Source organism: Cricetulus griseus, chromosome 4 (assembly GCF_003668045.3).
Source record: "Cricetulus griseus strain 17A/GY chromosome 4, alternate assembly CriGri-PICRH-1.0, whole genome shotgun sequence".
NCBI classification, from domain to species: domain Eukaryota; kingdom Metazoa; phylum Chordata; class Mammalia; order Rodentia; family Cricetidae; genus Cricetulus; species Cricetulus griseus.
Window position 1 is genome coordinate 212,774,362 of NC_048597.1, and position 144,179 is coordinate 212,918,540.

Below are 144,179 nucleotides of genomic sequence, written 5' to 3' on the forward strand. Positions count from 1 at the left end.
AACATGAATCTAGGAACTGGGATGCCAGTTACCACCCAAAAGACACTGTTGGGTAATGGAGTATTGGGGCTGTGGATAACCCCTGGCTCAGACCTGACTTAGTTCTTAAACAAGCTGGTTATTGAGGCATCAGAAAAGGCCCTGTTGTGTGATGAAGTTAGGTGTTGGGTTTGGAAGCTGTGCTGGCCTGATTACAGATTCTGAAGACAACACCAATAATGCTCTGTCTTTGTTGGGGAGCACCATGGCATCTTTTGAGTGTGCCTACTGCTTATTTTAATCTATTGCACTTATATTCCCTTTTTTGCATGTATCCTCTAAAAGCAATCAATCTCTCACTGAAGACACAAGGAGCCAAGGCCCAGAATGCATAGCAATCCTCCTGCCTCAGCCTCCTGAATGCTGGGCTTACAGATATGAGTCACTATGGCCAGTTAGACAATTTATCTTTTCCAAGGCAGCTGCCCATGGTAGAGCAGCTCCCTGTCACAACACAGTGCCGTGATAGAAAGACTTGGTGCAAAGAGAACTTGGAAAGCAAAAGGAAAGGCTTTGAATGTAAGGGAGTATCATTGTTGCCTTATCCCTGCTTTGGTGAAACACTCTGCTCCTCAGAGGCCCTGCAGTGGTGAACAGTGGACAGAATACAGATTAGGAGGTCACCAAAGCCAGAACATGCATTCCAGCCAAAGCCCGTGTTAACAGAAACATTCTACTTCCTTGTCTATAAACCAGTATCTAACTGCTTTCAGGGTTGTTTGGTGTGTTAGGAAGTAGATATGTTCTGTAGAGTGAAAACGACAGACAAAAACTACAGTTGCTGAGTATAAGAACAATTTAAATGCTGGGTCATCGATGGTCCTCCACCTCCAACCCCAATCTTGTCCAGAACTGGTGCTCAAGCAAAGAGATGTTCTGAGGTGCCCGAATTCCCAGAACTAAGCCAATAAAAGAGCCATGTAAGGGTTCTTATAAGCCAGGGAGAGGGAGGAGCTTGCCTATAATCAATCCAGTGTGTTAATTAGGGTAATAGTCAAGGGAAGGAGAGAGGGGAGAGAGGGAGAAGGCACTGGTCAAACCTAGCTTCTAGCTAAAGACTGCTTGGCAGGATTCTAGAATTTTCAGCACACTTTAATTCATGCCAATACCATCCGAGCAGCTGAGCTTTTGCATTAGCAAATACATCTTTCTTTAAAAACGTGGTGGAGTCCTCAAAGCAGTTGTTCTTTGCTCCTCGGTGTTCTCCAAAAGCCTAGTTTTCATGGACACTGACATGGTTGCAGCCTGGACATGACTAACAGCACAGAAGGAGTTCTCGAATCTCTACGTCTGTTCACACTGGCTCTTCTTCCCTTCGTCCATCCCTCCCCCTTCTATGCTCTCCAGCATCTCCCTCACCTGTCCATCATGCTCAGATCACAGGACGACCTGCCTACTTTTATCATGACTTATTAGGCTTCGGTGGCTGAGAATGAGGCGGGTCTTCTAGAAGTTTGAAAGGCAGCCTTCCTCTTGGCTGTCCAACTCACTGTCTTGTGAGATACTGGTGGACCCTGCATGTGTCTGGCATGAGTGTGTGATCTCTGTATAATGTCTCCTTTCTTGTCTCAGAACAGGCAAGTCAGTTCTCTGATCTGTTCCACTTACCTCAGGAGGCTCCTGTCTTTGCTCTTCTTTCATGCTATGTGTTGAGAGAAAATGTAAAGGTCTACTAAATGCAATCCACCATTCTACACAACACTCTTTGTCTGTCTTTACTACTTCAGCACCAGGGTGAACTCTCCTGCACTCTTGTGGATGTCTCAGACTTCATCCACAGCAGTGAGCATCCTGCTGCACCCGACTGTTATCAAGCCTTGGATGAACGAGCTTGCTCTCATATGCTGTTTTTCTTTGGATTTGTTCTATGACAGGTGTCCTTGTTATTAAAGATCAGTGTGAGAGGGAAAAGGTTTCTCCATGGGAAGAACACCACATGGTTTTCCAGTTTTGTGCACTGAAATCTTTGGATGACTATTTATGTTTCATAATTCCACAGTGTCCCTTAAAAGGGCAAGAGTAAACGGCAGGGAGGCCGTTAAAGGACACAAAACTCCAAGTGGTAGAGCGGTGGTATAAGGAGATTTCCTTTTTGTACGTTTAGAGATCATGTGATTCAGGAATTATTGTTTGAGCCTCTTTGTCTTATGCATAAAATCAAAACAAATATGTCTGCCGGGGAGTGTTTGAGAGGGAAAAAGTGTGGTGAGCTAGCTATAAAGTATGGATACATTTTCTTGGTATCTCAAATAAAAAAGGGCTTTGATAGTTTCCTGGCTTTCTACATCATCTTTTCTTTCTTCTCTCTCCCTTGATCCATGAACATTTAATGTGGGAGGTTAGGCTTTAGCAGCCTCTTGGCAGACCATCTGCTAGATGATTTCTAAGATTTGTTCAAGATACAACGAAAATGCAAGAGACCAAGGCACACAGATCACACACACACACACACACACACACACACACACACACACACACACACACACACACACGTATATGTGTGTACATGCTCATAGACACCTGGACATGAAAAGACATTACCACATGTGCACACAGACTCCTTTCTCCTCTGAACATCAGAGCTGTGATTTCTTCAAGTTATGTGAGGAAAAAAAGTTTGATTTTTCCCATGGCTAATTATAACTCCACCTGGGAAGTGGAGCTGGCGCTATTGGAGCTGGTGCCTCCAGGCTGACTCAGGAGTTCATGGTGGAAACAGGACACCCCTGCCGAGACAGTGGCTTTTTAGGGATAGGACTCCAAGGAGAGGGCTTTGACATTTTCCAGTGCTGGACTATATGGGACCAACCCTTTAGTGCTGTTTCCACCACTGTGGTTTTCTGTGTTATTTTATGGGATGGCTGAGAAGACAGTGATCCCTATTTGTACCCTTGGGATGTCCTGTCATCCTAATAGAGGCAAAAGCCAGCCTGCAGGGCAACTTAACAAGCTCTTAATTGTCCAGAAAATTGTTACCCAGGTACTGTGAGTAAAGATCTCAAATCTCAGATAGTTACTGCTTAACCTAGACCTGTATGGTTCAAACCAGATGTGTATATCTATGAGTATGTAGGCTAGGTTCCAAAATCCTTTCAACTTAAACAGAAGATTTATATTTTTTAATGATATGTGTGAGTATATGTGAGTTCATGTTGCTGTATAAACTGGACATGCAGGACCCACAGAAAAGTGACTGCTGAACTTACAAAACAAGAAAGACAATCCTGGAGGGTTCCTGCTTCATGGAGAAGTCTTCCAGACACACTGTGGCCTATAGGCTGAAGAAGGATGCCCCAACGTTACAGAGGAACTTTGGGTGATGGTCCAGGTAATGAGATGTCTCTGTTAATTCCAGAGTTTATACATTATCCTTCTGTAGTCTTTGATGGAGTTGAAGACAGATAGTTATGGTTATAGTTTTTTTTAGTTATTATAAAAGATAAGTTACATATAAGACTTTAGACTCACAAAGATAGGATAGATGATAGAATATTTTCTTTAAATCTTGCTAAATGTTAATGAACTAAATATTATAACTATAGTTGTTACTTGATAACTGTTTTGTTATGTATTTTACTATGTTAATGTTAACACCCTTCTTTTTATTTAGACAGAAAAGAGGAGATGATGGGGAGGTCCTTCTGTGTATATGTTTGTCTTATTGGTTGATAAATGAAGTACTGTTGGCCAATAGGGAAGCAAGATAGGTGGGACTAGGAGTCGAGGAGGATTCTGGGAAATGTAGTAAAAAGAAATCTTGTGATCCAGGCAGGAAGTGACATAGCAGGCAGACCCAGAATATAAGCAAGGACAAGCAGGAAATTGTTCTCTTCCTCCTCCTCCTCCTCTCTTCTCTGTGGAGTTGCCATGTGAGCCCAGGAAGACAGGATGCTTGCCGCCAGCATCCTCAATAAGTCTTATAAAATATATAGATGAATAATTATGGTTGATACTTAAGACAGAGATAGCAGATAAGAAATCCTAGTCATTGGCCAGCAGCATTGTATCTAATATAAGTCTCTGTGTGTTATTTTGGGCACCCACATGGCGGCGGGGCTTGGGCAGCTTGGCAGAAAGACTTATTGTTACAAAAGCCCCTGGAGATGGAGTTCCAGAAAGTTGTGTGCTTCCCAACATGAGTGTTGGGAACCGAACTCTGTTCCTGTGCAAGAGTAGTACAATCTCTTATCCTTTTAGTCATTTCTCTAGCCTTTCATTTTTCATCAGGTATTGAAGTTCAAATATGAGTTCAGATCAGGAGTTGGAAAGTTAGCTGTTGGATTACAGTTGCTCTTCATTTGAATTTCTAGACTCTTGGTCCAATGGATCCAGACAGAGTCAGATTCAAATCCCACTAACTATTTTTGGATCATGAACAGCATGGGCTGCAGTTGTACCATCATCTATAGTGTGAACCTTGATCAGCACAACCCCTGAGGTTCTTATAGAACAAGGGGGAAAGTCACCAACAGCTGCCTGGACTGGAGTGGGTGCTGGCAATTGTCCTTCTCCCTGCCCCGTCACCACTCCAGGCTCCCTTTGTGGTGTTTCCTTTGGATAACCCCTTCAGCATATAACTGTTTCTTTTTAGCTTTAAATTGTTTAGGACTCTTTCAGTTATTTGTTCAACTGTCTTTACACTAATTGAGATCATAATGGCAATTGATGTACATATCTCATGGATTCATTTAAAAGAATAAATGCTACATTACAGTTAAAATAGTATGGGGGCTTGGCCACTAGTAGGTAAATATACATTAGTGAAAACTATCACTTTCCTCATGAAGAGGGAAAAAAGGAAGGAAGGAAGGACATATCTTGAGTCTCATGTCAACTCCATCTGTTATTGTCCATTGAGGGCACAGTCAGGGCACACCTGTTCATCTCCAGTAGTCACCATCTCCATTCCCACCACTACAGAAAATTCTTCAGCCAGCTACAACTTGACTATATTCTGACCTGAATTGCTAATTGGATTTGTTGAGACCATTCCCCAAGATAGTGCAGTGTTTCTGGAAGTTTCTCCCAATGTTTGACCTATTCTCCTGTGCTTAGGGAATGGAGATGAGGATAGGGCTGTTAACATTAAAGTGTGTGAGCTAAAAATCTCCCTCTGACCAAGGAGCAAAGCATGTCTTCATTTCAGCCTTTTCTGGCTCTACCTTCAGATAACGACAGATGCCAAGAACATTTCCCCCAACACACCTATGGCAATGTAGGACAGCATATGGTTGCAAATTACAGCTCTAGGTGCCAATTTCTCAGATCCTTGCGTTCTTTACTTACTGATAACATTGAAACTCTGATCTTTCATCTCAAGAGAACACAAAAACAATAACATTAATAAGAAGGTAGAAAAGTCTATATCTAAAAATACATTTGTGGCATATGAAGCATGCAGATCTTTTCACATGCATATAGAACTGGCCTATTTAAAAGGAGAATATTATTTACAAATGCTTTCTTTGTGGGCATTCCTTAAGTTCAGTATGTAGAGAATAGATGCGTATCATATGAACAGTGAAAATTTTCCTTCTATTTCTTTATTTGTACAATGGAAGTCAAATTGCCATTTTAAACAGCAGGAGAAATGAACGTGGCACTTTGCAGGCTAAAGAAGGTTTAGTTTTACATCAAAGAAGGTAGAACATTACAAATCTATCTCGATTGCTTCTTGCAGGGTAGAAATAAAGCTTGATTTCTTCATCATTTTGAAGGAAAGAACATCAGGCAGGGGCAGCAGTGTTACTCTGCATTCTAAAGCAAAAACATGGCAGGGGATTTTTAACTTCTAAGGGCTGTCTAGGAAGAGGTTCCATAGGTGAGAGGTGAGAGAAGTATGGGAAGACAGATTGAGGGGAAGCTGTAGAGCACCAGGGGCCTAAGTTGGCAGGAAGCTGGTGTCAGAGAAGCATCATAGCCAGCATTAGAGAAGCAGAAAGGATGCATTTGTACCACAAATGTCAGTTTTCAATTTTCAGACAAATGATTTTTGTTTCCATTCCATTGCTTCAAACCTCAAGTGATTATTGTCTACACAGAGACAGTGTTCATGGTGCTTTGTGTGGTAGTGGGCTAAGGTGGTTTCCCTAGGAGTGGATGATATGTAAGAACAGTTACAGGAGGCAGAGACACAAAGTGCACATTGGAGATTTGGCCGAAGAGGGACCTGAAGACAAGATGACCATGACATAGATTCAACTCTATGGCTAGCCTAAGAATCATTTCAAAGGGCAGCAAGAGAGATGGAGGGGAAAACATGTGGACTTCTCACGCCAACTGTAGAGTCAAGGCTTTTATGGTTCTGCTTGGCAGTTAAATACTAGATAATTCCTAGAAGGGTGGGAGATGTGGGTGCCCAGAGGCAGCTGTTGTGTGTTCATGGGGTGGGGACACCAGATGAGGTGATCCACCCATGCTGGTGCCTTTGCGTGCAATCTCGAGTCACCATTCATTGTCACAACTATTTTGTGTAAGTCATCAGGCTGAAATGTCCCACAGCCTTGATGTATGCTTCTGGCATTTGCAGAGACAGAAGAATATGGCCTATTTCCTTATCAAACATGAGAGCACCCTGACACACCTACAACAAAGGATGGGCTAACAAGAAGAAAACATAACAAAGGGAAGCTCAGTGCGACACAGAAGACTGCACAAAGGAAGACCTAGGAGAAAACCATCTGACGTCATTCCTAGGTACATGAAATGGGCATCTGTGCAGGACTGTGATGAGACAGGACAGTGCAGACTAATGATAACAGATTACCGGGGACTTAGCATAGCCTGCCTGCTGAATCTCTAGCCTTTGTTGCCGTCCTTCCTTCTGAGTGCGGGCCAGGACACCCTCTCCCCTCAGAACTGGATTTGGGGAAGAAAGAGTCTAATTTCTGTGATGTGCTGTGGGGGAAGAGAAATTCTAGTTTCTGATATATTCCTGGGAGGAAGAGGAGTGGTGGACAGGAAGGCTGGAGGTCACACTGACTTCTGAACCCATGCAGTTAAAGAGCTCAAGGTGCAGAGATGCTGGACCTTCAGGTGTCGTGTTCTGAATCACAACATGGGGAACTTTTCTGTACCGCCACACTGGAAGCAATCTACAAGAATGACATGTCTGGTTAGGGGAGAACTAATTTTGTGGATAAAAAGAGGAGCCTTTTCCCTCCCCTGATAATGAGATTGATGGCTGACTTATATGTCACCCGGTAGCCCTCATCCAGCAGCTGTTGGAAGTAGAAGCAGACACCCACAACTTATCACCGAACTGAACTGGAATCCAGATGCAGAGAAGAATGAGTGATGGGCAAAGGGGTCCCAATCTGGTGAAACCCACAGAAACAGCTGACCTGAACATTGGTGAACTCTTGCTCCCCAGACTGATAGCTGGGATACCAGCATGGGACTGATCCAGACCCCAGGAATGTGGGTTTCAGCGAGGAAACCTCGGAAATCTACAGGACCTCCTGTAGTACTTATCCCTAGCATAGGTGTGGACCTTGGGAGCCCATTCCACATAGAGGAATACTCCCTGAGCTAAGACACACAGGGGTGGGCCTAGGCCTTATCCCAAAGGATAAGATAGACTCTGATGACAAGGCCTTCCTATGGAAGGCTTCACCCTCCCTGGGAGCAGAAAGGATATGTGATAGGTAGGGTGTTAGTTGGGGGTGGTGGTGGTAGGGGAGGAGGAGAGGGAGTGGGAACTGGGATTGACATGTAAAACAATCTTGTTTCTAATTCGAATAAAAAAATGCAAAAAAAGAGGAGCCTTTTATAAAAGACCGGTTACATGGTACTTTTTTTTTTTTTTTAATCCTGTGCTGTAGACTTCTTTGCAGGGCCGCTATACAGGGCTCCTTCCTCCTATTCTGTACCTCAGTTGGAGCTGGCTTGGAGCAGGGAGTGGAGAGCTGACCTCAGCCTCACCGAGTTGGACTTGTGTCTAGCTGCAAGGCCGAGTTCAGGGCCACTTGCTGTATATGCCTTCAGAATTCATTTGTTGACTGGCCAGATCTGTGAACTCAATGATTTAGTCTTTACTAAGGTGAGATTTTCAATGTTTTCAATGAGGGGGAAAGGAAGGGGGAGAGGGAGGGGGGAGGGGGAAGAGGAGAGGGAGGGGAGAGGGCACACTACCTGGCAAGTTTGTAAGGCATTTTTTTGACTAATGATGTGGGTGGGCCTAGCCCACCATGGGTGGTGTTACCTATTCACAGTTGACTTGGACTAAGTAAGAAAACAGGCTGAGTGAGCCATGGGGAGCATACCAGCAAACAGCACTCCTTTGTGGCCTCTTTGTGGCTTCAGTTCCTCCCTCCAGGTTCCTGGCTTGAGTTCCTGCAGCAATTGTCTTCGATGATGGACTGTATGTAGTAGGCTGAAACAAACCATTTCTTCCCCAGGCTCTCTTTTGGTGAGGATATTTACAACAGGGAAGTAAACTAGGACAAATTCATTCTTTAAAGTTTACAGTGGGGAATCTGAAGCTAGTGTCTACTGTTTGTCTTGCTTTGTTCCTTAGTAAATATCTGGGGAGTTTTCTTGTCTCAGAATTCAGTAACTTAGCTATGATTCTTATCATTTCTCATTGTTATTACTTTTTACTGGAACATTCTGTGTATTTTTAGAATATAGATTGTTTTACTTTATTTCAAGGAATGTCTCTTCTATATATTTTAATATATTTTTGTCCCATTATTGAATTTTCTATTTTGGTAATGATAATATGCCTTAGACTGGGCCTTATTTTTTTTCCTTTTCATTTATTATCTTTCCCCCTTGTTGTTTGAGGCTATTGGTCTTTTCTGCCTATGCCCACTGTGATTACATTCTTACATATTTGTAATTGTTTTCAGCTGTGTCTATTATGCTCAATGTTCCACCACAGGTTGTTCTGGTTTGTGACTGATTTTCTCTGTGATCGTGATTTTCATCTTAGCCTGACACCGCCCTCCCCCAATCATCTTGCTTGGTCTCATTCATGTTGTCTCTAAACCTACAGAAACATAACAGCATAAAGTATTTATTACCTGGGGGCTTTCTTGTATGTTAAGTGTTTTAGCAGTTTCGGGGGAGGGTACTCATGTATTTGACCTCTGGTTCTCCTCCTTTCTCACTCTGATTTGGTTGTGGAATGTTCTTAGAATAATTCACCATTTCCTTCCAATTTCTTTTTGGAATAACATGGACAGATGTAACCAGAATCCCCATTTGTCCTAATGGTGTAGACAGATTCTTCCTGAATAATCACTCTATCAGTGACTTCATTGTTTTCCTTTTCTGAGCTACTGTGTGCATCTGTGTTGTGTGTGTTTCTGTGTTTTCACATGTGTGTGTTGTGTGTTCACATATGTGTGCATGTGGAATCCAGAGGCCAATGTCAGGTATCAACCATCATTCCTATCCACCTTATTTTTGAGACAGGGTCTCTCACTGAAATAGGAGCTCATCAGATTCTATAAGCTGGCTGGTCAGTGAGGTTTAGGGGTTCTCCTGCATCTGTATCCCATCCTTTGCCAGCTCTGGGTTACAGGAGGAGGCAGATGCATTGAGATTTTTAAGTAAGTTCTGGGGTTCAAACTCAGGTCCTCATACTTGTTCAGCAGGTTCATTGCCTGCTAAGCCATCTCCCTAGACCCAGAGCTACTTTTGAAATTGTGAGCTGTACTATTTTTCAACGGTCTGGACTGCTGGGAGAGATTCTGGAGAGTTCTGCATGGGTTGACCTTTTGCCTCTAAAGGGCCTGGTAGCTCTATTCTTTGGGAGAAACTTTCAGACACCCTACATAATGACTAATGATCCTTGGCTGGTTAGAGCTGCATATTTTCTTGCAGAATTGAGTGGGGATGGGTTTATCATGTTTCTTTGCACCTTTCTTCCAAGTCATCGTGGGCCATGCTAACATGAATTTGCTCATCCTACTGTTTCATCTCACCACTTGTACTCCCTCCCTCCCTTCCTTCCTTCTCTCCCTCCTTCCCTTCCTTTCTTCCCTCCCTCCTTTCATCCCACTGAATCTACTTAGTTCTGCCCATAGCTTGGGTGTGGAGCATCTATCAAATCCTGGGTAGCCTCTTAGAGCCTTGAAGAAAACTGACTCTCCATCTCCCAGCAGCCAGAAATTGCCCATAACTCCCTGGATATGGGTGAAACTCCATGAGCTCTTGCCCATCTATGCTGTTATTTCGCCTAGCTTGATCTTGTGACAGTCTTGTGCATGCAGTCTTAGCCACCGTGAGTCCATGTGTGCAACTGTGCTGTCCTGTCTGGCAAATCCTCTTTCACTGTAGACATCTACTCACTCAGGCTCTGGTGGGCAAGTGATTTGCCCAGAGTCACCTCCCAGCCCAACACTAATGTTGGTGATTCAGTCTCCTGTGGGAATTCCAGATATTGAGGAATATGCTAACTGAAGGTTCCACCAGAAATGACTTAAAAAAAATTCTTTACAGAACAGCCAAAAGGCTTGAAATCAAAAGGTATGTAAAAACACATTTTCCCTCCCCCTCCATCTTCCTTCAATTAGTGTTAGGTTAAATCTACCCTTTATCATATGAACACATGTGATGTTCCCAAGGGCTTTAACCTCCTTAAACTTTAGATGTAAAAAAAAAAACCCTTATTATGCAGATTCATGGGAAAATTAAATGAGAAGACATATTCAAAACATCTGTCACCCACAGAAGCCCTCTCTGGTGCTGGGAAATGGTTGTTCCTGCCTTCCCAACTCATTTCTATACCTCCTGCTCCACCTTCCTTTCTGATCCGCAGACCTGGATGACTTTCTGAGCTAATAGGATAGAGAACACATTGTTCAGTGAGAGAAGGAGTCTGGGAGCCTGAGACACAGCTTCCATTTCATGGCAACCTTTTCACCGTATACCATGCTCTCCACCGGAAGGAAGGAGTGGAGATTTTGTGATGGGCAGGCAGTAAGGCATCTGCTTTCAGATCTGCTCCCTAGACAGTGTGTGCCGCTTTCCTTTCAGAGCAGCTGGGTGTGAAATGCAGGAAATTATCAAGAGTAACTGGACACTAAGCCAATTATCTTTCCAGGGAAAGTACTTGACAAGGCCCAGAGAGGATGGATCATATTAATGAAACTAAGATACCTAAAGCCAGGATGCTTGGGTTGAGGTGATGGCAGTGGGTTATTTTCATCTGGTTTTGCACAGCCACGCACATGGGAAAGGGGTTGCCAGGCTAAAGACTTCCTTGCCAAGAAAGGCAAGGGCCTGACTGGACTAGAATCAAAAAGCTTTGCAATTCCTTGAGACTTGTTCATAAGTGGAACATGACTATGATGACCTCTGCTGACTGAGGTGTCTTGTAAAGGTCATTAGAAGAGGTAACTGAGAGGTCATTTGAGGGGCAGGTAAGGGGCTATGATGATCAGTTTGTAGCTGTGGAGGTGATGATGCAAGATGAGTTCTTGGAAGCATCTCTGCCTCTTCTCATGGGGAGATGATGAACTGGACCAGCTGTGGATAGAGGCTCTTGCTCTGTGATGCAACCATTGCTTTTCCCACAGGAGCTGTCTGGGGGCCTGCAGGAGGGCTGCTGTGTACAAAGACCCACAGACTACAGCAAACATAACCATTCATTAAGTAAATCTTCAATAACAAGAGCTAAGCATGGACCAATTAATTTTTGGTTAACCAGTGGATCACCTGGTAACCCCATGTCTTGCTCCCAAAAGTATAGAATCACTATTAGTAAGATTTGGTTGTTTTGCTGTTATTTGAATCAGGGCTATTAGCCCAGGCTGGCCTCAAATTCCAAAGTAGCCAAAGATAACCTTGAACTCCTGGTCTTTCTGCCTCTATCTACCTAGTCCTGGAATTACAGATGTACATCATCACAGCCATTTTATATGGCGCTGAGATCAAACCTGGAGTTTCATGCATGTCAGATTAAACACTTTACCAACTGAGGTATATTCTTAGCATCAATTGGGTTCTTAATTTAGTTTGCACAAATACTTTCAATGTTGAGAGTGTTAAAGATGTCAAGTACTATAGATTGTTGTGTGGGGCAATAACATGCCCCTATAAATGTTTTATCTTTCTTAAGATATGGGGGTTCTCCTAAAATTTGTATGTTAAATTCTGTAGTCTAGTATCTTAGAATGTGGCTGAATTTAGAGATAGGATCTTTGAAGAGTTAATTAAGTTGAAATGAGGCCCCATTAAGGCAGGCTCCACTCTAATAACATATATTCTGACCATGCTTTCCCCATGATGCCTGCTTTATAAGGGTGGGAAAGGTGGACCCAGATGTGCACACATAGAAGCAAGGTGAGGAAAACACAGAAAGTAATTTTATGTAAACCAGAGATAAAGGGCAGGAGTGGAACCTTCAGTTGAAGTCCTTCTAGGAGCCCTGGTCAACGGCTGTTGTGTGTGCTCTCAGTCTGTTCTGTAATGTTTTATAAATGTGTCTCTCACCAATGAGCTCACTCATGTTTCAGTGTGCCTGTTCATGCTGGCTTCTCAGGTCTTAGGCCTTTTTCCATCTCTACCTCAAGTCCTCGAGGATATCCACCTTAAAATGTATCTTTCTTTCCATGATAAAGTGTAAATATCAGGGGTGGTGGTGGTGAAAGTTGGGAAAGAATTTTAACTCTTAGAAGTTCTGGTTGGATGTGAGGGACCAGAGATAATTTCATTTTGAAAAAAAAAGTATGTTTTTTAAATATCAACTTCCTACTGATAGACATTTGATAACACAGCCACTACTACTTTCATCAGGAGTGTGAGTGCCTCCTGGGGAATCTTGTGGTTGGTGATAACAGCACACACACATACACACACACACACACACACACACACACACACACACACACACACACACACACACACGAGGGAGGGAGGGATGGATGGAGGGATGGATGGATGGATGAAGGGAGGGAGGGAGGAAGGGAGGGAGGGAGAGAGGGAGGGAGAGGAGAGATTGGAGAGAATAAGTCATGGTTTTCCAACTAGTCTCTGCTCATTCTTCTGTAATTTATTACCACAACAATTCCACATTTACTTACCTGAACACCGAACACTAAATGTTATAAAATTATTTTAGAGTGAATCACAACAGAAGAATATCATGATCCATTCATTTGATAAGCATTTATTGAGTGATTATAATGTATTGGGCACAGAAGGGCAATAGAACTGGAGATTAAGGTACAGGACACAGATACCCGAGTCCACAAATACAGTGTGGGGTGGTAAATGCTACAGTGGTGAGTACGGGTGAGCTGTATGGACAGAAGAGCATATTAACTCATTTAGGAGATGCAGGAGATGTTTCCAGGAAGAATGAAGTGTCCTCTAGAACTTAAAAAATTAGCTTGTGTGTGTCTCTGTGTGTGTGTGTGTGCACACACGCAGGCACCTACATGTATACAAACACATGCAAGTGCATGTATGCACACTTGCATAAAGGGAATTCCAGCAGAGGAACAGGATGTGGGAGTTTGTTGTCCTCAGAGAAGTGCAGTCTGTGTGGCCCAGGCCAGCCCATGATCTCTTAGAAATTCTTTTATCTCCACCCCCCCCACATCTCACCACAGGACACTGGGTTACAGACATATGCTAAAATCGTCCTCTGCATGGATTCTGAGGGGAGGGGATCCAACTCAAGTCTGCATGCTTCCTTACTCACCGAGTCATCTCCCCAGGCCCGTTACCTTTTATATTAAGCTACCTAGTTTAGAAAGGGTTTGTTACCCTATAATAGCTAATTGATATGAGATACTCATCTCTAAGATAATTGAAAGTGAAAATTGCATAAATACTGAGAAAGACAAAGCAGGAAGAATGGAAACGATGGGGCACTGTGGGACTTCACAGGTCAGGCTAAGGGAGCAATAGGAACAGACTGAAGGCTGCTGAGCAGAGAAATGACACGATCTAATCCATCATGTTATGGACCAAGGCAAGGGAATTAAAAGGTAATGAACCAGAGGAGTGATCAGTTAGAACAGGAGAAGTTATTAAAAGTCAGAAGTCAGAAAACGGGACTGTCAGGGACAGCTAAATAGTTATTAAACAGGTTTGACATAGGAACACGGTCCGAGAATGTACATAGGAGACAAATGGGATAAGGCATTGGAGAGAAACATGATGGCTATGCTGGGTAGCTGTATGTCAACTTAACACAAGCTAGAGTTACCCAAAAGGAGGAGGTCTCAGTTGAGAAAACGCCTCCATAACATCCAGATGAAAATTAAGGCATTTTCTTAATTAGTGATTGATGGGGGAGGTCCAGTCCGTTGTGGGCAATGTCATCCCTGGGCTGGTGGTCCTGGGTTCTATAAGAAAGCAAACTGAGCAATCCATGGGGAGCAAGCCAGTAAGCAGCACCCCTCTATGGCCTCTGCATCAGCTCCTGCCTCCAGGTTCCTGCCCTGTTTGAGTTTCGGTCCTGACTTCTGTCCATGATGAACAGCGATATAGAAATGTAAGCCAAATAAACCCTTTCCTCCCCAACTTGCTTTTACTTGTTTTGTTTTATTTTTCTTTCATCACAGCAATAGAAATCCTGACTAAGACAACAGGAAACAAGTGGGACAGACAGATGGAGTCTCAGTGGAAGGAAGGAACAGGAGCTGAAGAGTCATCCCCAGAGTGACCTAAGTTTAAACAAATTAGATTGTCAACAGCAAGCCACTTGACATCACGAGCTGGTTACAGCAAGATGAACACAGTTGAACACAGTTGATTTTGGCTACGTTACTGAGATAAAAACATATCTAGCTCTCTCTTACCTAGCTTATCCTCACCATCAAATAGATCATTCTGCACAAATGTGGGTTGTTACAAAGTAGCTGACAGCTAGGGAAGCCACTTAGGTTTTATAATGTTTAAATAGCTGCAGCATTTTCTTGTAACATGTCTTTCTTCCTATCTCTGCTCTCTTAGCAATGGCTGTGGTGGAAAGAGTGGGGGCATTAGACTTACAGTCCTAGGGTGGAATTCTGGCCCTGCTAATTTCCTGGCTATGGAGCTCTGGGGAAATGATTTAGTGGTTTAGCACCTTTATTTTCTACTCTCTTCATAAGAAGGAGACTATTTTGTTTCAATTAGCTATAGCTATTGTAACAGAGTACTTGCAAAGTTCAATGGCTGTTTGCACCTGATTCAATCATAAGCGGCTTGCACCTGATTCAATCCTTGGTACCATTTGGGTGGAAGGAGAGAGCTGACTGGCTGTCCTCTGATCACCATATGTGGGCTACACACACACACACACACACACACACACACACACACACACACACACACACCAATAAGATAATGTAATATTAAATTCAATGGCCTATACAGTAAAAAAAAAAAAAAGGTACGTATTCATTACCTCTTCATTCTGTGCAAGCCTGGGTGTTAGTTCCCTCTGCATCATGATCAATGTGACATGGATTTAAAGGAAAAAAGATTTATCTTTTCTGAGTTTCAGAGGTTCATTGGTCAGCCTTCTTTGGAGGAACAGAATTGATAGAATAAAAATATATTACGAAGGGAATTTATTTGATTGGCTCTCATGGGGTGTGGGCTGGGTGTGCCAACAATGGTTGTGTGAACATGAGAGGCTGTGAAGCCAGTATCACTCAGTCTCAGGCTAGCGGCCTCGGTAGCCCCAATCTGGTACTGAGGGCATGTAGGATTCCTGGAGAGCCACTGGTCTTCAGTAGATTTTGGAAGGCTGAACAAACTGGGTTCATAAATCAGTAGATAGCAGCAGGGTCCAGCATACAGTAGACACACTCGAACTTGAGTGGCGATGGCAGGCAGGCATACGAAATACAACAGCTTTTACGTCTGACCGCCTTATGTCTGAATTGCAGCTGGAAGTTGCCATCCACTCTGGAGAAGGATGCCAGGTAATCTTGTTGTAAAATATTATTTTAAGGTGTGTTACATTCGTTTATGCTCTGGAACATTTGTTTAATGATGTAAAGATGTGCTTTTGTTTGTGCTGCATTTGTTTAACTCTGTGAAGCTGTGATTCTTTGCCTGTCTAAAACACCTGAAGGTCTAATAATGATCATGTTGTGGAAACCCACAAAAACATCTGACCCCAGCAAGTGGGAACTCACAGACTCCAGACTGACAGCTGGGGAACCTGCATAACACTGAACAAGGCTCCCTGAATGTGGGTGTCAGTGGGGGGCTTGTGCAGTCTATGGGGCTGCTGGCAGTGGAACCAGTATTTATCCCTAGTGCATGAATGGGCTTTTGGAGCCCATTCCCTATGGATGGATACTCTCTAAGCCTAGATACAGTGGGGAGGGCCTTGGTCCTGCCTCAAATAATGCGACAGACTTTGGTGATCCCCCATGGAAGGTCTCACCCTCCCTGAGGAGCGGATGGGGGGGGGTGGGATGGGGAGTTTGTGAGGGGAATGGGATGGAGATGGAACTGGGATTGGTATGTAAAATAAGATTGTTTTTAGTTTAAAAATGAATTAAAGGTCTGAACGGCCAATATCAAGTCAGGAGAAAGGGTAGGCGGGGCTGCAGACAGAGTGTAAATAGAAGGAGAAATCTGGAAGAAGGAAAAGAGGAGCAAGAGAACAAGGAGAAGAAGACACTAGGGGCCAGCCACCCAGCCACCTAACCACCTAGCCACAGAGTAAGTGTGAAAGTAAGATATTACATAAGTAAGAAAAGGAAAAAGCCCAGAGACAAAAGGTAGTCAGGATAATTTAAGTTAAGCAAAGCTGGCTGGAAATAAGCCAAGCTAAGGCTGGGCATTTATAAGTAAAAATAAGCCTCCTTGTGTGATTTATTTGGGAGCTGGGGGGTGGGTCTCCCAAAAGACCTAAAGAGTAAAGAGTAATAAGAATAAAAGACAACCAATAACATAGTCCTTCTGGGAAATACCCTGGCTGCCCTTCAAGGAGATGTGTTCTGGTTGGTTGTCTCCAGATCCAATCAAGTTGACAGGCAATATTAACCATCATAAGAGGTATTGGTCCATCATGGCAAGCAGGACATAGCAGAGCAGAGAAATTCACATCATGACCACCAGGAGGCAGAAGGAGGAGGCTACAAGACCCAGGGCAAGATACAGCTCCAAAGACACACCTGTAAACACCCCTTCCTTAGACTAGAGCCTACCTCCTACTTCTCAGCACCTCTCAAAAATGCCATCAGATAAATGGACTGAGCCATGCACAGAGTCAGAGCCCTCAAGCCCTAAATCACTCCCAGAAACAACATCACAGACACAGAGGTGTCTCATCTTCTAGGCATTCATTTCCCCAAATTGACAATTAAGATTATCTACCAAAGGTATTTAGAGCTTGGCTCACTGGTATGTTCATGTCCAGTTGAAGGCTTGTTGGGGTCTTGGTCTTGCCTGGGGGCTTTTTTTTTTTTTCACATCTGGGCTTCCACTGCAGCGTCCATCTCTGTGGTCCATCTCTCATTCATCTTCCGATAAGAAAGCCTGTGTGTGTTCTCAACATGGTGGCTGGGTGGAAATGCGCCTGATACTTCTCTAGCCAAGGCTCAGAACCGACAGAGTTCTGCATCTGCAGCACTCAGCTGACCAAAACAAATCACAAGGCCACCCACGAGTCAAATGTATGGAGCCTTCCTGCCATGGGAGGAGCTATGGAGACCTTTTGCAAGGGGGCATTTGCAGAGGCCCAGCACTAGGTTCAAATATAGGCTAAAATAATTTATTTCGGGGAGAAGTCACTTAACAGAAGAAGCAGATGGCCGCCACAGGTTGCTGCTCTAAGGATCCCTGTGACCTGACAGGACAAGCCACCTGCTGGACCCGAGACCTAAACTCCTTCCCAGTAACGTCCTCATCTGAGGACGCCCTTTGGGCGTGGTCAGCGCTACAGGTGAGGGCAGGGTGGGTATCTCACTACAGGTATTCATTGGCAGTGCTCACTTTTTAAGAAGCATCCACCCTGTTAACCCTGCTTACTGGGGAAATTTTACAAGAACATGCCTGGAGGTGTCTAAGGCAGCAGCCAGCACACAGATATGCGATTCCTGTGTCGACATCTCCCTTCCCACGAAAAGAAGCCGAGTACGAGACCAGGCACAGTTAGAGCCTCCAGGTGCCCAGCAATAGGATGCTGCTGCAGCAACACAAGAGCTGAACTTTTCAATGCATGCGTGAGCACTGCGTACGCCTGTTTCATCAGGCAAGTGTTTTCAAAAGGAATTTTCAAAGGAGCGAAATTATAGGCCTCCCTTTTAGAAAACCTTGCCAACGCCGCGTCTGTCTTGCTCTTCTTTCTTTTCTCCCCCAAGAATACATGCTGGAATGGTAGGACTTCACCTTCTCCTCTCGAGGGGAACAATGTGTTATTTTGGTCTGCCTTTGATCACCAGTGATTCACTTTAAAGGCACTGCCGCTGGGAAAGTGCACAGGAAGCCGAGCTGCAATCAGAAAAATGACTACATAAAAATGGCTTCCTCTGTCTTTCTGCCCTTATTTCCCTAGGAGTTTTCCCCCCCACCTCACTTCCTAATCCATTGGCCCCTTGAGAACCAGCCTGACGGAGAAGGTAGACTGTGTATTATTTATCTGGCAGTTCTCACCAATATCCTCTCTGAGTTCTGCCAGGAATTAACTGAGTTGAGAGTATACCGCTATGTAATTTGCCAAAATGGCGTTTGACTTAAGACTGCCAAGCAGCTGAAGTAAGGTCTTTACCTTAAAAAAGTAGTCAGAAACGATACATTAAATTCCTTTTACCGCAATGGTAATTTTATGAAATGTATAGAGAACCTGAAAAATTTGTCAGAACTCTCAATGCAACTACCTGAATTTTGTGATCCACAGGAAACAAGCGGAAAAAACTTGTGGTCTTTAAAATAAAAGTCCAGAGCCAGCACGATGGCTCATTGGGTATGGGCGCCTGCAGTCAAGTCTACAGCCAGAGTTTCCTAGGGCCCACAGGATGAAGGGAGGAGACTGACTCTCAAAAAGGTCCTCTGACCCCCCACCTGCGCCCTGAGGCAACCCCCATCCACCCATGCTCAAATCAATACTTGTCAAAATTATTTGGGTAAAAGTTTAATTTGTGATATCTTTAGATTTGTGGCAAGGTTTTAAGGATGGCCAGGGGTGTCTCACTAATCACCCATTTCTCTTGTGTTAACCGATGACATCACCAGGGAAGAACTGGCTTAGTTAAATGACTTACAACAGAATCCAGACTTCATGTGAATCCCCCTGAACACCCGCTCTTTGTTCCCAGTACAATCTAGGGCATCATGCTGCACCTAGTGACCTTGTCTCCTTGGTAGCCTCTGCCCTGTGATGATTTCTCAGTCTGTCCTTGTTTTTAATGATGTGGGGAGCTTTGAGGAGGGCTGGCGGGATGTTATAGGGCTGCTATAGAACCTTTGGGTCCTCTTAATACTTTACTTGTGATTTTATACTGGATTATGAACTTTGGGGTGAATGTTACAAAGTTGCCCTTCTGGACATTCTTGTCATCATGTTGATGGCTCATGACATACATTCTTGCCAGTGGCAGCACTGTGTGCAGTACTGAAATACTGGAAACCAAGGCTTCACCACAGGGGATTGGCTTAGCACATATTTTTGCTTTATCTTGTTTTTTTTCCCTCAGTTTTTAAAATGAATTAAATGTGTTCACTGACAATTTTGACCATATGCATGATCCACAATGACCACTCTTACACCACAACCTTCCATTTCCCTATTACTTCTGTAGTTCTCTCCCTACAGATTTCTTTCTCATGCCCATGTCTATTTTTGTTTTGTGATCAACAGAGTTGCTTAGATCCTTCTATGTGACCATGGGTTGGGAACTATCCTTTGGAGCTTAGATACCCAGGAGAAGACAATGATTCTCCTTCTTCCAGATTCTGTCACTTGTCAATAATTCAGCAGTAAGGGGCAGGGCCCATGAGTCCTTCTGCCTTCTAAGGTTGATTGTTTACACTGCCAGTTTTGTGCCAACCCCATGCAGGTAATCACACTCATGAGTTGATAACTGAAATGGCTTATCTAGTCTTATCTAGTCTCTATCTTCTGGCTCATACATATTTCTCACCCCTTCTTCTGCAGTGTTCCCTGAGCCCTGAAAAGGGTAGTGTAAATGTCTTGTTTAGGACGGAGCCCTCAATTGTTACTTATTCTCAGTATCTTGAGCAGCCATGCATCTCTGCACTGACTACCATTAGCTGTACAGCGGCTTCTCTGATCAATGCTGAGAGTAGTTCTTGTCTACAGATATAAAATAGATATTTAGAATGCACTTTATGCTACATCAATTTAGTTAACCAACATGTATTAGTTTCCTTTCCTATTTTTGTGTCAAAAGATCATGAGCAAAGCAACTTATGAAATAAATGATTTCATTGGGCTTATGGTTTCAGAGGAATAGAGTTTATTATGGCAGAGAAAAGGCACTGTGGCGGGAACAGTTGAGAGCTCACATCTTGATCAGTAAGCATGAGGCAGAGACTACAGTGGGAATGGCCCGAGTCTTTTGAAACATCAAAGTCTACAGTGACACATCTCTTCCAAAAAGGCCATACCTCATAATCCTTCCCAGATAGTTCTGCCAACTGGAGTCCTAGTCGTTCAAACCACCACACAACTATAGTAAGTTTCCCACTTGGGCTCATGACCTCGGGCATGGGTTATTAATCAAGCTTACAATACCAGGCATGGGTTCTCTCCCATAGAGTGGGCCTCAAACCCAATCAGAGGGCAGTTGCTTATCCCCCATCACCGTTGTGGCACTATTGTGTAGCTGGGCACAGCTTGACTGCCAGTTTGGTTTCTTGGGTTCACAGCATGCACAGCTGGGTAAGACCATTGCTCCCCTCCAACCCCTGCCCACTGCATAGCACCTTCTGGCACTTGGTCAACTGTGAGGCAGTTTCTTCTTGATTGCTAAGGATATTAAACATATTTTTAAGTGTTTTCTAGCTATTTGTAATTTTTCTTTTGAAAAATCTGTTTATTTCTGTAGCCTACCTTCCCCCCCAAAACCATTTATTTTCTTGGTGTCTAATTTTTTGTAAAGTTCCTCATATAGTCTAGAAACTGACCTTCTATAAGATATATGGCTGACACAGAATTGTTCCCATTATGTAGGCTGCTTATTCACCTGATGTGCAGTTTTCTTTGCTCTACAGAAGCTCTGCCTCAAAAAACACAGGGAAATTCTTGCAATCTCTTAACTGTAATCCCCTCTAATATAAAAATAAAAAAACCCAGATCACATACTTCTAACACATAATAGGTCAGGATATGCATTACTATTCCAAAACATAGGGAAGGGAGCAGAGTGAGCAAATACTGGACCAGTGCAAGATAGAAAACCAGCTGGGTAAAATCCAAACTCTGCTTCTCCATGTCTGATGGCAAAAGACACTTCAGGTGTCTAACTCCTTTCAGCTCTGTTGATTGCAGCACACTTCTTTTTCTTGGGTTGGTTCCACTCCCTGTTAGCAGCTCTCCTTGGCAGGTATCCCATGGCTCTGGCATCTCCAACATCTTGGGTTCTCCAAGGCAATCCAGGCTTCACCTTCACAGCTTCATGAAATGGCCTCTCTGGGCCTCCATTCAAGGACACCTCTGACACAAGCCTGTCCTCAGTAGCTTTCATCAGGCACAAAGGCAAATTCCATAATCCCTTTCTTCTATCATTGACTCTTAAAGCCAGAACCATGTGGCCAAAGCTATCAATTTCTGGGGCTTGCTGGGGCTGGAACATGGCCTCCTTGTTCAATTACATCTTTACCAACTTTCTGTTTTCTATGGTTTTCTTCACTGTTGGAATTAAAGGTGTGTGCCACCACACCTGTCTCTATTTCTTTTCCCAAGTTGCTAACTTAACTGGGTATAATTTTGCCCTGAGGCCACTACTCCCTTTTTTCCATTTCTTAATCTGTTTATCTTCTTGAATCCAGGACTTAACTCCATTCCACTTCCTGGTGCTCCTTTTCTCCTCAAATATGTTTCCTTGCTCAACTTCCTTCTTTTCATTATATATCTTCATTGGAGTTACCACTAATAATCACATGACAGAGTCTATACTAGGCTGTTTTGGGATTTCCTCTGCCAAAGGAATTAATGTAAAATTCTTCATTTTAGCCTAAGACAGACTTTTCAGACAAGGACAACAAGCATCTACATTCTTCACCAAAATATCACAAGGTCAGTCTCTAGGCTACACACTAACATTCTTCTTCTCTGAAACCCCTTGATCCAGGCACCCACAATTCAAATCACACTTATCACCACCGTATTTCATGCTCCTACTAGTTTGGCCTGTTAAACAGAACTTAAAGCATCCCACTGCTTCTCTAATCCACCATCCCAAGGTCCATAGTCCTTCAAACAAAAGCATGGTTAGGACTGTCACAGCAATACCCCAGTCCCTGGTACCAACCTGATTCGAGAATTTACCAAATGTATAATAACCAATTTACTAAGGGGTGCAATGAAAAGACAAACTCTCGAACAAACTCAGAACAAAACAGAAGCTGTTGCTGATCCAACCACTGCTGATCCCATGCCACCTCTCCACAGCTTGGTGTCCCCCCTTCCCACACCAAGCAGGAGCCAGAGCAAGAGAGCAAGAGCAAGCTTCTGCTCCAGCTTTTCAATTGCCATGTAGCACACAAGGCCACACCTTAGAGCTTGCTGCCCCAAGGCTATTGGCGGAATGAGTTCCCACAACACTTCCCTCTTTTGTCTAAATAAGAAGGTTCTAAACCTAATACAAAACTACATACAATAAGAACAGTTATTAAGTATTGTTCAGGAGAAAGAAACAACCTGGTCATTTTACATCAACTTGTCTTAGTTAGGGTTTCTATTGCTGTGAAGAGACACTATGACCACAGCAACTCTTATAAAGGAAAAAAAAAACATTGAATTTTGCTGGCTTTCATTTTCAGAGGTGTAGTTCATTATTATCATGGTGCAACATGGTGGCATGCAGGCAGAAATGGTGCTGGAGAAGTAGCCAAGTGTCCTACATCTGGCAAGCAACAGGAAGTGAACTGAGACACTGGGTGGTATCTTGAGCATATATGAGACCTCAAAGCCCACCTCCACAGTGACATACTTCCTCCAACAAGACCACACCTGCTCCAACAAGGCCACAACTCCTAATAGTGCCACTTCCTATGAGAAATTTGGGATGCCAATTACACTCAAACTATCACAGGGTCTCATGTAGCCCAGGCTGACCTTGAACTCACTATGTAGCTGAGGATGAACTTGAACTTTTGACCCATCTGTCTCTGCCTCCTGTATACAGGAATTGCAAGTCTGTACCACCATGGCTGGTTTATATGGTGATAGGAATCATACCTAAGTCTTTGTGTATGTTAACAAGTACTGTGTTCACTTAACTTCATCCTCAGTCCCACCATATATTTTTGTCATAGGTATCTTCTAGCCATTACAAGTTATGATATCAATTAATATTTATTTCTCTAAAAGGCAGACTGCAAAGCAGGATATGGAAAGGCTTCCTTTAATACTTTAAAATATCTACACATGCATATAGTCTTAGAAACTCATACTACATCATCATCCTGAGCCTGCCTTTGACTGCCCAATGGTCTGCTCCTTGGCTCTGGTTTAGCCTTCTCTGGTGGGAGCCAGTGTCTATTGCTGTATAGAGGCATACCTCTCCTGAGTGTATCAGTAACCTTTGTGTCCCTGTAACTTAAACACTCAAGAAGAAAAGAAAAACATTGTAAAAGAGGAAGGGTATGTATTGGCTCACCATTTCAGATGGCTTGACTCCATTCATGGCAAGGAAGGGGGACAGAGCAAAGCATCACATCCTGACCAAACACAGGAAGGATTCAGGGCAAGTTATAGCCCCAAGGAGATACCCCAAATGACCTACTCACTCCAAGTAAGCACTGTTTCCTAAATTGCACCACTCCCAATAATGCCATCATTTTATCAATATAATAGCCAAAAGATTAATCCATTCATTAGATCAAAGCCCTCATAACCTAATCCTCTCTTCAAACACACTCAAAGGGGCTCTTTACTGATCTTCTAGGTGTTTTCTCATTCTAATAAGACATACAGGGCTGACCATTGCAAAGGACTACCAGCTCACATCAGGAAAATACCTCTCCTCCTGGGTAAACCACAAACTTCTCAAAGATGTGCTCTGCATACTGAAGCCAGTGGTGCCTCCTAGATTTATTGTAAAGAAAAATGGTAACACACATCTAGACAATACACATGAAAACATTTGTGTTCAAGCGTAATGATAGATGCTGGCCAAATCTAAAGAGTTATTAAGAGAACAGATGTGATGGGGATGGCAGATGATCTTGGGGAAGGGATTCTGCTGAGGCAAATCCTGTTCTTCCTTTAAGTCCCTTGTGTGCACATATGGACATCCTCCTCCATAAATAACCTCCTGCATGTTGGTTTCCTGGGCTCACAGCCCAGAGCCCTTCTTCTCTACTGATGTCAATGAGAGCTACTGTCTCTGTAGTCTGTGGATGGAATTTAGTTCTAATCAAGGCTCCATTTGGGTTTTGATTTCTGTGCTATGCCTTCCTTGGAGCTCTGATGTCCTAAAGAATAAGATGATGTTTTGTGAGTCCTGGTATCTAAAGTGGCATTTGGCTCAGACTAGATGCTCAAGACATCTAATTAACGAAACTAAGAAATCTTCCCAAACACCAACACTCCCCATATACTTTTTATCCGTCATTCCTCTCTACCCTCTTAATGAGTCTGGCACATCTTTCTCGTCCTCTGTTGTCTAAGCCATTAGGACTGGCTACTAAGAGCTTTTTATCCACCTCTGGCCTTGCTGTGCTTTCTGTCTCAAGTATTCATCCGGCTCTCCAGCTTTTATTCTCTGGCTCACTCTTTTCTTATAGTTCACGGTTCAGATGGTGTATATTATTAGAGAGGGTTCTGGGACCATCCTCTATGGGCCATTTCCAAGTGACTGCTTAGCTCGTCTTCACAGGACTTGCCTGTGTTTACAGATGGTCTTTCCTCTTCAGGGTTCCCAATCCCTTTGTGTCTCTTTCTTTGTTTATTTCCTGTCCCTCTGGGCTTGATTGATAAGCACTGTCTGATCTGACATTGTATCAATGCAATGATACTATGAGGTCAGAACTCTGAGAGGTGATTAGGTCACAGCTTCACAAATCCTTTTTTGAAAGATGGAGACTTTTATAAAAGAAGTTTCACACACAGGTGAGTCCTCTTGTCCTTCTTTCTCTTCCGTCAGATGAGGTCATGGCATGCATCCCCTTCCAGGAATACAGCAACAGGTGCCATCTTGGAAGCAGATATAATGGACCTCCACTGGATGGGAGACCTTCTGGGCCTTGGTCTTGAACTTCCAGCCTCTAAGGCTGGAAGGGATAGATTTATGTTGTTTATCAATTACCACATCTGTGGTGTTTGATTGTATCAGCAAAATGAACCTAGACACAACGGCTCCTGTCTATAATGCCAGCACATAGGAGGCAGAGATAGGAACGTTGCAATAAGCTTGAGGTCAGCCTTGACTACACGCCAATTCAGTCTGAGCTTCAGAGTTAGATCATGTCCAAGAAAAATAAAATCTAGAGACAATTATCAGGGAATGTCATAATATATTTCTGAGTATTCTAGGTTAACTCAATTTATCTCTGCTGTCTTCTGTGGCTGAGGAAATAGAATGGTGTGTTGGGTTGCCTCCTATTATTGGTGAAGTTCAAGGAGAAGAGAAAGGAGGGGAAAGAATTGAAGGTGTCTCTGTATGGCTCTTGGAGAATGACTCTCTTCTCAACTTGAGTGAATCAGGGCTGGGTATAGACTTGGAGAAATGGTGGTATAGGGACCTGTGCTTGTACTGAAGGGCCATAGTGACATTTCAGGACTCAGCTAATTAGTGACATCAGATCCAAAATTTGGCTAAATCCCCGACTCCTGTTAGCAGGTATATACTTTCCCGGATGTCCCCTTTTCATACAGTTCTCCACATACTTTTAATATATCAAGGGTGGATTAGATACAGGTAACTGAACAGGATTGAACATCTGTATACCTGAGGCTGTGGTGGCTTTAAAATAAGTCCCCACTCACCAAGGATCAAGTGTAAGTACCCTCTCCTTGAATCTGATCACTTCATCTCCAAATACCCATTTAATCATTTTATAAAATACCTTTATAAAGGTATTCAGAAAATGTATTGCTTGTTTCTTAATAACACTTGAGGCACTCAATTAACTTCTCTGCAATAATCCAGGTCACGGAGAACACTGGTTGTTTTCTGCTGTTGTTTGTTTAGGGCTGTTGTGTTCAGTTTGCTTCCAGTTTCAGGGACTGAACTCGATGTCTTATGAATGGAAGACGTTATGATGCGTCCCTCACAGACTAATGCATTTGAACACATGTTCTTCAGCTGACCATGCCGTTTTGGGAGGTTGTTCATTAGGAGGCAGAGTCCAGTTGGAGAAAGTGGGATGCTGAGTGGTAGGACTTTAGGTTTCCTGTCACCTCTCTGTTTTCTGATTCATCATGGGCTTGTGAATAAACAACTACTCCAAGCTCCTGCCACCATGGAGTGGCTCATTGCTATGTCCCCTTCGCTTCTTATCAAATATTTAATCTCAACAATGAAAAGAGTAACTAACACATGAAGGGGATTCCGTACACTGAACTGCATTCTCAGTTCCTCTGCCTTTAACATCACCAATCTGCTTTGGGGGAGGGGACTTCGAGTTTAGTAATATTATTCATCTCTAATTTTCTCCATCAATTTTATGTTCCATTTACATGGCTTTCTTATGTTAGGATGGGCTCATGAATTAGAGTGCATTTTGGTTCATTTTCTTTCTTCTATGAATTGCAAAAGGAAAAAAAATTAATTTCATTTTGAACTTGAAACCCTTTCTCTCCATCTTTCACATCTTGTGTTCTTCAAGCTGCTCTCTGTTCCTGTTCTAGACTCCAGTAATGAGAGCATCCCTCCAACTCATGTGAAATTTTCCATCCCTACTCTACCTCTAAAAATGGGAAAAGCTGGGATTCCCCCAAATTTCCAGAGAAAAGCCATGAGTGTGTGTGTGTGTGTGTGTGTGTGTGTGTGTGTGTGTGTGTCAGAGAGAGAGAGAGAGAGAGAGAGAGAGAGAGAGAGAGAGAGAGAGAGAGAGAGATTGGGAGTACCTCTGAGTTGATACAGATAAAGATAACTGTATTTTACGATGAAAAGAGTGAAGCGTGTTCCAAAAATATATGACAGAGCAGTGGGACTAAGAGCCTTGAGATGAGTAAACACAAACCAGAATCTAATAGCATGAACTAGTGGGGTTCCATTAGAAAACATGGCGAAGACCCCTAAGATCTGGATATGAAACTCATACCGGAGCTAGCTAGCTGTGCAGCCGTTGCCACACGACTTTCCTCGAGCCTCAGTTGATGGTGAAAAGGGGTGACGCTAGGAATACTTCCGGGGTTGGATTGTCATGAGGGCTCACATGATAACCCTGTCAACTTACTCCACCCTCAGTATGTTGTTTGACTTTTCTATTCACACCCATCAACCTCCTTTCCAGGAAAATTCATAGCTGCTCTTCAGTTGAGCAATAAACTAGGAGACATTCATTTTAGCTATTTCCTAATGCCCGTCTGCACTCCTTTTGTCTCTTTTGACATTTTGAAATGAGTGCTCCGTAATGCTCTCCCTCGGCATACGCATTACTTTATCTCCTTTAGCTAGCATCTTGTCTTCAACTCTGACCAAATAAAGGAAACCAGAAAAATAGCCTTGTTTGCCTAAAACCATTAATACAAAGTTGTCCGTGTAATGTTCTGAGGACACATCAATTAGAAATAATAGTTGGTGTTAAGGAATAAAAAGCTGAAAATAATGGCTTTGGATGGCTTTCTTTTTCCTCATAACAAACAAACAAACTTGGAGATAATGGTTGTCTCCCTGCTATCAAAAGCCCAGGATCCTTTTATCTTTCTGCTCAGCCTGCCCAGCAAATGCTACTCTGTGGCCTTATAGTATCTGACCCACTTCACTCTGGGTAGAAACCAGAGAAGGGCCAAAGTAGTAAATGTATGAGGTAGTGGAGTCAGTTGCACTGCTCCATTCTACAGTGCTCCTGGGCCACCCCCCAGCAGCCACCAGCAACAGAACTTCCCACAGTGCTGGACATGTTCTATTCTACGTGGACTTTTCAAGATGTTAGCTACTAGCCACTTAGGACTTCCTGGCATTCAATATGGGCTAGGGAAACTGCAGAAATGCATTTTTAATGCTACTAATGAATGCAAATGGGTATAGGTTAGATCTGAGTCACACAACTAACCCACCCACAACCAAGGCCAGAAAATATAGACTCGGGAGACTGGGAACATTGTCCCTTTCAAAAAATTGTGCTTTTCTTTCATAAAAACAAAACAAACAAACAAGAAGATGTGAACAGAGATGGGGCAAACAGAAGTGTCTACAACAGGGGACTAGATGATGCTAATGTTTCCTTCAACCCAAAGGAATAAGGTCCCTAGGGCTTATTACAGCCATGTGATGTGATGTGTCTGGGGAGATCTGTGTCTGGGTAGCAGGGTCCTAAGTCTTGGGGTCTATTCAAGAACCTTCAGTCTACAATGTGAAAAGTGAGGTATAGAAAAGTGACTGAGAGTTTCCCTTCATAGATAATAGGATGAACTGCTGTGAAATGCCAGACTCAATTAGAGTCTTTTCAAACATTACCCACAGTAAACTGTAAAGTCTCCGGAAGAAAATGCCCTCTGTGCATGGTTTTTAAAATGTAGGGAGGAAAAGCTAGAGAGATTTTGATGCCACCTATTGGCAGATACAAGTATCAGGTGCCCCTCCATAACATGACTTGTCACTGAGTATTAGAGGCATCACAGGTCATACTGGGTCCCCGTAATCTCTGTCTCAGTTGGGAATGTGTGATTCAAAATTCATCTGGAACACAAATTCTCCCTAGTCTCTTTGTATCTTAGAAAGGCTGCCTTGGAAAAGCCCTTTATGCTTTCCAGCAACACAATCCACCTTAGGAGTGCATGGGAATATAAAAGGAAAGCATATCTCCCAGTTCTCAAAATTACATGAAGTAGAAAAAAAAAAAAGAACACACCTTCGAGCTATAAATAACCCTGGGGTGAGATTCAAGGCTTGTCTTTGATCCACAGTCTCAAAAATAAATCCTGTTATTTACAGCCGTCGCCTTGACTGGTTGAGTGTGTAACCATCCTACAGCTCGAAAGAAAGAAAACAGAAACCCCATTTCAAAACAAAATGTTCACCCTGACTCACTCAGGGAAGGAGCCAAGCTTTCTGATGTAGGGCAGTGACTCTCTGCCTGCTTTCCCCCTTCATCATCTGCCACCCTTAAAAATGCTATCAACTGCACTGGGAAGAGTTCACATCCCTCGCCTCTTGTTCCCTGGCTCCCTTCCAACCTTTGACTTGTCATACTGATGGGTGAGATGCCTTTCATACTGGCATAGGACAGAGAGAGCGGATGCTTCCCCTTATGTTATCAGACAGACCCAGAGAGTGAAGCCATTCCGATCTGGAGCCTCCTCTCAGCTTGGGAACACTGGTGCCACCGAGTCCAGCAGCTTGGCTTTTGATAGCTTTAACCATGGCTGTAGAACCCAGCAACACAGACCCTATGAAAAGGAGAGTTGGGCGGAGGTGAGTGATACAGAGAAAAGGAGGGTTTGATCTCACAGTCTTTGAGGGGACTCTGGCTGGTGGGCAACTTGCTGTGGGGGCGGTGATGGAGAAGAGAGTTTATTAGCTGGCTAGAAATTGTTTGTACAGTTGAGCTGCTGATTTCATATGAGAGGTGGGAGAAAGTTCTGCTTACATGCCCTGCAAAGAGCCTCTTTGAATTTACCTTCAGTGTCATGCCTTGAGAAAAAAAAATACCCTGGCAAAAAGCTGCATATGTGTTCTGCACACTGGCTTGCAGGCAACTGTTTCTAATTACGGAGTCGAAGCCTGCTGGCAGTCACAAGTTTTGGTGTTGTGTTTAGTTTGCCCGCCTAAGCTTTTAACATGGGGGAGGGGATAACTGTATTAGGGTTTTCTCTCTTGGTTTTGACTCTATTAATTTCTCTATAATCCACGGTTAGTTGCTGGGCACCTTCAGTGCTTGTTTCAAGTAATATTCATCAACTAACTGAGTTATGGTCTGGTTATCCCAACCACCTGAGTCAGGTTTGTGGCAAACATGATAAAACTTACTTGGGAAAGCTGCTATAAACATTACATGGGATGATAAGGAGAAATACTGGATAAAGCTGATAGTGGAAATAGCATGTGTTCAGCACATCATAACTGCCTTTCTCTTGCCTATGAAATAAGAGGTTTGTGTTAAATGGTCTATAAGATATTAAAAACATCCTTTAAATTTAATAACTGTGTATTGACTGTCTGCTAAGTGGAGACACTCCTAGGCTTTGTGGCTCCAATCATGAACCAGTCAACAGAGAGCTGATAATCCTGGTGGAATTTCAATGTTAAGTGTTCATAGTCAACATGCAAGGAAGACAAATCGGGCCTTTTTTTTTTTTCATTATTTCATCTCTGCAAATTTAGCCCAACATGAACTTCATCTCTAACGTTAGATGCTACCGAGTACAATCTAGGAAGGATTAGCCAGCATGTTGCTGACTTTACTTGCCCAGAACCCATCCTCCTCTCCCTAGTAAGAAACCCTGAGTATTCCTGGGAGGACAGTACTTTCAGTGAAGTTACGTATGACTTAGATGAAGCTCCAATTTGTTTCCAGGAGTGCTGTGAGCATATTCCATGCTCCTAACCCCGGGGACCTGTCCTTTATTGTACCCTTACATGCCAAGGACTCACTGACTAGCTTAATTATATGACCCAAGAGTTTTCAGTCAAGGCAAACTACAGGCTCCCGTGTAAGCTCCATGTACAGCCAGGTTCTCTCAGGGTTATCTTTCTAGGTTGTGGCTAATATGCCATCTTGGAATGGCTTGTGAGGTGAATGGAGGAGGGAACATGTTGATTGTTTTTCTGGAAGACGTTTCTTCTCAAAGATCTTCCCATTTGCTTTCTGGAACCATCAATGAGTCCCCTTTGTCTTATCCTGTCATTTATCCTTCTCTGGCCTTTGAAACTGAGAATTGTTCAGTGGTGTAAATCTGACAGCCAGACCCTTCACTTAAAGAGAGCTCTCGTTGTGTAGTACCTCAATAAGCAGAGAGGGAGACCCCTTTCTCCCTTACCATGTATGCTTGCCCATCACTTCTAACTCCCATGTCACCCCCAAGTCCAGTGAGAGACTTTTATTTATTTTGCTTTATGGATTCTAAAGTCTAACTTGATTCTGATTATGGCAATCTGTGGGGAAGTTTTGGTTGTCTAGCTTATCTACTTCTGCAGAGACAAATGGAAACACAGCCTGGCGTGCCTCTTACTCATTCATTTGCCTGAATTTGACTCTGAATACTTTTGTAACAAAAAAGCCATCATTTCCAAACTGCCTCATAAGAACTAGAGATGATGCTCAGTGACACTGCAAAGCAAAACAACAAACCCACCCACTTCTTGTGTAAATGTTTCATTATGGTGCTCAGAGTGCTTTATAATATGTGGTAGTGGTTGTTCCTTAAACAAGGTCTGCTGTTTTGCTTTAGGCTTTTTGAGACAGTGTCTCTAACCCAAGCTTGCTTCAAACCCCCTGTGTAGTTCAGGGTAACTATGACCTTCTGAGCCTTTTGCTCTTCACCTCCCTAATTCTTGGGCTACAGGAATGCAATGCCATGCCTGGCTTTGTACGATGTTGGTGCTTAAACACAGAGCCCCCTGAGCAATAGTCCGTCACGCTACCAACTGAGCTACAACCCCAGCCATAAGGTCTATTTTTAAAGATACATTCTCTAAGCATTTCTTTATTGGTGATGTGTTTGTATTCAGGAAAACATTCTGAGGTGAAGAGAAGACTAGCTGTCCATTCACTTATATGTGCCCTTATTGACATGTAGATTCCAAAATAAGTGGGTAAAGTCACCTCCACTTTTAGTGACAGTTGAGCTGGTCAAGAAGTTTCCTTGGATGTATGCAGAAAAAAAGTATATATCCTATTCTCTTTCCTCTGCTCCTGTGATTTCACTGCTTTCTCATGGAATAAGGAGAAATGAATCACGTGGCTCCCAGGAGCTGGTGGGAGTTGCAAGGCTGAGCTGGGAACCAGGGCTGAGGGCGCGGCAGGACCACGGAGAGCGCCAGGATCGAGCTCAGGGCGGGGCGTCGCTGAGTCCCTAGAATCCCCCCAGGGGGCGCTCGAGAGGAGGCTTAGGAACTAGTATCTTGTGGGGCTGCTGGGCGCAAGGGTTTCGTCAGAAGGTGGAAATCTCACTGAGAAGCTGCCATCTCCCACCCTCACCCCCTCCCTTCCTCCTTTCCTTCCTTCCTCACTCCTCTGCTCTCTCCCTCCTTCCCCAGTTCCTTCCTCTTTACTCGCGAGTTTCCGAGCCTGGCAGCTCCCTTCACGCTGTTTCACCTCTTCCCCCGCCCCCATCCCCAAGAATGGAGTCGGGGTTTCCAGAGCGACCAAACTCTACTCCCAGCATCTTTATCCTCCTTGGCTGTTGCTAAACTGGCCTCAGAGGACCAAAGAGGGAGGAGGAAAGCCCGACCCTCCTAAGACCTCTTTACAACTACACCACCCAGGACCTCCACTCCAAGGCGGATTTTGTATCCCGGGGGCGGGACAGACCTGTCCCGGGCTGAATTCTCTTTCTAGTCTCCGAGGCTGTCACACCCAGGTGAGTAGATGCAACTCTGAGCCCCGTGTTCTTGCAAACTCGTCAGGGCTGCTGCGTAGCCAGACCAACTTTTGAGAGGCACTGGGGTTTCTCCCAGCCTGGCTTGTTTGTCGTTGCTGTTGTTCTGAACAACGGCAGGAACAGCAGTCCTTCTTAAAGGCAAAAAAAGAAAAGAAAAAGAACAAAAACAAAAACAAAAAAACTTTCAGGCATGTACCTGCCTGCTCACATAACTCTACTTACCCAGGTGGAGTGGGGAGGGAGGCCCCAGGCAGGACCTCAGCACCTCGGTGAGGTCCGGCTGGGGAAGTCCTACTGTACTGGGGGAGGATTAGTATTGTTTTAGAAATGGCAAGGGGGAGGGGACCAGAGTCCAGGCTGAAGTTGCTGCTTCCCATCTGGCAGAAAGAAAGGCAGAAAGGTGTGGGGCTTCATAACGTTAGCCGTTAGCCGATGGCTTGACCTCCTGCCGTTTGGGTTCATCTTCTCTACATTCTTTACCACGAGGTCCTAATAATGTTTAAATGCGTCCATGATTCCCAGGCTTGCAACTAGCCCATGGGCTTGCCGGTGGGTGTCTTTATTTGGCTCGGTCGCCGGCATTTTTTTCCCTTCTTGTTAAATAAAATAGCGAGGTGCCAAAGAGGAATGAGAAGCACCAGAAAACGGTTCTGACTAGATGGTGGTACTTGGTGGTGTTGCAGACAACCAAGGATTACTAGAACCGAACCCAAGGGGGTCAGTTAGGAAGTGGTCCACACCGAATTGAATTGAACAGCATCCGGTGGGAGCAGGCAGAGCCCAAGCAATATTCTTAGGAATATACACTTCTTCTTCCTATTAAGAAGGCTTAATAGGAAGGGTAAGTAGGCTTCCAGGTTCCTAGTCTCATTCTGCCTTCCAGATTATATTGGAGGGGAGAGAAGGGGGCTTGCAGGGGAGCTGTAGAGATGAAGTCAGGGCAGGGATTTGGGGAGGGTTAACTGTGGAAATTCAGTAAGGTGGAGGCAGGGAATGAGAGCTCAAGCACGAGAGGTAGAGCTGGGGTGGGATGGAAGAGGGCACAGAGCCCCGGAAAAGTTTGTAAGAGAGGTACAGTCTCCCTCCAGCCCCCTTGCTGTGGATTAACCAGTTCCTAGAATCTCCCTGCCTCTGGAACTGACATGCTTTAGCAGTTTACACATTATCTTTGAAACTCTGCAGACCAAACCAAGAGCTTCATCTCATTACTGCTTTGCAAGGATTTCCCAAGCACTGCTCTGGTTTCTCATGGCTCACTTGTTTTTCTGTTTCCTGAACAGCATTTTGGTCTGACACAGAGTCCTTAAGTGTTCTCAACTGGCAAGCTATATCTTCAGCTCCTACTTAAGTGTTCTTAAACTGAGACTAAACTGCATATTTATTTAAACAAAATTCCCAAACTACCTTCGCTCCCAACAGAGTCCCCACTCCTAACCTCTGCCCACTCCTTCAAGCCTCTATAATTTTAAAGGTATTTGTGTTGTTTTGCTTTATATCAAAGCAATTTAAACCCCACCCCTTCAAACTTTCTTTATAATGTAGGTCTGTATTTTTGCATTCATGGCATCACTTTATAGTTCACAGTACCAGATTAAACTTCCTAGCTATAGTTGTCTAAAAGCCAGCATCAAAGAGGCAACTTTATTTGAAGCCTTTCAAGTTTAGGAAGACCACATTTCTTAGCAGAAGGTAAGACAGGACTCAGGGGGCACTTCTCTGCAATTAGATAACTTCTGATGTTTCCATTTGCCTCCCTGAACTGCCCCTGGGTCAAACTCATTTGATTTTCCTGCCTAGTATTAAAGAGGGGCTGACAAAAGTCCACTTAGCAGGTCAGAGCTCTGAGCTGAGTTGGTCAAAGCTCCTTACACGGAGAGAGACAAAAATAGACGAAGGTTGGGAAATACAGCTGGGACACCTGTGTGTTATGCCAAATTGTCCACATTTTCTTTTGATGGAAAGATTCTGGCAGTTTCACAGGTTCAGATTCAAATCATGTCACAAGTAAGTGATTCCCCCTGTGCATTACATAAAAAGATCTCTTGGTTCATAGTGGGAATGGATGCCAAAGGCTGGACAGTTGCCAATAGCTGTATGAACAAAGCAGCCTATAATGAAACCAAAACTCCACTCACATGGTTCCATGTAAGAACTCCTGTGGCCATCAAACCCATGCCCTTCCTGAGTGGTCAGCTTGGTTTTTACTCTTCCAATACAGGCCTTGCATAGACTCTGGGACATTGACAACTTCTCAGCTCCTGAGCAACAACTTTTACTAGAACTTAGAAATGTTTACTTTAGAATAGCTGGCCTGGGATTCATGAGTTGCTTCTCAACTGTAAAAATTAAAAAAAAATGACTTCCTGTTTACCTCCAGGTGTAGCTGTGTAGTGATGTGACATTTTGTTTAAATTATCAGCTTCTTCTTAAGGGGACCCTACTTTTACAGGTTTTGTATTAAAATATGGCTTGTTGTCAAGGTTCTCTTCATCTGCCTGTGGGATTTTGATGAAAAGTACCATTGTAGTTAGTGGAAACAAAGATGGTATCTATTTCCAAAGTGTGTGTGTGTGTGTGTGTGTGTGTGTGTGTGTGTGTGTGTGTGTGTGTCTGTGTGTGTGGAGAGAGAGAGAGAGAGAGAGAGAGAGAGAGAGAGAGAGAGACAGAGAGACAGAGAGACAGAGAGACAGAGAGAGAGAGACAGAGAGGAGAGAGAGACAGAGATAGAGAGGGAGACACAGAGAGAGAGACAGAGAGAGAGAGAAAGAGAGAGTGAGAAGGAAGGAAGGAAGGAAGGAAAGAAGGGAAGGAGAAGGAGAGAGAAAGATTTCAAAAATCTAATTGTTTGAGTCCATTGTTATGAGTGAAATCCTTCAGCTTACCTGGCTGTAAGGAATAATCACAGGGGGAAACTGGGTCACTGTTGGAATCTTTCTTCACATCTCTGTTAGAATCTGTCATTTGGGACTCAGCTGAATGTACTTATTAGCTTTGCCCCTGACTTACCTTGGTGCCTGGAAGGTTAGGACCTCCTTTACTCACATAGAAAGGGTCTTACAGTTTTGGAGGGTTGCACCCAGAACAGAGTCTGGGAAGTACATTCTGAGAATATCCACCTGGCTGATGGGATGCCAGTCTTCTACTTGGGAGAATCATGTGATGATTCTTTGCATTTTAAAAGTGTGACCAGATTTGTATCTCATGGTTCTTGAAGAGGAAAACGGAAGTAAATTCATCTCCTTTATTTGATCTTTCCATTTTTGTCTTGTTAATATTTTAAAACAAAACAAACAAACCCCTTTGGATCCATGGCAGTAACCCAAGTCACATTTCCTTGGCAACGGTAGTGATACACTGGAGTTATGAAATAGCGAGACAGAAAATTCTAAATGCATTTAAAATAAAATACCACCAGGTTCAGGACCATCCTCTGGTGCATCAAAATTGACCTCCCAACACTCAATTAGAGTTGTTCTTTCCACATCAAACACAGATAGTCAGGATTGGTCTTTATTTTTATTCTTTTTGGAATTCTATCCTTTTCTCTTTTTGGAGGCATGTCATGAAAATAATCTAGCTTGGCATTTCAGATCCGTTCTCAGGGTTGGATATGTAGAGGTTACCATTAAGTTTAAGACCAAACTCAATAAATGGGTCAGGGTCAAGTACATGTTTTCTCCTATGGCATTTGAACTAGACAGTCTACAGTAAGGACTCAATTGGCATCCACTGATCTAGTGAACATCTGCTAATGCTTGTGTCTACAAAACACAAACATGGTAGTGCAGATACAAGCTCTCAGACTTTTCTATACTTGCAATCTAATTTCTAAGGGGCTTCTTTTTTGTGAATTAATGTAATGTCATATAACATACTTTATATATAATATATCATATACCATAATTCCCTGAGTCAGTAAGTCCTTTATCTGTCTTCTCAGTTCTCAAAAGCCTCCAAAGGACTATTAGCTGTTAGGTCAGTACAGATTAAGGCCTTGAGGCTGGTCTTGGAAAAAGAGACAGAGACAGTAGGTGATAGTATGCCCTTTTCCAGTTTCGTGATTTTGCCATGTCCAGGGGTGGTGGAGCTCACTGGAGAAGCTCTGTGGTGGATTCACTACTAAGTGACAAAGAACAGCTTAGCATCATGGAACTATCACTCTATGACATGGATAGGTCTGAGGATAATCTACAGATTCTTTAATTGAACAGATGTCGAAACAAAAACTCAGGAAACTTCTTGATTATTCCTCTTGTCAAGAAATTCCAGTTCCCTGCAGGCCATTATTGTGATGGCGCCAATCCCTGGCGCCATGTATACTGCTCATCTCTGTGGAGTATGAGTTGGAGATGGTGGTGGTGGGGAACCCCCACCTCCTCTGGGGTGTTTAGAGAAACAGAATTGGCAGTTTATTGCATTTTCTCTTGGAGACACTGCAATATTTACCCAGCAGATGTGATTAAATTTGTACAAAGTCATTGTCTGCAACAATTTCTGCTAGTATGCATGCCTTGGGAAGAGCTGCCCATGGACAGACTTAGGCATCTATTTTAAATGTCACATGGAGTCAATAAAGTAAACAGAGATCTCCTACGTGTTCACGATTCTAGGAATCCACAGGGGGATCTTAACCCCACTTAAAATTAAAGGTCTATTTTAAAATGAACAAACCTTCTTAAATGTTGAGCTTGTGTATCTGGTTCAGAACACCATATATATATCTTCATTATTCTTATATTTTAAAAGAAAACTAGGCATTTTTCCCCTGGGAAATATAGCACTTCAATTGGACCCTGGAAACATTCTTTGACTTAAAGTGAATGAACGAAGGACCTTACTTTCTCAAAGATATAGCCCTTTGTGGGGCAATTTATTGCTCTTTGAAAGACAGCGGGGAAGGGGAGGCAGAAACTTGCTGGCAGGGACTCAACCCCAGCAAGCCCCCAAGATTGCTTAGATCAGGCTGGGCTACAGAGGGTTGGTTAGCATTAGAATAGACTGTCGATCGCTAGAGGGCGCCGGAGCACTGGCAGAGCCCACCTCTGGGGGGGATCATGAACCTGGATTCTAGGTTCAGGGAAGTCGGGGTGATGATGCTTCAGAACTGTGCCCAGGTGTGAGGCATTTGTCAGGTTTCCTGACTCCTCCGTACCCCTAGCCCAGATCCCCTCTGTCTCTTCCACTCACTTGCTCATTACCAGGGAGCCACAGGCTCTGTCCCAAAAGCCAGGGGTGAAGACACCGAGAAAAGGCGGTCACAGGCTGGAGAAACGAAGGGAGCAGGGAAAGAGGGGCACATGATCCAGGGTGAGAGAAAGAGGACCACCGCTTTGTCTCTAAAAACCTGGAAGGGGGTCTTTACAAAACTCATTACTGTTCGTTGTTTTCGTCTCCGTTGGGTATCAAGGAACCAGGTCAATGGAGGGTAATTCAGAGAGAGAAGAGTGTCAGGTCTCATCCAGCAGGCAATTTCATTTCTTCTATATCTACCTTCCTACCTGCCTATCTATCTATCTATCTATCTATCTATCTATCTATCTATCTATCTATCTATCTATCTATCATCTATCTACTATCTATGTCTATCTAATGTATCTATCACTTATCTATCTATCATCTATCCAACTATCCATCATCCACACTCTATGTTTTTATTTATTTTTTTTGAGACAGGATTTGACTATGTAGCCCAGGCTGCTCTACAACTCTTCATCCTTCTACCACAGCCTTCCAAGAGCTAGGATTATAAGTGTGCTCCAACATATTCAGCTAACCCTCTGTACCAAAACGTGTGTGTATACCTATGTGTACAATGCACATATGTATATTTAACAAATATATTTAACATATTATGAATGTGTTAATATTCATAAATCAAACCAAGTGGTACTACTGCCTTGTATATACTAGTTTCATCAATACGGTAATAAAATAAATGCTTAAGTAATTGACTTAATGCATTTATATGGAAAGTGACTTAGAAGGAAATTCAATAGAAGCATAACAAGCATCCTAATCACTAAATGGTATGTCTGAAACAATCAATCAAAACGTGATTTCTATTTTTAAACATTTAAAGGTAGGGGTAGACAAAAGATGGCTCAGTGGTAAAGAATACAGGCTGATCTTCCAGAGGACCTGAGTTCAACTCCCAGCACCCACACAGCTTCTCTCAAGAGTCTGTAACTCCAGTTCCAGGGGATCACATGTCCCACTTTAGCACCTGCAGGGACCAGGTATGCATGTGGTTCACAAACATTCATGTAAGCATAACACCCATAAACATAAAATAATTTAAAAAACCTTTTTCAATATTTAAAGATATATATATATATACATATGTATATATATATATACATACATGTATATATATGTTCAATGCAGATATTATTAAAATAAAAATAAGAGCAGTAGAATGCAGAAACAATATTTTGTCATTGTCATTAAAATGACAAGTCTACCTTTGACTTTGTTGAACAACACCAGGGTGCAGGACACCTCCTTTTATGTCTTTGTTTCCTTTTGTGTGGACTCAACAAGTAACTCAAAGGCGAAAGTTTAGAGACAAGATGGAAGAACCCACTGGTTTGCACCTGGTACTGTGTCACTGTAACAGCAAGTACCTGCACCTCTGACCTCATGGGTTAGTGCTGCCTAGCTAGAGGGCTGGACTCTGGGGAACACCCTTCTTGTTTTCTAGATGAGGAAACAAAGACTCAGCAAAAAAGAAACCATGCCCGACTTCTTTCCCATGGTGCCTCCTCAATTCTGTGATTTATGTTGGTTGTGAATCATCTCAGAACAAAAGGATCACAAGAGGAAAATCTGGAAACAGTAGACTTGGGGGCAGCTGTTAATTTTGACAATAGCTTCTGGCCAGATTTAATTCCTTATATTTAACTTTTTGTATGATACTGGGGATTGAACCCAGGACCTTATGCATGCTAGGGAAGCACTCACCACCAAGCTGCAAGCCAAGTCTTTATGTTTCTTTTCACTTTGAGCCAGCATCTCACTAAATTCCATAATCTGGCCTTGAACTTGTGATCCTGCTGCTTCAGGCTGCCAAATAACTGGGATTTCAGTCCTGTACAACCAGGCTGGGTCTGGCCTGGATTGCTTTAATTTTAAAGAGATAGAAGGTATTTTCTATGGACTCAGGGAATGTGAGACCTGGATAACCCCATGAAATTAAGAATGCCTTTTGTCTTCATTATGGCTCTATTGCTGAGAAGAGACACCATGATCAAGGCAACTCATAAAAGAAAGCATTTCATTGGGGCTTTGCTTACTGTTTCAGAGGCTTAGTCCATTATTTTCATGGCCTGGAGCATGGAGGCAAGCATGGTGCTGGAGAAACAGTTGAGAGTTACATTCTGATCTGCAAGCAGAGAAAGAGAGAGAGAGAGAGAGAGAGAGAGAGAGAGAGAGAGAGAGAGAGAGAGAGAGAGAGAGAGAGAGAGAGAGAGGTGTCTGGCTGTTAAATGATTTTAAAACTTCAAGCCAACCCCAAATGACACACCTCCTCCAACAAGGCCATACCTCCTAATCTTTGAGAAGAGTTCCATTCCCTGGTGACTAAGCATTAAAATAAGCATTAAAATATATGAGTTTTATGGGGGCCATTCTTATTCAAGCCACCACACCCAGCATCTCTTTTTGTAGATGAGGAAACGGCTTCAGCAAGGTACAGAAAGACCCATGAACCAGTTGGTTTCCAGGTTACACCAGAGGGATCTTGCTTGACTCTGGTCCTGCATTCCTCTCCCATTCTTCAGCTCACCCTTCTGTCCTCTGTAGTACTCTCTGAATGAGGGTAGACTCTTCTGTCTAGTTCAGAGTTGAACTAAAACAATGCCAGCCATTTAGCAGTTCCTCCAATAACATGATGGCATGGTGTGTGTATAGAGCACTCTAGGTTCGTCGTCTCATTTAGAATATGTGCCAAGAAATCACTCGGTTGTGATGGTTTGATAAGGACAAATAAGTATTTGTAGACTTTTAGGATAATGAAAGATTAGGCTGTGATACTGCAGACTTGATTTTGACCCTGGCTCTACCACTCTGAGGGTTTCTGGATTTGGATGAATTGCATAGCTTTTTTTATGCCTTATTCCTTCATTTGTAAAAAAAAACTTTACAGACTGCAGATAATCTAGAAGTGGCTCCATCCTTACAATGTGTGATGTTCTCTGACTTCCTCAAAAAATAAACAAACCTGGCACTCATATTTGGCTAGACAAGCTGGCCAGTAAGATGCAGGGATCCTCTTGTATCTGCTTTTCCAGTAATGGAATTGTAGATGCTTGCCACTGTGCCTGGCTGTTTATTTGTTTATTTATTTTAACTATGGATTCAATGGATCTAAACTCATACCCTCATGCTTACATGGTAGCCATTTTATCAACCGAGGCCTGTCCCCAGTCCCAAAATAGTACTTTTTTAAAAAAGCAATTTTATTAACTGTCACTTATGTTTACCTTACCTAAAAGATAAAATTATTCAAATAAATAAACATAAATGCATATACAATTGGTAAAAGTAATGTTGTATGAATTAGTTATGAATAGTCTTGCTTTACAAATGATCTTTTTCAATGTCTAATATAACCAGGGAGGAAAAGAAACCAAATTTGGGGGGCTGGAGAGATGGCTCAGTGTTTGAGAGTGCCAACCGCTGTTGTAGAAGCAGTTCTCAGCATGCATACCAGGTAACTCACAGCCTCCTGTCATTCCAGCTCAAGGAGCCCTCTGGCCTCTTTGCACATCAATTCACGCAGGCACGCACACACATGCATTCACATAATTTATAAAAAAAAAAACAAAAAAATTTGGGATGCCCTCTCTCCCTTCCTCTATCCATTCCTTCATTCCTTCCTTCTTTCCATAGTTCTGGGACCAACCTTCCTCATTACATGGTTCTGGGACTTCAAACCAAGACTTTGCACCTTCCGGCAAAGCACTCCACCACTGAGATACACTCAAGTTCTCCATTCCTTTTCTCTCTCTTACGGCACCATTGCTTTGTAACATATATACATACGGACATACCCACTCCCAGGGCACATCACAAGCTCTTACTTGAACACAAACTACAGCCACTCCTTGGTATCATTTGGGCCACTGGTTCTAAGACCCTCATGTGTGGTGATATATTATTTATGATTTATTAAAGCTTGCCTGAGGATTCAGAAAGCAAAGTCAGCCACAAGCTATAGAGGTCAGGCAGTGGTGATACACACCTTTAATTACAGCGGCCATACTAACTAGCCAGGCAATGGTGGCACACACCTTTGATCCCAGGACTCAGGAGACAGGTAGATGGATCTCTCTGAGTTCAAGGCTACCCTGGCCTAAACAAGAGTGAAGAGTAACAGAGCTCAGGCCTTTAAGCTCAGCACTAGGAAGGTGGAGACAGGAGGATATAGCTGGGTGGAGATAGAAATATAAGGAGGAGGAGGAGGCAGGAACTCACAGTTTTTGCCTCTGAGTATTTGTGGAGACAGGATTGCCATTTCAGCTTGGTAGAGGTAAGATCTAGTGACTTGGCTTCTTTGCTTATCTGACCCTTAGTTTGAGTCCCAATATCTGTCTTTGGGTCTTTATTATTTGTGTTACACTCATGGATGCTGATATCTGTGGATGCTAACATCTTTGGATTTTTACTCCCTTTTATGATTTATATTATTTACATTATATATCCTACATAATCCTTATGTATAATTATCTCTAGTTATTTATGGTACCTAATAAAGTGTAATTATTTCATAAATAGTCTATGTTGCTTAAGGAATGATAGCAGACTGACTTATATTGTGCTCCATTCTTAAAACATTTTATGCTTGTTGATTTTTATGAGGGAGGGTTCAGTCCACTGTGGGTGATGTGCCATCCCTGGACAAGTGATTCTGGGTTGGACAAGATAGTACACTGAGCATATCATGGGGAGCAAGCCAGAAGCAGAGTCCTTCCATGGTTCTGCTTTGGTTCCTACCCTGCTTGACTTCCTGTCTTTGCTTTCCTCCACAGTGCTCTATGGTTTAAACATATAAGGCAAATAAACCCTTTCCTCCCCAAGTTGCTTTTGGTTATGGTCTTTAGCATAGAAATAGACATCATACTGAAGCACTCTTCAGGGCAATGCTCTGTATAGTCAGATAGGATGGCATAATGATGATGGACATAAATTCTGAGTGAATGTCCCTGGGTTTAAAATCCTGGCTCTGCTAGTTCTGTTGAAGTGCCATAGATGTAAATGGAAGATAACGACAGTGTTAGAATGGCTGTGAAGCCTACAATATTCAGATTGTAGGCTTGGCTGTGGACATCTCTTAAAAGATAGTCTGAAGTGATTTCCTAATGGTGATGTTTGTTGGGTTGCAGGGGAGTTGGAACACTCGGAAGTGTGTATAAAGCTATTGAAATCAGCAACAAAATAGACACCTTTCCCAGCTTCTTGCCTATTACCCCATCTCGTCTCCTGTGCCTCTTCTCCCTTCCCTCTGTTCCCAACCTCAGGCACAAAGATGATGCAACTCCTAAGCTGGAGCTTCTCGAAGTTCAAGCTTCCTGTTTCTGTTGGTTCCAGTTTTATTTCAGATGCAAGGACATGCTCACCGCTGGCCTCAGGAATACAGCCAAGCACAGACTCAGCCCCTACTTTCCACAAGGCCAGCAACACACAGTTACTGAATTAGACTAAAAATCCCTCAACTTGTGTCCAGAAAGCACCCAAGGCCACCAGCCATAGTAAGTGTGGTGGGTATTCTCTTGCCATCAAAGTCCAAAATGGAGAGACGGCTGAGCAGTTAAGAGCATCTACTGTTCTTTAAAAGGGTTTAAAATTCAGTTAAAACCCTTATTAAACAGCTCATAACTTCCTGTAACTCCAGCTCCAGAACACACAACACACACACACACACACACACACACACACACACACTTGTGTATGCACATACACCATTAAACATACATCTTTTAAAAAGAAAGTATAAAATGTTACTAGCATAAAATACTCCTTCCAAGCTGTGAGCATGTACAGGCGTCTTCTAGAGGGGTGCCTGAAACATAGTGGTTACCTCTCCACCCTAGTTTTCTGACTTTGTGCACTCAGGGTGGGAGCAAAACACTTTGTGTTTCTAACTGTTTTCCAGGTGATGCTGAGATTCTGGTTTAGAAACCACACTTTGAGAGCTGGTACCTTAAATATTTATTTAATATAGGCCAGTTATGTGTTTTCTCTCCCGTGCTTCATCTGGGAAGAACATTAGTGTTTTTTAAAACAAAACAAAACAGGATCTGGCATTTGCTGAGCACCTATGGCATTTGCTGTGTGCCAGGTACCTTCCAGGGTACTGTGCACACATTATCCTATTCGTTTTCAGTGGTCCAGAATTATTTGTCAAGTATCATGCAATGTGCTGTGTGAGGCTCTGGGGGACATGGGATTGTCCAGAGGGACATAGGCCTGCCCTTACGGCTGCTCTATTTCAGCAGGGAAGACATGTAGAGACAAATAATCATGGGGACAATGGGTTTGATCTGCACGAAATAGAAGATCAGAGGTGCCGACTGACTTGTCTGTGATTACACACTGAACAATGGATGTACGAGACAAAGGCAAGCACTACTTTATTCCAAAATGTACAGGCCTCCTGTTAAAACAAGACTGCTCAAACTTTTCCATTTCAGGGCTCCTTTGCAATCTCAAAGTTAGCAGAGATCTCAATGAGGTCTTGCCTGTGTGTGTTGCTATACTAATATTTACTATATTACAATTAAAAGCACTTGCCCTTTGAGGATTGCTGTATTAAATCCTGTTTCAAACCATAACGCCCTTTCCAGACTCTGAGTCCTTTGTGTCTCATTTCCCCATGAACTTATTATTTTTTTTTTTTTAGCATAAGGGTCAGTTTTAAAGCCTTGCTTGCCTGCATTGTCTAATGATGATGATTTCCTAAGCAAAAGGTCATCAAGCTTTGGGGCTGTGTTTTAAATGACTGAAGTATTTGTACAGAGGGGAAGCAAGAGTTAAAGTGTTGATCACAGGCCAAACTAAGATGCAGTTTTGTTATCCATTGAGGGAGTTCAGTCCTAGCAGGAGGGTGCCTAGAGGAAAGGTGACAACCCATACAAGTTTGTGACACACCATTTCTGTCCCCCAGGGCGCATGCCACTTCAAGGAAAGCCCAGGATAGCTATGTGAGGGATCATTTCTGCTGCTCCAGTGCATTGAGAGAAACAGATGAATGACTGCGCGTTAGAGGGCTGGAGGCTTTTCTGCCTTGCTGCCCACTGATTTGTGTTTAATCGTGGGTTAACAGCTGAAACACTGCATGTCCCATTATTTTAATTCCTTATCTGATGGCTATGGGGGATTCTAGTAGATATTTTCCTTTGACTCGTAATGGTCTGTGGTTGTTGAGTTGAGCATCGGCTCTGGCTGACTCTGAGTGCTTTATGTTGTCATTAAGCGCCAGTGAGTAAAACCGACCCAATTTGGAGCTGACATACTTCAATGTGATTCTCAATTGGTGATCAATGAATTCAAATCTCCTTCCATCTTTGTAGAGACAAATGAATGAACGGGGTTCCTGTCTCACGATTGTGTGGTTCTTTAGCTGTAACGGCTCCTTGGATGGGAATTTAGGGAAAAGGGAAGGTGGCAGCCATCTGACTGTGATCTTTTTGACACCAAACATCTGGATTGCTGGCTCCTGGGGCAGCTTTTAAGATGTCTGTCCAGATGTTTTATGTCACAGGCACCATCCATCATGCAAATAAACAAACCCAGGAAGGGTGGCCGTTTGTCATTGTTAGTAGAAGCTGAAATTCACCAGTAGACCTCAGGCTGTTTGGGTCCTTTGGCATAGCACTTATATATACAGAAAGTGCATTTGTAGAGAGGAGCGCTTGCAGGAATACCCAAGCCCGAGTGATCACGCTGGCAAGTCACACCTCCACGTCATGTCTCATCAAGCAGGAGTCTGATTTGTCCCACGAGGGCCATCTCCTTAGAACTCGTTTAACTGAGTTTCTCACGCTGATTTTAGGATGTGAGCTGCTCGTTCAGAATTCTAAAACTCTGGAATCAATAGGCTCAGGTGAACAATATACACCCTAGTTCAAAATAATGAACTCTCTTAGGTTTGCAGCGAGGCTGCCATTGAAAGCCCCCTTTCTTCTGCAGGCACAAGAAGGGGAGGGAAAGAGACAGCCGAGTCCTCCTCCCCTTTTCTACCCTCTCCTTCCTGAGTAGCCGGGCTTCCTGAGCCTGCATACCTCTTCTGCTTAGGGAAGCCCAGAAATGAACCTGGAGTCTTCAGCAGGAATGAATGAGAGTCATTTCCCATGGAGGTGGCAGCGAGAGAGAACTTGTAAATAACACGAGAGTACGGTTGTCCCTAAGCTGGGAGGAACAGAATGCCTGCCTAGGGACGCTCAATGCTTGGTCACTCAGAATGTACCACTTTTATCTCTAGGCCTGATGACCAAGTGGCAACCTTTAGCATTCCCACTCCTTTCCCACGTGTTAAATAAATCCCAACTTCTGGCTATGATATAAACTCTCTAAATGTTCTGTTCTCTAAGAGAGGTTTGAGGTGAAATAAGACTTGATCTAGTCAACTTGAAATCTGCTGTCCCCCAAAGTCATTGTCAAGTGTGATCTATTAAAACATGGGCCAGCAAACTGTAGCCTGAATTAAACTGAATTATTATTTTTTGTAGATATTTCATTTTTTTTTGCAAATCGAGTTTCATAAGAACATACATCCATTCTCGCTTTTCATTCCTTTCACTTGACAAGGGCAGAGCTGAAAGGCTGTGGTACAGACTGACCTGCCTACAGAACCTGCACTCTAGAATTCTGTAGAAAAAGCCTATGAAGCCCTGTATTTGGGGTATCTTAATTTGGCCATCTCCAGAGAGGAAGTATATATACTCTTCAAAATGTGCAAGGGAATATTGTCCTGAAATAGATGATGGGTCAAACAGCTACGTATCTGAACTTGGTTGCAATGCTTGCACACAGTAGGTGCTTGTGGTTTTGGTGACTATCTGAGTCTAGATTAATGATTTGTGGTGCATGGTTTATCCTCTCACTTATAAAATCAAAGTATCTTATTTACTCTTTAATGGGCTTTTATGCATGGGTACTCTATATTAGTGAGAGAGGAGATAAACAAACAGAAACATCCTTGATGCCACTGTGCCTTAGTGTGCCCAAGCAACAGCTACAGTCTCTTGAGTCACTAACAGTCAAACACACTCAGCATCAGTTTGAATTATTGGATGGACACAAACAACCAGGAGCCTCTGCCATCACAGCATCTCACCTAGAGAGAAAGAAGGGGTTTTGAGAATCATCACAGTCCTGCCTGATGTTTGTTCTGAGCTTATCTATTGAGATGGGGTTGGACAACATGCTTATTGCCTGTATGTAGCAGTCCTCTAGGCTAACAGCCATCTGTAATCGGAGTGACTAAGGTCCCTTCATTCATGTCAAAATCACAGGTGGAAATAACATTCCCACAGTTCCCACAAATTACAGGGAGGATGGCGGTTATACATCCATTGCTTGTTAAGAGGGCAGTGGAGCAGAAGTGATGGTGAGGGTAGCCTGAGATGTGCTCTATCTTCCATATGAAAATGAGTCTTGTCATCCTGGGGTTCCATAGTGAACTCGGGCAGCTGACTCCTAATTCATAGAGTATGCTGTGCCCCCTTCAGGAACTAGAATTCCCACTGCCCTCTCTCCTGAGGAGACAGCCGGGGCTTCCATCTGCTCAGCTCTACAGATTTGACCATGGAGTTATTTATTAATTCAGACATTTGGGAGGCAGACACATTGGCTCAGCTGAGAGGGGAGCAGAGCTCTGCCCTCAGCCTCTGTATCACACTGCAGGGTTGCGGGGTTTTCCTCGTGGGCACTCCACCCTCCTGAGCACTGGATGCAGACAGAGAAACTCAGCCTGCCTCCTGTTTGTGGTAAGTGACTCACTCCCTGTGTGGGGTGGATGGCTGAGAACAGGCAGACTGTGAGGAGCCCTGGGCTGAGGCAGGGAAGCCTGCTCCTGGGATCTTGACTTGGGTAGGAACCTGGCCACTTTTTCCTATTTGGGAAAAGAAACAGAGGGATGAAATTTTGACTTTTGGATTCTTAAGTTACAATTTGTAATTAGCTTATTTTAGAGAGCCACAGTGGCCATGGGGATATGCTTAATTGTCCCAAGTTCAAATGGCATTTCTCACATATATGCTAGAAACTGGCAGGTACAGACAGACATATAGGCAGATGGACAGTCAGACACAAGATGTGTGCTTGAATAGATTGTCTGGGCTTTCCACTTGAGAGGCAGCTTTTGTTTAGGCTTTTTGTGTCTGAGGATTCTTGATCTTATTAGAACTTCCAAGTGCTATCAGTGATGGGACAAGAAGCAGAGAGGTAGCTTTTTGGTACAGGATGAAAAACATAAGGTATGTTTGTGTGATAGACAGCTCAGTACAGTGACATCCTTGTGTCAAGGAAAAGCATGATGGCAAATCTTTCTTAAGCCTGAGTTTCCCATTGTTGCTTGTATTATTCCATTTTCCAAGGTACGAAGAGAATCTAATTTTAAAGCTTGATATATATATATATATATTATATATATATATATATATATAGAGAGAGAGAGAGAGAGAGAGGGAGGGAGGGAGGGAGGGAGGGAGGGAGAGGGAGAGGACACTTCATCTAGTTTATTTTTCAGACAGGTTATAACACAGGCAGATATGATTATTACTTTGAATTACAATCCGGGTAGCTTCTCCAAGGGATTTATGACCTAAACAAGATCTTACTTTGAATCAGATTTGTTTAAATTTCTGCCCTCACACAGCTATATGAAGATATCTGTTACTCATCATGAAGGGTGTACATTTTTCTACTTGTGATCAAGGTAAAGCCTTAGTGGGGAAAGGTTGCTGTTATTTTGTAAGAGCTAGGATCTTTTTATTGTAGCTTAGGAATGAAGATGCTCACATTTGAGCTCATGTGGCTGACCCTGTTTGTCAGTGTTGATTGTAGCGTCATAGACCTCAGAGTCCTCTCTCATTTCTTGTTTCACAGTGCGGTGTACAAAAAGAAAGGTAATAGAGGAAAATCTTCTCAAGATAAGAAACGATTCATAAAGGCGACAGCCGTGCCATATGTGAACAGTGATTAACAGAGTCTGCAAACTACTTTTGAAAAATAAAGCGATAAGGCAGATTTTCCCATTATTTTGGGTGTCGGTGCTTGTTCAAGTGCATCGTCCCGGTTTTTCCAAGCTTCGTTTTCTTCTGTAACAATCAAATCAGTCTTCATGTGCCCAGCGGTGCTACCGGGCTTAAATATTTCACAGACTCCTGGTTATCCTTCAGTTTTAAGAACCAGGACAATGAGGTGGTACACGAAAGCCACAATCTTCTCTACATCTTTGTTAGGGGAACATTTGCAGGGCTGGTCCACTCGGGAATGAGCTCACTTAATTCTGAGAGCCGTGAAGATGCAGGAACCAGGTTAATGAAGACTCACAAGTTTCAATGGCTTTCCCTAGCAGACAGTGGCTGTGGCTGTAGGGCTGCTGAGCACAGACAGACAGGCTTATTTCTGAGATGAAGAGGGTAGGTTTTAAAATCGAGTTGTTATTTTAGCCAGAAATATTTAGCTAGAAAACGCTTTAAAAATTAAAAAAAAAAACTAACAACAAAACTGTTGTGTTTGGCAAAGTCTCCATGCACTGTTTTCTTCGCTTGATTGAGAACCCTCTGACAACTTACTTTACTTCCACCGAGGGCACAGAGTGGGGACTTTCAAATCTCTTTTGGGTCAGAAGCCCCTTGGAAAAGGTACTCAAAACCAGACACATGTATTTGTCCTCCCAAGTCTACATCCAGTTGGAGGGGTACACAGATCTCCTGAAGTAGACACTATCTACTTTTCCCTTCGAGAGCCCCCTTTTCATCAGTGAGTGTGTTCTCCATGAAAAATGTCTTTAAAAACAAAAGTGTGCCAGAATTCCCTATGTTGTGGCACTTGTCAGAGAGAAAAGGGGAACGGTAGAGCTGAGGACACTGTGGGGAGCCTGGGCTGTTTTTGCTTTTAAGTCATTATAAAGAGCTGTACCTTTTTAAGTTTTGGGTACCTACCTGTCTTTATTGTCTTGGGCATTCTTGTTTGTAGTCACTGGGTCCCCATAGGTAGCTAGAGGAGGAATGCCACAGTCTAGGGGACTTGGCAGGGAGGGAGCCATGGATTCATGCCAGGGACTATCCTCAAAGGCCCTTGCCCTTGCCTGCCCCAGGGAGGGAGCCTCTGAACCTGGATTCCCTGATGGGCTGTGCAGGAAGCCAGTGGACTGAGAACGTCATGTGATTCCTTGGGACTAATAAGAGGAGAGGACCTCCCACCACAGCTCCTGGCAGAGGGCCAGTGGTGCCCTGGCTTTTGCCTATACATCCTTCAGCGCTCTGTACCCAGGTCATGAGACACAGCTTCCTAGGACTGACTCCTGAAGATCTGTGACAGCTCCACACTCATAGGAGTCAGGTCTTAGCCAGTGAAGCACCAGTCTGGTACTAGAAGGGACTCACACAACCTTCTGTAGGTGTACCGACAAGCTTGGAAGTAGGTGCTGTGTACCCTGTAAGGGACCAAGAGCTGTTGGGGAAATAGACAAAGAGCAAAAATTAACATGGAGGAGCCAGAAGCACAAGGGTAAGTCCTCTCTTCATGCTCTCCCATTGCCCCATCCTCTGACCTTCGCCGTTTCCTTCCACTCCCCTTTCTTGTCTTTACCTCCGTTTTCTTCTCTCCCTCCCATCCTTCTCTTTCTTGCCTTCTTCCCATCCATCATTTATTTTAATCATCTTTCTTTCCTCCGTCTACTCGTACCTCCTTGCCTCAATTCATGCCATACCAGCTCTACCTTTTTCGTTACTGAGGGTCTTTTTGACCCGTGTTAACCTCCAACTCCTTTTCCTGGCTCGTCTTCCTTAGTCACACATCCAGATAGCATATATCGAACGTCTACTGTGTGCTCATAGCTCAGAAAGAAGGGTGAAATGGAGATGGACTCTCCAGAGTGTTAAGGTTCAATTCAGGAATGTTGGTACAGATATGTGCAAAACTAAATAATCACTAGGGTTATGTAATCTTGAGAAACCGTAACCAGAGAGGCAAGATGGTTTGAGCAATCTTGTTAGATGAGTTTCAAGAGTGGGATTTTTCATGAGGTGTGTAAATTTAACAGAGTCTTTTAGATAATTAATTGTAAATTTAATTTTCATATATTATTAATGTTCAGAGAAGAGACAAAACCTCAGTCCTGGGAGGAATGGATGTAGATGAAAACTCCATGTTATTGATGTTTATTTTTGTCACCTCCACTTCCCATGGAAAAATGTTGTCCTTCCTCTGGGCTCCCATGGCTGAATAGCTTCCCTTCACTCCTGAGCATGGCTGAAGTTCTCCCCAAATGCCATTTCTCTTCAGCTGATGATAGACTCATGGGATTAACCAGCCCATTCCAGACTCCAGTTGGTCAGTGGAGTGGTCCACTTACATTGTGATCAGAAAATACACTTGTATAGAAAGTGTAGCTGAAGAGAAATCATTAAAATACAGTCCCCAGCTTAGGGGTAGAAGTTCCAACCCATAATTTCTGTCAGATCTTCAGGTAGCCAAAGCTCTGAAAGCTGAAATCTGACCAGTTAGAGACCCAGGGAGCCTGGAAGTTGAGATTTGGGTCAGAGCTACTAATTTGGCTAGTTCATGCCTGGGATGCCACTGTATTTTTTTTTTTTTCAGTGTTAGGACTCAAACCCAGGATCTCTTACGTATTGAGTGAGTGCAGTATCACTGAGCTATATTGCAGCACTTTGGAATTGAAAAGCTTACATTGCCTTGTCTTTTGCATTGCCTAATTCTATAGGTCAGAAGAGTCTCCAGTTTTACATGTTTCCTGACATGTACATTTAATCTGCGTTTGTGGTTTCTATGGTGGCTGTGTAACTGAAACCAGTTCAAATTATGTTTTTCAATATCCCTAACTCTTATGAGGCTATCTTACTATTACGGTAACAGCTGTTCAGTAAGCGCGAGCCTGAAGATGAAACAGCATGCCATACTGTATGTACATCTGGGTCATCAGAATGCTGTTGTCCCATACCTGAGAATGAGGGGACCCAGAGGGAAAGTCAAACTGATACCTCCAGATATAAGTATCAAATACATTTTTGCCTGGGAGAAGACGGGTATGTAATGTGAAGAGAGGGCACCGAAGTGCAAATCTTCTGCTATAGTGAAGACAGAACACTAAATAAACATGCAACAAAAGCATGCGTGCCGGCCAGCACCCTGTGCTGATGAGCCCTGGTCCTAGCCCTGTGTCTGGCATCTCTTCCATGGAAGTTCTTATATGAAATCTAGCTGGGAAACTCATTGTGTTATTGGCCTCACTATGGAAGCTGATGATTCTCAGGCTATTCCCTCCAAGGCTGGCCTTTCCCTGTGATTGTTCCAAGCGATACTTAGATGGCTTAGCCTTACTGTTACTGTTGATTGGGAGATGGAGGGGAGTTGAGGTCTCTTCTGCTTATGACCTTTGGATTTTTGCCCTGAAGCAAAGGAAATAATCCCGTTATCAAATATTTGCCGGCTGCTTAGAATATAAATGTTCTCACCGCTGTGTATCCATTGATTATTGAAAAGTTCACATCATCACACCACCTCTGGTGTGTGTGCTGGCTGTGGGTATGGGTGTCTGCCAGGTTAGGAAAGATGCCTGCAAGTCTAGGAACTGTGTGTGATTCCTAGAGTCTGTCTAGGCTTTGCTTTCTCAAGTGAGAGCTGGTTCAAAGGGTGGCCTTGTAGAATGAGGAAAGGTGACATAACCCATCATGTGTTGGGATACGGCAACTGGAAGCCCACGCTCCTCTCTATGGCAGAAGTAAGGGGAACAGAAGCCTGGGGAGGGGCCATTATTTGGATTAATTTGATGTGGCAGAGTAAAGACAAGTTGAGTTGATGAGTTCCAGGCCAGCCTGGGCTACAGATGGAGACCCAGTTTCACAAAATAAACAATAACAATAATAAAAATTAAACCAGGAACTAAGCATGGACTCTTTGGAGTCCTGAAATAAATAAATTAAACATTTGTCTTCAATTGTGAGGCTGTATTAGACAAAGAAAGAAATGATAAATAAATTAAATATTTGGTCAGCAGAATAAATTGACTTTTCTTCCCAATTTGATTAGAAGTGATTTAACAGAAATTTCAAGAAAATCTTTCAACTTTAGGATGCTTTTTAAAAGAGTGCAGGAAATGAAATAAATACACATATGATCAATTTAAAAATATTCCTGGTTGATGTCTGACTTATTGCACATTATATTATTATAACCTTATGCAACACCTTCGGAGTTAATAAAAATAGTAAGAAAGCCAAACCTAGCCAGCTAATCAAAACCATCAAATGACTATTTTGTGAATGACAGAAACCAAGTATGGAAAAAAATCAAAATTATAATTAAGTTAGGGTTTCCATTTCCCAGCTAGTGTTAAAAAACAAAACAAAATGAAACAAAAGATTAAACAGTTTAAGAAAAAGAAAAGAAAACTATTGAAAGGAACCACAGTCCCTGAACACAGTCATAGCTCTAGCCCAAACCTGGGGAGGGGCTAGAGCTGGGGATCAAACCTGGGACCTTGAAGGTTCTGGGAAAGTTCTCCACTCCTGAGCTGCTCCTGCCCCCAGTGCTTCTTCCTGCTCCTGATCAGCCACCCACAGCTCTTACTGGAAACTCAGCAGCTGGATCTCTGTACTTCTCATAAATAAGGTCGTAAGAGCAGGGGCAAGGATGGAGAATGTGGAGGAGGATGGGGCAGGCCCTGAGACCTTTGCTGGACCCGTGCGCCCACGGGGAGGGATCTGAGAGGAGATTCCATTTGCGTTCTCAACTCTTCAACATGAGGTGACTGAAGAAAGGACCCCCACCCCCTCCTAGCTTTCTCCCCTCCAGCTGTCCTGAGATGAAAATACTGTTTTGAAAAGACAGTAGCTATTCAGGAATGGCTTGTTTTCCACGAGTGGCTAATGCTTCCTGCACTATGAGTTTATCAGAGTGACACCAGCAATGTCATTTTGAGCAAACCCCTATCTACAGTGCAAGGTAGCTGTCTGCTGGACTGAAGACCGGGACACTTACACTCTGCACGCAAATCTCCTGCTCACACTTGTCTGCAGCCTCCTGCACTCACTGATTCTATACCGTCTGGGCTGCTGCTTTTCATACTGCTGTCAAAGTCCCAGGACAAATTATCTAGCCCTGCATGAACGTTGTCCTGATACTTAACAATTAGAAAGTTGATCCTAGAAGGAAGGGAAGGAAGTCCTTGTCAGGATAGTTCAGAGGTAGAAGTCAATGAGGTTCCACAGATAGGGTCTGAAACGATGAGATGAGAATATAAAGTTGCAGCCTGGCATGGATATCTGTGAGTTCAAGGCCAGCCTGGTCTATAGTGAGTGTTCTGAGATAGATAGGGCTATTACACAGAGAAGCTCTGGAGAGAGAGAGAGAGAGAGAGAGAGAGAGAGAGAGAGAGAGAGAGAGAGAGAGAGAGAGAGAGAGAGAGGATATAAGGTGGCCTGTAGAAAACAGGATGGATGGGTGAGGCATTACCTACAAGACTCCCGAGGAAAGCTCCTGGCACCTAAGCTTTAGGATGAAGAGCTGCTCTAATCCTAGTCGAATTTGTTCCTAATAATATGCCAAAGCTTTTCATCACAAAAGCCACATAAAATAAAGTACTCCAGCGACAGGGAGCTGAATAGATTTCTTTCAAATGAGGCTCTGTTCTCCCAGTGCTGGGCCTTGCTGGCTTTTCACAGTGCCAGAACAAAACCATCTTGTGGGATTTGACCTTGCATTTTTAAGCATCGATCTCGAACTAGATGATTGGATTCCCCTGCCCCAGCAACCAGAATCTTTTTGCCACTTGGCAGGTGTTATGTTTTTTGGGCAACCAGCACTTTGTAAAATGTCCCCAAAGGACCCACAGCCATGGCAAGCTCTGTTGCATCACCCCCCTCCATCATGAAAGAGGCCTCAGTGGAGACTGTTAACAATGAAGGGTGAAACACAAGCTTTGGACCAGCAAATCCTGCTTTGCAAAGATAGAAAGCACTGGGTGCTATTAAGTTTCCATATGTGGCTAATGTCTGTATTAAAAAGTTATTAGTGTGAACCCAGCTCTATGCCAAGTCATTATTGTCATTTTAAACAAACCTCCGGCTCAATGTGAAATGTCTCCTGTAGGCTCCTGTTTGGGCACTTGGTCACTGGGTGGTGCTTGGTTAGAAATTTCAGGAGGAGAAGCCTCTCTGAAGGAAGTGGGTCACTGGGCGTGGTCTGGAGATTTGGTAGCCCAGCTCCCAGTCCCATCCTTTTTCTTGGTGATCAGCTCCCTCCTGTGCCTGCCACCATACCTTCCAGTCCTGACAGAGTGCATGTCTTCTAATTCGTGATCCGAAATAAACCTATCTTTCTTAAGTTGCTTTTGCCAGTTATTTTTGTCACAGCGATGAGAAAAGTACTAGCACAATTTCTTAGGGCACAGGTGTCCTGTGTGCTGTCGTAGGTGTCTAGGACACTTAGACTCCACAGGGCTGCCCCAAGCAGATGGGTTAGCACTGCTGACATGCACACAGGAGCTCTCTGGGCTATCTACACTCCTGACCTTGCCTCATTGTGGGCTTCTCTTTAACCATGAGGGAAAATTCCAGCTAAATAGTTTCCAAGGCATTCTCTGGCTCTTTGATTTGAAGGCCTTCTGAGGCAGTGTGGGCAGTCCTCTCCATGCTCTGTGGTGCTTTTAGGCCTGGGGTGCCTTTGAAGCCAGCAGGGAAAAGCAGTTGGCCAGGAAGTCCCTGGGGCTGGGAGAGAAGGGAGCTTTTGGGTTGCTTTGGAGGCTGGAGGTGTGGGGGTGGGCCATGTATCAGACCCCAGGGAGATGTGACTGAAATCTGCACTGATTTCACCCAGCTTTGGAGCAAAGGAGAGAGACCACAGCTCCTCTGAGTCCACTTGCTAGAGCAGTGCCCATGCAGAACACACTGCAGGCTCTCCTGCCTCACTCAGGCCACCACTGGGGTAGTACTTGGTCTTTGCCGATTCCTGTCTGGACACTAGAGTGTGGTACTTAGACCAAGGAAAGGGACAAAAGTCATTAAAACTGGTCACTGAGGGCTGTAAGTACACAGTGCTGGGGTCCCCTTGCTAGGGCCAAAGATAGCAGGTCTGAGTTGAGTAGATTCAACCATCAGTCTCTTCCAGTTACCCAAGGAGACAGTCTATTTCTCTGAAAAAAAGTGTGTGTGTGTGTGTGTGTGTGTGTGTGTGTGTGTGTGTGTGTGTGTGTGTGTTGCATGGAGAAGAAAAGTACTTAGCACCAACAACACTTTATTATCCATGCAATCTGAACTTCATATCAGGTTAGGTTTGCAATTGGCCAAGGAACAAACAAGATCTCTGAAGTCAGCTCCCATGGCTGTTGAGCTGGAACATTCAACATCTAAAATTCAAACCCAGACTGAGTGCTCTTGTCTCCCGATGTGCATTGCTGTGGGCTGGGAGAACTGTGCCCCACTTTTCATAGCTCAGGGTTTAGCACTCTGACATGGCAGGTCCCAGAACTGTTTGTTATCGAAGGCTTCCCTGAACATGGCAGGATGTCTGTGGCACCATCCCTGGTCTCTAACTCATTTGGTGCCAGTAGCAGGCCCTTCTCCCCCAACACTGAAAACAGTATCCAGGGTCTTCAGACTTTTCCAAGTCCCAGCCTGGCCTTGACAAAAGGAGAATAGTTCACATGCCCACAGATGTACATCTGCCATCACAAGAAAGATGTATACATGTTTGGTTTGTTTGTTTGTTTGTTTTCTGTGTTTCAGTTTGTTTTCCGCCCCTCTTCCTGGCTGGCTAAGATCCTGGCGTGTGTCACTAGGAAGGCTTTGCATTGCTGGCAGCCTTCCAAATTTCTCAAACGCTTTCCCTTCGAAGCCTGGAACCTCCTAAGGAAGTATTAAGAGCCAGCCAACTATGAAAGTGGTGTGCTCTTCTCGGGCTAAGTGCCTCTGCTCAGACAGTAAAATGCCTCAGTGGCATGAGCATATGGCATCAACATAGCCTCTGAAAGCCATGCTGGGAGGTTAACAAGCATGGAGGAAAGGGAGACAGGTTGTGCTGTGCTCAGATAGTTGACAGAATAGGATCTCCTCTTTCCTAGGAGGACGGAGCTGGGCTTCCTTGGGTACTTGATTCTGTACAGTTTGTGCTTTGTGTGCAACGGGGCTAGTGCCTTGGCACTATCACGTATTGTTCCTTTAGTAAGGCTTGCTGCAGACCGTGACATCTGCCACAGAGAGAGACCTGGAGCAGCTATGTGGCCCAGCACTTGTCCTTATGTCTGAGTCCAGGCAGGCATCCACCTTAGGCACAGGGATGTAAGCAGTTCGGCAGCAACCCACTGCATTCTGTGCGCACAGTCTCTTGACAGTGACATCCATCACTTGGGCAACTCTAGGCAGACAATTAGCCTATAGTATTGGTCAGGGATCAGCTGTGGAGGTTGCATAGTGTCCCAGTTTAATAATCCCAGGACAAACAATGCTAGAAAAGGTCATTGGCATATTTTATCCGAAAAGCATATTGACTATGAGGTTTCACAATCATACCAAGAATGAGACATGTCCCTCCTGGGTGCCATCATCAAGGCATGTTGATAATGGGTATTTTTTTTTTTTCTGAGACAGGGTTTCTCTGTGTAGCTTTGGAGCCTATCTTGGCACTTGCTCTGGAGACCAGGCTGGCCTCGAACTCACAGAGATCCACCTGCCTTTGCCTCTCGAGTGCTGGGATTAAAGGCGTGTGCCACCAATGCCCGGCGATAATGGATATTTTAAAATTAAATTCATTTTGTCTTTATTATTATATTGTATATGTGTACGGTGGCAGGATCTATACACCACGGTGTTTGTGTGGAAGCCAGAACACAACTTTGTCTTTCTTGTTACCTTTATGTATGGGAGGGGTCAAACTCAGGTCATCATGCCTGCATTGTAAGCACACTTATCCACTGAAAAATCCCACTGGTCCTGAAATGGATACATTTATGGCGTTTATTTTAAGAGCATATCTTTTGGAATAAATAAGAATCATTGGGAAAATGCTCCCCCTATTCATTTCTTTTTGAAACATGGTCTCGCATAGCCCAGGCTGGCCTTGACCTTCCTATATATCTCAAGATGACCTTGAACTCTGATTCTCCTGCTTCCATTTACTATTTATGGAGTGCAGACAATGTGACCCAGGACACGTCCTCTGCCACCTTATCTACACACAGATTTTTCTACCTAGAAAAATCTCCCAAAGGCAAATTCAGTGTGTTCTTCATGAAAGGCTATATGGGAATACTCTGAGCCACAGTTGAAGGTGGCACTGTAATGAGAGGATCCATGCTTTGGCAATACACATTGTGAATGTATGGGTCGGATGGCTCTCTTTAAATTCCAGCTTAGTCACTTCCTGCTTACAGTGTGTGGATGAGGTACTTAATTTCTCTGGACCTGGTCCTTTGTGGTGACAGACAATGTATTAGGAGTTGAAAAGCACAGAAGGCCATGGATAAAAAGTTCACTGTCACATGGTATCCTCTTACCAGTGACAAGAAAAATAGGTAACACATGTGGCTTGATTTATACTCCTCAGTGATATATATATACATATATATATATATATATATATATATGTATATATATATCATATGCACATACAATATGTGCATGTATAAGTATATATATATGTGTGTGTATAAATACAATATACAATACACACAAATATGAAATGAGTTCACTTTTACCTTATTTCATGCTTGGGACTAGGTGAGGATGTTCTGCATCTTGAAATGCTTTCTTTCAATAAGACTAGAGGACCATATTTCAGATACCTGAAATATCTACACATTAAGTTTCTAGGGGCTCCAGCTTTTCATTCATTCTACAACTGCTCATTGAGCACCCACTGTGTGCCAGTCACTCACCTAGGGGCTTTGGATTCAGCTGTGAAAATAGATACCTACCATACTTTTGTTTTAAATAAAGTATTTAAAATTTTTTATTTTCGTGTGTTGGGGTACGTATGTTAACCTGGGCATGCTCTTGGAGAGGCCAGATGCCAACGTCTGTTATGCTCCCAATTGTTCTCCACCTTATTTTTTTTTGAGGCAAGTTCTCTCACTGAAAATGGAAGCTCACTGAACTGGCTGGCCAGCAATCCCCACCCCATATTCTCTTGTCTCCTCCTCCCCAGTGCTAGAACTATGATACCATACCTGCCTTTACATTATGTGCTGGTGATTTGAACTCAGTTCCTCATACTTGCAGAGTGATGACCTCACTCACTAAGCCATCTCTTCATCTCACTTTCTAGGAATTTATGTGATGAGTCTGGTTGTGTCATGCCTCCAGGAAAGAATTCTGGTGTTCAGCATTGGTTGGAGCGTTTGTGAACACTGTGCCCTGCTCATTCTGTGCTGAGTGCTGGGGGAGGAAGAGTGAGCTGAGAACAGAGACTCTGGAATCCAGCCTCAGTTGTGAGTGGACTGGATAACTGGTACACCCACAATTAATTTGGAGACAGAAAATGCAAATTCATGACAGGAGTCATGACAATCCTAGAATTTTTTAAATATATGTCTTGATGAATAATTCATTAAGGCTTACTAAGGGACGTCAAGGCATAGTGCCTGGGACATACTATGTAAGACTTGAATGGACATGAATGAACAGTTGAATGAAGAAAAGGGCTGTCATGTATGGTTGCATGGGCAACACACTGCACAACTCCCAGGGCATCCCATTCAGATTGTGGTTACAAGGCCAGGGGCAGCAGCTTTGTTCACTGTCTTGATCATAGCATCTCATGAAATCCTTCCTACACTATACTTACTGTTTCAGTGCAATCTTCCCCACACTGTGTAGGTGTGCAATCTACAGCCAGGGAGGTCAATTCTTCCCTGACATATATCAGGGAAGGACATTCAGTCAGAACACAGATGCAGCCAACCTAGAGTTCCTGTTGGAGAGCAGGAAAAACAGTTCCTCGATGACAGACTGTGAGGGAGTCTTGGAAGCAGTTAGGTTTCTGGGGTTAAAGAGGACACTGAAATGGTGATTTTCTAGGTCTTGGGCTTCACAGTATAAGTTTATGAGCCCTTTGTCCTGTTTTCTCTCGCTGAAACACTCCATCTACTGAACTCTTCTTTTTCTCAGAAGACTAGAGAGAGCCCCAGAAAACACCAGGTGGCCAACGTTCTGGACACACCACAGGCACTGTTGGAAACTGAAGGGTATCAGCAGAACTGGGGAGATTAGATACAATTCCAAGAGCTGCTTCTCTTAGAACTCACTTTGATTATCTGCCTTTCTTTGGAGTCAGCAGTAAGTGAGATGTGTAATATATAACGTCAGCTTTTGGCTGGTTGTGGCCATAAGCAGGCTTTTACACTTTCTTTCCTGTTCTTCCTCATTAAAGAAAATGGAAGAGTGAGGGAAAGGTGTACCCTGCTGAGCCACACACTTGATCCTTGAATCTTCTTAAAGATCCTGAGGGGAAGACTACCTCTCTGAGGTCTGGGGGTGCCATACCCAGTGAGACTGTGGAAACCCAGCCTCTAATGATGCTCCTTGTTCATTGAGGCCATTTTAGTTAATTTCCAGTGGACACTCGGACACTTAGCTCCTGAGGGCCACAGATGTAAAGGTAAAGCTTTATCATGCTGGACAAAGTATAGATAGTGACAAAGATGACTTTGAAGGTTCAGGAAAAGAGATTTTTGAGCTATTTGATTTCAGGACAGTGTGGTATACATCTTGTGGCCACATCTGGCTCCATGTGCTGTGACCATCTGTTTGAATTTTAGAGCCTGTAGAGCCTTAGAGATAGTCTACTACAGTGGTGAACAGGTCCCATGATGCCCTCTTTGCTGCTCTTCCTAATGAAAATAGGAAGACTGAGGCAGAGATACCTGTTGCTAAGTTACATGTTGAACCCGTGAATCCTCCCAAGGAGGAAGAAATTATTACCTAAGTGTCATATAGGAGGAAGCTGAGGGCTGTGGCAATCTCTGTCTCTGAGTGTTTGTTTCAGGATTTTTCATCTCCATGACCTCCTGTGTAACATGTGCTCTTTATAAAGTATAAAGGTGATGATGGTCACACACCCTGAAAATAGGTAAAGACAAGGGTGACCCATACTTAGTAGGCAAACACACTGGTCAGGCATTGGGCTTGATTTTATATTCTCAAAGCACTTCAGGAAGGAAGGTACCTATTTCCTGCCCATTTGACAGATGATGATGTGGAGGTCCACAGAGACAAATAGCTTCTCCAAAGTCACACAGTTGTTAGAAGTGCCCATCTTTTTGTATATGTATACGTGATGGGGGCTCTGTATGTGCATGTATTTGCAGGTACATGCGTGGAGGCCAGGGGGGACTTTAGGAATCTTGCTTTGTCATTCTCTGCCTTATTTCTTTAAGAGAAAATCTATCAATGAATATGGAGCTAAGTTGGAGCCATCAAGTCCCAGTGTACCTCCTCTCACTCTTCCACCCAGCATTAGTGTTTCAAGAATGCAGAATCATGGCTGAGTATTTACATGGGTGCTAGGGACTCAAACTTAGGCCCTATGCTTGAACTGCAAGCACTCTTACTCACTGAGCCATATCTTCCCACCCCAGCTTCATACTCTTACATCTTTCTTTTCTATTAGATTTTGTTTCCAGAAGTAATAATGAATTACCTCTAATTATTTCCACCATCCCTAAAACTATTTCAAAAGCATTTTTCTTCACACTGAGGCAATTCTTTAGCCTCCTGTACTTACTAGCCACGGTGGATATCACTGAGTCTGCCATTGACCTCTGTGGAATGGTTTTCTTCCCATCTTCTGTCCATCAGGTGGACAGGTGAGGAGAAGGGTGTGCTAGCAGATTACTGTCTTGGTGCTAGGTGTGACATCACATACTTTACATATGATCAAGATTCTGCGTGGATTCATTTTGAGTGGCTTTGCTAGTCATTAGGTCATTCCACCTTGACAAATAACCTCAGCAGCTTAGTACAACGGAGCAATTCGACAGCACAGTTACAACATTATCAGTGAGCCAGAGACTGTCATGGTCTTGGCTGGGCCACATCAGCATAAGGCCTACTTCATGGTAGGCACCACTGAACTGGGTGCCAGGTTTCTTTTGTACCAGCTATTGAAGAGACAGCCTTCTTCTCATCTCTGGGGCCTGGTAGGCTACAGAAGAGGGGGAGAAGAGGAATTCCCTTTGGAGTGAAGAGAGAGGAAACTTGTATGCAAAGGGCTCCAGGACTGTCTCTTCCAGCAGGGTTGACTCTGATTTTATTGCTAACATGGACACAGAAAGAATTTGAGGCAACTCTGAGATTTCCTAAGAAGGATTCTATAGGTTTGCAGTTCGATTAGGTATGTAGTATCCATTTTGTGTCCGTGGTCAACCATTGTCGATATTGACTTAGTGCCCACTTTGGCAACTCAGAGTTCCTCAGCATGGTTACACCTCTAGCTGCTCTTGCTTTTCTTTTTCCATTTTTCGTCTTTTAAAACCGTTTGCCCCAAACTGTCAGGAATGCTTTACTTCAGGGAATTGTGAATTTTCTTTAAACTGTCTCAGGAAATGACTTGAGTACTTGCTTTTTAAAAATGTCAGTGTAAGAATATTTCCCATTAGACTGTTAAACTCCTTCACAATAAATACTAAGCATACTTTACAAAATATAAGACTACATGTTAAAGCATCCAGTTTGTCTCTCTCTCTCTCTTGCTTGCTGCTCTCTATAAGCACACACACACACACACACACACACACACACACACACACACACACACACACAATCAAAATATTGACAGCCATTATTTATGAGCTTAATTTTTATTTTCTTCTCTGTAACTTTTCTAACATTTTTTTAAAAAAGAATTCATATGGAAAACACCTCCTTTGTTGCTTAAATATGCTATAATAAAAAAGATACATTTCACAGTACATATTATTTGTTTGCACTGTTTGTTTTTAAAATCAGAATTTGTAGACATTTCTTAAGGAAAGTTGTATAAGACAGCAAGGGTGAGAGGTGCCATTCAGAGGTGAGGGAACCATCATTTATATCACAAGATCCAATTTAACCAGGGTCAGCCAGCTCTTCATCCCCCTCCTCTGTGCTTGTCCAAGTTAGGTAGTTCCAGGCATCTTCTGATGGTTTCCAACTTGCAATTAAAATGCCGGGCCTGACATGTTTCAGCATCTCAGCTTCCACAACCCCAGCTGTCAACAGCTGCCCCTGTTTAATCAGGACCCGTGTTGCTCCCTTCTATCAAGTGACTTTCAACATTCTCAGGTAACAATGGATGGAGAGAAAGACATCACTTGAATTTTAATTTAATTTTACCACTTAGAAAATGTACTAAAGAAATGACCTTAGGATGGCTTGCCAATGGAGGTATGGATGAGGCACCTGTTGGGGGTCTGGTCACTGCCATCTTCTCATCCCCAGTGGAAAGCCATGGGACAGCAGAAGGACTGGTACCCAGAAGCAGTTGATGAAGAGCAGAGGCTATAAAGATCATCACATGCCCCCTGTCCTAGTCATGGAAGGAAGGAGATCTGAATCTTACTCAATGTTCCCTAAGAATGAATTAGTGCAAGTCGCATGAGATCAGCACCCCAAAGCCCCCAAACAGGAGAGCATTACCCCAAACAGGCTGTAAACTATTCCCCGTGACAAGTGGCCAGGATACCACTAACTCCTTTAACTGCAGAGCATCCCTACAGTGGAAGCCATGATGTCCTCTATACTGGCTATGCTGACACATGTGCTTCTGAGGGTGATGTATGTGTGCACACATTGTCATCATATACAGAAACCCTTCATGTGAACACACAGGCTTCACCCAGAACCCAAAGCTCTTTCATTAACTCAGTGTTTCTTCAGCCCTAAGACGCAGGCACATGGGAGGCATGTGGGGACACTTATAAACATGCAGATTCTAAGACAGCGTCGATGGAGTCTGAATAGTCTGCATTTCTAACAAGCTCCAGGTGATAGAAGGCTGCTGATCCAGGGTCCACACTTAAGTAAGGAGGATGTAATCAACACCTTGTCTTCATAGGGATCATCAGCTTGGAGAAGATTGGCTTCTTCATACATGTTTTCTTACTTTTTATTGACAAAAATAATTGTTTCCTGTACACACACACACACACACACACACACACACACACACACATACACACACACACTGTGATTGGTTGATTGGTAAGTTGGCTTGTTGGTCTGAGACCTGTGTCACAATGTACCCATGGAGGTCAAAGGGCAAACTACTACTGAGCTGTTCTCTCCTGTTACCTGTGGGAATCAGGGGATCCAAGTCAGGGCATTGGGCCTCCAGTAAGTAAAAGTGCTTTTACCTGCTGAGCCAAGTTGTTTTGTTTTTAAACCCAGAATGAACTTGTCTAAACCAGCGTCATCGACCAACTTTGTACAGGCTGGGCAGGTACACTTCCACATGTCAGTCACTCTTCATTCCCCATAGACTGTGAGCTTCTGGAAGAAGACAGGCGAGGACTGGATCAGGATTTGCCATTCTCAATGTACTTTGCCATTTTTATTGTGATCTGTTAGAATGAGCTTGGGAAAAATACATTTTAGTAAGATGTAGCATGGAAATGTAAAGAAATTCCTCTGGAACTTCCTTGCTTTGCACTTCTGCTTAAATTGGAGTTCAGTTCCTTTCAAGATTCCCATGGCAGTGACAGCTGGAAACACATCTTGGCCCTGTTTCCTTCTTTTCTTCCCTTAAGGCCCTGTGGAGGTCAAAAACAAGGGTCTCTGCCTTGGTGTGGGTTTGATGTAAAACACCCATGTCCAGAGCAGTTGGTCTTTGGCCACTGAGACTCTCCTATGAAGGCTGTAGTGAGCTGTTGGAATGACTGGATGGGGCAAATAAGAGAACAAAGAGACCAGACACAGGGGTTCACTTGGTGGCGTGGGTATGGGGCAGGGAGATTATTTGCTTTTGAGGCTATGTTGTGATAAATCTCATCCTTTGTAAAGGAGCTCACTGGGTACAACATGACCTGTGTAGGAAGAACTGAAACACTGGGAAAAGCCTATAGGGAGATGGGGATTCTCTGTTTCAGCCATGGCTGATCATGGGAAGTTAGAAATGTGCGTGCAGTTGGATTTGGGCTTCCAGAGTTCATGTGGAATGGTTGCAATAATCGCTCAGGGGCATCCTAAATAGCCCTTACAGCCACATGGACATCATTTGCTTGGATTTAGCCTTTGAATCTTGCAGGAGTCTCCTCATTTATGGGATAGGTAGGAGGACAAAGAAATAAGACCCACCCCCCACCTACTTCACTTAGACTGAGACATTTTCAAGACTCAGTGCTTGAAATCGTTTACTCAGAATGGATGAGATTCTTTGATTTGCATAATTTTCTTAATCAATCAATCAATCAATCAATCAACCTACCTATCTTCTATCTATCTATCTATCTATCTATCTATCTATCTATCTATCTATCTATCTATCTATCTATCTATCATCTGTCTGTCTATCTATCATTTATGTATATTTGTAGGCATGCATATGCCATGGAGAACATTGGAGGTCAGAGACAACTTGCAGGGGCAGGTTCACTCCTTCCACCATTCGGGGTGCAAGGATTGAACTCAGGTCCTTAGGTTTGATTGAAGCCCTGATTCCCACAAGCCTTGACCACTGAGCTATCATGCTGGCACACTATTTTTGTTTGGTTTGGTTTTTTATAGAGCTGGGTACTGAATACAGGACCAGCACATTCTGGGCAAATGGTCTACCACTGAGCTGTATCCTAGCCCTCTTTTTTTCTGGTTTGTTTGTTTTAATTTTGAGACAGTATCTTACTAAATTACCTAGACTTCCTTTAGACACACACTGTAGCCAAGACAGGCCTTGAACTTGTGATTTCTTTGCCTCCGTCTCCTGAGTAGGTGGGCTTACAGCTCAGACCAGCCTCTTATTTTTCTAATGCTGAAAACTATAATACTCAGTAATTTCATAAAGTCTAGCCCAGTTTAGGGTGGTTTGTTGTTTTGTTTTGCTTTGTGTGTGCATGAGCATGTTGATGTGTACATGGGGGTGCATGTGTTCTTGTGTGCACATGCATGAGGAGATGAGAAGACAACCTTAGTGTCATTCATCACAAGAGTGGGTATTGTTCCTCAGGAGGGAGCCACATATTGTGATATGTGTGTGCTTCAAGATTTTCATTTTATTTTAAACAATTATTTATTTCTGTGAGGATGTCACGTATGTGTGTGCTGTGTATTCCCCCATGTGCAGCTGATACATGTGGAAGCCAGAGGAAGATGTTGCCTGTCTTGCTCTACCACACTCCACCTTATTCCTTTGAGGCAGGGTCTCTTTTTGAATCTGGGTTAGTCTGGCAAACATCAAGTTTCAGTAATCATCCTATCTCTGCTCCACCCCCAACACTGGAGTTATAGGCACATTGTAAACAGCTGATTTTTTTACATGAGTTCTAGAAATTTGAACTCAGTCCTTATGCTTGTATGACAAACACTTGACCAAGTGAGCCATCCCCTCAGTCTCAGGCTTTGATTTAACTTTTTTTTTCTGGAAATAGTTGCTGTTCATGTTTGTGATGCTTTTGTGGTTTTTATTTGCAGCTAGGTTGCCTTTATCATTTCATCTGTGGTCTATTGATTAAAATAACCACAGTGCTGACATTGTGCATTTATCATAGCTGGGTAAGGTTTTCCCTCTGCCCCTTCTGTGAAGTGTTTTATTTCTGCTCTTCTGAATTAAGATTAATCGTGCTGCTCATCTGTCTCAACCTTCAAATCTTGTGGTGGACCTGTTCGACCTTCTTGCCCCCAGCCAGCAGATGAAATCACATGGCAGTCAGAAGTCAACAGAATCTGCTTTGCTTATATGTTCAGGTCACACTGTGAAGACTGTCCTCCACTCTAGATCTATCTTCCCCCTAACACATCTGTGTATAAAAAGAAGAGAAGCTAGAATTATAGGCTAAAACCACTTTGCTCTGAGGGGACCATACAGACGGTCTGTTCTGTGTGGAGCTAGGCGAGGGTCTCCACAATCCTATGCTTTAGTTTTCCCTGCCTGAAAAATGTGATGGTTGCAATATTCATTTTCAGCTTGGAGGCTTGCTGGGTGGAACACAAGAGCTGGGAATGCTTATTCATGGTTTATGTTTTCTTTGTGTATCTGAGAGGCTGCTGCCTTAGGTCTTCTGCACATGCTTATTCTGTCTGCCTGAAGTGCTTTCCCTCCGACTCCCAAATTGCCTGCTCTCTATAGTAAGAAATTACCAGTACGGAGTCAGGTAGAAATATAAGGGTATTTAATAGGGAAAAGCCTTACTTACAGAGCGAACCAGCCAGCCGGTGGTAGTCTGTACAGCAAGAAGCAAAGAGAAACCGAAACCGAAAACGCAGTCCCCCTACTCACTCTGACCACGCCCTCACAAGCCCTCAGGTACTCTTGTAGCCAGCCCCTAAGAAGGCGTGGCTACAGCTTCCCCTACAATTCCCCTTTTAGTCTAAAAGAGGATTAAAACTTAACAGTATAAAGGTAAAATATAAGAAGATAACTATCTATTTTAACTAAACCCTAAAGTCATAAACAATAGGAAGCTATTCCTAACTAGGTATATACACTATCCTAAGTGACAACAATGGGGAAAGGGGGCGTAGCATTTTCCAAGTTACTTCCTGCTGAAATGGGATGATGATAGTCATGTGGGGTCCTGTAGAAAGAAAATGTTAGTATCCAGTCCATGTTAGATGGGATTCACTTGATTGAAGATCTCGCTTGAAATCCTCAACTTGATTGAAGTCAGTACCCGAACCTCTGGCCGGAGTGTCAGCTGAAATGGAGCAAGTTGGATCCAGTGCAGTCGAGGAGCTGTGGCCCATTTTCTTTCCAGGGTGTCCAGGGATTGCTGTCAGGCAGGTCTTCATTGGCTGTGTGGGACTCAAACATGAACAGTTAGCAGAGAAATGTTTGCTTGTGTATGTACACATGCTAGGGAATGCAACCATGAGAGCATAACAATTATGAAAGGGTGTACACCTTGAGAGAAAGATCCAAGAAAAGACAAAGACAGTCCCCAAATTCTTCTTTTATTCTGTATTACATCAATTGGCTTCTTGATACAACACAGAAACACTAAAGCTTAGTTAAATAATGTGCTTGGATTTTAGAGGAGGAAAGCCAAATCCACCTCTAAGTCCAGCATTGGTTTAATTGAATAGGGACTAGGAAATAAAGAGAAATAGAGTTTTTTGAGAGACAGCTGTAAAGTTTACCGTATGGCACATTCCTTCTATTTGATGGTTATAGCTACCTTTTCTTCTTAAGTATCTACCCATGCAGTGTCTTTTGCCTTCTGAAGATGAGTTTTCCTGTGAAGATAAAAGCAAAACACTTCCCTTTCCTTTGGGAGGTTTCTATTTAGTTTATAAGATATACCTTAGTAGAATACCTGTCATTTGTCCTCATTGAGAGGTTTTTCCTTTTCCACTCGAATCTTGATCAACTTTGATGGTATCCAAAGTTTTTCTTCTCCTGTAGAAACCAATGCAAAACCCCTACCCCAACGTAATACATGTCCTGGTTTCCATGCAGAGGTTAGTACATCTTTGAAGTATACTGGCTGATTGAGTTCAGCAGTTTTTTCCGTAGTCCAGTGTCTTTCTGCAGCTGTTTGTCCTTTTTCATTGGCATTAAGAAAGTTTAGTGTTAATAAAGCATTATGCAACCTATGTTTGGGGGGTTTAGTCTTCCAAGCTTGTTTGTTGAGCATCTCCTTAAGTGTTCTATTAGATCTCTCAACCACTGCTTGTCCTGTAGGATTGTGTGGTATACCAGTAACATGCTTTATGTTATAATATTTGAAAAATTGTTCCAATTTCGTAGAGACATATGCTGGAGCATTGTCAGTTTTTATTTGTGCAGGTATACCCATAACTGCCATCACCTCTAGCAGGTGTATAATAACAGAATCAGCTTTTTCAGAGTTAAGAGCAGTAGCCCATTGGAACCCTGAGAATGTGTCTATGGTATGATGCACATATTTCAAATTTCCAAACTCTGCAAAGTGAAAGACATCCATCTGCCAAACCTCATTTCTCCGAATGCCCTTAGGATTACAACCTGCTGGCAATGGAGTTTGATTATAAAAGGAACAAGTAGGACAGTTTTTCACTATCTCCTTGGCTTGTTGCCAAGTGATAGAGAAGTCCTTTTTCAAACCTTTGCTATTTACATGATGTTTCTTATGAAATTCTGAGGCTTCTAGCACACTTCCAATTAATAAACGATCAATCTCATCATTGCCTTGTGCTAGTGGGCCAGGCAGACCCGTATGGGATCTGATATGTGTAATATACATAGGATTACTTCTGTTTCTGATAGTTTCCTGTAATTGTAAAAACAGAGAAGTTAATTCTGTATTATCAGGAACAAATTCTGCAGTCTCAATATGTAACACGACTCTCTCTGCATACTGAGAATCAGTAACTATATTAAGAGGTTCTGTAAAATCCTTAAGTACCATGAGAATTGCATATAATTCTGCCTTCTGTACAGATGTATATGGACTTTGAACTACTTTACTTACCTCACCTGCTTTATAACCTGCCTTACCTGATTTGTTGGCATCAGTGTAGAAGGTAAGAACTCCAGAAATGGGAGTTTGTCTTACAATACGTGGAAGAATCCAGACTGTCTTTTTTATGAATTTAATTCTGTCAGTTTTGGGATAGTTGTTGCTAATTGTTCCCAAAAAGTCAGTAAGAGCTATTTGCCAATATTCATTATCTTTCCATAAGGAAGAAATTTCTTCATTAGTTAAAGGTACTATAATTTCTGCTGGATCTTTTCCAGTCAGCTGGCGAAGTCTTAATTTACCCTTTAAAATCAAATCAGAAATCTTTTCTATATATGTCTTTAACTTTTTATTCTGTTTATGTGGCAGAAATATCCATTCCAATATAGTGTCTTCCCTCTGCATCAGAATTCCAGAAGGGTATTCTCTGGATGGCAAGATAACCAGAATACAGTCTAAATTAAGGTTTATCCGATCTACATGTGCATTCAATATTCTGTTTTCTACCCATTGTAACTCTTTTTCTGCCTCATCAGATAATATTCTAGGACTGTTTAGGTCCTTATCACCTTTAAGGGCCATTTTTAAATGCTTTAAGTCATGTCCTTCTACACCAATAATTGTCTGTAATTGAGAAATTTCCCCTAATAATTTCTGAAGAGAATTAAGAGTTTGATACCGATCTCTCCTAATTTGTACCTTTTGAGGTCTGATTCTCTGTAAGTCTATCTTGTAACCTAAATAGTTAATAGAATTTCCTCTTTGTATCTTTTCTGGTGCAATCTGTAATCCCCAACGAGGCAGAACTTCCTTCACCATTTCAAACATACGTTCCAAAGTTTCCTTATTAGAATCTGATAAAAGAATATCATCCATGTAATGATAAACAAGAGATTGTGGAAATTTCTTACGAATTATTCCCAAAGGTTGCTGTACAAAGTGTTGACACAAAGTAGGGCTATTGAGCATTCCTTGTGGCAAAACCCTCCATTGATATCTCCTAACTGGCTGTGAATTATTAAGAGTTGGTACAGTAAATGCAAATTTTTCTCTATCATTTTCCTGTAACGGTATTGTGAAAAAACAGTCTTTTAGATCAATGACTATGATAGGCCATCCTTTAGGTATTAAGGAAGGTAATGGCATTCCAGGTTGCAGAGAGCCCATTGGTTGAATTACCTTATTTATAGCTCTCAGGTCTGTCAGCATTCTCCACTTACCTGACTTCTTTTTGATGACAAATACAGGAGAATTCCAAGGACTGGTAGATTCCTCTATATGTCCAGCATCTAGCTGTTCCTGTACTAACTTTTCTAAAGCCTCTAGCTTCTCAGAGGTCATAGGCCATTGTCCTACCCAAACTGGTTCATCTGTAAGCCACTTCAATGGCAGGGCCTTTGGCTCCTCTGAAGGTCCATCATTTGTACCTAGTTTCTGTACAGCATGGATGGTTGGTAACCGTTTTCCATAGCGTCTTACCAGATCTTTTTCATAATTTGTATCTGACACTGGAGGAATATTAATCTGAGTATTCCATTGCTGTAAGAGATCACGACCCCAGAGATTTATAGCTATATCTGCCACGTATGGTTTCAGTATCCCTTTCTGTCCTTCCGGTCCAATGCAGACCACTGAGTTAACACTCTGTTGAACTCTAGATAGAGTTCCAATTCCTAAAAATTGTACATTTGCCTCTCTAAGAGGCCATTTCTGAGGCCAAGACTTTTGAGTAATAATAGTTACATCCGACAAAAGGACAATGATATCCTTTTGTCCACTAAGCCAGAAATAACTTTATTATTAATTTTAACTTTTAACTGAGGCCTTTTATCATTAATAGAAGCTTGCCAAAATATGCGTTTCTCATTTTGTCCATTCACACTTGATTCTTCATCACTATTCAAACTACCATCTAGAGCAATATCTTTTTTCACAATATGCAAAGAACTGTCTATTGTTCCTGTGAGAGATTGTCTTCCACTGCTATTGGAAATGACCTGACCTTTCTCGATGTGGGGGCCTTCTTGAGGCCCCCCTCGGGGTTTCCCGACCTTAAGGGGTTTCCTTGTATGTCCCTGGTCGATCTACATTCATTGGTCCAGTGTCTGCCCTTACCACATCTTCTACACAATCCAGAAGGCAGTGGCCTTCCATATGAGGCATTGTTAGAATTCATTTGTCTACAATTTCTCTTAGTATGTCCCATTTTACCACAGTTGAAACATCTAGGTTCCTGGAGCCTTCGTGGTCTCCAGGGGAAGGCTCTTCCTACCCAAGGTTCTGGTTCATAGTAGTAGTAACCTCTAGCCTCTTGGTATCTATGTTGACCTCTGTAAGGTGCTTCTCCTTGCCAAGCCCTTACATCCTCACCTCTAGAACTTTTAATTTCCTGTTGCCGTTTTAAACCTTTGGAGATGGCTTCTCCTACCCAAGCTCCAGTATCTTGCACATTATAGTCAATGTTGGCTGCATACAAAACCCATTCTTCTAACGGAGCTGATCTGATCTTTAAAGGCAAAAGTATTCTTTTGCATATAGGGTTTGCATTTTCATAAGCTATTGTATATATAATTGATTGTCTTGTTTCTGGATCTGTTACCTGTAATTCTACTGCCCTAGTTAACCTTTGTAAGAAGTCCTGGAACTGTTCTGTAGGTCCCTGTTCTATTCTGGTATAAGCTTCTAGACGTTCTCCTGGCTCACGAACCTTATCCCAGGCATTTAATGCTGCTTTCCTGCAAAGAGACAGTATATCGTCATCATATTCAGCTTGAACCTGTGGGTCAGCATAAATACCCTGACCAAGAAGCTTATCTAGAGGGGCTTCAAAACCTTCCTTTATGCCCTGACGCTCAAGGAGCTTTGCCTCTTCCCTTACTAATGCCTTCCACTGGATTTGGCATGAATTCTCAAGTACAGCTGCTACCAATCGTTCCCAATCTGTGGGTGTCACCCTGTTAAAGGTTGCCCATGAATGTAATAGCTGTTTTACGTATGGGCTATGGAGACCATATGAGACAACTGATTCTTTAATATTCTTAAGATCCTTTGGCTGTATAGGTTGCCATTCATAAACCATTCGTCCATGAGGGTGTTTCTTAGAAGCTGGCTTTTCTACCATGGTAGCTGGGTACACTAATGGTGTACGAGTAACAACCTTAGAAGAATAGTCACGATACCTGGGTGGAGTAGGTGCCTGGGATTGGAGTGATTCTGCTTCTGAGGCATCCCACTGATCTTTAAGCCTAGCAATGATATCCTTTTGAAAAGTTTCAATCTCCTTAATCATAAAAGATTCTAAGCACGTTAGTGAATCTGTAAATTGCTCTAACTGCTCATCTACACGTTTTTCTAGGTCTTTCATATGATCATCCTTAGACAGCATCTGGATGGCATGGAAACTGCCTTCTAGGTATTGGAGTCTAGATTCCAGGTCATGATTTGCTGATTTTGAGTCCTCAGCAATCGACCGTATGGACCTATGTAATCTGTCAGCCCTGTACTGTAAATTATCTTCCAAACATTCAAATCTAGACTCAAACTTCTGATCTGCTACCTTGGATGCTTCAATGACTGATTGAATGGCATTGTCCAATTCTTCAACCCTATGCTGGGTATTTTGCACCGTTGCATCTAGTTGATGAGTAACATTGCCTATCTGAGTTTCTAGCTGGCTACAGATATTCTTTAGCTGGTCATGGTCTTCTGACAGCCTAGCCTCTAAGGCCTCAGACATGGAGGATCTCTCTGTGTTTATCTTATCATAAATACGCTGTATCTCATCAGACAGCTCTGTCTTTAGTGTATTGGACACAGAGCCAAGCTTATCATCCAATTTCTGTTCCACTTGCTGCACAATTGTGGTCTGACCTAATCTGTTTTCCAAAACCTCATTGCGTAAAGCTGTTATTTCCTGCAAGCAGGTGGTGAGGTTATTTCTGTCCCTGTTCCTGAGTCCTCTGGCTAGTAATACTATTTGTACCAGCAAGCTGACTGCCATGACAGCATATAGGCCAATAATTGGCAAATTAGCATCCTCCTCAAACAGTGAATTCACGTAATAAGCAAAAACATTACCAATTTCAGCAAATGATAAATATTCCGCCATGATTTTACCTGATTTCTACTCCAGATGCAGTAAATATATTTGATCAGCAGGTAGCACAGGCGTTCAGTTATTCCGAGGCGTTTGGCAGCAGTCGGTCAGCGGTGGAGAGAGGTCACAAAAGCGGCTGCGCTTATCTTAGAGAGTATACGGCCTTGCGGCTACAACCACTGAAACAGATTCGGGCTTTCCCGCAGGCCAGGGGAAGCCACAGCTGAAAGCGGAGGCCTACCTGGACTCTAGGCAGCTAGAAACTGTCTCTGAGCTGGGTGGATGGTTCTGAGTAGCTCAGCAGCAGTGGGTCGGCTGCTAGCCGGGAACGCCTGTGGAGAGTGGGTGCTTTCCGGGCCTAGGCGGCGGGCCCGATGGAACCCACAGCCTGTCCCAAATGGGGTGTGGGTTTCCAATATCCCGCTTCTGACACCAGATATAGTAAGAAATTACCAGTACGGAGTCAGGTAGAAATATAAGGGTATTTAATAGGGAAAAGCCTTACTTACAGAGCGAACCAGCCAGCCGGTGGTAGTCTGTACAGCAAGAAGCAAAGAGAAACCGAAACCGAAAACGCAGTCCCCCTACTCACTCTGACCACGCCCTCACAAGCCCTCAGGTACTCTTGTAGCCAGCCCCTAAGAAGGCGTGGCTACAGCTTCCCCTACAGCTCTCCCATCCCTTTAAGATTTTACTCAAGAATTTCCAGCTCAATGAAGATTTGACTTTTTAAAGCTTGACCACCTCCATTAACACTCCACCTTTCTTTCCTGGTTCATTTTTTATTTATCATTCTAATCAACTGTGCATCTCTTCCTTATAGGCTGTTCTTTCCCCCCTAGAAAGTCATAGAGTCAAGAAACTGTGCGCCTGTCCTGTTTTTATTCCTAATGCCTTAGGATGCAATAAATATTTGTTAGATTAATTGACTATGCTCAGAGCATCTTAGCATCTAATAAGCATCAGCCTGTGCCTGGGTGATCTTGCATTGCCTTCTCTCCATTTACTACCCAAGCTCCATAGCTGAATTGAACAGATAAACACCCTCTGCATTGACTCAGAAATCCCCCATTGCCAGTCTCCTTCTTCTGTCATTAAATCCCATTTTATGATAGCAGTATCCCTCCTGGTCTCCAGTCTTGCTTTCTGATTATCTCATGTGAATGAATCCCATCTTCCCAACTATTATTTGCAAGCTTCTTGTTGGCCGGAATGAACAGCTCCTTCCCCCGTTTTCTCCTGCATGCTGCTCTGAGTGCACTGGATGGTCAGCGCCTGCCAAAGCTGCCTCAGTTTACTTAGGATGTCCCATGTGACTTCCAGGTTTATCACTTACTAACTAGAAACCCTGTGGCTAGTTGAGGGGAGGAAAGGAAATACTGCCTAGACCCAATGCCCACACAAATTTGTCAAAACCCTTTGAGCTGCGCCTCTCTCCATCACACTACTGTGCTCAAGTTGCTCTGGCCTTCTTTTCTTGCCAAGAATTTTTGAGTGGACGAAAAGAGAAAACTTTAAATATCAGAACAGTCTAAAGGATTTTATGGTTAAATCTCATGGACTTACCAATTAAGTTCTAGCATTACAATTTTAATTTAATTGCTTTATCACTCATCTCTCCATTTGTCCACCCTTTTCTGTATTAAGCCATTTTGTTTTTAATGCATTTTGAAGCAAATTGCAGACATTGTATTATTTCCCCTTCATCTTACCAGCATTTATTGAATCAGAGTTCAGCATTGCGGGTGGTGTTCTGATATTTTTCTACCGTGGAATTCATTAGCTTTTTTCTAGAACATCATATAAATGAGAGTGTGTGGTCAGTAGTCTCTTACAGAATGTCCATTCTCCAATTTGTGTTTCTGACCTTAATCCATGTCATTACAATCTTGTTCCTTTTATCTCTAAGTAAAAGAAGTGCTCCCTGGTAGTGCTCCACAATTCCTTTATCTTTGTTCCACTTGGTTGACAGGGTAAGCAAAGCTGCTGCTACTGCATGTTTGCATATGAAGGTTACCTTTTACATCTTAGACAAATACTTAGGAGAGAGCCTCCTAGATCAGAGTCTGCCATGTCCCAACTACATGGTAAACTTTTCCATGTTTCATAGCATTTACATATATTACTTCTTTTCTTGTTCAAGATGTCATTATCCATATCTGAAGCTTTCCTTTTATTTACCATCAGGCACCTGACTCTTTCGTGTTATTCGGAACTCAGTCTCCCCAACCACCAATTCAAAGTAATCACACTGCCACTCTGTAAGGTGTCACTCTTTCAATTATATGCATGGAATTTTTCAACCATCTGATAATGTCTACTTTCATTAAAATATGAACTAAGGATAGAGCTCACCTACTTTTCTAATGTCATCCTGTACTCCCAAGATCCCCAAATAGTCTACTTTTAAATATTTTGAAGTATTCTATAATTTAGAAAAAAGAAAGATAAATAGTAGGATAGTACACATGATATAAATTTTTGACAGACAGAGTTGTAGATACAAGAATGGATAAACAAAAATCCTAAATTACTGGGACCATATCTGACCTAGTCCCCACCACGTCTGAACCTGATAGATGTACACATGGCAACAGCTTGTTGGTGGGTCAGAATTCTTAAGAAAATGCAAATCTGGAAAATGTCTTCTTTCCTGCCCTGGCAGTAAATCTAGTCCCTAACCTTGGCTATTGACAGATTTCAATACCTGGATACTCTATGGGTCACAGCTGGGTGAGAGGCATCCAGGAGGAAAATACTACTGGCAAACTAGGAAATACCTGGGAAAGCATGTTAATGGCTTAATTTCATTACTTTGCCTTTCACTGGTGCCAAATGTGTTTCTCCGTGCTTGGCCTCTTAGGATCCATCTAACTGGGGGAAAAGGGGAAGAAGGAGCCTTTGCTGTCTAGATATTTAGGGTGCATGATGGGATTTGTAACTGGACATGGTTTTCTTGTCTTGAGTATGGATTGGTGTCCAGGATAGCTGTATCCATAGCTACAGAACATCTCTGGCATTCAAGGAAAGAAAAAGTTGCTTCAGATCTCCTGATGTGACAGAGAAAGGCAAGAGAAAGGATGGCTGGAGGTATGTACATCCAGGGTTTTGCCTTTTCAACCGAGCTGACTGTACTGTAGAATCTGCCTACAGGGGGAATTAAGAAGGGACTCTATGTCTTTTAATGTCCTGTAGGATAGACAACCAGTGATTAGCCAATGGGAGCTAATCCTCCTGGAATCTGCTTCTCCTTGTACTGACCACAAACACACATGCGGTTGAGTCTAGTAAACAGGCATGATGAAAGGCAACTGCTCCAAGTTGTAGGAAACATCATCATAGAAGCGAGGGCAGAAAGAATGTAAGAACCACAGGAGCTTTGTGGTTTGTGGACCACTGTTTTCAGCAAGGCATGAGCTCACAGTATTTGTCAGTACTGCACAAGACCTGTACAAGACTGAGCCTTGTACTATTTATCCCCGATTAGGGAGGGGTTTACAAGGCTCCCTCTGTCCCAGAGGACATAAGATAGTTAATGGTTGTTGGGGAGGGAAACACATTTTCCTCAGTGGTATCATCACTGGTAAGGTGCCCTAAGGACACTGCCTGGGCACAGAAGCAAAAAAAGATCAAACCAAACCAAAATCCATATGAGGAGAAAGAAAACCAGTAGGGGCAGAGGGGGACAGGAGAGGGCAGTGGGGAATGACTATGACTGAAATATGTGATGTAAGTGTACAACAATGCCATATGAAACCATTATTAGATAAAGTTAACACTTGCTAAGAAAACATAAAAAATAAAAAAAAACTGCACTTTGAATTGTTTCCATTCCCAGAGTCAATGCTCACCCTTTCTTCTTAGTCTTCTATCACATGCACAGGAGAGAAAGAGAGTTGTTTTAAACGTAAGAAGCCATCTTCCACTGTGTCTTCCCATCAACACCACACTTGCTCTTATTCCCCATGGAGAGTAAGGCTCACATTCAATTGAGGCCTCACTCAGTGCAGGAGTTGAGGAAAGCCGTGTCTGGCAAATTACTTGCTTTGAGAGAGACAAGGAGAGAAAGAAAGATACCAATACCATCAACACAGCTGGAACAGAGGGGTGAGAGTTGGGGGAATGCCGTGGGCTTGGTCCTTGGCAGGCGTAGCTGTGAAGAACAGCACTCTCTATGATTCTGAAGGTAGACTCTTGTGATGTTCTCTGGGCCTAGCATGCTGCAATGCTACGGTTTGTAAAGCAGAGCTTGTTCTGGATGTAAGCAACCCACAATCTACAGTATATATCTTAGGAACTTGGCTTTGATCTACTCAGTTATCATTTTCAAGGGCTTGTTGAGGTGAAGGATTCTGGGAGGATGACAGTCTAGAGGAGAATCTGCATCATCCTCTGACTCCCATTGGACTGTGTCTGCAGAGTCATGTGCCAGGGGTGATTGATGGACTGGAGGGCACTGGATTCACCATTTTTTTAAAATAAAAAAACAGGACTTTGTGTCAGATAGTTTCTAAGGAATTCAGAGAGTGATCTAGGCATGCAGTTTGCTTAGTAAAGAGGATGCCTGCCTCACTTTCACACAGTTCTGGCTTCAATCCACTGAACCACATAAACCTGGCATGGTGGTGCATGCCTATCATTATAGTAAATAGGAGGTGGAGATGGTGTGTTTGTGTGTGGAGGGGATCTGAAGTTCAAGGCCTATGTTTCAAAAAATGAAACCCTAAATTCAAACCAAAACAAAGAACTCACATTCATGAAAAGTGGAGGTGGGGATTCCAGAGGCCAAGAAGACAGCAGTAGAAAATGCTGGGTGTGGTGTCTCCTGTAATCCTAGCTCTTGGGAGGAAGACATAGGAGGACCAGGAGTTAAAGGTCATCTTCTGCTAATACCAAGTTTAAGACTAGTGCAAGCTATGTGAGACCCTGCCTCAAAGGAACAAACAAAAAAACCTCAAAACCAAAAAGCAATGGCCACCCCCCAACAATAAAAAACCCAATCAAACAAAAAACAACAAAAAAGGGGCTGGGGGTAGGGATGTGTTTCAATCGGCAGAATGCCTGACTGACATATGTGAAGTTCAGTCTCCAGAGCTGCAGAAAAATGAAAGCAGTGGCACACACCTGTCAGCAGCATTCAGGAGGTGGAGGCAGGGTGATCAGAATCATTTTTATGTTTGCTAGTACATCTGCGGCCAGGCTGGGCTATGTGAAACCTGACTCAAAACAAAGGAAAATAAGAAAGAGAGAAAGGGGGAGGGAGGGGTGAGGAGAGAGGGAGGGAAGGAAGGAAGGAAGGAAGGAAGGAAGAAAGGAAGGAAGAGGACTAGCATTAAGAAATTGGCTATGGGGGAAGGAAGGAACTTTCTGAATGTCTGTCGACGAAGGGTCCAGGGCTGATCTGTGGAGAACCAGTGGATCTTCTCTTGAGTAATTGGTAGAGTTACTCCAAGGTCCCAGTTCTGGGCACTGCTGACACTGGCAGTTCTACTGGCCCTGGGGGCAGGGATGGGGGTGGGAACTGCCTGTTCCCCTCAGGTCCACTGTGATGACTGCTGATTCAGTTGTCTAAAAGTTTCCTTCCATCTAAGAGAGCTTTCATGTCAGGGGGGTAGGTAGGAAGAGTATGGAGAGACACAGGGAGGAGGGTCACACAGAATGCCCAGCACAGACCACTGTTTGTCAAACTGATACTAGACGTACAAGAAGATCAGTGACAATAAGAGTACTTGGGAAATGTTTCCATGGGTAAATGGTTGCCATGCAACTGTGAGGGACAGTGTTGGGAATCACTAGAATCCATGTAAATGCCAGCTGTGCATGGCAACCCTCCTGTAGTTACAGCCTCTGAAAGCATAGACAGGTGGTACCAGAGCAAGCTAGCCACCCATGTGTTCTGGGTTTGACTTAGAGATCTGTGTTGCCAAATAAGGTAGATGAGCCATTAAGGATGGGCGTCCACATGCATATATACCCACACGTGTATGCTCACATCCATTCAAGATATGTATAACACACACACACACACACACACACACACACACACACACACACACACACACATACACACACACACAAATGGAAAAAAGATGAGTGTTTAGAAATATCTATTTATAGAATAAAGTGTCTGGGGTTGTATTGGACATTATTTTTAAATGTGGTATTACAATTGCAGGAGAATAATGACAACGAAGAACTAGAGGACTGGCCTCAGAGACAAAGGCACAAAGGTATTTTAAAACACAAGCAAGAGAATGCAAATATTAAAACAGGGGTGCTCAGAGTCTGGAACACAAATCCAGGACCCTAACAGGCATTCTAGAAGGCCCACAGAGGGGCAAGTGGAAGACAGTTATTTGAAAGGAATAATAAAAGAAAATTTCTGTAGTTTGAGGAACTCAGATTCATTGTTCAAAAGTCATCACAGAATTAAAAACTAAACCAAACCAAAAGAACAGAAAGCCACAACATGCTTGGAGTTCTAAAGCTCTGAGATGCAAAGTCGGGGTAGGGCAGGCAGAACCTTCCAAATGCTCAAAACCATTGGGAGAGGAGGAGATCAAGAATCAGACTGACTGTAGCTTTCTGACCTTCAGCTTTGGAAGCTATAGCATGATGTAGATAACATCTGTGAGAAATTTGGAATTTTATGCCTCGATGTTAGCCTTTCTGAAAGGAATGTTCTTAGTATGAGGTCACATGACTTCTAGAAATGCCCACTAGAACAGCAACAGAGACCCAAAGACAAGAGCACCTGCCCATCAATGTTTTCATAACATTCTGGGTCACTGAACAAACCAAACAACACAACACACAAACCACAAGGAAGCTTTGGATTTCTCCATCCCTCACAATTTCCTGTGCCATCCCCAGTGTCAATCCTGGGAAACAGAAATATTTGAAGATGACAAATCTTAAATGGATTGCTGTTTTGTCTGATCCACTGGCTTCCTTTTTAAAGACCAGGGAAGAAGGAAGTGGTAAGTTAGCCTGTGCTTCACAAACAACAGGAACGCCAGGGCAGGGACACAGAGCTTGCATTTGTCTGAGTGGGTCTTTCAAGCTAATTGAGCGAGGTTCTCTTCCACATCTGTTCCTCATCTTCCCAGTAGATCTCTCTGCTGAGGACAGTGGGGCAGATTTCTGTTGTTCATAACTGAAGAAACCTAGGCAGTCTGCATGCATCAGAAATGGTGTTTACTCTAGGATCGGTGAGTTGATCTACCAAGGAGGCCTGGTTTTTCTTCACATTGAAGTAGCTCAGATTTCCTCAAAAGTGCTTTTCTGAGTACAGCTTGCCCACCTTTTTAGCAATAACAGGGCAGCAAATGAAACTGGCAGCATCATTTTCAAAGCGGCCGTTTGCCTAACGTTCTTACTTGGTATTATGTCACTCCAGAAATACAAACTGCTCAGCAAACAGCACTCTCACTGTGCCACTTTGCTGCTCAAAAAAAAAAAAAAAAAAAAAAAAGAAAAAAAAAAGAAAAAAAAATCCCTTCCTCTGCTACTATTTGCAGGATGATGTTTATTTACACTGTGGCTTAACATTCAAGTCCTGTTAAATGTGACAACTTTATTGCCATCAATCTAAAAATATCTGTACCTGTGGCCATGTAGACATTCCATCCACTATGCCATCCCCCCCCCTGTAAAAAAAAAAAAAGCCCTCATATTGCATGCAGTAAAAAAACCTCTGACTTCCTGCTTTAAATGAAAGGCATGGGAATTGATGTTTATCTCATTCATTCTCTGTGTTGGTTCTGGAAGCTACTGTTTGATTTTGGGTTTTTTTTTTTAACCTGTAGAACCAGCCCCCCTCTCTCTTTTCTGTCCCTCCCTCCCTCCCTCCCTTCCTCTCTCCCTCCTCCTCCCTGCCTCTCTCCCTCCCTCCCTCCCTCCCTTTCTCTCTTTTTTTTTTTTCTGGGATAGTCCTTTGATTTTGTTCACATAAACAAAGAAGAATGAAGTGAATTCAATTACTTGATCAATGTTATATAGTTTCCTATTGGCTGACTGAAGACTGAGGGAATAATTAGCAGAATATTAGATGGCCTATCCTGCTTCCCATCAGGGGTTCCCTTGTCTGGGGTGGTTGCAACATAGCTTTGCAGATCAAGCCATGCCATGGGGGAGGAGTGGGGAAGCTGATGTACTGAGCATGTCTTGTGTTTGGGATAACAGTAGCTGTTACAGTGTCTTAGCATCTTCTTCTTCAGAGGTCTGCCCTTGTCATTGCTGGGTAAAGACAGGTTTGAATGTTGTCTCAGTTCCTTTCCTGGTTGCTATGATAAAATATTCTGACAAAAGCAACTTAATGGAGAACGGGTTCATTTTGGTTCACACATCCAGAAGGGTAGTCCATCATGGCAGGGAACACATGAGAACAGTCAAGTGGTGGCAGTAGCCGGAGGGAGGATAGTCACATTGCCTCTGTATTCAGCAAGCAGATACTGAATGGGAAAGGGGCCAGGCTGTGAAGACTAAAGGTCTACCTCAGGGACCCACTTCCTCCAGTGAAGCCTCACTTCTTAAAGGTCTCACAGCATTTCTAAACAGTACCACCAATTTGGGGAACAAGTGTTTAGAAACTTAAGAGCCTGTGGATTCAAACGCATGAGCATATGGGGGAACATATCACATTGAAAACATAACAAATATCTTGGGAGACACAGACACACAGGCATACAAACACAGACACACAAAGACACGGACACACACACACACACACACAAACACACACACACACACACACACACACACACACACACACACACACACACACACACACACACACACTTTTTTTTGGGCAAATGAATTACAAAGTTAGAGGGATGCTAGAAGTCTTTTTGTAGACAATGGTTTGCATCAAACCATGATGGAGAGACGAGTTCGGGTTCTCATACCTTCTTGTAGCCTCTTACCCTCACCCCCAACCTCACAGCTCTCTAATTCTTTAAAGAAGATACTCCATACATTTTAGAATGTTTCAGGAATACTGGTGCAAGCTCTCTAGCACTTTCTAAGCTTTTCCATTTCTAGACAGGAAGACACTTGAAGTGATGTAGCCATTTCCTCCCTGATCCTCTCCTAGCTCCCAGCCTGCCTTGTAGGCTGTCACACACAGTCCCTTGAGCCTGGAATCTCCACACTGTGCCTAAAGCTACTGAAAACTATCACAGTAGTAACTCCTCAGGCAGATCTACTCATCCCACCTCTGGGCTCTGCATGCAGGTGATAGCTGGGTTGAAAGGCAACAGATGAAGTGCTGGTCTGCATTGACACCCTCACTCTGCTTCCTCAGGTGTGGGGAGCCAAGGATGCTCTTAGGTACATGTCTGTGGCTTCTCCCTCCTTTTCCTCTCTAGTTAATTCCTCCATTTCTCATTGACACTATCGAGCTTCTTCTCCTTCTAGGCGGCATCTTTCTTGGCTTTTACCATGTGCCAATTCCTTTCCCTCCTACTTGTTGGCTTTTTCATCTCCAGCCTCTCTGCCTTCCTGTCCGAGTTCACCCTATTTTTAATGGAAGTTCTCCTCTGGTTTCCTTCGCTCTCCACCTACTCTCTGTGTTCCTCCACAATCTCCCAGCTATAAATAACCCAAGGCATCCAACCTTTTGCTTTCATGGAGAAATGAATAATTAAAACTCCAAAGGAAGACACGTGGATTAAATCAGGCATTTGATTTCTTCAAAACACGTAGAGCGTTTTATGGTGTCCTGTGCAAATGAATGAGTCACAGCCAATTACTTCAAGAGGGAAGAAAGTCGAGGTTTGTTTCCATTGGCAGCGTATTAGAAAAGGAGCTTGCTAATGAATGTCAGCTATTAGGCAGGGATGACACTTCCAAATTCAGCAGCATGAGCCACAGAGTCTCAACTGTGACACTTGTGACGCTGGCAATTCCCTGACCAATCAATGGTACTGTTTCTTCATATGTCTTTTCCAAAATGTGACACAAACACACACACACACACACACACACACACACACACACACACACACACACACACACACACACGAGATTTGGTTGGTGAAATTTGGTAACTGCAATTCTTCTTTCCTAGACAATATGGCAATAATGAGTTTGTGAGACCAGTCCACGCTTAAGACATTGGATTTCATACAGATAACATCTCAGGAATAGGTGGTTCATGGAGTTGGTGGGGGAAGAGTCCCAGGATTCCTAGTTACCAAGCAGTTGCCTGGTTAAATAGTCTGCAACTGCTCTCTCCTTTTCTTGGTCCTCAGGTCGGTTTCCTTCTAAGGCCTCATTGTTTTGTATCTTCTCTCATATTGACACATCCTGCTTAGATAGAAGCCAAGTGCAGAAGTCAGGATGTCCTGTCATGGTCAGAGCTGCTATTTTGTGAGTGAACTTTCTAGAAGAGCTATAAAGCAGCATTTTCCTCCCAGGTGGAGTTTGAAGAACCTTATATTGGAAAGAGAAAGGCCTTTCAAGAGCCACTGATGGGAAAGTATTAGTTAGAGACACAAGAGGGAATAGAAGCTTGATTCTTTGGTAAACAAACACACACACACACACAGACTCGAAGAATTACCAGTTTCTTGCTGATAGAATGCCCAGAGTCTCCTATCCTCAAATATGACAACCAGGAAACTAGCTATGAGTGGTCAGGTGTGTAGGTATGTGTGTGTGTGTGTGTGTGTGTGTGTGTGTGTGTGTGTGTGTGTGTGTGTGTGTGTGTGTGTGTCTACTTCAAGAAAAATGCAAGTTCTACCTAAGAGGAAACTGAGGTGAGCTTTAACGACAAATGGCATCTTTGGAAAGGAAAGATAGTGATGTATCTTTCTTCCACATCATTGAGCAGCCTGCACATTTGGCTAACACAGTCTCGGTCTTGTTCTTTTTTAACTGATTAACTGCTTTAATGTACAAAGGACAACTTCATTATATTTCCTCCTCAACTCCCAGTAAATATGTTACTGTAATAGTAGGTCCTTGGGGGAAGGGAAAGTCTGTGCTAATGAAGCTAATTACTTGTTTTAACCTGTTCAAACCTTAGAGATGACTTAGGGTCTAGTTCTGGGGTGCTCAAAGACATAGACTTCAAAGGGATTGAAGTAATTTCCTTCATCTGCCTGCACTTGGCAGCCTGAAGAAAGGGAAATCCTTTGCCTGACAGCAATTTGTTTTGAGGACAGGATGGGGGGAGAATCATACCCAGCCCAGCTCTTCTGGAACTTTCGGGAGGATGGGGATTGAATGCCTGGGAGTCTAGGTAAGAGGAATATCAAGTGTCATGTGTCACGATAAGCCTTTTAACCAGACTCCCAGACTGAGTGTGTGAATGCGTGGCTCTCTGACTCCTGTACCTTCTCTTGGGCCCTTTTCCCTCTGTTGGTTTGTCTTGTCCAACTTTGATGTGATAATTTTATCTTATCTTTTATTTTGTTATCTTTTATTATCATCCTTTAGAAGCTTGTTCTTTTCGAATGGGAGACAGAAAGGGAGGGGATCCAGAGGGGAGGGGAGGTGGGGAGGAACTGGAGGAGTAGAGGCAGAGGCAACTGGAATCAGGATATATTATGTGAGAAAACAATCTATTTCCAAGAAAAGGAAAATGCAGATCATGGCTTAGCAGGTGAGGGGCAGTTGTTAGGCTTGGCATTTCAAACTGTAATCCCTTTACACTTGGAATCTGGGGTTATCTTTAATTCTTTTATGTAAGGTTGCAAGTCACAAAAAGATCTAACCACAAGCTCATCAGTATTTTTGGTTGTGCCCTGAATCCACAAACACATTAATCCTCCAGTTTTCAAAATGCAGACCTGTACCTCCAGTTACACGGGTATTTGATTTTTTTTTCTTATAAGAATTTTAGAGCTTTCAGCATGCAAATCTTGAGCACATATTGTTACATCTTGACTTTTATCTACAGTTTTTATCTTGTCTGTTAGTACACTATAAATAGCACTATTGAAAAATTTTAATTTCCTATTCCATGGTAAGCATACAGAAATACTGACTGTGTGTATTCATGTATGGTATATGTACATGTTCCTATGTGTGTGTGTGTACATGCGTATGTAAATGTGGGAATTTGTACATGCACACATGGAGCCAGAGGCTGAAGTTGAGTGTGTCCCTTACTTGCTCTCCTCTTTACTTTTTGTTTTTTTTCTTCTTTTTAAATTAATTTTTATTTAAAATTAAAAACAATCTTATTTTACATATCAATCTCAGTTCCTTCTCCCTCCCCTCTTCCTATTCTCCCAACATCCCCCCTCCCCCATCCACTTTACCTTTTGAGACAGGGTCACTCACTGAACATGGAACTCACCAATTCAGCTAGATGCCTGGTCTGGGAGTTCTAGGCCTATCTTCACCCTACCGCCACCCTCCCTCACCCCCATCCCCTACCTCCCCATCCCTGAGAACCAGGGTTACTGAGAGTGCCTCTGTTTCTGGCCTGGGGCTACAACAGATATTCAGTTCCTTGCACTTTTGAGGCAGGCACGGTGTGACTCAGTCATCACCCTGATCTCCTAACGTTTTATATTGTCTTGTACGTTCTTTTGTTTGTTTTTGTTTTAATTTTTTTTTTTTTTTTTTTTTTTTGACAGGGTATGCATTTTGTATTGGCCAGACTAGCTTCAAAATCTTGAGCCTCTTTGACGATAGGATGGAGCCCCAGGTGTGTGGCCCAGTCCCCAGCCTGTATCATGTTTGGCCGCATGGTTATTAGTTCCAATAGCTTCTTTGCAGACTTTTGGGACTTTTGCCACTTTCCCTGCAGTTGGGGACAGGTTGATCCCTTTCTTTGCAATCAGGATGCTTGTCTTTGCAGTTTTGCATTAGCAAATCTGACGAGCATGCTGTTGAATATGAGCCCTGACCTTTTTCATCCTTGGAGTATTTGACAGGCAGTTTTACTGAAGTCTGGGGATTGAGGCTTAGGCCAAGGCTCATTGCCAATTCACACATTTGGGCTGTGGCTTCCATCCTTGCTGTGTTGGCAAAGGTAGTTTGCCCTAAGTGAGAAGTCCTTTCAGAGTTCAGATTTAACTGGGGGCTTGGTTTCTGCTTCTGCTACCCTTCAGCACACTGGATTATACCTGCCTTCTTGCTTTCATGCAGTCATGCTGGGAAAGCAAGAAGCCATGCCTTCTCCCCCACCATTCTTCCTTAAAAACGGGTGTTTTTTGCTTCAGCAACCCATGCTTAAATATTAGCAGTGTTTCTCTGTGACCATCTGCTTCTTGGAAAAAAATGCTGGTCATGAAAACAAATTGCAAGTGTCCTGCACCCTTCTTTAAGGTCTTGAACCAGGCTGGCATTTATTGATCCACTTGGCTTCACAGGAACACATCCAATATGTTTTGTAACCAGAGTCTTAGGCAGAGGCTCCACTCTGCAGGGTGGGGCTGTGTCCACCATGCCAGCCCTTTCTGCTCCCAAAGGACACAGATGGAAATGCTGGTGGAGAAGGCAGAAAAGGCTCAGTGTAGCCAGGCTGTGAAGAACGGAAGTGTACACGTCACTCATCTGGCTTCTGGCATGAGCTTAAGCTTCAACTAGAAGAAGAACTGAGCCAAGGAACAAGAGATGTGCATAATTCAGTAGTCTTGTTCGAAGCATTGTCTCGTTGGTCATTGTTGCAGTCCTGGTTCTGTATAGGGGCCCAGGAAGTTTTCTCAATCAAGGGGGAAAGTCAGTTCCTACAAGATTATGGGTGCTGCTTGGAGGTGATTTGTTTGGAGGCTTTGTTCCTAGAATCTCAGTTGGCAGCAGGTTTACAGCATGACTGGAGGCTTCAGGAAGGTTTCCTTTTTCTTTTTTCTTTCTTTCTTTCTTTTTTTTTTTTGACAGGGAGGGGTCTGGGAAAATGACCTTGTGAAAGCTGGCTGATGACTCAACTCCCTTTTGTGGCCTTCAGTCTCAGAGGGGATAAGGTAGGTGAGGTGTTACTGATTTAGAGACAGGCACTTTGCAGGATTAGCATGCCTGGGTATAGCCTGAAGCAGGTGACTGACCCAGAGTAAGGGAAAAAGATCCAAAGGAAGGCAGAGATGCCAGCCAGCTCTTTGTTCTGCTTTCAATGACCTCATGATGTCCCTGCCTGAGTGAGGAGTTGTCCTTCCTTTCAGCTTAAGTACTTCGAAGTACTTGTTCTATTTTCTTTAGCCTAAACTCCTCCCACTAGTGAGGTGAAAGTGAGTACAGCCATGTGTGTGGACCTGTGACAATGTGTGGCAGCTCTTATTCTCGAGAGATCTCTTGCAAAGAGCCCTGCTCCAACTCCTCTTTCTCTTTCCAACCTCCATTTCCTTCACTCTTAACATATATGCACTGGATAAATTACATTCGGACAGAAAGAGAAAAGGGGATTGGTGGTTATTCTAATCTGTTTTTTTTTTTTTAAATGGACTTCCAAGTGAGATATTCATTTTATTACAGAAGAGCCAAGAAATTGTAGGCCTTGTTCTGTTTCATCCTATACTCACTGTGTATGTGTCTAAGCTCAGGTAATGTGCTTCTTATATGCATCACTAAATATGTCCTTGAAGTGCTTTGTGCAACACAGCTTTGTTTCTTTGGAGGTCTTAGTGGGATGCAAGGAATATAGGGCATTTATTTTAAGCATAGCCATATTTCATTCCATCTCTGTGTAATGATAGCTATTTGGACTTAGTCACTAAAAAACTGGGTAGGATTCAAAACTCAATTCAGTCCTAAGCAAAGAAATTTTGGGGTTGTTTGATATGGCTCAGCAAGTAAAGGGGCTTGCTGTGAAACTGGTGACCCGAGTTCAGTCCCTAGGACCCACAAGTTGGAAGAAAATAACCAGATTCTCTAAGTTGTCCTCTGATTTCCACATGCACCTGTGGAAATCATGATTTAGCATGTGCACAGCTTGATCATGGGCATGCGCTCTCTCTCTCTCTCTCTCTCTCTCTCTCTCTCTCTCACACACACACACACACACACACACACCTTAAGTAAATAAATAAATATATTTCCTGGGGCTTCCTGAAGCCTTCAGGAAGTTTTTTTTGGGTGGTGCCTGGAAAAGGACATCATAAAAGCTGACAGATGTCTCAGCTGCTCTTACCTCACCTTCAGTCTTGAGAGGGGATATGGTAAGTGAGGTATTACCAATTTATATACAAACACCTTTCAGAATTAATATGCCTTGTGGGTAGCCTGAGGCAGGTGACTGACCCAAACATTGAATAAGAATTTGTGAAGAAAAATAAAAAAAAACCCTTCAAATGCAAATCACAATTAGAAGAACTGAAATTACTCTTTCACAAAACTGAAACTACTGATTGTGTTCTCTTTTAGAAATCTGAATAAATTATAATGTTTTATTTTTCAGAATGTTGTCCCATAATTTACAGAAGTCTATAGAGAGATTTACAGGGTAAGCAAGTTGATTAATAAAGGTATGCGATCTTTTGACACAGGGTCTTACTATGTAGTCCTGGTTGGCCTAGAATTCATAATGTAGATCACACTGGCCTCAAACTCACAGAAACTGACCTGTCTCTGCCTCTTGAGATACAGAATTAAAGGCACATGCCACCATGTCCAGCAAGATATGCAGTCTTGACTGTGTCTTTGCTTGTAGAAAGTCTACATTGATCATGAGCATCGCAATCCACGTCGGGGAAATGGAGGCTTTGACTGCAAATGGACAAGAAGCCACTCTTGCTTTCTTCATAGCCCAGCAGCTAGCCTTCTTTGCTGTTCTCAATAGCCACTAAAAGTTTCATTTCCCCCAGAAGTGCAATAATGTAGCCTTAACTCTATGATGTCCTGTTCTGTACATGCCTCTCTTTATGGGGCTTCTGAATTTGGTCAGACAGGGTGCTCTAAGATCAATATTAAAATACATTACCTTGAAAGTAAAGACATTGGGACATACAACTACAAGTCATCCCCCCAAACTGGTGTCTCCATGTACAACAGTAACTACTAGGGTGAAGGAAAGTACCTGTGGAAGGATAATTTGGATTTAGTTTTTGAATTGTGGGGACTTCATATCCACAACAGGCTTAACACTACAGTGATCCATGGTTGGAAGAGTCCCTTTCTTCCAAGGCTATAGGGACTATGCAACAAAACAAAACAAAACAAAACAAAAAACCTACAACTGCTATCATGCAAATTCTGTACATTTGTGGGTTTACTTAAAGGGACATCCTTAGCCGGGTGTTGGTGGCACACACCTTTAATCCCAGCACTCGGGAAGCAGAGGCAGGTGGATCTCTGTGAGTTTGAGACCAGCCTGGTCTACAAGAGCTAGTTCCAGGACAACCTCCAAAGCCACAGAGAAACCCTGTCTCAAAAAACAAACAAACAAACAAAAACAAATAAAAAGGGACATCCTTATATTTGGTGAGCTATGTAAGCCTTGGAATATATTTATACAAAACTGGGGCCATTCTGTCAAACAGAGAGAGAGTACAAATAATAAGCCGCATGCTTCCCACTTTCGTGAATGATAATCCAGTTTTACCGTAGTGCAAATGAAGAGGTTCAGGGTCCTCTTCAGTGTCCCCATAGTCACTCTAACTTACCTGCCAGATGCAATGGAGAAAATAATGGTGAAGGGCAGGAAAGTGATTATTTAATATAACTGTATTAGGAAGATGAGTGGACCGATTATCCTTTACCTTCTTTGGGGAGCTTTATGATTCTAGGGAAGACAGGAAGTATGCACAGTCAGGAAGTCTGGTTTGTGAGGCACAGAGGAAGTCTCACCTATTATGTGAGCAATTCCATCCCCATTGTGAGATGCTCCTGCATAGAGGGACAGTCTTAATATAGGGGAAATGCCCTTAAGAGTCTTTGTTCTTGGCAAGTCTACAGAAGTGACAGGAGATGTTCACATGGCATCCTAATGGTATTGAATAGGACTTTGTAAAGGATGCCACGTGAGAATGCCTTAGTTCCTCTCATCTTACTACCCTCAGCCTCGAGGAGGGAAGATTATAGCTCCTAAATAAACACCCTGCGTGTATATTGGGCAGGAATTTGATCCAAAGTAAAGGAGACAGATGCCAAATTCAGGCAGAAATGCTAAGCTCTGTCCTGCATGGGGTCATCTAGTCAGCATCTTCAGTCTCAAGTGAAAATCTAGACATGCTTCTAGACCAGCAGCAGCCCAGTCTGCAGTCAGGATTCCCAGGTTCCGTCATAAATATTTGTAAACTAGGTCCACCCCTGTCTCTACAGATGTCACTCTTGTCTAAGCAAATAGCGTCCCTCTGGACTTCTAGCCTAGTCTATTTTCTGGCCACCATCCAGTAAGCTTTCCACACTGTGGTTAGAGTGATCTTTTTAAAAATGTAAATCTGGTTATGCTACCACCCCCTGCTTAAAACCTTTCAAAGGCTTCCCATTGCTCCTAAGATAAGACCCGAGTCCTTACTGCGGCTCCCCCGACCTGACTGTCTCTGCCCCTGCTTGGATCTTGCTGCTTACTGCCTGCCACATCCCACTATCCAACCACACCCATCTTCATTCAATAGCAAAGTTTTCCTTTCTCTTATGTGGCATAGGTCAATCTGGATGAGTAAATATTTATGTGCTTTGTAGCCTAATACTGAAATACCTGGGGTAGAAAGGTAGCAGGAGGCTTCCATGACTCCTTCATGTCTATTTTACCTGCTTGTGACATATGGCAGAGACCTACTGCAGGATTTGTAATCCAAGAATGTATTTATTATACTACTTATTTGACTTCAGTAGCGTGTCTTGCTGAAAGAGAGCATACAACATGATGGTTATTTATGTGCCGGATTTTGAGCATATGTAGTAGTGGCATTGTGATAGAACTAGAAGCACAGCTCCACCCCGCCATCCACAGAAGCCCCGGGAGTTTCAGAGACACCCCACTCAGGGCAAGATGGAATTCTTGTCTTTGGATTCTATTTTTTAATAAATTTTATTTAAATTGAAAACAATCTTATTTTACATATCAATCCTAGTTCCCTCCCATCCTCCCATGTCCCCCACCAACCCGCCATCCCATCCCCCAACCACTCCCCAGGGACAGTGAGGCCTTCCATGACTGCAGAAAGAACTTTAGGAGTCCCTGGAAACTTGTAGGTTTACAGCTAGGAATGATATAAGGCCATACACGGAGGTCATGTGTTAACTACTATATAGTTGTCTGTTCATTGATAATTTAACATCCTTTGAAAATCTCATGTATAAAGAACATTATCTCTATGTAGGGAGACTTCACAACAAATGTTAACACCGCAGTTCCTGAATGTCAGCTTGCAGAAACCTGAACCAGCCTCAGGAGGGAATCCTTTCTCATATGTCTCCTTGATTTTTTCCATCTTTCTATCCCATGTTGCTTACAGGGCTTCAATCAATATCTGGTATACTGTGGACTCTAGGTAACCATTTATAGTAACTTGACTTGTAAGTCACTCCTGACAGTGGTCCAGAGCCAGTGACTCACAGTGGAATAAGGTCAATAACATCAGCATTCCTGGGAACTTGTTAGGGATCTAGAATCTCAGAATCCAGAACCTCAAATTTCAGGGGTTCCAAATCTACTCCCAACAGTACAGTTGTGCTATTTACGTTATAGGCATACAGTGAGTCTATAAAAATGTGTACTATTATATACTTAAGTATACCGTTCTTATTTATTTATTTATTTATTTATTTATTTGAGACAGAGTCCCATGTAGCTTAGGCTGGTCCCGAACTTGCTATGTTGGTGAGGCTGAGCTTGAGCTTTCAACTTTTCAGCATCCACCTCCCAAGTGCTAGGATTGCAGGCATAAGCCACCATGCCTGCTCAAGTATACATTTAATGTGTTACCTCCCATATCAACGGTCAGACATTTCTAGTTGACAAGATGGCTTGTTCTCTCTCCTAGTCAATAATCTCCTAGAGGTAGTCACCAGCCTTATTTCCTTTACTGTGAATTAGTCTGCCAGTGTTTCATGTTCTTGAACCTATAAGATGTTACTATACTTGCTTAATATTTCAAAATTCTACCTGTTTTCAAAATGCCTGGGTCACTTGCGTATGCATCACATTTGAGAAGTACCACAATGATGTGCTGATACTGGACTTTGACATCCACTGACATCTGGGTAGCACTCCCAGTGAATCTGACTTAATTAGCCTCTGTGAGGCTTGGACGTAGGATTAAGCAACATCCTCAAAGAATTCTAATTTGAGGCCTAAATTGGAAAATGCTGCTCACCGCCATATTTCCCGAGTTCTATGTGGCATATCTTTGCCTATCTCCCTACCCCATGCTGACAAAGTATAGCTTTTTTACCTCTCAGAAGGAAGCAGGACATCCCCATTGTGGATTTGCCTGATTTTCTGTTTTACTGCTGTTTCTCACCTTAACCTTCCCGAGAGCTTGGAGGAGATGCGCTTAAGCTATTTGGTAGCTATTATTTATCATTAGCCCATAGGAGCAATGATGTGCTAGTGCTGGCTCATACAGGCTTGTGATGGAAAAATGTGTGATCCCTCCATCCTCAGCTATGCATTCAGGGTATCATTTTGGCAGCTTGAACTTGACTGCAGTAGGAGTATTTAACCTTAGAAGTGTGCAAATACCACCAGCCAGGTCTTATTTCATTCTCCACCTCTTCCTAGGGAGCTGGATTTCCCCCATTACTCCCTATAGGTAAACACTGCTGAGGAGGGCTTGTACTTGCCCAGTTTCACTTTTGTTAGCCTTTAATTTACCATTTGTCAGGCTACAATATGTGTAAGTAATGCTGGTGATGCTTGCAGTCATCTGTGAGTTGTAAGAAGATGAATGAGATTGTTGTGCTTTGTTCATCCAGCTTGGTTAGAAACCCCTAGAAGCCTCTTTCCAGTAGTTACTACTAACTGGTTTTGCTTAGAGTTCTACACAAGGTTGTGCCTGGTACTTGGAAAGGGAGTAGATAGCTTTCATTATTGCATCTTCCTCAAGGCTTATCACTGAATCTAGTACCTTCTTGGAGTTGCCAGCCATATATGTATGATTTATTTAATTTCTATTGATTACTGAGTTCTAGGAGTACTAATGTAAGACTTTCAGAAGACATTGTCTATGTAGCCCTACAAGGCAGCAGTCATCCAGGGCTAGTAGTTCTCTGCAGTTAGAGGAGACCCTGGAAGCAGAGACATTTCTGAATTCTGGCTCCTCTGCTCCTCTGGCCATCATGTGTCAGTTATAATGCCTTTTACATTTCATGATCCTTATCTGAAAAACTACTGTTAAAATACTTCTGGGTGTGTGGTGGTTACTAAGATAAAATGACAAAGGAAGTATGTATCAACCAGACATAGTAAAACAGTATCTTGAGTTCAGCCCCAGGAGCCGATCCCAAGACAAGATTTGGGTATAAGTTATTTGAGAAATTGTTATTGAGTTAAGGTTTGTGCTTCCTCCTGATTCATGTTTAATTCTTAATCCTCACTGTATTGTAGTTAGGAGATAGAGGTAGGAGGCTCATGAGGCTGGATGAATGGGTTTACCTTTAGAAAACACAACCCATGGTGATATCTAGCTCTCTTTTAGTCTGGAACCCAGACTTCTGGCATTCTAGCCTCAAACTTCCAGTTCCAGAATTATAAGAAATAGTTATCAGTTTCTTATAAGTTAGCCAGTGTATGGTGGGCTAAGACAGAGGCTATCCCAGTGAATACTGGGCTGAGGGTATAGGGTGAAAAGGTGACGAAATGCATGTGTCTTTAACTCATTCTGACAAAATACTTGGCAAGAAGCAGCTTGAGGGAGGGGCTGCTTTATTTTGGCTCACAGAAGGCACAATCCATAATGGTGGGAACATGGCTCTGGAAATGGTTCTAGGCTATGTCAGCACAGGTATGAGGTGCTTGTTCACTTATTAGGCAACTAGTAATCATTCTGAGAAAGGGATTTGGCTAGAAGCAGGTGGGACTATAACCCATAAGATCCACCCATGGTGTTCTGATTCCTCTAACTAAGCGCCGCCTCCTAAAGATGCTGGGGCTTCCACAAACAGCTCTATCATCTGAGCACCGTGTAAACTTGATATAAACTACAGTCACTCGGAAGAGAGAAAATGGCCTTTAGACATTTTATTGGTTAATTATTGATGGGGGAATGGCCCAGCCCACTTGAGCACTGCTAGCCACGGATAGTTGGTACTGGGCTGTCTAAGAGAGCAAGTCAGTAAGCAGCACTCCTCTATGACCTCTGCTTTAGTTCCTATTTCCAGGTTCCTGCTTTGAATTCCTTCCTTGACTTTCCTGGATGATGGACTGTGATATGGAAGTGTAAAACTAAATAAACTCTTTCCTCCCCCAAGTTGCCTTTGGTCACAGTGGTTTATGACAGCAACAGAAAGCTAACTAGAATAAGCACCAAGTATTCAAATGCATGAGCTTAAGGAGGACATTTCACTACTACTAACAGGCATACAGTTCATCAACCTTGTTGTTCATTGGTATGCATGTATTTTCATGGTATCTGGGAAAAAGCTCAAGGATTTGTACACACCTGGTAAGGACTCAACTGCTAGGCTTGAACTTTAGTCACTGGTTATTAATAAACTACTGCTGCCAACATCCATAGGTATGAGCAGAGGAGGAGCCAATGGCTTGGGGGAACACTTGGTACAGAGCTGTGGATAGATGGTAGCTGTCAGAAGGATGTTGGGCATCTACGCAAGTACTGACATCTATAGTGCTCAATAAACTAGTAGTAGTTACACATGGAGAGTTATCCATCACAGAAACTAGTTCACCAAGAACTGGGAGAGAGGCAGGGTAGTTTAGCTAAAGGACTATTTGTTCATCTCCAAAGGCTTATCCCAGCTCTAATACCCCCAAACATCTTATGGCATATTTTCCTAAACAAACAAACAAACAAACATTTTAGTCCCCAAAGGTATTAAAGTATAAGAAACCCATGCGGTCTTCTCTTTTACTTTGGGAAAGGGTGCTGAACCCTTTCAACTCTTCTGAGATAAAGGACAGGTTTATTTAGAAGCAGAGACTCAGTATAAAGATCCCGGGGAAGGAGCAGTTAATAGATCTCTGTGGGGACTTAGCCTAGTCACTGTGTTCCTTGCCATTTGAGTGGTCATTGAACAGAGCACAGTCTCCCTGAGTCAGCACTGAGGAGATGGATCTGCTGCCCGGTGATGAGAGATGAGGCCCAGTGTTCTGCAGAGGGGTTATTACAGATGCTCAAATCTACATGCAAGCAGCCAAGACTTCTATCGACAAATAGAGCAGGGGTTGCTGATGGCTTTACCGTGGATCTGAGGTTCATTGCAAGGTTTAATGTTATTGCAGGCTTTTCTTGTCTTCTCAGCACTGCAGTGACTTGTGTGACGACCAATTGACTCTCATGGAATAGCTTAGACACACTGATGTCAATCAGCCAATTCTGGTCTTCAACAGTGTGGTAGCCACTGCCTGATTCATTTCCATCAGTGCCATTCTGTGGCCCATAGACTGTGAGCTGGGTTGAGAGGGACCTAGTGGAAATCTAGCACATTTCTAGGAGGTTGTTTCCACAGAACATTAGCAAAGAGAGAAAGAGTTGCACTGAATGTGGGCGGCACCATCTCTTGAACTGGAGGGAAATGGAGAAAGGCTACTAACATAGGCCTTTCTTCCCTCTGCCCCTCTCTCCTTGCCATCCAGGACAATGTGCTCTGTGTTTCTGGGTCCTCTGCACAATACTAAAAGACTAAAAGTACCACAAAAGACTAAAACCAGCAAACTCAGGAGCCAAATAAGTTTTTCTTCCCTGAAGTTGTTTTGCTAAGGAATCTTGTCATAGGGACAAAATCTGACCAATACCTAGCCATGCTTCCTTGTCATCAAATCTAAGAGGCAGTTATGTAAATTAGCAGAGGGGGATTTTTTGCTTCAGCATGCCTACTGTGTTCTGAATTGCATTCTACCCACTTATAAGGCACTGGTCTTGTGATATTGAGCTAATTTATAGTTTGGCGGATATTTAAGTAGAAGACTTTGGAGCTCCAAAAAATAGAGTGGACATTGAGAACCTTAAAGAGCTCTTCTTCAGGGCTGGTGAGATGGCTCCATGGTAAAGAGCACTTGTCATTCTTGCAGAAGACCCAGGTTCAACTTCCACCACCCACATGGTGGCTCATAACCATCTGTAACTCCAATTTCAGGGGATCTGATGGCCTCTCTGACCTCCACAGGCACCAAGTACATACATGGTAAACAGACATTCATGCAGGCAAAACACTAGCAATGAATAAATCTGGTTTTTGAAAGTTAAAGATGTCTCTGGATAATTAGGTTACCCAATGTAAGTTCCATAGTTTCCCATCAGAGCAAATGATTTATAGGGTGTATATTTCAAGACGAAATGTGGAACTCTAGCAACTAAACACTCTCAGAATGATGTAAATGTAAATTAGTCCTGCCAGGTTTTGTGTTTTAAATTGTAGCACACAATTTTTATATTTTAGGATCATTCTACTTATAGAGAGAAATAGCTATGTATTTTTTTTTTAAAGACAGGCTTCTCTGTGTATCCCTGGCTGTTCTGAAACTCATTTTGTAGACCAGGCTAGCCTTGAACTCAGAGATTCACCTGCCTCTCTCTGTCTTCTGAGTCTGGGGAGCAAAGGTGTGCACCACCACTACTGCCCAGCTCTACAACGCCTTTCTTCCCTCGTAAATTTAGAAAAATCCAGAGTCTGCCAGAATTCATTCTTAACAATCTAGACTCAGGTACTTTAGAATTTAGATGACTGCAGGCTAAGAAATATAAAATTCTTCAAAATTCTTATTTAAGTTTTGTATGCATTTAGTATTTCCTAGTTTTAATTTTTAGAAAGAGATTGGTGAAGTGACTTAGAAAATAAAAGTGGTAAGAAAATTAAAGACAGGAAATAATCAATTATCTTTTCCTTCTGTTTGAAGATTCTGTTTGCTCAATCCAGTATCAGGTTGCACTTTAACAAAACCATAAAACTTCAGAATATTCACAAAAATCATGTGGCTTCTAAATTATATATATATATATATATATATATATATATATATATATATATGTGTGTGTGTGTGTGTGTGTGTGTGTGTGTGTGTGTGTGTGTGAGAGAGAGAGAGAGAGAGAGAGAGAGAGAGAGAGAGAGAGAGAGAGAGAGAGAGAGAGAAAGAAAGAAAGAGAAATTGTTTTACTATAAGCCAATTCAAGGTCATTGAATACATTGACTATTATAAGCATGGATCACAAAGTAAATTTTGGTCTTTTAAAAAGCAGTATGTATTCATGTATGACCTAAACATATTCATATAAGCAAATAGCAATAGTGTACTATCAATGACACCAGCAATGAAGCACCCAAATAATAAAGCCCTGACCTTGTGTGAGCCATAAACTCTAAATCACAGCAAAGGTAAAGAGGGAAACTAGGTTGGTTATGATAAATGAACAAATAGCAGTTACACTGGAGAAGCCAATTGTTCCTTTTATGCTATTTCATTTTCTAAGTGTAGCATTTCATTTCCTCAAGCTAAAGGACCTATGTCTGTGTTTGTATCCTATACTTAGGAAGTACACAATGAATAGCTGCAGACTGACTGGACTCTTGTGAATTCAGATGCTTTCATTAACTTATCTCCCAGAACAAATGTATTCATGCGTTTGCAAGTGCTTTTGCTGCGTTATATTGTATGTGTAAGGTGCTTGGCTCACCTAAATTGCTCCTTTGATAAGAACTCCAAATAGATACATTTTTAGTGGTAAGACAATTTATCTTGTAAGATAGATTGGGAAATGAAACCAAGTGAGGTAAATGCAGGAGCTTCCAGCAGTCATACAAAGGATACTTTAAAACACTTTGATTGATGACAATTGCACATTTTTCTTGTTATAGCATAGCATGAAGCATTTTGACATGTATGGATTGGGTAATGTTTATGACAGGACTGACACAGCTCTTTCCTCAAATATTTCCTTCGTGACGAACACATTCACAGCTAATTTTTTACAATGTTTTTATTGATTCTTTGAAAGTTTCTAATATGTACAGTGAATCTTGGCCATACTACCCTGATTGGTCCCCTCTAACTCCCCACAAGCTTCCCAAAAACAGCTTTCTTCCAACTTTCCTTCCTTCATTCCTTTGTTCCTTCATTTCTTTGTTCCTTCCTTCATATTTATTTATTTTTATTAACCTACTAAGTCTAACTATTGTTGTCCATATGTACATGACTGTGGGGTAATTCACTGAAGCATTTGAAACCACCCAGTGACCACCCCTAAAAAAGAAGAGTGACTCTGTCTTCCCCAGCAGTCATTAGCTGTCAGTAGCTCCTGAGCCGGGGTAGGGCCTTCGGAGCCCCCATCCATTCTGGCATTTTAACCTGCTTGATCTTGTGTGGGTCTTGTGAAGGCCATGTGTTGTTTGTTAGTTTTGTTTTTGTAGTTCATTGAAAGAAATGTCTAGAGGAGATAGCTGACACACAGCAGCATGGCTGGTTTCTGTTGGTGTATGGGGTGGTGGTGGGAGGGTGCAGGTATTATCAGGGAAGGTGAATATACATTCATAGATTTCTCAGCCTGGAATATCACACAAGTTCCAAGTTCTAGTTGAGGTGTGAGATTCTCTTACCTGTGCCGCTTCTTACAGTCCCAAAAGAAGGTGTCGGGGAAGCTAATGAATACTGTATTTCATCCGTTACTGGAAAGGGGAAACTGTGCCTTGCCTGGATGAAGCCTTAGCCAGTGCACTAAGAACCTCTTCCCAGGGACACACTCTACAATGGCAGGTGACTGTGGGGAGATATATGCTTGTCACCTGTTTGTTGATGTGGCCAGATCTTTTTCAGGAAGGAGACTCTCATCTTCGTATTCCTCTTACAGTCTCCTTCACTCTCCCCCTTTAATTCTTTTTTCTATTTTTTAATCTAAATTAGAAACAAGATTGTTTTACAGGTCAATCCCAAGTTCCCTCTTCCTCCCCTCCTCCCCCCCAACTAACTCCCTATCCCCTCCCTTTTCTGCTCCCCACGGAGGGTGAGGCCTTCCATGGGGGGGGTCTTCAGAGTCTGTCATATCATTTGGAGAAGGACCTAGACCCTCCCCCATGTGTCTAGGCTGAGGGAGTATCCCTCTATGTGGAATGGGATTTTGAAGTCCATTCCTTTGCTAGGGATAAATACTGATCTACTATCAGAGGCCCCATAGATTAACCCAGACCTCCAAACTGGCATCCTCATTCATGGGGTCTGGATCAGTCCTATATTGGTTTCCCAGCTATCAGTCTGGGGTCCATGAGCTTCCTCTTGTTCAGGTCAGCTGTTTCTGTGGGTTTCACCAGCCTGGTCTTGACCCCTTTGCTCATCACTCCTCCCTCTCTGCAACTGAATTCCAGTTCAGTTGAGTGTTTAGCTGTGGGTGTCTGCTTCTACTTCCATCAGCCACTGGATGAAGGCTCCAGGATGGCATTTAAGGTAATCATCAATCTCATTATCAGGGGAGGACATTTAAGGTAGCCTCTCCACTATTGCTTAGATTGTTAGTGTAGATCTCTGGACATTTCAATAGTGCCTGATTTCTCTTTAAACCTATAATGGCTCCCTCTATTATGGAATCTCTTATCTTGCTCTCTTCTATTCTTCCCCGACTCAACCTTCCAATTCCCTCATGTCCTCCTCACCCCTCCTCTTCTCCTCTTCTCATTCTCCTAGCTCCCTCTCCCCTCCCCCCATGCTTCCAATTTTCTCAGGAGATCTTGACACTTTCCCCTTCTCTGGGGGACCATATATGTCTCTCTCAGGGTCCTCCTTGTTTCCTAGCTTCTCTGGCGGAATGGATTGTAGGCTGGTAATCCTTTGCTCTATGTCTAAAATCCATATATGAGTGAATACATACCACATTTGTCTTTTTGTGACTGAGTTACCTTGCTCAGGATGGTTTCTTCTAGTTCCATCCATTTGCCTGCAAATTTCAAGATTCCATTTTTTTTTTCTGGCGAGTAGTACTCCATTGTGTAAATGTACCACATTTTCTCTATCCATTCTTCAGTTGAGGGGCATCTAGGTTGCTTCCAGGTTCTGGCTATTACAAATAATTCTGCTATGGACATAGTTGAAGAGCATATGTCCTTGTTGTATGAATGTCCATCTTTTGGGTATATGCCTAAGAGTGGAATTGCTGGATCTTGTGGTAGACTGATTCCCATTTTCCTGAGGAATCTCCACACTGATTTCCAAAGTGGCTGTATGAGTTGGCACTTCCACCAGCAGTGGAGGAGTGTTCCCCTTTCTCCACATCCTTTCTAGCATAAGCTGTCGTTGGTGTTTTTGATTTTAGCCATTCTGACAGGAGTAAGATGGTATCTCAGAGTTGTTTTGATTTGCATTTCCCTTCTCCTTTAATTCTAATATTCCAATGTTATTGCTTAGAAAAAATGGAATGCAGTTGCAGAGAGGGATGAGTGATGAGCAAAGGAATCAAGACCAGGCTGGAGAAACCCACAGAAACAGCTGACCTGAACAAGGGAATACTCATGGGCCCCAAACTGATAGCTGGGAAACCAGCATAGGACTGTTCCAGATGCCCTGAATGAGGAAGTCAGTTTGGAGGTCTGGCTAATCTATGGTGCTTCTGGTAGTGGATCAGTATTTATCCCTATAATACACGAATGAACTTTGGGAGCCCAGTCCACACAGAGGGATACTCTCTCAGCCTAGACACACTGGAGTAGGTCTAGGCCCTGCTCCAAATGATATGACAGACTCTGAAGATCCCCTACGGAAGGCCTCACCCTCCCTGGGGAGCAGAAAGGGGGTGGGGTCAGTGGGGACAAGGGAGGAGAGGAAGAGGGAACTGGGATTGACATGTAAAAGAAGCTTGGTTCTAATTTAAATAAAAGGAAAATAATCCATTTGTAGCTGACTTGCACTTAGAGAAAAGTATGAGGGAAGTTTCACCTAAAGTGGGCTTGGTAAGAATAGTATTTTCATTGAATACTTTAGTGTCTGTTTCTTTGTGTTTTTCTATATGGTTCCCTGCATCACCAGTGCATTCCTCTGAGCTTGGCTTACTTATGTTTCCTCTTGGGCATGGGGCAGCCCCAGTCCAGACAGAATTTTCAGACAGTCGCCTCAGAGAGGGCTCTAGAGGACACTTGAGAGTCTCTCTTCCCATCTTATGTCCCCTTAACACCTTCTGTGTCTTGAGAAAACAAAACCCCAAATGTTTCCTTCCCTTGTAGTCTCAGACCATAGTCTACACAGTGTGAACCTTTGGAGGGCAAGTAGGTTAGGGGCATTTTAACAGTTTTCTTTTGGGTTTTCATCATTGATTTGTTTCTCTGTAACCCAAACATTTAAAAATCAACCACAGACATACTGTTAAAAACCTGAAATTTTACGAAAATCTTCCTTTTACTTCAGACTGTTTCCTGGAGTGTTAACATCCGGGCCAGTTAATTGGGAAGCTTGAGCAAGGCTTAAAGGGTAGAATGTTACTATTTCACAGGAAAAGGAATGGTAGAAAGTTCTTGCAGGTTTTTTTTTTTTTTCTGAATGTGACAGATTTTTTTTCCACTTTGCAGTCTAAGTCATCCCCTGTCCCAACTGCATCATGTGTAAATGTTAGTTAGCATCTTTTACCTGTGTATTCTGCCCAATCACTGGATGTTTCAGTGGCTTCAATTTCTGACTTGTACTTAGTATTTTGTGATTATGAGCCAGGCTGTGTAGGATACTTATCCTTACAGAGTGCCATTTCCTCATAACCTGGCATGTTTGTTGCGTGCATTCTATCTACACAAGGCAGGCATATCTGTGCATACACAAACAACTTTAAAACCCCCTGTATACTCAAGCATTAGAATGTTGGGTCTCTTCCTTAATTTCATTTCTTTATACAACCCTTCGGACAGTGACATGTATAAAACCACCTCCATCTTTGTAGAGGGGTCACCTTTCATTTCCTTTTTATAGGTGTGTAGCTGTGGTGTAGGCATTCATGCCCTGGAGAAACAGCAAACATAATTTACTCTGGATATAAGACAAACAGAGGGTGGAGCCAGCCACAAGGAGATTTCTTGTGATTTTACCCAGGAGTTGAGACTGGTAGGAACATAAGATGCCTGTGGGAAATGCTTGCAATCCCTCATCCTCAGAGTGAAGGATTGGACATCTAGGGATCACCAATGTAAATCCTGGGTGTCAGTGAGTGAGTCAGTGACCCACGCTGTGAGTCAGTGAAAGTCAGCTTACAAAAAGGAGTGGTCTAGTTTGACCCATAGCTTTGAAAGTTTCATCCCATGGTCACTTGGCCCTATTACTCTTGGACTTATGGGTAGCAAGCCCATTCTGACAAGAAAGGGTGGTATTGCATCATCTGCTCTCTTCATGCCCAAGCCACCAAAAGAAAAAGGAGGGGCCAGGGCTCAGCTGTCCCCTCAAGAGCTTACCCCAGTGAGTGAGAAACTTCTTTTAAGGCCCTACTACTCCAGTTTTCTGTCACCCCAGTTGTGCCAAGCTGGGTCCTAAGCCTTTCACATATGGACTGTTGGGAGACTTCTGGGGTGAGGACTGTTGTCCTCCTTCAAGTGGGAGGCAGAGACCCCTCACTTATCATTCAGGGCTTTAACAACAGCACTGTAAAAACCCATTCTTTCCTCTGTGAGTCTCCTGCAGGGTGTCTTCCCTGCTCATGAAATCTCCTCTTGAACTTGGCTGGTTTTCTTGACTTGAAGACTCAGAGTTGAAAGGGTCATGTATAAGCCACATCATCCAACCCCAAGAGCCTAATTTAAATTGGACTAGCAGTTCCTTCCAGCAGGAGAGCCTTTGCCACCCCCTCAGAGGCTCCCATTTCAATTGATGCTTTCAAAGCCACTGCTAAAACTTAGTGATGTAATGTTCCTTTTGAAGGATGCCATTCCTGTGTGTCTCTTCTGCATCCCTTTTGTACAGTCTGAGATGATAACAGGCAGACTGACCTGGCCCTATTAGCATAGTGCGGGGGAGGAGGGAGCAGGCAGACACCTTTTCCTGACAGTGGTGACTGTAATAAATCAGGTCATTCTCAGTTGGCCCTCTTCTCATTAGAGTAAGGGAAGAATGATGCTGCTTTGGTGTTCCCTCTCAGCTAAATCTCCCTCTAGATGAGCAGCTCATCTGTCAGAGTCGTTTAAGCTTGGAGTCCTCTAGTGAGGAGAGATTGGGAAGTTGTCTTGTATGTGAGTTAGATGAATGCTTGTGTGAGTTATCTATATATGTATATACTTACTGTGTATGGGCATATGCATATATTAATCTCTGTGCATATACATGCAAGTATATGCATGAACAGATACACATGTGTGTACACAGAAGCATACACAGAGTTGATTTATAAGGTGTAATTGTGAAAGAGAGCAGAAGCTGAGGACTTTTATAAACCCCTTGTTTAGAGAAACAGTGAGCTGTATGATGACCTGAGGACAGAAAGTTCTGCCAAAATCAAGTGTGTTCTCATCCTAAAACTGATACGTGTTCAATGGGATGATTTCTTTCTAAATAGCCCATTTCTTCCATAATGGATTTTAATGGCAGACCTTCCCCTGTGTGTTTACATGGGGGCATCTCCAATGAAGCTGGTCATCATGGTGAATAGAGATCAGCCGGTCCAGTTTTTCAGTTTTAGGTAACATGCTTTGAGTAGTCAAGGTAAGGATCCCAGAAGTGTTGATTTTGTTCATCTGTGCTATTTTTGTAGAGTAAAAAAGATCAATGTTATACTTGGTGCACCATCTTTTTAACTAAGAAATTTTTCACATATTTGTTGTGTATTAGTATATGCCTTGATCACAAATGTATGTAGGAACATTTGGACGTGTGTGTGTGTGTGTGTGTGTGTGTGTGTGTGTGTGTGTGTGTGTGTGTAAAATGCTTGAAGTGTCCTTGATCTCTTTCCACTTTATTTATTGAGGGAGAATCTCTCCCTGAACACAGAGCTTTCCAATTTGACTAGTCAGGCTAGCCAGCTTGTCCTGGGGACCCCTTGTCTCTCCCTTCCTGGTGCTGAGATTACAGGTGGCCACTATGCCTGCCTGGATTTATATAGGTTCTGGGGATCTGAATTCTGGCTAGCACCAGCAGATACTTTATCCACTGAGCTATTCCGTAGGCCCCAGTAAATGCTTCTAGCATCTTTTCTTTTCTCAGGTAATTGCTAAGTGGATATAGAGATGAAAGGAAATTGACACAACTTCATGCCTACTCATTCCTTCTTAAAGCCTGGCAAAACATTGTGTCCAGATTTCTTTGTAGTCAGTTACCCCATGGTGAGAAGTTGGTCAGCACACTGGACCTATAGCATGAATGCTAGAGTCAAACTGCATGGGAAGGAATGCCAGCTTTGCCAGCAGCCCCACTGTGAGACTTTAAGAAAAGTGCTTAACCTTGATCCTCAGCCTAATGTCTCATCTTGAGGGTTCTGATATTGTAGCATCTGTTATTTAGAGCTCTACGGAAGAGTAGGTTGGTACAGACACAGTGCTCAGACCCATGCCTGGTCTGTTCTAGAGGCTGCAAACTGTCCCGCGCGCTCTGTATTTCTCGCCAGCAAGAAATCACACACGGGACACTCGGATCCTTCTGCAGACAAGCTTTAATGCATCTTGAGAGTGAAAGAGCATGAGCTTCCCAGAGCGGAGACACTAAACCAAGAAAACCATCCCTTATAAAGGCTGGCCAGCCGCCTGGGACGTGTTACCCTATGAATGGCTTCAGCTCCTCAGGCCAAAATGAGCCACGGGATAGGCAGAGATCAAAGGAATGGAAATTACCCAGCGCCTGTGAAGTAATTTACATCTTGGTGTCTTCAGGCACCTATTATTGTAATGGATAATGCAGGAACCGGCTTCCTACATATCCCCCTTTTTTATTAATTAATGAAAAGGCTTTATATTTTTACAAGCAAATAGGTCACCCATATGTTGAGGGATAGAGGTAGAGGTTGAACCTTCCCAAAATCAAACATTAAGACTGTGTACAAGAGTCGCCATCAGGCTGTTAGCTTGACCCGAAGCGCTCTTGACCTGTCCTCTGCCGTTTTTCTGGGAAAGGGAGTCTCAGGGCAGGTAACCCTTATGCAGGTCAACGTACCTCCCAGAGAAGCCTGCATAATAGGCAACTCTGTGCGATGCCTTTGCTCAGCATCCCTCATTGGGGCTGCTCAAACCAGACACTCTACCCTGTGCAATGAGCCTAGGCTCCGGGTGTGCAAGAGCTGTCTGGCCGGCGGCCTATTGCTTAAGCATAGTTAGCCAAAATATAAGCGCTTGGGCGGTCTCTTGGTTTGAGCCCTGGAGCTTACATGCCAGCCAAAAGTAACAGCAATCCGCAAGCGGCTGCATCAAACAATCCCACCCCCACCTAGATAACAGCAATCCGCAAACGGCTGCATCAAACAATCCCACCCCCACCCCTTAAGCAGTGACAATCTCTCCGCCAAGGGCAGGAGTTAATCTGGATAACAATAGCGGCTCTCAATTCCTGGGGAGAGGGTGGAGTTTCGACTTTTGAAGGTCTGAAGGGGCTCTTCGGGTTGAGTCTTTCTGGGATCCACAGGGGATTTTCTTCATCCTGTGAGAAAACACAATATCGCTCCCCTGGATCTTATGAGAATAGGATCCGGGCCTCTCCAAAGATCAGTTAAGATATCTTTCCATTTTACCATTTCCTTTTGGCCTTTTAGGTTTTGAGGTGAGACGCTTGGCCCGAGCGTCAATGTTTATGAGGCTTTAAAGCCCCAGGCATTCCAGGCCTTTAAGAAGTGTTGAATAGCAGGCACGGCCTTTTCCCCTATCAAAGACTGGGAAAGCCATCTGCAATTTTCTCCGCTCCTCTGATGGTAAGAAGGAGTCGGTACCAAATTTTTGTTCTAACTCGTATAATGGGGGTGCTGATGGAAGCACACCCGCTGGATTAATAGGCGATGGCCTCATATTTGCCTTTATTCTTGGCAGCCGATATCTACTGGGGTGGTATCGTGCTGCCTCTTTCTCTAGCTCTGTTTCCTTGCTAGAGTCTAAAATCTCAGAGTCTGAGCTGTTCAGCTCCAAGGCCTCTAGTTTCATTGTAGGGCAGAGGCTAGGTTCCGAGTCCTCATCTCTCCTAAATTTACCGGGGTGTGACCGGCCATTCCCCATTCTCTCTCCCTCCTTCTCTGTCTCTCCCTCATCCAGCTGAGCTGTTCCTTCCAAAACCCCATCTCTTGAGCTTTTAGAGTCATTAGAGCTATCAAGATTTAAAGCTTTAAACTTATTTACAGAATCATCTAACAAATTATTCACTCCCTTGTCAGTAGACATCCCAGGAGGTCCTTTTTTCTTATTTATTGCTGTTTCTCTTAACAAATTATTCACTCCCTTGTCACTAGACATCCCTGGAGGTCCTTTTTTCTTATACACTCCCTTGTCAGTAGACATCCCGGGAGGTCCTTTTTTCTTATATTTTATTGTTAGGCGCGCCCCATCTCTCACCATATTCGGTTTCTGATATGTAATTCTGGACTTCTTTAAGATTGTTACAACAGTGAGAAAAGTCAAAATAGCTCCTAGTAAAAGCATAGAAGCCTCTATATTAACCTCCCAAAATAGCAACATTCCCAAGCCAAAGTCCAGAAAAAACATACCTCTCCGAATTTACCACCCTGCAGTTCTGAATCCGCCTTGTAGCCAAGGGGTCTCCGCGGTGCCAGAGATGTTCATATGTTCCCGGGTTTCGGCACCAGATGTCCCGCGCGCGCTCTGTATTTCTCGCCGGCAAGAAATCATACGCAGGACACTCGGATCCTTCTGCAGACAAGCTTTAATGCATCTTGAGAGTGAAAGAGCATAAGCTTCCCAGAGCGGAGACACTAAACCAAGAAAACCATCCCTTATAAAGGCTGGCCAGCCGCCTGGGACGTGTTACCCTATGAATGGCTTCAGCTCCTCAGGCCAAAATGAGCCACGGGATAGGCAGAGATCAAAGGAATGGAAATTACCCAGCGCCTGTGAAGTAATTTACATCTTGGTGTCTTCAGGCACCTATTATTGTAATGGATAATGCAGGAACCGGCTTCCTACAGCAAACATGATAGATCTCATTGTTACTGTTTCTATTGATACAATTACACCAGTTCTCACTGGGTAAAAATTAATACCCTCCCTATTTCCTACTTCTCTTAAATATTCTCTGGGAGAATATGAGCAATTTAGTCCACACAACACAGGGTGAATAGAACTTTGAAATGACAGATCAACTTTGAGGTCCCTAAAAGTCTTCTGAGAATCTCCAGGTTTTCTTTTCTCACCCGAATTCAGGGTTTAGCTTTGGAGGTGGCCGTCATACCACTAACCAGCCATATAGAATTGCTTTTCTCTGAGCCATCAGAAGGACAATGAGTCTGTGCTAAGTCACACTCTGCTGTTCCTACTGGGAATTTTGAAGTCATCAGTGAGTTGAGGAGTATTGAGTACATTGATGGGAAGTGACATGAGGCTGACCCTGGGTATAGATCTTTATCACAACTCAAGCATTTGGAAACACATACAGCACCTTGCAAATGGGTTCTTAAAACTTCACTCACAAGAAATCACATGGCTTCCATGCTCACCTCACCTTCCAACGCACAGGAGAAAACTGGAAGCTCAGGCAGGATTACATGTTAGTCAGATCCATGTATGTGTGCGTTGTGGGAAGGCTTTCTTTGACACCTGAGATTTCAGAATACTACATTGGTAAGCCTTTTGGGAACATCTGACCCAACCTTCCCACACACAGAGGAGGAAAAACTGATTGTCAGATGGTCAGGGCTGAGAATCACTTGGCAGCTTCTCTCTGGGTATGGTAATGGAAAGTTTCTAGATTGAATTACCATTAGTCCACTATGAGTGGCACCACTGGAGAGGCTGGAGTCCTGGACTGAATAAAAAGGAGATGCAAGTAGAATAGCAGCCTTCATCTTACTCTGACTCTTGTTAGCAGGGACAATGTGACTAGCTGTCATACCCTGTGCTGCCGTGACTTCAGTCCATGGCATACTGTACCTTCAAGCTGTGAGCTCCTGAAAAAAGATTTCTTTAAGTTGCTTCTGTCAGGTAATTTGTCACAGAAAGAAGATAGATATTCAATACAAAGAACTCTAGGAAACATGAATGGCTTACTCAAGGTCAACAGAGAGAATTAAATGCAAGAAACTCCAGTCACCTCTGGTCTGGCCTAAAATTGCCATTAAGATCAGAATCCTATGTATCACTTGTCCTCTGTTCTTTGAAATCTGCTACCAGGTCTTGGTCTCACCTGATTCCTGACACTGTTTGCAGACTATTCTTAGACATAAGAACTATGAGAGGCAGCTTCATACGATACCCAGTGTTTTTCTTCTTTTCCTTTTGGAACTCTAACAGGCGAGACCAGGGCTCTCTGCTCTCAATAACTCCATCTATTTATTTTAAGGGAAATGAGTGGTCACTGGGGATTGCTGTTTGTCCCATCTCTGTGCATTTCCAAGAAATGTCTGCTCTTCATGCAAGGTTGAGCCTCCAAGTTGGCCATGTTGGGGGATTCATCAGAAGTGAAGCTGTAGACTTTCCTGTCTCTGTTGTATTTATTGCTAGCAATGGGACCTTGATGTATGCCTCTCAGCATTCTCACTAGCTTCAAAGATCCCAAGAGAACAGACTTGACCATGCTCTGAGATGCTAGGCATTTTTCTTTTCTTTTTTTTCTTTGTTTTCAACCCTGAGGTGTGAAGATCAGAAGTTTCTTTAATCCTAGCTTTGTCCTTGGTTGTCATGTACTTTTTCTTTTCTTAAATGTCACCTCCCTTTGGCCACCTCTCATCCATGTATTCATCCAAGTGTTCCTCTAAAACCATTAACAACACTTGTCCCAAGTGCTAAACCAGAGCTAAATACAAAGGGAGCAAGGCAAATCACACCTATTCCTGGAAGAATAAGAAACAACAGAGATTATTGGACTACAGAAAATAACTCATTCTAGAGAGGTCTGCCTATCAGGAACTTTAATAGGAGTTCAGCTAAGTGAGCATGACCTACCACAGTGATTGAGAAGTTTGGCATGGGGGGAGACGGCTTTGCACGTGATCCTCTTGGTGTTTATTCCCCTGCCAGGACTTCTGGTTGACTGCATCCAACTGGAAACCCAAGGGCAAAGGTGTCACTGAAATGTCCTAGATGGGTGGGTTCCACATCCAGGGAGTATAGAAAAAACTGGAGAGTCAATGGGAGAGGCAAGGAAAATGCCCAGAACATTAGGATTTTATAAATGAATCCCAATAACCCACTGTGTCTGAAAGGAAGACATTTTAGTTTATAAGAAAAGGGATTGCCTATGGTTGTGGTGGTGCATGCCAGTAGGATTTGCTGAAGGAGGCAGAGGCAGGATGATCAAGAAAAGGGATTACTGTTTTCTCCTCAAAGCTTAATGTAGAGGCTGAGGGCTTTGGATCCAATGATGCCTTAGACAATCAGATGAGTAGTCAATAAGCCATGGTTCCATGGTGTAAGAAAGATAATTTCAAATGCTTTCCCATTCCTTCTGTGGAGACATGGAATTATTTTCCCTTTCATATGACCTGGATATAATTCATTTGGTCTGTTTTGGATTTAAAAGAAGAAGAAAAAAACCTTAGCAGATGTGAAATTCTAGCACTTCCAAGTCTACATTTAAAGAGTATCTTGCAGATTATGTCTTAGGAAAGATTTTCTTGGGAAACTTGATCTCTATATAAGAAATTCAGCTATCTGAAGACTACCATCTTGGCACTTGAATTTACAGACAAGGCTAAGCCTCATAGTTTAGGCATCACTAACAAGTGGACAAACTTAGGACAAAATCTCTTGACCAGTCTAGCTGCCATATGGGGCAGAAGAACCATTAGCAGAGCCCTTCTAAAATTCCTGACCTCTAAAAATTTCAAGATACAACAAGCAAGCTGCTGTTTTATTCCATTCTGTTTTGGGTGAAGTTTTAAAAGCAGCACTATGCAATTGTAATATGTTCTAACTCTCTCAAATGAATGATTTCCACCCCTCCTATACCCCCATTTTTAATGGTAAGTAACACCAACTACCATTAACCTGCTCCTACATATATGCGAGCATACAGCTTTAACTTTCTGATTATGTGAACAATAATCTGCAAAGACCATTGGCTCTAATGTGGAACTGTTGAACTCCAGGGGCATTTTGGTTTATAGAAGTAGACAAAGTGGTAGAGTTAGGATTCTACAGAACCTTGACAGAATCTAGAGAGTAAAACATAGGGGAAAATATAATTCTATGTCCTATCAAGTTGTCTTGACATAAGAAGTTAATTTTAAAAACTTTTAACAATTCTATGTTCCTTACCCAATGGCTTTATCAGGACAATATACTGGGGGGGGGGCTAGAGAGGTGAATTAGCAGTTATGAGCATGTATTTCTCTTGCAGAGGACCTGAATACTATTCTTAGAACCTACACGGGATGGCTTACAACCACCTGTAACTTCAGCTCCAGGATAGCCAATGCCCCGTTTTGGACTCTGTAGGCACCTGTGCTCACATGTGCATATGCCCCCATATATATAATTATGCATATATAGTTATGTATATTTACATAATTAAACATAACATAAACATTAAAAACAAATGTATTCATGCCATGCTACACAGTAAGGTTAGACCTCTTTTTACCAGACAGTGGACAGGCTAATGTCCAGTTAATGAGATTTAATGGAAAGCAAACTTACTAAGAACATTAATACTAAGCATGGTACTGGTCAGAGTGCTACTGAGGTTTATCTCCCAGTGTAACTAGTAAGTGCTGCATCCCTGTGAGGTAATAGAGAAATTATTTTTCCCAGTGACTACTAGTAGGTGTATGGGAGGGAAATTTCCACTCATCAGACTGACTCAGACACTCAACATGACAAACTTCATGACAGCATATACTCCCAAGGCCTCCAGAGCTTTGGAAAAGCATCGTGGCAATTCATATAACCAGTTCTTAAAAATTGCCTCAAAATCAAGGGGAGGACCTCTGTTCTGTTCCCTGGGCAAAGCTAGTCATGTGGTTCCACTTCAGTTTGAAGAGAGAGGAAAAGTTGGCCTGGGAATGGAGGACCTTGAAAATCCTCCAGGAGAGCAGTAGATACAACTGACTGCACTTGTTATGTAACACAGACACTTAGGTAAGCCCAGAGTCTAACAAAATTCTACACATACATTATTTAATGCTGGGCATAGAAGGCAGCATTATGGCAGGTCCCCAGCTTCAAAAACAAACAAACAACCCATATTGTAGGCAGAAAACAGGTCTATAGAGGCCAAACACCTTTGCATGATCATGCAACTAAAGAAGGGAACCTGCAACCCAAGGTCTTAAATCTGATATCAAAGTGTGTGCTGTTTGTTTTGACATGATGTTTATTTAGCTACCTAGACCCTTTAGGAATTAGCAAGGTCAAGTGAAGTGAAGGGAATTTAATAATTATATTTGCATTCAGGGGTCACTTTCATCTTAGTAAGGCTTTTTGCTTCTCCTTAGACATGTGCTCTGAAGTGCACTGGGATGATTAGTGAGTTTCAGAGTCCCCACTGTGTTCAGATCAGGAAATAGCTTACAGTGTCCTTGTACAGTTTAGTGCACTGGAAGAAAGAGGAGATAAATATTTTAAGGAAAGGCTTACAGGCACTTGAAGAGTATACTTCTAAATTAATACACAGTGCATCTCTTGACACTTGAACAAGGTGTCCCCCCAATATTTCTTTTATATAGCCAGTAGAAAAATCTTTGAACTCGTTCATATATAAATATATGTTATCTCAAGCAGGTTTGGAACCATTTAGAATGACAATTTTAATTTTTTTCTTTTTGAAACAGGGACTCTGGGAAGCTGCCAAAAAGTTATTCTTATTCTCATTAAAATGTATTTACCTGCTAGGAGGTGTTTTTCTTATAGGGTCAGTATAGATGCATTTCCTACCATAAGCCCATCTATTTGCCTAAGATTTCATGGTTTAGGTAAACATTCAATTATAAAAGTATAGAACCCTGTAGCAGCGTCTCCCAAACACAGTAAATTGAATCAATGGAAAGAGGAAATATTTGAGATGCGCTGCCCTGTGATCTTTGTGGCTATCACACACAAAAGTGGGTTTTGTTTTTCTCTGGGGTGTCAGCACAATTTTATTGTATTTTTTAATGTTATTGTTTATCAAATGTAAACTGAACCCAAAGGAACTGAGAGATCAAATACTGAATGAAAATAAAGTAGTGAACTGATTATAGCTGACAGATCTGGCCGCTAGAGCAGTGGCTGACACATGCAACCACTTGAGGGCTAAGGGAAAGTTCTCTGATCATTTAGTCTTCATGGATCCCCAGACATTTGTTAAGCATGAAGAAACAGAACCACCCACCTCATATCCAGAAGACAGCATTTCCTAGTGTTCCTTTCCTTCCTCTAGTTCTTAAAATATTCCCACCCTCTTTTTACTTGGGTCTTTGCGGTGGTGGGAGGTGGGGGGTAATATAGTTGTCCCATTCAGGGCTAAGCACTCCTCATTTATTCTTAGCAGTTTGACCAGTTATGAGTCACTGTATTAATCATTATCCATTGTACACAGAGGCTTCACTGGCCAAGGGAGATGGCAGCGCTAGCCAAAGGGCATACAAATACGCAATTTGAAGACAGTTTGGTTACATATCCATTTAGCTTAATGTCATGCATTCACATAATGTGTTATGACTACAACATATGAAATTGTCAGAAACTAAATTTAAATTAGCCACAGTGAAAAGACAAGCAACTTGCTTTGGGGCTGTGGAAGAAGACAGGGCAATTGAAGAATAAATAGGACTTTCCAGGGTTAGAAGAGGCATGTAGTCATTGAGAAAGTGCACAGGCTGGTCTTGTGTATATGCATGGGATTCCGAGATCTTTCAGAAAGGACATTCCTTTTTATTGTTTATGTTGGAAGCTAACAAAGACTTTCATGAAGGACACCGAGACCTGTTACATCATTGCTAACATGATCATCTCCTTGAGAGCCAAGAATATTTTTAAATGAACTACCCCAGACATTGGTACCTACCAAAAATGGTTAGAAGGGTTAATGAATGAATGAATGACTAGTAAATGAGGGAACCTAGCTTGGCCAATTGGGATGGAGACAAGGTAATGAGGTGATTAACATTTTGGATGTAGGACAGGGAAGACTTGGTGATAGGTATCCAACCCTGGGTCTGGGTTAAGGAAAAGAGAGGTGGGAGAGAATTTCTCTGAGCTATTTGGTGCAACTTGGTGATGCCCTCTCTGTGGTTCCCTACTCTTTCATCTTATGGTCTTTCTTCAGGACCAGGTTTTGAGGAGTGTAGTGAGGGATCATGGTACTCATTTAGCCTAGGTGTCCTGCCTATCATCTTCAAGGTTTGTGTCTTGAACATGTGGAACAGACAACAGCAAGATGATAGGACTGTGCTTTTGGGAGATCAGGATCTGTTTCCTGTGACATCCATGTGTTTGTCTCATCTGTCTACAGGGTTCAGAGTATAAGAGGCCACATACCATCTTCTTTTGCTATAAATTATGGCAGCCAGGCTGATCTAGTTGCAATCAACTTTGTGGATTGAAATATATGTCAGATTCATCACAAAAATAAATATTGCCAGGAGGCATTATCTGCATTTTCCAAGAAATAAGCATTTCTGAATGTGATTATATATCCATTTTGTGATAATTACCATAAATCACTCCCCCCCCCATATGCTTAACACAGAGTGCTGTAGGGCTCATAATTCTCCTAATGCCATTTTTGGGCCATTTTAATGACTTACACTTTTAAAAGAACTCAGTAATATGAGTTACTACTTGAATTCATGATAAGGTTATAATATCCAAATGATGTATATGCTTTGCTTGCCATTCATCTCACCTGGGGAAAGACTCTCAAGGAAAAATTAGGTCAACCTTAAGTCGAACTACGGGAATAGTTCGTGGATAGTGGCATTCCATGGGTTTGGGTTCTGGATTTGGATTTTGTATATGTGTACAGGGAGTGGTGCACAGGTGAGCATTTGTGCATTTTTACGTTCTCGACTGTGGATGTGACTAGCTACTTCAAGTTCCTGTCTTATTTCCCTGAAGTGATCTACCGTAACCTGGAATTTTCTCTTGAAAGTTGCCTTTGTCCTTTTGTCCTTTTCTTTTTTTATGGGGTGGGGGTGGGGGAATGTCTCACATCTCACTCTGTAACACTGGCTGTCCTGAAAATGTCTATGTAGACTGGGTTGGCTTTGAACTCACCGAGATCCACCTGCCTCTGCCTCCTCCTGAGCACTGGGATTAAAGTCATGCACCAATCCTAGCCCCTTTCAGAGTATTTTATCCCAGCAACAGAGATGAAACTAGGCCAGGCACTTGCTATGAATTACATTTTCTATAGAGGAGAACTGACGCTTAGAAGAGGGCAGAACTGATCAGGGCTGCACGGCTGGCATGAATAAAGGTTGGAACAGCACTCCCTTATTTCAGAGGCTGGGAAATTGTAGTGTTTCTCAAACATCAATTGTACCTGAGTCACTTGGAAGGTTTGCTGAAGCAGCTTCAAGCATCATCCCCACAGTGCTTCTGAATCAGCAGTTCTGAGATGGGGCCAGGAAATGGACATTATGGGCTGACTTTTATTCGATACTGATGCAGCTGGCTTGAGGAACACACCATGACCCCAGTGAGGTATAGACAAATGGGTTTCTTCTAGTCAGGCTAATGGGATCTAAATACTGGCTTCATGACTTACTCAGGGCAAGAGCTTGGGAAAACCCACTTTATCTCTGAGCTACTTACTACTCAGTACATCTGTGTCTTAGGCTTTCTATTGCCATGGAGAGACACCATGACCATGCAACTCTTACAAAGGAAACATTTAATTGGGGCTGGCTTCCAGTTCATTATCCATCATGGCAGGAAGCATGGCCACATGCAGGCAGACTTGGTGCTGGAGAAGGAGCTGAGAGTTCTAAATCATAATCCACAGGCAGCCGAAGGAGACTATGCACCACACTGGATGTAATTTGAGCATATGAGACCTCAAAGCCCACCTCCACAGTGACACACTTCCTCCAAGAAGGCCACACCTCCAAATAGTGCCACTTTCTATAGGCCAAGCAGTCTAACACAGAAGTCTATGGGGGGTATTCCTATTCTAACCTCATGACCTGCCTGTTAGAGTTACTGTAGGATGAGGTGGAATGAAGCTTCAAGAAAGCTTGGATTATAAAAGTCACTGTAATTTCCCAATTGTTATCTTTCTTACCAAATTATTTCTCCCAGTTTTGCTCATCTTTTCTGTGCTCGGAGACTTCATATGTTCTATTTATGAAGCCTCATTATTTTTGTTTTATCCCAAATAAAAATTGATCGATTTTTATCAATCTCCCAGGTATTCATTCCTTCCTTCCTTCCTCAGCAGTCACTTCCCCTAGCTCACAGTTTTCTTTTCCCAACCAAAAGTGAACTGTTTCAAATCTCCTACTTCTCCATAGAAGATAAAGCCCAGCCCTCTCTCTGGCTTTGCAATTGTGTTCATGCAACTTTAAGTCCATCTGTCCTCATGCATGTCTACCACATGGCTCAGAAGATGACGTGGAATCATCCAAGGGCCCCAGGTAGAACAAGCTCCTTAAGGATTGGTGCTGTGTGCAGGAAACCTCAGCTCCTTCTGTTAGCAGGGGTATAATCAATACCTAGTGAAGTGAACTACATGAGAGAGTTGGGCAGCTTGGGGTCAGAAAAACCATGGCACCTGGGGTGAATTACTTCTTGTTAGGGGATTTTTTTTTTCCCTTAGAGAATTATACATTTGAATTTAGTATATGCCTTTTTCTGTTTCTGTTGCTTCACTCCCATGGGGAAAATGACTCCTTCCTTCCTTCCTTTCCTCCTTCCCTTCCTTCCTTCCTTCCTTCCTTCCTTCCTTCCTTCCTTCCTTTCTTCTTTCCTTCCTTCCTTCCTTCCTTCCTTCCCTTCCTTCTTCCTTCCTTCCTTCCTTCCTTCTTCCTTCCTTCCTTCCTTCCTTCCTTCCTTCCTTCCTTCCTTCCTTCCTTCCTTCCTTCCTTCCTTCCTTCCTTCCTTCCTTCCTTCCTTCCTTCCTTCCTTCCTTCCTTTTTTTCTGATTTGGTTTTTGAGACATGGTTTCTCTGTGTAACCCTAGCTATCCCGGAACTCACTTTGTATATCAGGCCGGCCTCAAACTCTGAGATCATCCTGCCTCTGCCTGCCAAATGCTGGCAGGCATTTGCTAGAGGCGTGTGCTATTATCGCTCACCTGGAAAACCATTTCTTTTTTTTTTTGTAATTAATTTTTATTTAAATAAAAATATCTTATTTTACATATCAATCCCATCTTATCCAACCATTCGGGTGGTGATTCTGGTGGCACAAGATGCCTCTGTAATAGGGCTCATGCCTGGGAACCTTGTGTGGAATGGAGGATGGGCAGCTATGCTGTCTCTGCTGTGGAGAATTTACTATTTAAAAAATCCTGTTGGCTCAGTTTGAGAAGCTATCATGTTTGTTTTGGGATCTGGCAGGTAGGCATAGAGACATTGTTTTCCTTTGATGGGGCTGCTTTTTCACAGTTTGAAGGATGCCCTAGATGCATCTGACAGTACTAGGGCTCCCGTGCTCATGTTCTGAGGCAGTCACAGATGTCAGCAGTTTCTCTCTGACTTTCTATGTGGAGTTACTTTGCATCTCTGCTCAGTCTAAGTAGGACATGGCACAGAGCTTTGAGAGAATGCCTTGGATGCAAGCTCACCTTAGACCTACCCTGTTGTAGCAAAAGGTGGCTCACACACATCTTTGAAACATTAGTGATGTTTAAATATACTTGGGAAATGTTTGCTTCTTGATGCCAAGAGTGTCCTTCCTCATCACCATGATAAAATTCTAATAAAGAGTGTAACATGGTTAGAATTTGGGGCCCTGGTTGACTTTCCATTTGTGAACAAATCAAGCTATAGATTATCTGATAGTTTTTATTTGCTAAAAGTAAGAATTTTCTGTCAATCTTTACTTGAACAATATTATTCGTATTGGATATGTAGTATTCATTTGGGTTTACTTAAAATACTTTAAAAAGCCATTCTTTTGGATATTGATATAGTTCCCAACTTATTGGTATTTTAATAAGTGTTGTATTAAACTTCTATATGTACATTTACATTTTATATACATTCATGATAATTTCAATTAGTGCAATGGTTAGTTTTTGACAACTTGACACTAACTAGAGTCATTTGGAGGAGGGAATGTCAAACTGGGCCATTAGATGGGCCAGTAGGCAAGTCTATAGCAGCATTGTCTTGAATAATGATTAATATGGGAGTTCCCAGCCCTCTGTGGGCAGTGTCACCCCTGGGCTGTATGAGAAAGGAGGCCGAGCAAGCCATGGAGAGCAAGTCAATAAGCAGCATCCCTCTATGGACTCTGCTTCAATGCCTGCTTCCTTCTTTCTATCCATAGCCTCCTTGAGTTCCTATCTTGGCTCCCCTCAGTGATTGATTTATAAGCTGTAAGATGAAATAACTTGTTTCTTTCTCAAGTTGCTTTTTTGGGCCAAGTTGTTTATCACAGCAATAGAAAGCAAACTAGGCCAGTTAGGAACCACATAAGGTTGTAATTTTTTCTGGATCACGTGGAATGAGTGTGATTTACTGTCAAACAGACTTTAACCTATATTTTAATGCAAGTTATTCTGATATAAAGATTTGATCGACTGATGGAGATGTAGGAAACCTCAGTGAACCAATGTCAATTAAAATTGACAGTGCTAAAACATATGCTCCCATCTAAAATTATAGTGACATATGGTCTTAAATGGTCTTAAATGTACAAAAAGACCTTCTATGTACTTCAGAGACACAGAAGAAAAGACATTAGCTCAATTTACAGAGAGGAATTACTTTGATACTGAAATGAATAGTGATAGTAAAAGAAAAAATATGATGGCTAATTCAGTTAAGGATAACAAATGAATAATTCCTAAAGAAAAGCATTTAAAATCTTAGTACAGTGGCTGGAGAGATGGCTCAGTGGTTAGGAACACTCCTTGTTCTTGCAGAGAGTCCTGGTTTGATTTCCAGTTCCCAACATGGAAACTCATAGCTGACTGTGAGTTCAGACTCAGAGGATCTGACACCCACCTCTGACCACTGTTATCAGCAGGAACATACATGGTACACAGATACACATGCAACCAATACACTGATACACATAAAATAAAGGAATGAATCTAAAACTACAAAATAAAAGCTTATAAATAAGAGCTTATTTCAGGAGTTAACGAGCAAAGGATAGATTTGTGTATCAATACATCAGCATATTACCTGAAAGGATGAAAAATGTTATCAACATTGTCTCAGTAGCTACAATACACTTTACTCTCAGTACCTAAGCTGGGTCTTCTGGAACACAGAGTTCAAAGCAGAGGTGGCAAAGTTGACCATTTTACCAGTCCTAACAATGAATGTAAGGAAAATGGGGAATAGAAGGCAAAGAGGCATGTGAAGTAATTGTGATGCTGTACTGCCCTCCACTTCCAAATGAGTTTCAAAGATGTAAATATGTAATCATATTCCCTCAGCTAATGGAAATGTCTCAAAAAATAAAACTCTTCTTTTATTGGCTACATCTCATAGCGCAGAGACCTCATGCTTTATACATCTGGCAGTGTGATAGTGTTCAGTAGGTGGGTTGTATAACATGCTCAATACATCTACTGAAAAGTCGCAGCAAATTTCATGTTGACATATGTTTAAATATAGTCAAGTATAAGACAAGGATGCACACCCATTCCACCTTCTACTCACGATTTGACACTTAAAAATGAACACAGGATTGGGAGTATAAGTCAGTGGCACTGTGTATGTTTAGCTCATGTAAAGCTCTAGTCCAATCTACCATACTTAATAAGCCAATCAACCAGTAAAGAAAAAAAAGCCTAGGACATAAACAAATAATTACAATCCATTTTTAGCTGGTGTCCATGTGCTTGTAGTGAGGGGGGTATGAAAGTGTAGGGGGTCACTGTGCAGTGAGGAGGTGTGCAAGAGGACTGTGCATGAAGGGGCTGTGCGAGAGGGCTGTGCTTGAAAGGTCTGTTCAGTGAGGGGATGTGCAATGAGGGTGGCTAGGGCACAGGGGAATGTCCTCATTCACAACAAGATTGTAGCAGCAGTATGCTTGGCTATGATTAGTCGCTTCTGACATATCTATGTGAGGCTAAAAGCCAATAGAATCAACAGTAATTAAAAGAAAAGCTCAGAGTGTTTCAAGATAAAATATTAAAAATTTCAGTAGTGAGCTATATACTAACAGCAATCAATTATAAAAGCTATGATTAAATGTATAATTATACTCACACAAAATTACAGAACACCTATGAATATATTCAATCCCCACATGTACTATGTTCTTACAGAGAAGAGAAGATTACAGAACAGCTCTTAAAGATGGCAACAGAGAAGATAGTAATTGATTCTTTAAGGATGTTAATTCTACAAAGATTAACCTATAATTTTAATGTGGTCCCAGTAAAAAATTCAAACAAGATTTAAAAATTAAAAATGGATGATTTGCTAATACCTAACTGTCTCTCCCCCAGCAGCAGTGGTTCAGTGTTAGCTCAACATAAGTCCTGAGTATACTGTGTATCCTGTGTATGATCATCTGTGTGTGCCATTGAAAAACTCAGCAGGCATGTATGAAAGAACACATTTTAATTGTGACAGAGTGCATGCAGCCTTGATATTCTTCATGTGGGCATTGGATGAAAGCATGCTATGTCCAGTCATCAGAGTGACCTCTTTGTTTTAGCACTTCATGGAAAGGGAGTAAATCAATGGCATAACCCTGTGACATATATCCTGTGTTACAATGTATAAAACAGAGCAGACCACAAGCCATGATGGTGCATGCCTGTAATCCTAGAGCTCAGGATGGAGAGGCAGTAGGATAATCCATGAGTTCAAGGCCATCTTGGTCTACATAGTAAATTCTGGCAAGCCAGGGAAGCATAGCAAGGCCTTGATAGATGATAGATATATAGATAGACAGATAGATAGATAGTCAGACAATAGAAGGAAGATAATGGTGAGTCTTGGGAGGGTGTTGTTTTGAAAATTTAAATAGATAGGCCATGTTATGCCTTCTTGCAATGATAAACATAATGTGATGGTCCCTTATTTCATAATGTCTAAAACTTAATAAACAATAATGACAGATTGTTTTTCCTAATTCATAAGGCAACAAATAGTATGTGATGTATAAACGTTTACTGAATGAATGCTTTGGATTTCTACTTTTTAAGTATTATTTTTCATCATTCCATTCCAAGTCATCAAGAAACTTGACTCGGTAGTCATATTCATTATATGTGTGCTAGTTTAGTTCTCCAAAAAGCATATGTCAAGGTAAAATTACTCATATACAACATAGTATGTGCTTTATGTAATTATTCTGTTTATTGTAGATCCATTAGCCTGCTGGCAGTATAAGGATATATGAGTAGAGCACGGCGTTGCCATCCTTTCTCTTTCTGAAGGCTGTGAGGGTTCTATGTACATCATCACCATTGCCATGACTACAAAGAATAACTGGATCAAAGAGTGCTGTAGGTTGGAAGAGCTTCAGACTGGAGCAGGCCCACTATTTGTGAGAAGGGAGGGGAAGGAAATGGGATTGTGTTAGGATTGAGAAGGACACATGGTTAGGTATGGGCAGGTGCAAGGGAAAGGCCCAGCCTGGTCCTTTATGCCACACATTTCATTCAAGCATCTGCTCACATAAAAATGTATTCCCTTTGGAACTGTGGGTTTTGTGAACTCTCCATCTTCTGTAAAGTTGTGCATAGAGGAACATCAGTAGCCCAGGCTGTGCACATAAGCGGTTTTACTTAATTTTCTCATTTTTGACTTCCCATCCACACACCACAGAGAAGTGCTAAGCAACTTCTACCGTCAGATGAAAATTGACATTCGGAACTTTTGGAAGGGTGGTCATGGTTTCAATACTGAAATATTCGTCTGTTCTGAACACATATGTGCAGTTTACAATGCACTTAACATATACCCTGTGGCACCAATGCACGGTGCCTACAACTCCTCTGCTCAGAGTTGAGAGTATTCTGTGTGATGAGTTGCAGTTTTTACTCTATACACAAAGATTTTTGGTCTTGAAGAAATGAAATGGTTTCCTGACCGAAAACAAAGACTTTTTATAATTTCTGAGAGTGTAAGTTGCCAGATTAGTATATCTTTGGATAATATTTTGCTAGACAAACAAACATTCTATCTCATTAGTAGGCAAACTGGCTTTTATCTTCAATAAGTGGTAAAATACAAATATATCAAAACTTGTTTTAAAATAAATTTTCTTATGATTTATTGTCAGTGAATGTTTGACTTATACACCTGCTTTTCTATGCCTCTGCCCTCTGATGTCATATAGAATTATTCTTAAAATATATGGAAGGACTATCAGATGCTGAAGAAGGGTCAAATGAAAACTGGTTTTGTAGATGATGCCAGGCAAGTTAGACTTCATGAAGTCTGTGGTGGAAAAACAGTGGAAAGTAAGGAATACTCAAGGTCACATTGATGTGTTTTAGAGTAATAATTCTGATGACAAGGCGGGGGCAGGTACTATGGAGGCTGAGGAGAGTATGGTGGAGTAGAGGGCCTGTAGAGGTGACCAAGTAAGAAACAGTGAAGATCAGGCTGGGGATAGTGGCTGTGGTTCATGCTTATAATCCCAGCACTCAGAAGGTAAAGGCAGGGGCATTTCAAAATTGAGAAAGCTACATTGTACAACCGTGTCTCAAAAACAACAAATTGGATATAATCCCAGGATTTAGGAAGTGGTAGGGTGCTGTGATTTCAAGGTCAATGTACTTATTCTATGTAGAAAGTTCCAGGCCAGCCAAAGTGACATAGCAAGAACTTGCCTCAAACAAACAAACAACAAACAAACAAACAAACAAACAAACACAAAACAACAAAAAATATGAAGATTGGAAAGAGAGTTTGTGACTAAGAAATAACCAGAGCAGTAAGCAGTTACAGTGCTGGAGGTGTAATTAGTGTGGGCTGTGGCTGCTTGTAGTGATATCATTAGTCTTGAGTCTTCACCGAGCATTTCCCCTGATGACCTATGAGGTTTTGTAGGTACCCACTCTCTCGTCCATGATTTAAACACTTCTAAAATCCTGAAATTGAAGATTTCTACACTCATTTGCATCAACACTTGACAAGATTTTTGGACTCACTCACTAGAAATCTCTGACCTGAAACACCAGGAGGGACAAGAGGCAAGTCATAATTTTATTTATGCCACCCACAATGGGTCTCCATGCATTTTGATTTAGTAGTAGTTATGTGTTTGCATGGTGATGCAAACTTTTGAAGACACTATTCAAATATGCAATGAATGTCATATTGCCCTCTGTGGGGCAATGTTATCTTTCAAGATGTGTTATCTCATCTTGAATGTTAAAGCGCCTGCATTTCCATAGTGTAACAAAAAACAAAAGGCCCTGAGACTGATATTGGGGTTCAAGCTTCAAGCTGAAGATCAGAAAAGCAAACCAGCTGGTCACTAGCTTTCACTTTATCTTAGACTGAAATACGTTTCTGGCTCTACCAAACCTCAGACTGAAACCTTTCCTCATCATGGCTGGTGAATCATGAGATTTCATTGTCTTCCTACCTCAATGTGGCCGGAGAATGAATCCCTGATACTGAGACCTTGTTCCTGTCTTATATACCTTCCTAATGCTGGGGTTATAGGCATATGATCCCAGTTGCTGAGATCAACTTTGTGTGAGCTGTTTCTCATTAGGACTGGATCAATCTTGTGTAGATCTGGGTAGCCTTGGACTCACAGAGATCCATCCATCTCTTAATTCTAAATCCTAGGATTAAAGCTACCACCTCCTAGCTTCTAGATGTTGGAATTAGAGGTGTGTGCCTGATTTCTATGGCTTGTGACTGACTTTGCTTTCTGAATATTCAGGCAAGCTTTAATAAATCATAAATAATATATCACCACACTGTAGCAATCTACCCTCACCAGTTTCAGGTAAGTGAGTGGGTGTTTACATGTTCCCATGCCTAGCTGCAGAAATGGAGGCATTGTAAAGTATGTGTAGAGAGAGACATACTCATACAGGTGGCAGAGACAGGATAAAAATCCATTATTTGGGGACAGCAGAACCTACATCCTCAGCCCTTGTCCTGCAGTCTGCAGAGCTTGGCAAAAACAAACCCCAGAGATGACTTTTCAGTTGGGGTAAATGGTTTTGCTTTTTGACTGGATTCTGGGGATGAGAATTCCCAACACCTAATGGATGTTAGGCAAGACAAATGATTCCTTTACCAACTTTACCCAAATTGACCTTTTGGACACAGAAAAAGACCACGGAGTTGTGGGAAAGCTGTTTAAGATGGGACTATTGGATGTAGCTTAGTAGATCATTGGTGCAGATAAAAGATTCAGGAGTGACTCAGTGTCAAAAGGCTGATGGGAAATACTGTTCTTCATTTTTACAACCTAACAAAATGAAATGCACACAGGCACAAGTTTAAGCAGAGGTGGATTTAGGATGTTGGGAGTATCAGTGAGTTGTTTTCCCCTGAAGTGCTGAAAATAAAACACAGGCCTCACAATTGCTAGGTGGGTGCTCTGCCTTTGAATCCCCCCCCCAGCTCTGTGATTTGGGATTTGATGCTGAACACTTTGTAAGTATTCTCCACAGTGGTTTGCTTCTTTTTCAGGTAGGCAATCTGCTTTCTCATTTCTCTGTTACAAGGGACATAGTCTCAGGTGGAATAAAGCAAGAAATGCCCTATAACTAACAGATATTCAGTTGATATGGGAATATGGGTGACTTGCTCAAGGGACAGACTCCTAATTTTTATAATTCCATTTGCTTGTGGATACTGGGAAGTTTAAAAGTAGGGGTTTTTTTGAGGGGGGTTACTGTTTTGGAAACTGCTTGGAATGATCTTCTGATTTCAGAAATATTTTTCTATTTTTAAAGCTATAGAAGGTCCTTTTATTGCAGTAAAATTTTTTTAAAAGAATTTCCTGTTTATAATATTGTTTGGTAGAAATAAAGCAATACTTGTAGTAATGTATCAATAATGTGAGAAAATTCAGATGATCTTTTAAAGTTTATTATGACCTTATTTTATGTATTGAGGTTATTGTAGCATGATAATTAAAAGACCCAGAGACAGACATTGGGGCTCAAGCTTCAAGTTGGCGATCAGAGTAGCATAGCAGCTCTTACCACTCTGGCCACTAGCTCTTACCACCTCAGCTCAGACAAAAGGGGCGACCCTCAAACTGCTCCTAACTTCATTGCTCCTCAGATTCACTCAGACCGCTATGCTCTCCTCAACATAGCTAGACACTTATCTCATGCTGAATGCCTCTAGCTTTCATACCTCCTAAATTCTGGGATTAAAGGCATGAGCTGTCACTCACTCTCTGTTGGCCCAGGGTGGTCTTGGACTCAGAGATCTGTCTACCTCTTAATCCTGGGTCCTGGGATTAAAGGTGTGCATCACCACTGCCTGATCTCTATAGCTCAAGGCTGGCTTTGCTTTCTGAATCCTTGGGCATGCTTTAATAAATCATAAATAATAATATATCACCACAGGTTTTATATATTTGTTTAATGAAGTGTGTGTTGATGTGGCCCCCATAATTGTTCATATATGTGGAGGCCATGGATTGAGCTTTAGTGTCTCCCTTGGTTTCTTGGAGCCTTATGTTTTGAGATAGTCCATCATTGAGCTCATAGCTCACTGCTTAGCTAGGTTGCTTGACCAAGGACCTTCAGGATCTGCCAGTTTGTACCCTTATCTCCAGTGCAGCCATTACAGACATGTGCTTGATTTCTCTGCCATAGGTGCTGAGGATTTGAACTCAGGTCCTAATGCTTGTACAAGAGATAATTTACTGACAGGTATCTCCACAGCCCTGTGCCAATAGGTAATTAAAGAACAAAAGTCTTTTCTAGTCAAGCAAGATATTATTTTTTTATTATTGTTGATTTTTTTCTTTTATAATACAACATCTTGCTATGTAGCCAAAGCTGGTCTCTAGATTACAGTCATCCTCCTGCCTCTGATTCTTGAGTGCAGGGATTAAAGCATGCTTGGCTAAGCAAAATATTAGGATGTCTAACCTACATCAGGAGTAGGCAGTTTTCTTTAGCTGAACACCTAAGATTTATTTTATTAATTTATGTGTATGAGTGTTGTGTTTTGTTTTCATGTATATAAGAATACCACATGCATGCCTGGTTCTCATGGAGGTCAGAAGAGGGCATAAGATCCCCTAGAGTTGCAGTTATAGATGGTTGTGGGTCACCACATGGGTGCTGGGAATTGAAAGTGGGTCCTCTGAAAGGCTGAGCCATCTCTCCAGCACTAACACCTGATTTGTATGAGGTAGAGAAGGGGACTTTGAGAAAGTCACGGTTGTAATTTTTTTTTAAATATAAACTTTTTTTAAATTTAGAAACAATCTTATTTTACATATCAATCCCCTCCCTCATTCCCTCTGTTATTTTTTCCCCCTGAACAGAGGTTATAAGACTTTCTTAACCTGTCAACAAGGCTCCTTGATGTTTTCACTGATCTAACAGTCAATAGCAGAAGGAGGACTGAACTGTTGTTTTGTTTCTGTCAAACATGGTCTCTCTTGTTTGTCTTTGATTTCTCATCTGTAGCAAGAGGGACATGCCCAGTAGGGTGTTGTTAAATGTTTAACAGCCACCACCAGAAATGAAAACAGGAGGAAAAAAATAAGAACATCAACTTTTAGCTAACCTAATATGTGGTATAAGTATCCCAGAGTGGCTGATTTCAACCAACCAAGGTAACACCAAATCATAACTGGGTAGCTTTTCTTCTTTGGATATACATGAATTATATAATCTTAAGAGCAAAAATAAGAGGAAACTGTAGTAAAATTTATTGGGAAGTGGTGAGCTTTAAATACCTATAACATATATTTTTAAGTTAAAATTTACATAATTCAATCTTTAATAATAGCTACATTTAGTGACCAGTTTTCAGAATTCTTGAAAACTTACACTTGGTTCTTGGAACCAGCCCAGCTCATCTCCCACTTACTGGGCATAAAGAAGATTAAAAGTACCAATGATGCCTCCAAGTGTCTGGGGTATTCCATAAACCCTCATCGTGTCTCCTTTTCCCTTGTGTTTTATTCAGCCCTGTCTTCTCCTCGTGGTTTTAACCACATTGTCTGAAGACAAATTGATCTGTTGCAATTTGAGATTTTCAGGAGAACATGCTGAGGGGCACTGAGAAGGGTCAGCCTGCATGACAGGAAGAAAGACACTGACATCTTCATCCTTTGTAAACATCTGTTCCTCCTTGAAAAACATGGGTGTCTGGTTCACTGCCCGATTTTCTGTATCAGAGTATTTAATGTTGCTCAGCTTAGAGCTGAACTAGCAGAGAGACCAACCTCGATAGAGAATCATTGAACCTCAGGGTAAAGTTCTAAATGTTTCTGGTTGGAAGCAGCTGCTTGTGTGTGTGTATCTAAGAAATTGACATAGGCATTATTCCTTGGCTCCTTAAGGCTTATATTTAGTTTGATCCTTATTGCATTATCAAATACATCCAGTACTATTATTTTGCTACTGCTTTCATTTATCATCTCATTAAGTGGCTGACATTTGCACCCATGTGTTTTTTTCAAGACAAGCTCCTATGTGCAACATAGCCTTCATTCATATAAACTGATAAAATTAATCGGTGGCCCCAGCCTTTATACCCAGAGGACAACTTGACTTCAAATCCTTGGCTCATTGATTCAACCCTTGAAAACCTTGGTCTTACTTGTACTGTTTTCTCTTGTGGAATTTCTCCATGGGAAAATATGTCCATCTCATTTATACCCCATGGTTTTGTGTGTTTCTGTCAAAATGATTCTGTAATGTGTGATGACCTTTCCTCGTGGATGCCTGAGAATTGACCATCTCTGTGATGTTTGCTGTTCCTTTTCAGTAAGCTCAAGCAATGCTTTTGTATCACTAGAGTTTCCTTGATGGGACATTTTGGTCACATTCTGTTTCATCTGTTGTTGTTTTAATTTAGCTGTATTCACTGGAAGTGGATGAGTAGATTGGACCTCTTTCTTCCGTGTTTTTCTTTGTCTCACACACCCTCATCTATGTACTCTCCCGCACTTTACACGTTCCTGGTGTCTCATCCTCACTGTGCTCTTTGAAGCACCCCCTCTTTGAAGACCCGTTCTACTCTCCTCTTTGTAATTTTTTCCCTTCTGTTAGTTTTCTGAGTTCTACCAATTCTCTTTCTAACTGTTCACCCGGTTCTTTCCCGATAGCTTTTGTTTCTTCTCTGTACTCTGCCCTAGCTAATGCAATGATTCACTCCATGCTTAAAATTTGTGGTAAAGCATTTGATCAGTTTTTACGGGCCTATGATGTTCTGTTAGGACCATACTCTGTAAATGTTTTTCTGCTCTCTTCAACATTTAAAAGGTTATTTTTCTTGTAGCATGTCCGTGCCGGTGCATGTTCCCCCCTCATCACTGACAACTTGGATTTTCTTGAATTAGCTATGTGTAGAAAATGTCTCTTTGATGTGGAGAAGGTCCAGAGTAGAGTTTCCCCTCTCTGCCGCTATGCAGACACCCACCCTAGTGTTATGTCTAACCCATTTGAATTTTTTGGATAGACTTTGGTTCCCTCCCTCCCCCCCCACCCCCGGCTCAGCCCACCCACACCCACTTCACAGAAACACCTTTCACACTCCAGGCGACAGCTTCACTTTCAAGCGAATTTTGCTGGTCCTTCCCGAAGTCTATCAATGCCGAACTCTCTCATCTCTGCTTATTCTTCCTTTTCCTCTCTTAGAACAACTCCTGCTTGCTCTCAGCTGCTCTTGGCAGCTCTTTTATATGTTTTGAGGCTCTGAGGATTAAATATGTCCCATGGTCTCACTAAAAATGGATTTGACAGTTTTTTCTTTATTCTCTTGGTTATCTTTATATGATTCACATGTGGAGAAAAGCAAAAATTTGACTTATGCAGAGCCGTGATCATATCAGGAGGCCTGCACATTATTTCTGTCAAAACAAAAGAAAACAAATAAAGCAGAACAAAGCAAAGCAGGAGGCCCACAGTCTTGGGCAGTGCATTGGCTGCCAGCCGTCGTCATTCTTGGGCCTTTCTTAATGTGTAAAAGGCAGTCTCTACCCCATGGCAATCCACATGTTTCCTTTACTGTTCCCAAACAAACACCCCCTCACTCCTTCTTCTTGCTGTCCTCTTCTCCAAGCAGGAAATTTCTTCAAATGCATAATTTCTACAGATATTGGGTCCTTCATCTTGCTTAGAACAGTACCTGGCTGAACCCTAAGTAGCACTTTCCCCCATACTCTCTTCAGAGATTTTTTTTTTAAATCAGTGCTTGCATGCATGTATGTGCATGCCACAGAAAATGTATAGAAATCAGACTAAAACTTCCTGGTTGAGATTTTCGGGTCACTTATGTAAACTATCATATCATCTGCAAATAGTGAAAGTTTGACTTCTTCTTTTCCAAATTGTATCCCCTTGATCTCCTTTTGTTGTCTAATTGCTCTAGCTAGAACTTCAAGTACAGTATTGAAGAGGTATGGAGAGAGTGGACAGCCTTGTCTTGTCCCTGATTTTAGAGGAATCGCCTTGAGTTTCTGTCCATTTAGTTTGATGTTGGCTGTTGGTTTACTGTATCTTGCTTTTATTATGTTAAAGTATGTTCCTGTTATCCTGATCTCTTCAAGACCTTTATCATGAAGGGGTGTTGGATTTTGTCAAAGGCATTTTCAACATCTAGTGAGATGATCATGTGATTTTTCTTTTTCAGTTTGTTTATATGGTGGATTACATTGATGGATTTTCATATGTTGCATCCCTAGGATAAAGCCTACTTGATCATGGTGGATGATTTCTCTGATGTGTTCTTGGATTCGATTTGCTAGTATTTTATTGCGTATTTTTGCATCAATGTTCATGAGGGATATTGGTCTGTAGTTCTCTTTCTTAGCTGTGTCTTTGTGTGGCTTAGGTACCAAGGTTATTGAAGCCTCGAAAAGGAGTTTGACAATGACCCTTCTGCTTCTATTGTGTGGAACACTTTGAGGAGAATTGGTATTAGCTGTTCTTTGAATTTCTGGTAGAATTCTGCACTAAGCTATCTGGCTCTGGGCTTTTTTTGGTTGGAAGACTTTTGATGACTGCTTCTATTTCATTAGGGGTTACAGGTTGACTTAAATTGCTTATCTGTTTTTTGATTTAATTTTGGTAAGTGATATCTATCCAGAAAATTGTCCATTTCCTTTAAAATTTTGAATTTTGAGGAGTACAGGTTTTCAAAATATGACCTCATGATTCTCTGGATTTCCTCAGTGTCTGTTTTTCTGTCCCCCTTTTCATTTCTGATTTTGTTAATTTGCATGTTCATTCTCTGCGTTTGGTAAGTTTGGATAAAAGTTTGCCTATTTTGTTGATTTTCTCTAAGAACCAACTCTTCATTACATTGATTCTTTGGATTGTTTTCCAAGTTTCTACTTTATTGATTTCAGCCCTCAATTTAATTATTTCCTGGTGTCTACTCTTCCTGGGTGAGTTTGCTTCTTTTTGTTCTAGAGCTTTCAGTTGCGCTGTCAATTCTCTAGTGTGACTGTTCTCCGGTTTCTTCATGTGGGCACTTAGTGCTAAGTGTCAGCCTCCACCTTTGTCCTTGTTTGAGACAGTCTCTTGTCATTTTCCCCTTGCTGGCTGAAAGTTTCTAGATATTCCCCTGCCTCTACTTTCAACCCTTCCACAGGAGTTCTGGGACTGCAGGTGCATGCACCACTGCACGTAGCTTTTATGTGGGTGCTGGAATCCAAGCTCAGATCATCAGGCTTATACAGTTACCTGCATGTTACCCACTGAGACATCTCCCTAGCTCTACAATTCTTTCCAAAAGCTACTCTATCCATCCACCCTTGCATCTCCCTGAGCTCCTTGTCACACCTTTTCAGTCAGCTTCTTCAGTCAGCATCAGGTCCTTACTTTCAGATGCTATGTTCTTTGGGGGCATCTACTTAGGCATCCCCCAAAGAACCCTGTCTTCTCATTTCATTGATACGTTGTCTCCATAATGACATCTTGCTTTCTTCCCCTCTCATTCCCTTCTGTCTTTCTGCTTTTGAGTGTGGTCATCCATACACTGGGCCTCATTCCTAATACTACTAGTGTATATATCTCCTTTTCCAGCTTACTTGCTCGATGGGGGCTGTGCAATGATCCTGTGACCTTGTGGAGAAGGCCAAGCCACTGATTCTCCCAGTTTCTTTGTCAGACCCTTCTTGTTTCACTCCACTCCTCTCCACATTGCATATTGTGAGCCTCTGATTTAATGGTTTCTTTCTGTGAATATTTATAACTTGTGTTACTTTTACTGAAGTGATGCTAAAAAAACAACCAATAGCCCTGGCTAGAGATGGCATAAGAGAGTGAAGAAGCAAATGTTTCTTTGTTGGGATAACTTTTAGGAGCATAAGTGACTCTCAGGTAGCTGCAAAACTGAAAAGCTTACCCCAGCATGGGCAACCAGTCATGAAAGCTGCAAACCTAGACTTCCCTGGGCCCCTTGCAGGAGCTGAGCCACTGAGACGTTATCTCCCTACCCAGCAATTCTTTACTGCTTATATAACTTGAGGAAGGAGCCCCTCCACTCTCTTCAAAAGGGAGTGTTTCTCTTTTTTCCATCATTTTAAAATTTATTTTACATGCCAAACACAGTTCCCGCCATCCTCCCCTCCCGCTCCTTCCCCAATCTATAGGGAGTATCTACATAATACTTGCTCTTTTATTAATTTCAACTGCATTATCCAGACCCAAATGATCCTAAATTGCATATACACATGTCAAGTGATTGCTCAAAGTTTCAGGAGAAAAATCAAACATAGGGGAGGTTCACAATCTCCAGTTATCAACTAAGCCTCCAACAAAATCAAAATGCCGTATTTATTTTCGTTGAGTTTTTTCTTCATCATTATATACTTATTTTATATATCCTTCAATCTTCTAAATCACTAAAGTCCTTTTCTCTATCTTTATCAAATGCTGTCTTTTAGTTTGCCAAAGGAATAGAAGCCACCAATGTAGGGATGCTCTTCTCACTGTTATATCTACGGTGTCATCTGTACTCCTCACATGCCCAATGAAGGGAGCATCCCTCTTCTAATTACCAGACAGATTTCCACAGGTACCTCCTGGCAACCTCCCTTCCTATGCTGTAGTAGGCTTCCCCTCCTGACTATGCAATTTAGCCTCTGCTGTCCTGTTGGATTCATCACAGAAGCCTGCACCATCACCGTTTGCTATGTCTTTAGACAGTATGTTTTCACCTGATTTTATATCTCTATGACATTTGCAACAGACCTCCCTTGAAACTTTTGTATACCTGTTGTCCAACATCCTTACCTTAATTCTGTGCCTGTAATTTGATGTACATTGATCTTGTTAAAGCCACAATGGTCTATCTAACTTTGAATGGCCACTTTCAAATCTTCATCTCAAAGTATATCATAGCAGCATTTAACAGTTTATAGAAGCAGAAACTCTGGATTTCCATCTTTGGTGTCTGTTTCTTCCTTCCTAGTGTCTCATCTTCCAGAACATATTTACATATCCATTACTAATTCCTCATAGCAAGGATATAGACATGGTTTTATCATCTCTTTCCCATTCTGTTCACAAATTGACTTTTGTTGAGATAGAGTCTTGCTCTATAGTCTAGGACGATCTCTAACTCAGTATGTAGCCCAGTCTGGCCTTGGCCTTGCAATCTTCCAGTCTCAGTCTCCTAGGTGTTGGGATTTCATGCTCTCTTATGTACCTTGCTCTTTACAAAGCTGGTGTGGCAATCAGTCATGTATCAGATTATCAGAGTTCTTTCAGGGTTGTATTTTGTGACCTTATAACCAAGTCAGTAGATTTCATGTAATGAGGCCTTTCAGATTATCCACGTGTATGTACTTCTGTTTCCACTGCCAGCCTTTGCCTTGTAGAACCTGTTTTTCTGTCAAAATATATAGTCTACTATGTGAGATATCTCTGATATGTGCAGCGGTATTAGTCATCAAATCTTTCATGCTATGTTGCCCTCTGATGGCTGTGTGCACCTGACATGTTGCTACTGTCATGTCCTTCCAGTGTTTATTGATGTCATAAAGTTAAAATTGTAGCAGAAAAATGTAGACTTTCCAAAGCCGATGGGCCTTTCCATTTAAGAAACAAGGTGGATCCTTTCTTTTTTTTTTCTTAGAATCACAGACTGTCAGAACTCATACATACCTTACAGTCATAATCTAAACTCCCACAGAAAAGTTATAAAATTATAATCCCAGAGAAATGGAGCAGTTTTTCTAAGATCACACAGTGTATGACCTCTTTGTCAGCTGCACTGTGAACTTGCTGCTTTGAGATTGCTTTTCTAGAATATTTTTTTTTCTGCACTGCACAAAGGTTAGAGGGGGGGGTGAAGGCAACAGCGAAATGGCGCTGGAGACATTAGTGTCCAGGGAAATTTCTCATCCCTCAGCTGAAAGGGTCTGTTGAAGTCACATCAGCCATAAAGACAGGTAATCTCCAGACCCTCGGATCTGCTGCTTTCCTGAGATAAGCTGGAGTGAGGTTGATCTCTTACACACAGAGTTGCTGCCTTTGTCCAGAGGCTGGATTGTATCAAGTGGTGGTTGAATTTCAGGAGGATAGTGAGAGAGATCCTCCCCACCTGATCATCGGGGCACACAGAATTAGCTGCTCTTCTCACCATGCCTAGAACCTGTCTGCAATGCATTGGGAGTGAGTAAGTATAAGCTCCTTTTGCTAAAATATCAGGCAGCAATATTTCCTGCATGAAGCACTGGCTCTTGTGTTGATTGGAAATATTTCTAATCAACACCCTTAGCATCCTGTGTGTGAGCTCATTCTTTCTCACTTCCCATCTGCTCGTCTGCCTCATCTCACCTTGGGAGATGGCAAAGCTTTCAGGAGGAAACCATCATTTTGAAAGCAACTGTTTGTGAAAATCCCGTGAATAGTCAGACTTGAAAATCCATTACCATTCAAGTCCTTTGCCACTTAAGGGGATGAGAACACTTAACGGGTGGTATATCTTTAAGTTCCTGTGTGCAAGGGGCCAAAAGGCCCATGCACCCACATTTAACTGGGCACTGTAATTTGAGTCTGTTCCAGTTAAAAGAGGAGAGGGAATTTGTATTAATGCATCATTTCTCAAGTATTGGGCTAGGTGCTTAGCAGGGTTGCCCTATTGTAGGACAGTGTATCAAGTACTGGGCTACAAGCTTAGTAGGCTTGCCCTATTGTGGGACTCTAGGGAATATCACTCCACTACAGTTTGTGTAAGACGTACAATTTAAAATTGTACACTGAGTCTTGCCTTTATTTCCACAGCTATACAACTGCCTTAGAAGTATCCCAACAATCAACAAGTCTTTTGGCTCCCATTTTTTTCAATTAGAAAATCAGAAGAAGATCAAAAGAAAGGGTGGGGTTGGGGCTTTTGTTCCCCTGGATTATATATATATATATATATATATATATATATATATATATATATATTGGGCACACGCGCGCACACAGACACACACAGACACACACAGACACACACACACACACACACACACACACACACACACACACACCCCAACTCTATTAACTCTTTAGACCCAAGGGTTGCTGAAACATTTCTCTTAATTCTCCTACATCATAATTAGTGTGTTATCTGCTTCCTGACTCAACAAACTGTATTCTCAAGATGAAGTCTTTCTGACTACAAAGGGAAGCCCCCTACCTCCTTGTAACACTCACTGAAAAGGTCTGATATTTGGACATGATTTGTCGAGCTGAATGAAGTTGATGGCAATAACCTCCTCTGTGTGCATGTTAGCTGTCTATTCACAAATTCTCCACATCGTGTCTGCAGTAGCTGGTAAGCATGTGCGTCTCATAGGTGAGACAAATATTTCCTTTGTCAAGTGCATCCCAGCAGCCAGAACCTCACTGGGCAACCAATGACATTAATGCAGATCCATTCAAAAGCAGGAAGGCTTTGTAAATCCAACAGTATTTAGCAGAAGACAAAACCTCTTGTCAGGAATAAATATTCTTGACAGGAAAGCTAATTAGTTGCTGAGCTTTCCAAAAAGACAGCTGGCCAGGAGAGCAGAGGATGTAAAGGGACCAGTGTTGACAAGGAAAGAAAACCAAGCACAATAGGACCCATAGATTTGGAAAACAGGTATACATCAGGCATGGCACAAAACTGAAATTTCCCACTATCTGGTTGGCTGTGGAAGCCTCTCTAGCTCTTTGACAAAGATCAGAGCATAATCTGCACACATGTTCATGAAGAGTCACTGTAATTCTAGTCATATATCCCAGAGAAGTTTAATGCAGGTAGACTATCAAGAACTAGTTCACACATAAGAGAAGATTCCCATCAAAAAAGTTTCTGAGAATACAAAGGATTGAGATAATTTTTTGCAGCTGTATATCCATTCTTTATGTAGATATCCCCAAACTCAATGCTTCTTAAACTGTATTTCAACCGAATTTAGGGTCACATAAGTGAGTATAGGGATTGGGAAAGCCTTAGCCCACAGTAAAAATATGTCTGAATGTAGAACAGCCACCATTAATTCAAAATTAAATACAAAGGGTGATTGTGAAAATGTTTTGCATTATACAATGTCCTTGCATCTTTGGTTTTGAACACATCTCGTACACATTCTGTTGTGCATGCCATCACACTGTATGGCATTATAAAATGCTGACTGAGATACTACAGCTCAGACCATGCTACTTATGTTATGAATTACAGTGTTTTTATTGCACAAAAAGTAATGCACTTATAGAAACATAATAGCTTAATTACAGGAAAAAAACATGATATTTTTCATGCCTCATACCAAATTAGTATGTCTGTAGATTGCATTGTGTTAGCCTAACAAACATTTATCTCATTAGCATGAAAATTTGCTTTCATGTTTCATAACTGGTAAAATTATATGCATATCAAAGTATTGTTTTGAAATAAATTTCTTTATAATATGTTGTCAGTAAATATTTTCTTTGTATATCTATCTTCTATACCTTTATATCCAGGGTCGTATAAAAATTTCTCAGGTAAAAAAATTAGGAATGTGTAACACATATATACATACATATATCACAGGTTTTCCATGGGAATCCAGAAAGTTAATCAGAGTTTGACATAATTCCTAGTTCATGTTAAAGTTCCCCTCTACAGCAGATGGGAGAGTTATTACTATTAATGTCGTAAGTTAAGAAAAAAAAAACATCATTAATAGTTGGTGGGCTGGTGCCAGGAAGACCTTACTGATTCTTGGGTTTGTTGGTGTGTGTTGCTGTGTAATTCAGAACTGTCTTTCAGGTTTTCTTTGTTACACACAGTTAACAAATATTCCTTGAGGGTTTGCAGCATGCTAAGCACTAAAAGTGACAATGGGTCTGTGAGAAGGTGCAAGGCCACTCTCTTGGGCATCTTCCCAGACAGTGGAGGAGGCAAGCCAGGGACATGGTTAAAACACAGGATAGTGTGTGCTATAGGAAGGGCAGAATTGGTGTGTAAAGGAAGGAGGAAAGAGATGGGAAATTGAACTTGGCTTTGAGTGTCAAGGTGGGCTTCTTGCTGATGTTCACTAGCCTTGACTTGAAGAAAATGGTGCATTGAACTACAAAATCAAGGATATAGTTATTTTGATTACTAAATATTCTTTGGCCATTTCTCCCTACCAGGCATCAGACTAATTGCTGCTCTATGGGGGCACAGATAATATCGCTTTTGCTCATTTCTTGGTAAAACATTTCCAGCTTGATAGAATGGCAATGCGAAGGAGTTTAGATACCTCCATGGCTTGATGATCATGAGAATAGTATTTATTTGAGATCTCCAGCCCATAGTGGGTTTAGTGTTTATTTCATTTGGCAGGAATGAATGAGCAGCAATCAAAGGCATTCATGATCTCAATGGAGTCTTCCAGAACACAGCAAACCTATGTGTGTATATGATGGCAACTTGGGGGCTGAGCATTTTGAAGAGAGTAGAGGGTGGCAGGATAGATAAAATCTGAATCTGGCTAACTTGAGGAATCTTAACTATCCCAGGATCTGTGTGAGATGTCTTCAGGCCTTTTTGACAGACACACTAGAAACTACAGGGGGAGATCTTTGCAGTTGATGTTAGAAAACTCTCTGGCTTCTATTTTGGACCATGTCCAGAGCCTCATTATTCCCTGTCAGTACCAGAAGCTAGGTTTCAGTGCCACAGCAGCCAACTTACATCAACTCCTTCCATTTTTCCTATATCTTGACAGACATGTCAAGGAAACAATAGCTTCTATTGACAGCTTCCCCTGGCTGATGCCTCAAAACTTTATATTCCTCCATCTGTTCCAGCTTAGTCTTGTCTGAGATTGGACAGCAGAATGGCCACTCTGGGGCATTTGTATTGATGAGTGTGGCCAAGTACAATGTAGTCAGAATTCAGTTTTTTTTTTTTCTAGGCACACTCATTGGAATGAAGCTTCAGGTTGGGAAAATCATTTTCATGGGCTGCCCAGATTTAAGCCACTGTCCATTCAGACTTTATGCTATGATAGACAGGGCCCTTGTGTTGTCAAATAATAAGAAAAACTTGCACGAGAGCTGCTGTCTTAAAAGGCTTGCTCATTTGAACGGATTTGCTCTGCTTTATGCCAATTTTCTAAGACTCCATGGTCAATCAGATTTGAAGAATAAATTTTGATGCTTTAGCTTTAGGTATAATCCTCAGTTATGCTTGTGGGGTTTTCAAGAAAAGCTGACTGTTAAATTTAAGTCCATCTTTTAGATCACTGTTATAATATATTAAATAATGAATAGATACTCATTTTAAACTTGAAGTCAAATAATATGAACAACACATATTGCTCAGTGCTTTAAAATATTGTCATTGGTTTTTGTGATGAAATATAAAACATATATATGCTCACTACCTGTAATTTAGAAAATACTAAAATGCATAACAATAAAACTTAAAATCATCTATAACCATGAGTCTGAGACAAATTTTATTAACATTGTAATGTGTTTTCTCTTGGGCTTTTTATCAAGTATTTAACATTGTTTATACATAAAGTTATGACACCAAGAATTTTATGGGAGATTCTTGGCTCGGCAGGTCCTGCTGCCCTTGAGCCCTAAAATAAACACACAGAGACATATATTAATTATGACACTGTTGGCTGATGACTAGGGCTTCTTATTGGCTAGGTCTTCTTAAATTATTAACCCGTTTCTATCAATCTATGTATTGCCATAAGGCTATGCCTCAGCATGGTGTTACTCCTCCAGCAGCATTGTGACTCTGTCTGGTGGGCTCACCCTGCCTACGTTTCCCAGAATCCTCCTTGTCTCCTAGACCTGCCTATCTTCCTGCTTCATTGGCTGAACAGTGTTTTATTCATTAACCAATAAGAAATATATATATATATATATATATATATATATATATACATATGTATATATATGTGTGTGTGTGTGTGTGTGTGTGTGTGTGTGTGTGTGTGTGTGTGTGTGTAGTCAACTCCATCACAAGAACACACATAAAAAAGAATGTAAAAAATATTTTCTTGTCTATATGCATGGTTATTCTTGAATACCTCATTTCTTGAACCTACATAGCCACTTCTGCCTCCTGCTATAAATAGAAGACCAGGATGAAAGGGTGGGATGAGGGAGTCAGCACAAGTAAAGCAAATGAGACTCTAGTTTATAGCTAGGAAGGGACAACCATCCCATCTCCTTGCTGGGAAGGCTGTTTTACATAGGTGATCATTTGTATAGGACACACGGCTGAGGAAGGGTGAGTTTGCTTCCTCTGATTGAGCATGGGCATCCATCTTCTGCTCTGTTGCCATACTTCTAGAGCCTTCAGATTCCAATCACGGTTTACACTTGTCTAAGTCTGCAGGCATAGCCTGAGGCTGCCCCACTGACACTTCTGGGTATCCATCTGGGACTTACCAGCCTCCTCGATAATGTGAATCTACTCCACATATTAAATATTTTCATACCTATGTATATCTATAAACACATATATGATTCTTATATGTTCTGCTTCAATAGAGAAACTTGGCTGATACATATGATTACATTAGCATTACTGAAATAAAATAAATGCCTTATTGTGAGATTACCACTTTACTGGACTGATTCATTCATTTTCCCATTCAGTAGACATCGATTGGGCCACTCACTGATTGAGCCAGAGTCCTGGCTGGCTTGGGCCATGCTATGGAATGGACACTAACAAGGTCACAGTGCCATTTAGAAAGCTGAAGAAGGGGAACTTTATGAAGAAGCTGAGGGTGATCAGAGCAAAGGTTGCAGCTATGGTCCTGCTGTTTGAGCCTCAGGGATGTGTAACTCTGTAAGTTGTTTAAGTACAACTGATTAAGAACACCATTACGTACACTCGTTGTTTGTTCCCGTGTTTGGTCTCCTTTATATCCCCAGAGTGTAGGTTCTGACAACATTCTTTCTGCATCATTATTTCTGAAAACTGAAAGCACAGACCTGGTCTAGACACATCACCCTGGAACGCTGATCTCTATACACGCTCGAGTCACCTAATTATTTTTATGAATTCTAGTGCTTCAATCTCACTCGAAAGAACCGAATATCTGAAGAGAAGCATGGGTGTCAACATTTCTGCAAAGACTGCCAAATGATTCCTATCTCCAGGAAGGTTTGGGAGTCACTGCTCTACATATTTGACAAAAAAAATTAGTCTTTGTATTCTAGACTTTCTCTTTTTCTTCTCAACCCCATTGGGGGTTTTGTGGTGATGACGATATGTAGGAAAGTATGTGAGTTAATTTCATGCCTGAATTATGTGGTGTAACTCAAGGGTCTACCTCCTTTGCCTCATCCATGTCATGTTTCACTGCCCTGTCTGATAAGCTGGAAGTTGGGGGTAAAGGAAGGAGATGGAGAGATGTCTAAGGAAAGGGAAACTGAGGATGTAGAGCTTTGGTGGAGACTGATTCCTCATGGAGGTACATTTCTACCTGTGTCCTTGGTAGGACTTTAGGGGAAGATGATGTTGGTAAGCTCTTTCACAAGGACTGCCACTGACCCAGATGCTTCACAGAGCTCCTCCTCCATTAAGTTACCCTGAACCATAGGAGTTTGTAAGGTCTCTTTGGTCTTTTGAGTTGAGAGATGAAGAGAGAGAGTCATCTGGGTCTTTGGTCCCTTTGTCTTCACTTTGGCCTTTCTGTGATGGAGAAAACATGACTAGAAAGAAAAAATTTAGGACATGAGGTTCAGAGGGCATGAGCTGCTCATCCATTGAGACATCATTCCTCCCTAAATCTCTTTGGTCCTGATAGATTTTAAGCATTTGTCTCTTGGAGTTTCTGGGCCAGATGGCCTCATGATCTCCACTGATAACCACAAAGCAACAGTATCATATTGCTTTAAGCAATTGCCATTGTGTTGTATTTTAAAGATGAAGCTCAATATATCTTAGATGGCACTGATAAATGTAAATAATATGTATGCCATTATAGTATATTAAAGTAGCGGCACATTAACAGCAATATATATATATATTATATATATATATATATATATATAAAATGGGTTAGCTGAATATTTTTTAGTATTAAAGAATATTAGTTATTCATATTCATGTTTATAAAAATGTTCACTTTAGTACATAATTAGGTTAAAAAGCAGTGGGAAAACTATATACAGAGCTCAACTCCTTTTAAAATGTATAAACATAAAAAGACTATAATAAAATACACCAAAGTAATGACTGTTTTTTAATTAAATAATAAAATAATAAATGATTCCACTTAATTTGTGCTTTATTAATAGTTTCTATTTTTTCAACCATAATCTTGACTTATTTTATTTATGAGAAATATTATAAAATGTAAGTTTCATTTAAAGGAATAGTTGACTTTCTGTGAATGGCACTTGAGGTAACATTCAAGGGCAGATATGTCTTTGATGCTAAGTGACAGGTGCTTAGCCACTGGTTGTAGAGAATCCATAAGAGAGATCAGAGGGATTTAAGATGTGGATTAATGAAAAGTAAGAATTGGATTTTGAGGCATCCTTCTACTTCAAAGCCATTCTATGAATGGCCACTCATTGCACTTGGTTGTCACTACGGATAATGGAGCCTAGAAGACCCTCTCCTGATATGGTTAAGTGGCAGAAGCCAGCATATCACGTGTTCATTCTCACGACGATGCTTTTCTTTGATGGTGCACATAGTTAGACATTTTCTCTCACATATCCCCTGGCCAGGTCCATTTTGTTTGATTCAAAAAAGAGCAATGTTATCATTATCAGGAAAAGCAAAACCATGCTGTAGTGAGCATAAAAGCTCAAATCTCCACAGATTAATAATCTTTAAAATGTTTTATTACATCTTATTTCTGTGTGTGTGTGTATGTCTGTGTGTCTGTCTGTCTGTGTGTGTATGGAGATCAGAGGATAACTTCCAGGAGTTGGTTCTTTCCTTCACTGTGTGGGTTACACAGATCACTCTCCAGTTGTCAGGCTTGGCAGCAAGCACTGTTACCCACTGAGCCATTTTGCCAGCCCACACAAAGCCTTTGATAAGCCTTGATCATTCTCCACAGATAGTGTTCTCAGCAGCACCTCAATGACTGTAGCTGCTTTGGGACAGTCGCTTCACTGTCTCAACTGCTTCCTTGGTCCAACTGGCATGGGAAAGGACAGACAGAGGTCAAACACTACCTTTTCCATCTTTCCCCTGAAGCGCATTGCTTAGCAGAAGGAGACTCATGGATGTGCCTCACTGTGTCTGTGCTAAGTGAGTAGATGAGATATTGGTGAAAAGGGTTTTCCACAGACAACCCCCCTCCCCACTCACCTGTATGTGATACTTTAATCTTTGTTTCCTTTGCCCTATTATGGAATATTCTTATAACAGGCCTTATCTGTTCATTTGATATATTTTTGAGAATTTCATACAGAAGTATATACTAACATGTATGTGTGTACAACAATAAAAATTAGAGAAACAATAATGAACTTTTAATTGAATTAAATTATAACCTTTAAGTAAGAATGAAGCTAACTAGTCGTTCATAATTTTCAAAGCAAAATTCTTATAGAGAAATTGTACATGTTCATTGAAACACGTTGGCTTATAATTGAAACTGTTTGTTCCAAATGTTTGGTTCAAATAAAAATACATTAGTAACTTTTAACATTAATGGATTTTAAATTTAGAGTCTTAGTTTATCACAATGATTTATCATTAAATCATGGCTCTTATGTGATTTGAAAATTACAGACATAATTTGTTATTTGCTGTGATCTGTACCACAGTACAGAAGAGATGAAAATAGAAATAATATTTTTAGTCTATGGTGTTGATTATTATGCTTGGTTTTGTAATTGCTCTATTATATCCTCTAATCCCCACAGTAGCCTGAGAAGTAGGTATTATTGATGATGTTTTATCGTGATAAGACTCAAACTAAGGAAAGTTGTATCACCACTGGGAAATCCCAGACACAAATTAAAGACTGAGGTCCTTTAACTCTATTACGCTTCACCATACAATGGCCAGTGATGTAGACAATTATTTGTTTAGATACAGCATATTCTTTGGGACATTTGTGGGCTGGCTAACGTAAGTATTGACATTTTCTATCTTCTTAGTTTCTATAAGCTAAGGCTAAGCTCTTGGAATTAGCTTAAGAACCCCCTCTTCTGTTTTCCAGGTGAGGTGGCAATGACTCAGTTGAGAGCACCTGAATAAGGAAGGCGGCTGAATAGTCACTGCTGTGTTCTCTACACAGTATATATGCTGGCTAGTCTTTTTCAGCTTGAAACAAATTAGAGTCACTTGGGAAGAAGAAGTCTAAACTGAGTGACTTCTCCTGTCGGATTGGCCTGGCGTGTCTATGGGGGTATTTTCTCGATGAATGATTGATGTCAGACGAGGGCATTTCACTGTGGGTGGTGCCAGACAGCCTTGGTTCATACAAGAAGGATAGCTGAGCAAGCCAAGAGAAGCAAGCCAGTAAGCAATGGTCTTCCATGGTTTCTGATTCAGTTCCTTCCTCAGGGTTCCTGACTTAGATTCTGACCATGAGTTCCTGCCTTGGCTTTTCCTGATGATCGTCTCTAATGAGTAAGCCAAATAAACCCTTTCTTCTCCAAGTTGCCCTTGATCAGAGTGTTTTATCATAGCAGCAAACCTAGGACAGAAATCAAACTTAGGACACTGTTTCCTTGGGGCCTTATGGGTTACACTGGCTACCCTGGTCTTTTCTTTCTGACTCTAGAAATCATTTCTTCATTAATAGTTTGAGCTACTGGTTTTTAAAAAAATTTTAATTTAAATTAGAAACAAGATTGTTTTTATGTCAATCCCCGTTCCCTCTCCCTTCCCTCTTCCCTTGCCACCCACTAACACCCTACCTATCCAATAGCATTTCTGCTTCCCAGGGAGGGGGAGGCCTTCCATGGGGGTCCTCAAAGTCTGTCATGTCCTTTGGGATAGGCCTAGGCCCTCCCCCATGTGTCTAGGTTGAGGGAGTAGCTCTCTATGTGAAATGGGCTCCCAAAGTCCCTTCCTACGCTAGGGATAAATTCTGATGTAATACAAGAGGCCCCATAGATTTCCAAGGCCTCTTCACTGATACCCACATTCATGGGGTCTAGATCAGTTCCATGCTGGTTTCTCAGTCATCAGTCTGGGGGCCAAGAGCTCCCCCTTGTTCAAGTCATCTGTTTCTGTACTTTGAATCACTGGATAGTCTTTGGTCTTTAACCACCAGACTTTTATAGACATGGAGGGCAATAAATCAGGTATGTGATAACTCATTTGAGAGGACTATAAACAAGGACCATAGGAACATAGGTTAATCAATGTCCACCAAGAATAAGAAGACTTTGTCATAAGATTAATATTGGAACATGAAGTATGAATAAGGGAGAACTTTTTATATAAATAAAATCTTAATAAAATTCTAATAACATTAATGGCAGGGGCAAGAAATACTTGAAGTTTTTTTTATAGTGCATGGTGGTTAATATAGAAATTCACAGCTAGTCAAAATATAGAGAATAAGTATCTGTGAAGTGCTCAGCCACAAATGGGACATCTATATCACACCCTTTACCTAAATGGCTTAGGAACCACCTCAGAAGAGGGACAGAAATATTCTAAGAGCCATAGATCACCTGGCGTTGTAAT